The sequence below is a fragment of the Bufo gargarizans genome, chromosome 3 (genome assembly GCF_014858855.1).
Source record: "Bufo gargarizans isolate SCDJY-AF-19 chromosome 3, ASM1485885v1, whole genome shotgun sequence".
Lineage (NCBI taxonomy): Eukaryota > Metazoa > Chordata > Amphibia > Anura > Bufonidae > Bufo > Bufo gargarizans.
This window is the reverse complement of record NC_058082.1, coordinates 376,327,263-376,471,441: the sequence shown is the minus strand read 5'-3', so window position 1 is coordinate 376,471,441 and position 144,179 is coordinate 376,327,263.

The following is a 144,179-nucleotide window of genomic DNA, read 5'->3' as shown; positions in this document are numbered from 1 at the left end:
ATCACGGAACGTTCCTAGCCTAACGGAGATTATCCGTAGGCTAAATTCTACTTATATACATGAGCGCGTGCTGGCGGGAGTTGGAGACGCATCTAAGAGGTTTGAGAGGGAATGGGGCGTGTGGAGGACCTCTCCGCTCGCAGTATCATCCTTTGATTGATATGCTTAGTACGTAGTTTGATGTCCTGTAGTACAAAATGATATCTGTACAAATATTGTTTAACGATTGCACTGCATGTCTTTAGTCTACTTTGTTTGTTATGTATGTATTGCTGTATCGATTTCGGCTAGTTGGTGCTGCCAATGTGGCGATGTAAAGCGCTGACTGTGTAGCCGTTTTCTCTTTTTGCTTCTTATGCATAATCATGTATGTTTTTTCTCTTAAAATTAATAAAAAAGTATTGATCGGAAAAAAAAACTGTCAGGCATTACTGGAGTGGTGACGTCATCTACAAGACCCCACTTTACAGTACGGCCATGACACGTACCCGGTTTGAGGCCATCCGGAAATTCCTGCATTTTGCAGATAATGCAGCATGTCCCCTCAAGGTGATCCTGCCTATGACCGCCGGTCATCGATCATTTTGGGGCAAAATGTTTGGAGACCTATGTACCTGGAAGGGAGATTGCGGTTGATGAGTGTCTCATTGATTTGAAGGGGAGACTCATTTTCCGCCAGTATGTTCCCTGTAAGCGGGCGAGGTATGGTGTGTAGCTGTACAAACTTTGTGAGAGTACCTCAGGGTACACTTACAACTTATGTGTGTACGAGTGGGCGAGATTCCCGTTTTGAACCCCCAGAATGTCCCCCCACTCTGGGTGTTAGCAGGAAACTTGTGTGGGACCTTATAGACCCACTGCTAGTTAAGGGTTACGACCTGTACGTGGATAACGTTTATACTAGTATCCCCTTGTTCCAGTCCCTCACCGCCAGATCCACTTCCGCTTGTGGGACCGCACGGAAAAATCAACGCAGGTACCGCTGCAACGGTCCCGATCATCCGGGCCTCTGCATTATTGGTTGCTACAGGTAGTACCACAATTCCATGGAGTACTAAATTTATAATCCCCTTCCCCAATTCTAATTCCATTTAGCCACTGATAATCGGGGGGAAAAAAACTATGGTTCTCAGACTTAAACTTAGACACTAAAACAAAAAATTTACTTTTTTCAAAAATATTATTTTGTAAAACTAAAATAAATTTAAAAGTAGACATATTAGGTATTGTCGCGTCTGTAAGAATCTGCTCTGTAAAAATACCCCATGACCTAAGCCTTCAGACGAACACGGTCAAAAAAATAAAATAAAAATTGTGCAAAAAAAAGGTATTTTTTTGTCACCTTACATCACAAATAGTGTAATAGCAAGCGATCAAAAAGTCATATGCCAGACAAAATAGTGTCAATAAAACTGTCCTCTCATCCCGCAAAAAATGAGCCCCTACCTAAAATAATCGGCAATTTTTTTTTTTTTAAATGAGACTATGGAGATACTAAATTTATATATTTTTTGGTTTATAAAAGGATAATATAGTGTAAAACCTAAATACATAAAAAAAATTAGACATATTAGGTATTGCTGCATCCGTAAGAATCTGCTCTATAAAAATACCCCATGATCTAACCCCTCAGATGAACACAGTCAAAAAAATAAAATAAAAACTGTGCCAAAACAGCTATTTTTTGGCAAATTTTCAATTTTAATCCGTTTTTTCCAATAACAAAGCAAGGGTTAACAGCCAAACAAAACTTAATATTTATTACCCTGATTCTTCAGTTTACAAAAACATCCCATATGTGGTTGTAAACTGCTATATGACCAAACGGCAGGGCGCAGAAGGAAAGGAACGCCGTATGGTTTCTAGAGGGCAGATTTTGATGCCTTTGTTTGTTTGGCACCATGTCCCATTTGAAGCCCCCCTGTTGCACCCCTAGAGTAGAAACTCCATAAAAGTGACCCCATCTAAGAAACTTCACCCCTCAAGGTATTCAAAACTGATTTTACAAACTTTATTAACCCTTTAGGGGTTCCTCAAAAGTTTATGGCAAATGGAGATGACATTTCAGAATTTCTATTTTTGATAACCTTGCATCACAAAAATGTAATATAGAGCAACCAAAAATCATATGTACCCTAAAAATAGTCCCAACAGAACTTGCCACCTTATCCCATAGTTTCCAAAATGGGGTAACTTTTGTGGATTTTCTACTCTAGGGGTGCATCAGGGGAGCTTCAAATGGGAAATGGTGTAAATAAACCAGTCCAGCAAAATCTGCCTTCAAAAAACCACACGGCTCTTTTACCTCTACGCCCTACCGTGTGCCCGTACAGTAGTTTACGGCCACATATGGGGTGTTTCTGCAAACTATAGAATGGGTGCAATAAATATTGAGTTTTGTTTTACTGTTAACCCTTGCTTTGTTACTGTAAAAAATTGATTAAAATGGAAAAAATTTCAAGAAATTTAAATTCTTAAATGTCATCTCCATTTGCCAATAGCTCTTGTGGAACACCTAAAGGGTTAACAAAGTTTGTAAAATCAGTTTTGAATACATTGAGGGGTGTAGTTTATTAGATGGGGTCACGTTTATGGAGTTTCTACTCTAGGGGTGCATCAGGGGGGTTTCAAATGGGACATGGTTTAAATAAACCAGTCCAGCAGAATCTGCCTTCCAAAGATGACACGGCGCACCTTTCCCTCTATGCCCTACAGTGTGCCCGTACAGTAGTTTATGGTCACATATGGGGTGTTTCTGCAAACTACAGAATCAGAGAAATAAATATTGAGTTTTGATTGGCCGTTAACCCTTGCTTTGTTACTGGAAAAAAATGATAAAAATGGCAAATGTGCCCCAAAAAAAAAATCGAAATTCAGATATTTTATCTCCATTTGCCATTAACTCTTGTGGAACACCTAAAGGGTTAACAACATTTGTAAAATCAGTTTTGAATACATTGAGAGGTGTAGTTTCTAGAATGGGGTCATTTTTGGGTGGTTTCACAAAGTGACTTCAGACCTGAACTGGTCTTTAAAAAGTTGTTTTTTGAAAATTCCTGAAAAGTGTCTAGATTTGCTTCTAAACTTCTAAGCCTTGTAACGTCCCCAAAAAATAAAATGTCATTCCCAAAATGATTCTAACATGAAGTAGACATATGGGGAATGTAAAGTAATTACTATTACTTTTGGAGGTATTACTATGATAGAAGTAGTGAAATTTAAACTTGGAATTTTGCTAATTTTTCAAAATTTGGGGTAAATTTGGTATTTTTTTATAAATAAAAATGATTTTTTTTTTACTCCATTTTACCAGTGTCATAAAGTACAATATGTGACAAAAAAACATTCTCAGAATGACCTGGATAAGTAAAAGCGTTTTCAATTTATTCACACATAAAGTCACATTGGTCAGATTTGCAAATAATGGCCTGGTCCTAAAGGTGAAAATGAGCCCGTTCCCTAATGGGTTAAAGGGGCGGGCACTATAAAGGTCATTGTTGAAGGGGTGGTCAATGTTAAAGGGGCGGGCACTGTGAAAGTCACTGTTAAAGGGGGCGAGCACTGTGGAGGTCACTGTTAAAGGGGCAGATACTGTGGAGGTCACTAATAAAGGGGCCATCACTATTAAAGGGACAAGCACTGTGAAGGTCAATGTTAAAGGGGTGGCCACTGTGGAAGTCTCAGCTCTCTAGGGCTTAACAATCCTGAGATATTCCACAAAAATTGCCTGCATTAACCAATAGAAGCAAGCAAGCCTTTGACTTAAATCCAAACTGCCATTTACATGATCACATGTCCCTTATAAGCCTATAGAAGCTAGCCTTTCCTTTTCCAGGTTGCCATAACAACTGATCACAGCTTTTAGCAGTTCGCAGGTCCATAAATATTTAGTTATATGACGGCTCAACTACACTGCTACATGCATGGAAGGAAAGAGCCACTATTAAACGTATGGGCACTGTAGAGGTCACTGTTAAAGGGACAGGCACTGCGAAGGTCACTGTTAAAGGGGAGAACATTGTTTAAGTCACTGTTAAAATGGCGGAAACTGTGGAGGTCACTGTTAAAATGGTGGCCAATGTTAAAGGGTCGGGCACTATGGAGGTCACTGTCAAAGGGACGGGCACTGTGAAAGTCAATGTTAAAGGGGCAGGTACTGTGGAGGTCACTGTTAAAAGGGGCGGGAAATAATAAAGGGGCGGGTACTAATAAAGGGACGGGCACTGTGGAGGTCACTGTTAAAAAAGTGGTCAATGTTAAAGGGACGGGCACTGTGTAGGTCACTGTTAAAGAGGCAGGCACTATTTAAGGGACTGGCAATGTGAAGGTCACTGTTAAAGGGGCAGGCACTATGAAGGTCACTGTTAAAGAGGCAGGCACTATTAAAGGGACGGGCAATGTGAAGGTCCTTGTTAAAGAGGCGGGCACTGTGGAGGTCACTATTAAAGGGGCAAACACTGTGGAGGAGGTCACTATTAAAGGGGTTGTGGAGGTCACTGTTAAAATGGTGTTCAATGTTTAAGGAGCGGGCACTGTGGAGGTGACTGTTTAAGGGGCAGGCACTGTGAAGGTCACTGTTAAAGGAGCAGCCACTATGAGTGTCACTTTTAAAGGGGTGCTCAATTTTAAAGGGGCAGTCAATGTGAAGGTCACTGTTAAAGGGGCGAGCATTGCTAAAGGGGAGGCCACTATGGAGGTGACTGTTAAAGAGGCAGGCACTGTGGAGATCACTGTTAAAGGGGTGGGTACTGTAGAGGTCACTGTTATGGGGGAAACTGTTGATATCTTTTTACGACACACGGTAACATAAAATGAAATAGATTAAAATATACCCGTGCGAAGCCGGGTCCTTCTGCCAGTCTCTTATATATATAAAAATGAGTTTCTGTCTAGACGTCGGTTTGTCTTTCTGGACGTTCTTTATGCGCGACCAAACGACTGGACCGATCTTCACCAAATTTGGCACACAGGTACATTCAGGTGTCCGGGAAAGTTTTAGAATGGGTCTCAGCTCTCTAGGACTTAAAAATCCTGAGATATTCGAAAAAAATGGCCTGCATTAGCCAATAGAAGCCAGCAAGCGATTCACTTAAATCCGAACTGCTATTTACATGGTCACATGTCCCTTATTAGCCAATAGAAGCTTGCTGGTCCTTCTCCAGGTTACCATAACAACTGATCACAGGTTTTAGCAGTTAGCAGGTCCATAAATAATCAGTCATATGACGTATAATGGCTCAACTACACTGCTACATGCATGAAAGGCAAGGGCCACTATTAAATGGACGGGAGCTGTTAAAGAGGCGGGCACTGTGGAGGTCACTGTTAAAGGGGAAGGTACTGTGGAGGTCACTGTTAGAGATGCGGGCACTGTTAAATGGGGAGGCCAATGTTAAAGGGGCAGGCATGGTAGATAGAGGTCACTGTTAAAGGGGAAAACACTGTGGAGGTCTGTGATAAAGGGGCGGGCACTGTGTAAGTCACTGTTAAAGGGGTGTGCACTGTGAAGGTCACTGTAAAAGGGGTGGTCAATGTTAAAGTGGCGGGCACTGTGGAGGTCACTGCAAAAGGGACAGGCACTGTGGAGGTCACTGCAAAAGGGGCAGGCACTGTGGATGTCACTGTTAAAGGGGCGGGTATTGTGAAGGTCACTGTTAAAGGTGCGGAGACTGTGAAAGTCACTGTTAAAGGGGCAGCCACTATAAAGCTCACTGTTAAAGGGATGGCCAATGTTGAAGGGGCAGGCACTGTAGAGGTCAATTTTAAAGGGGCGGACACTGTTAAAGGGGCAGGCACTGTTAAAGGGCAGGGCACTGTGGAGGTCACTTTTAAAGCGGCAACACTATGAAGGTTACTGTTAAAGTTCGAGAACTGTGGACATCTCTGTTAAAGGGGCAGTCACTGTGCAGGTCATTGTTAAAGATGCATTCACTGTTCAAGGGGCGGGCACTGTGGAGGTCACTGTTAAAGAAGCAGGCACTGTGGAGGTCGCTGTTAAAGGGGCAGGCATTGTTCAGGTCATTGTTAAATAAGCTGGTACTGTAGAGGTCATTGTTATGGAGGAAACTGTTGATTTTTTTTTTTTTACTACACACGGAAACATAAAATTAAATAGATGAAATATACTGGTGCAAAGCTGGGTCCTTCTGCTAGTATATATATTCCTAGTAATTACACATTTATTTTGTTTTTGTGCCATATATATTTTACAATTACAAAAAAAATATAAAATATATAAATCTAATTTAACCTCTATTTCTGAAAACGTTTGTGACAGGATTTAAATCACAGCTTCTGCATCATAGTCCAGAACTTTAATCACTACACTCTCTAGCAGAGAGAACAGAAAAGGACAAAGGCAGGTTGATTACAGGTAGTAGCTCGTCCTTGCTGAAAAGTGGAGTGGAGCATATAATACTTCTCATGCTGAGGTAACAGAAAATGACAGAGGAAGGTTCAGGACAGGTGGGGGCACAGGGCCTGCTCCCAGGCTATGCCAATTAAGCATTGTGTCTGAAGAACCCACCTGACAATTGGCTGAGGGTGTCTGATGTCACTTGCGACGAAGTAGATGAACGAGTCAACCATTCAAGCACCGCTGGGTTGCTGGTCAAGACACAACCGCTAGATTACACCTGGAGCTCAGGCCTCTCGCTGCGACTCCTTCTGCCTGTGACAGAATCATTTTGGCCACTGCCCGTTCCCTTTGAAGGGCCTGCCACTTGTCTGTCTGCCATACTGTTAGATAAAATAATTAAATCAAAATGAAATTAATACACTCCAAAAATGCTGTAGAACAATATAACTTGACTGCAGAGCGGCAAATAAAACGTACCGTACTTGTTTTTTCCACTAATACACCCCAAACAAGGCTGTAGTACAATGTAACTGCACCACAGAACGGCAAATAAGATGTCCTTTTTTTTACACTTATACACCTCAATAAAGGCTGTAGAACAATGTAACTGCATTGCAGAACGGCAAATAAGATGTAATTTGTTTTACACTTATACACCCCAAAAAAGCTGTAGAACGATGTAACTGCACCACAGAATGGCAAATAGGATGTCCTTTTTTTAATACTTATACACCCCAAAAAAGCTGTAGTACAAAGTAACTGCACCGCAGAATGGCAAATAAGATGTACTCCATTTTTTTATCAACCATGTTTGCTTGATGGCTATGCACCTGTGACTATGTATATGAATGTGCTAGTTTAAATATTCTTGTAGTTTTTTTACACTTATACACCCCCAAAAAAGATGTAGTACAATGTAATTGTACCGCAGAACAGCAAATAATACATACTTTTTAGACTATTAAACCACCCTAAAAAAGTGTTTAGTACAATGTAACTGCAACGCAGAACGGGAAGTAAGACATCTTTTTTTTACACTAATACACCCCAAAAGAAACAGTAGAACAATTTGAATGCACTGCAGAACGGTTAATATGACGTATGTATATTTCCTATAAATACACAATGCAACACAGCACTTGTACCCCAATGACAAACAAGGTTTGCTGGAATTACAGAGGTAGTATCTAGTGCAAACCTAAAAGTGCAGCAAGGTGTAATAGAATCGCTCCTATTACCCAGGCTGTACACTCTCCTATTACAACCTGTTCTCCTTTTATATTGTAGATGATGCCTCCCTCTTCTTGCCCTACACCATGAATAATCTTTCCCCAAACTTGTAAATTGTTTTTTTCAGCACAATAAATTATTTTCTAATACTGTCCCTAGCGCCTGCTAACGTCTCTCCCTATACTAAGCACACTGGAAAATAGCAGAATCCAAAATGGCTGAGGGTATTTATAGGCTGTGACATCACAGGGGTTGGCTGGCTGCTAATTGGCTGCATGTATGTGCAGCCAGCCAGTAGCGCAGGGGCAACACGTGAGGTGCACTGTGGACCGATGAAGGGCCAAATTATAACACACAGTTAATCAGTTTACTCACGGTTAGAGAAAGCCTCCCTGGGCTGGCAGCACAGCATTGAGGTGGACAGCACCAAATCCTCCGGGGCACGCTCTGTGGTAGGGAAGCATCAGCCAAGATGGTGGTTGAGGTGCCCTTGATGTTAGGGGTGCTTAGGGTGCTGAGTCCCTTAACCTCTTAAGGACAAATGACATACCGGTACGTCATGATGTCCTGGTACTTAAGGACACAAGACGTACCGGTACGTCATGTATGGTTCCGATCACTGCCGCCAGGCGGGCGGTGATCGGAACCCGGTGCCTGCTCAAATCATTGAGCAGGCACCTAGGCTAGATGCGCCGGGGGGTCCTGTGACCCCCCCATGTTGGCGATCGCAGAAAACCGCAGGTCAATTCAGACCTGCGGTTTTCTGCGTTTCCGGGTTATTCGGGTCTCTGAATACCCGATAATCCGGAACAGGATGGTGATGGTGTTGTGATTTCACCCCACCAATCACCATCCAGCGATCCTGAGTGGTGATGGTGACATCACCACTCAGGATCGCCTCTGATTTGTCTGTGGGCGGGACTGCGGCAGATTCAAAAGATGCAGGCGCTCCTCTCCTCCTCCTTTTGTGTTCCGGAGCCGGAGGAGAGAGGAGCTGCCTGCACGTGTCATCCGTCGGTGCCAGCATCACCCCATCTTTGCCCCCCAGGACCTGATCTGTGCCCCAGCACCCCCCATCTGAACTTCAGGTACATAGGGAAAGCATAGGGAAAGCATAGGGAAAGTTTGGGTTAGGCAGGAAAAAAAAAGGTAAAGTTAGTTTGTTCAACTTTGATTTTTTTTGTGTACGCTGACTGTGGCCGGCACTTTTAGCGTCCGGCCACTGTTAGCGCATCGCACACCCCACCGCTGATCAACTTCGGACGGTTGATCAGCGGTTTTGAAAAAAAATTATTCTCATTTTTTGGCCTTTTTTTTGTTAGTTTTTTTTTCTGTTAGTTTTAGGGTGAGTTCGTGAACACCTGTGCCCCCACACACACGCACACAAAATAAAGATTTCCACACACGCAGACACGCACTCCCCATGGCCCGCCGGACGTTCTCGGCCGAGGAGGCATACGCCCAGCTTGCCTCTGACTCCGAGAGTCCCAGTGAGGACGAGGATGACCCCACCAAGTTGCGATCTACTTGGTACAGGTTGCCATGTGCAACTCTTTTGTGCTATCCCTGTCACGAGGGTGTCAAGAACCACGGCTGACTCCGTTATACCCGGGGTCAGGAAGTCGCAGCGGTTGGCTGCGCGCTCTATGTAGAAAGATAGGGCTGTTTCTTTATGGTAGCTTTCTGGGTTTGCTTTGCAATCCTTTTTGGCTCACTCAGGGATCCGTAGCTCCTTCTCCTCAGCTGTTCCTTGTCCAGCACTCCCAACCTCCTTATATTCCCCTCTCCCACTTCTCTTGTTGCCAGATATAGAGCTTCCTGCCTGGACTTCTACTATACTGACCCACTGGAGCTGTGTTGCTGCGTTCCCTGGTTGTTGTTCCAGAACATTACCCTCCGGATCCCTGTTGGGCCTTTGTGGTCTGCTGTTGTCGCCCACCTGAGATTATATGTTTGTCTGTATTGTCTGTCCTCTCCTTGGTGTTTTCCTCTTAGTGTCAGTGGTGCGGACTAGTGATCCCACCGCCCCGTTCACTACATAGGGCTCATCTTAGGGAAAGCCAGGGTTTAGGCACGTGATCAGCGTACGGGTGAGGAACCCGTCTAGGGACGTCAGGGCAGTCAGGTGCCAGCCGCAAGGTGAGTCAGGGGTCACCACCTTTCCCTGTCCCTTGGGCAGGGCCTTCCCTTTTCCCTCCCTTTGCGTGACGCCGGTCATTACAATCCCGAAGCGCTGGCAGCACAGGGACATTCCTCCAGTTCTATGAGGTAGTCCTCAAGGCCCTGATCTTTTTGGACCGGGAAAGAGCAGGCCAGAGTACCTCAGGAACTGTAGGCACCCGGATCGTCCCTGGCCAACACTTTCCAGGTGTGGGCCCCCATACTGGAAAGAAGGGACAAACTCAAAAAAGGTGCAGAGTGTGTCACAGGAGGGGGGTACGGAAGGACACCACAACTCAATGTGACACGTGCCCCAATCATCCAGGCCTCTGCATTTTTGGTTGCTTCAGGGAGTATCACACTTCCATGGAGTACTAAATTTAAATCCCAATTTAGCACTCGCATCGGATAAAAAAAAACTGGTTCTCAAACTAAAATAATTCATTAAAAGTAGACATATTAGGTATTGCCGCGTCGGTAATAATCTCCTCTATAAAAATACCCCATGACCTAACCCCCCAGATTAACACAATCCAGAAAAAAAAAAAAGGCGCAATTTTTTTTTTTGTCACCTTACATAATAAAAAGTTTAATAGCAAGCGATCAAAAAGTCATATAGCCCCCAAAATAGTGCCAATAAAACCGTCGTCTCATCCTGCAAAAAATGAGCCCCCACATAAGATAATCGGATAAAAAAAAAGAAAATGACTCAGACTTTAGAGATACCCAAAAATCTTTTTTGTATCAAAAAGGATAATATAGTCAAAAACCTAAATAATTGTAAAAAAAAAGACTTATTAGGTATCACCGCGTCCATAAGAATCTCCTCTATAAAAATATCCCATGACCTAACCCCCCAGATTAACACGGTAAAAAAAATTAAAAACTGTGCCAAAAACGCTATTTTTGGCACTTTTCCATTTCAATACGTTTTTTTTCCGGTAACAAAACAAGGGTTAACAATCAAACAAAAGTTAATATTTATTACCCTGATACTGCAGTTTACGACCACAGTATTTGTGGTCGTAAACTGCTGTATCAGTAAAAGGGAGGCCGCAAAAGAAAAGGACCAACATGGTTTCTGGAAGGCCGATTTTGATGGCCTTTTTTATTGACACCATGTCCCTTTTGAAGCCCCCCTGATGCCCCCCTAGAGTAAAAATTCCCTAAAAGTGATTGCCGGTATACAAACTTTATTAACCCCTTAGGTGTTCCTCAACAGTTAATGGCAAATGGAGATGAAATTTCAGAATTTCAATTTTTGGTAACCTTGCCTCACAAAAATGTAATATAGAGCAACCAAAAATCATATGTACCCTAAAAATAGTCCCCCAAAAAATGCCACCTTATCCCGTAGTTTCCAAAATGGGGTCACTTTTAGGGAGTTTCTACTCCAGGGGTGCATCAGGGGGGCTGAAACAGGACACGGTGTAAATAAACCGATCCATAAAAATCAGCCCTCCAAAAACCAAACGGCGCATCTTTCACTCTACACCCCGCTGTGTGGCCGTACAGTAGTTTACGCGCACATATTGGGTGTTTCTGTAAACGGCAGAGTCAGGGCAATAAAGATACAGTCTTGTTTGGCTGTTAACCCTTGCTTTGTTAGTGGAAAAAATGGGTTAAAATAGAAAATAAGGCATAAAATAGAAAATAAATTTTCAAATTTCATCCCCATTTGCCAATAACTCTTGTGCAACACCTAAAGGGTTAACGATGTGTGTAAAATCAGTTTTGAATACCTTGAGGGGTGTACTTTCTTAGATGGTGTCCAGGGGCGTAGCTAACGGCTCATGGGCCCTGGTGCAAGAGTTCAGCTTGGGCCCCCCTTCCCTCAGTGCGTTGTGTGTCTTCTTATGTGGCACAAGGGTCTTTGGGCCCCCTCAGGCTCCTGGGCCCGGTAGCGACTGCTACCTCTGCACCCCCTATAGCTACGCCCATGATGGTGTCACTTTCAGGGAGTTTCTACTCCAAGGGTGCATCACGGGGGTTGAAACAGGACACGGTGTAAATAAACCGATCCATAAAAATCAGCCCTCCAAAAACCAAACGGCGCACCTTTCACTCTATGCCCCGCTGTGTGGCCGTACAGTAGTTTACGGCCACATATTGGGTGTTTCTGTAAACGGCAGAGTCAGGGCAATAAAGATACAGTCTTGTTTGGCTGTTAACCCTTGCTTTGTTAGTGGAAAAAATGGGTTAAAATGGAAAATTAGACAAAAAAATGAAATTCTCAAATTTCATCCCCATTTGCCAATAACTCTTATGCAACAACTAAAGGGTTAACAACGTATGAAAAATCAGTTTTGAATACCTTGAGGGGTGTAGTTTCTGAGATGGGGTCATTTTTGGGTGGTTTCTATTATGTAAGCCTCGCAAAGTGACTTCAGACCTGAACTGGTCCCTAAAAATTGGGTTTTTGTAAATTTCTGAAAAATTTCAAGATTTGCTTCTAAACTTCTAAGCCTTGTAAAATCCCCAAAAAATAAAATATAATTCGCAAAATAATTCAAACATGAAGTAGACATATGGGGAATGTAAAGTCATCCAAATTTTTGGGGGTATTACTATGTATTACAGAAGTAGAGAAACTGAAACTTTGAAATTTGCAAATTTTTCAAAATTTTTGGTAAATTAGGTATTATTTAGTGCAAAAAAAAAATATTTTGGGTCATTTGGGACATGAAGTACAATATGTGACGAAAAAACTATCTCAGAACGGCCTTTTTAAAGTTATCAGCACTTAAAGTGGTCAGATTTGCAAAAAATGGACTGGTCCTTAAGGTGAAATAAGGCTGTGTTCCTATAGGGTTAATGGTTTTTGTCGTGATGCTGGTACTGTTAATGGTGGTACAACCATTAGTAGTAATAATTAGGTAGACAGTGGTAATATGCAACTCACAACTTTTACTGGTGTTGACTTTGATGGTAGCAGTACAAAATACAATCTCTTGTTGGTATTTAGAGTTAATCTGCAGATCCACTGTTCCTAGGCTTTTTAGGTTTGATTTAAGCTTAGCTGGATGTTTTCTGCATCAGTGCAATTTAGTGAGGTTGCCGGAGGCTATGGCATCCTTCACCTGAATATCCCAAAGGTCCTTGATGCCTGATTTGTGGCTTTTATCCTTTGGATGTTTAAGTCTTTTCTCTTGTCCCTTTCTGGACTAAACTTTCATCAGAGCAGAAGTGCTAGATCTGCACTCTCTCACTCTCAGCAGACTGACTAATCAATCAACAACCACTGACCTGTCCCCGTCCTGTCTCACTAGGCCTGAACTAGGTATATATATGGAACCTAAGTTTTATCCCCATCTAGTGGTAGGATGTATAAATTACACCTAATCTGCCTGGTAACAGGGATTTTGCAGATAGAATAGTACAAAGTCACATAATACAGCATAATACATTTTTTAGGGTAAAAAGTGCTTTTAAGCAGTGCCTACACACACGTAGTTGGACGCTGCACATGGCATTGTGGATGATCCCTCGTTCGCAGAGTTCTTTACTCCATGTCCTAACATGTGCAGCAGCCATTTTAGGAGAAAATGCAATTCGTTACCATGAAGTGTGAGGAAATTTGGATTCCGTGCAAATTTAAAAAAATCTGAAATTCGGAACGAACTCCACTTTGTCAACTTTGATTCGAACATCTCTAGGCCTGAAGAAAATGAGGGCGCACCAGCAAATGCGGCCACCCTTGATTCACTTCTATTGTAGGTCCAAAAAGAGCCGGGTGTCCGTGCTGTGGTATTAACGGAACTCCCAAAAAAGTGAATAGAGATCGTAACCTCTCCATTCACCTCTATGGGACTGATGGAAAAAAATAATAATTCAGAGCTCCAAGAGAAGTAAATGGATGGGTGGCCACAACCTCATTCACTTTGGGGCTACTGTTCTAAAAATAGGTAAGGGTTCCAAAGAAAGGACCTGTATCTATTTGACATTGGTGTCATATCCTAGAGATACAGTGATACAGTATGTCACCAAAGTGTGAGATTGGCCAAACCCTATAAATAAAAACTGTCCTCTGAATCATGCATCATGCACTGAACTTTTTTGCTTTGTATAAAAGAGTAGCATTCTCACCATTATTTGATGGTTAGAGTTATGATAGTTTTAAACAAATAAGAAATATCTTATTTTCATACTGTTACTTAGCTGTCTACCTAGCCACGTGTGTTCTGTATTGAACACACTGATCACTAATGTAGATAATAACAGTGCTTCGTTAAGTCAGAAGTGTCACTAGGGTGATTAATTTCAGTAATCACAAAGTTATGCCCTTTCACCCACCCATTTTTTCACAATATTTTCTCCTTTTTAGCACTTGTCTATCTATATTTATGGTCATAAACATATTGTCCTCCAGTTACTTCTGACACCATTTGTCTTTATTACTGTCATGTCATTTATTCTGTCACTTTCTGTCACTTCCCTTGTATATTATGCATCTTTCTATTTAGTTCAATTCTGTGCATTTGAGATCTTGACTGATAAATGAACCCATTTGTAAATCCTGTGGTGTTTTTTTTCTGGCAGAAATGCCCTCCCAGAATCCCACTCATGAAAATGATGTATAATTAAAATCCTACTCATTAATCCAAACCACACACTGAAAGCCACAATCTAACTCTTCCCTGTAACGACTGAAAGAGGGAAGAAAGGCACAGTGTGATATGTTGACCCTTGCTGCTCTTTTCTTTTTTCATTCTGCAGAATGTATTTATTACATACCTCTTCTAATCTATTTCTCATTATTATTTATTTTTTCTATATTATAGACAATCATTTAATGCTGTCCTCTCATAGGAATGCACTGCCTTACAGAATACTGCAGACCATCAATATTTACAAGGATTCAGAACATCAGCAGTCATTTGATGTCATTTGCAACACATCACTCATTCAGTTCCCCAGTGGTATCCTCATGTAAAGTCAGACATACCATCATTCTCTGCACATAATATTATCCAGTTACAGCAACAAAACACCACTCAAAATTCACATCCTTTCAGTCTATGAAATGCTTATTCCCTTTTGATCACTGGGACTCTGCAGAGTATTTTACCTTTGCTGGGTACAACATCTGGCTTAGGTTTTCTGCAGCTGCATACTGTTTCCATGGTAACACAAAGAGAAACTGGGGGTGGTGAGGTGAGGGGGAGTAACGGGGATGGACGGGGTGTAATTAAATGCAAAAGAGTTCTCTAAAGATGCTGAGTGTAATGATCCTATTGAAAAAAGAATGAGTCAGAGGGATGGATATAGAAATGGAGAGCAGAATATGAGAGAGCACAAGTCAAAGATGGATAGCTGACGGAGAAACCAAAATAAATAAGAGGGGAAAATCCACAAGCTCTTTAATGAAAATTTGTAGCATCTTTTCTTATCCTTGCCTTTTAAATTTTTAACCTTTCATTGTATTTTTTTGAGCTATTTCATTAGGTAGCTTTTTATATTTTATTTAAAGTGTTTCTGTCATCATTAAAATCGTTATGTAGCTGGCTGACATTAGCAATGTGCTAATGTCAGCAGAACATAACTGTATGACTTATATCTCCCTGCCTGCCGCCGGTTGCGCTAAATAATGACTTTTATAATATGCAAATTAGCTGCAGCACCTAGAGGCTCCCTTCTCTCACCGTTTGTTACACTCTCGTAAAGGTGATTGACATCATCGGTCTCCTTCGTGCCCCGCAAATTCCGCACCTGCACCATCCATTTTAGTATTAGGCGCAGGCGCAGTAAGTGAAGGACTGCTTCACTCACTGCGCCTTATACTAAAATGGACGGTGCAGGCACGAGATTTGTGGGGCACGGAGGAGCCCGAGGATATTAATCTCCTTTACAAGGGCATGCCAAACAGTGATAGGATGGAGCCTCTGGGTGCTGCAGAAACCCCCAACTAGCACCTAGAGGCTAATTTGCATATTATAAAAGTCATTATTTAGAATGAACGGCGGCAGGCAGGGAGATATACAGTACAGATCAAAAGTTTGGACACACCTTCTCTATCAAAGAGTTTTCTTTATTTTCATGACTATGAAAATTGTAGATTCACACTGAAGGCATCAAAACTATGAATTAACACATGTGGAATTATATACATAACAAAAAAGTGTGAAACAACTGAAAATATGTTATATTCTAGGTTCTTGAAAGTAGCCTCCTTTTGCTTTGATTACTGCTTTGCACACTCTTGGCATTCTCTTGATAAGCTTCAAGAGGTAGTCACCTGAAATGGTTTTCACTTCACAGGTGTGCCCTGTCAGGTTTAAGAAGTGGGATTTCTTGCCTTATAAATGGGGTTGGGACCATCAGTTGCGTTGTAGATAAGTTAGGTGGATACACAGCTGATAGTCCTACTGAATAGACTGTTAGAATTTGTATAATGGCAAGTAAAAAGCAGCTAAGTAAAGAAAAACGAGTGGCCATCATTACTTTAAGAAATAAAGGTCAGTGAGTCCGAAAAATTGGGAAAACTTTGAAAGTGTCCCCAAGTGCAATCACAAAAACCATCAAGCGCTACAAAGAAACTGGCTCACATGCGGACCGCCCCAGGAAAGGAAGACCAATAGTCACCTCTGCTGTGGAGGATAATTTCATCCGAGTCATCAGCCTCAGAAATCGCAGGTTAACAGCAGCTCAGATTAGAGACCAGGTCAATGCCACACAGAGTTCTAGCAGCAGACACATCTCTAGAACAACTGTTAAGAGGAGACTGTGTGAATCAGGCCTTCATGGTAGAATATCTGCTAGGAAACCACTGCTAATGACAGGCAACAAGCAGAAGAGACTTGTTTAGGCTAAAGAACACAAGGAATGGACATTAGACCAGTGGAAATCTGTGCTTTAGTCTGATTAGTCCAAATTTGAGATCTTTGGTTCCAACCACCGTGTGTTTGTGCGATGCAGAAAAGGTGAACGGATGGACTCTACATGCCTGGTTCCCACCGTGAAGCATGGAGGAGGAGGTGTGATGGTGTGGGGGTTCTTTGCTGGTGACACTGTTGGGTATTTATTCAAAATTGAAGGCATACTGAACCAGCATGGCTACCACAGCATCTTGCAGCGGCATGCTATTCCATCCGGTTTGCGTTTAGTTGGACCATCATTTATTTTTCAACAAGACAATGACCCCAAACACACCTCCAGGCTGTGTAAGGGCTATTTGACCATGAAGGAGAGTGATGGAGTGCTGCACCAGATGACCTGGCTTCCACAGTCACCAGACCTGAACCCAGTCGAGATGGTTTGGGGTGAGCTGGACCGCAGAGTGAAGGCAAAAGGGCCAACAAGTGCTAAGTATCTCTGGGAACTCCTTCAAGACTGTTGGAAGACCATTTCAGGTGACTACCTCTTGAAGCTCATCAAGAGAATGCCAAGAGTCTGCAAAGCAGTAATCAAAGCAAAAGGTGGCTACTTTGAAGAACCTAGAATATGACATATTTTCATTTGTTTCAGACTTTTTTGTTGTGCACATAATTCCACATGTGTTAATTCATAGTTTTGATGCCTTCAGTGTGAATCTACAATTTTCATAGTCATGAAAATAAAGAAAACTCTTTGAATGAGAAGGTGTGTCCAAACCTTTTGTCTGTACTGTAAGTCATACAGTTATGTTCTGCTGACATTAGCACATTGCTAATGTCAGCCAGATACATAACTATTTTTTTTATTACAGAAACCCTTTAAAAGAAAGCACCTTCATTCATGTAGAAATGAAACATTAAAGCATACATCATGCAAGACCACCTTCGTTCCATCACTGATTAATCTGCAAATTGTACTCTCACTGCAGCACCCCTAGCAGTCAACAACATGTGCATTTTGTCCTGAAAAGAATCAGTGGCAAAACGTTGTTGGTCTTTATGCATGAAACTTTGCTTATTAATAGTATACTCTCATGGAGTCCCTCCAGGGACCCTTTGCTGTAGCTGTGAGCCTTATGGAGAAACCCTTGGTACCGCTGATGGCACTGGAGACATGGCAGAAGGACCCAACTGCTGTTGGGAGGGTGCGCTGTCTGCAGGAGTCGGCAGATGGTGTGCTACGCTTCCGAGAACGACCTCAGCCAGAGTAGGAGCCACTCATTCCAGGATTGCCTGCGCCACCTGTTTGTCAAATGGGCTGTGTGTCGACCTCTACCTTTATCTTCAGCCTGAAAGTGGTATACCAGCTACCCTGGAAAATTAAGTCGGTGAGGGAGAGAGCGGCCCAGGATTCGCCACCATGTGAGGAGGACTGCCTACAAGGTCTCTTGCAGCCAGAGGTCCAGGATCCATTTTGCCTGGCAGGAGGTTCTGGACACATCAAACAGAAGGTTGTGGCTGCCATGAAGAGTGTGACCAACTGGTCCATTCTGAGTTCCACCACAGGAGTGCAGTGGTGCTCCACTACATCAGCCAGACTGGATTATAAAAAGGCAGGACCGTCCATTGATGACCTTTAGCAGTAGTAGTAGCAAGGACAATCTGAGGTCCTTCCTCTAAGGAGCTACTCTGTCAGCATCCTAAAGAATAAAGGACTTATGGGAGCCACTTCTTGGACTCGACCTGAAGGGTGAAGAAATGTTCGCGTGTTGTTTGTTCTTGTGTTCTGGTTGCCCTTTTAGTCCTCCCCCCAGCTACCAAAAATCCAAGTTGCATACAGTTACGCATAACATCCCTTTTCCCCCTCTTCTCAGGGCGATTGGGAGACACCTTTGCCAAAAGGGTTCTCATGACCTGTGCTGCTATTCTTATAACTCATGTGGACTACAAGTGACATTGTTGGATTACAGATAACTTTGCTACCTTATGTGGATTACAAATAATGACGTTATTTCCCATGAATTACAAAGGACTATTTTGCACTTTTGTTCTAGTTTGCAATGGATCCTCAAGCATTGAAGAAATGGACTCTAATGTGAAATGTCTAAAGTATTGCCTTGTCTATTTGCATTGTGATTTTCATTAGTCTTTAAAAAAAAAAGCATAAAGGGCAATGACCAGTACTGAGTGGCAACAAACCAAGACCCCCGGTACAAACACAAAATGGCGGACATGTTACCAGCATCACAGAGAGATAAATGCTGCATTCTGTTTTTGCAGGCGCTGGCAGAGGAATCTGCACTCAGAGAGAAACAGTTGCGGGTACCAATCCAACAGAGCATGCAAAAAGAGGACGGTTTGAAAATGTGTTAGTCACTTCGGATATGAAATCATTCTTGAAGCCAACCCATCTACAGCTTCCTTCCGGATCCTGCCTCAGCGAACGCCTATACCGTCAGGTGTCTGACTACATTGGGTTAACGGCCTATGTGGACGCTCTGGAAAGCTAGGGACCCCTGGACTACTGGGTGTGCAGGCTTGATCTGTGACCAGAGCTGGCACAATTTTCCATGGAACTGTTGGCTTGCCCCTCATCGAGTGTCCTGTCCAAAAGGACGTTCAGCACAGCAGGGGATATCGTGACCGATAAGCGCACTCGCCTAGCTCACGACAGTGTGGAATACCTCACATTTCTAAAAATAAATCCTTAATGTCAAAGATTAAGGATCTGGAGACCTGGGTTAGGTAATCCTATTGTATCATATTAGGCATCAATATATGCATGTATTCTGGACAGATTACATAGCTGACTATAGGTCTGGTGATGTTAGAAATTACCTTGTGGCAGGGTAGAGAGGCAGGCGCTGGATGTGGTGTGCAGGCAAATCAGTGCGCTCTTTTAAGGCTGTGAGTCATCTTGGAGGGCGCAGAGTAAAGAGGTAATCACGTCTGGCGCCTCTCAAGAGTGAACGCACGCGCTGGGACTGAAGGGCCGTAAGTCGGCGGCTCATGCAAGCGTACCATCGTGCGCGCGCATGGGCACTCTATACGCGGGTGTGGTATGGGCAAAAGTGTGGGCAAGAGGGCAGGAGAGGTGAGAGAAGAGGAAGAAAGGGGTGGAGGGCCAATCAGTATGAAAGTAGTGTGTTTATATACTTTGGGAACTAGTTAGAAAGAGAAAAAGACTAAGAATAATTACGATTCTGCCAGATGGGGGAGTAATTATCAATATGGGTATGGTGTTGATATATGTATGGAGGGTATAAAAGCGAGGATACTCAATATAGTAGGATAATGAACAGATAAGCATTTGTATATTGTCCTGTATATCATGGGTCAGTGTAATGAAGATTGGCACAATATTGCAGTATAAATACACAGATATATACAGGAAAAGAATAATATGATTAAAGAATAATGAGCAAAACAAAATATAATTGATAATTAACAATTAATAATTGATTAATATTAGTGGACAGAAATCTGGGGAAAACTGCTAGCATTGGATGAGAGGGAAGGAACGGGAAAAGGGGGGAGGGAAGGGGAAGGGAAGGGAGAGAGTCCCCATCAACGAGCCTAGAACAGAGAAAAAGAGTACGTTATAATCATAATAATATGCGGAAATCACATTCCCTATTTAGACCTCTTGGTTCCAATGTGTCCAGTTTATGAATCCAATATGATTCCCGTTGTTGTAATAGCAAGATCCTGTTACCCCCGCATCTTGGTTGGTGCACCTGTTCAATGACTTGAAAACTAAGTTGAGAGATTTGATGTTTATGTCTTTCAAAATGTGCCGATAGCGGTAAAAGGAGTTGCATAGTCCGTATTGTGGATTTGTGTTTACAAATGCTGTCACGGATGTGTTGAGTAGTTTCCCCGACATAAACTAGGCCACATGGACATTTGCTTAAATATACGACAAAAGATGACTCGCATGTGAAAGATTCCTTGATATGAAACCGTTTACCTGTGCGTGGATGTGTAATCAAGTCACCTTTCAAGATGTTGGAGCATTGAGCGCAATGCAAGCATGGAAAGGTTCCATATTTAGGGTTTGTCAAGAAGCATTGTTTGGGGATCTTTTGGATCCCTCCAAAGTCTGCATGGATGAGTTTGTCTCTTATGTTGGAGCCTCGTTTGTAGCACGTGCGTGGTTTTTTTTTCAAATTCATTGACTGATGGATTTGCATCTTGTAAAATGGACCAGTTCTGGCGCACTATACTGTGTATCTTGGGCATAAAAAGGATGGTATGTGGTTATGCAAGGGATGCAAGGTGCATCTATCTTGGGTATTGTAAGTAGTTGTTTATTTTTCTGTTTTGTTAGATGGGGTGGATATCCCCTGTTTGTGAATTTTTTGCTCATTTCAGAAATTCTCAGTGTACATGTTGCTGAGTCTGAGACGATTAATTCAACTCTGGTGATCTATGATAGTGGGATCGCCCTTTTGCTGGTATGGGGATGACAGCTAGAGTAGTGGAGTAAGCTGTTTCTGTCAGTGGGTTTTATGTACAGATCGAATTGAAGCTGATTTCTGGTGTCCTTTTGTACCAGTGTGTCTAGAAAACTAACTTCTTTATTGTCAATGTGTATAGTGAAACCCAATTCCGGATATATGTTGTTGAGATCATTGTAGAAAGATTCTAGGTGGGATTTGGGTCCATCCCATATAAGGAAAATGTTGTCTAAAAATCGTAACCACACCTTCGCGTGATGTTGGCATAACGGGTGGGTGTATACAAATTTGGTTTCCAAATCAGTCATGTAGGTATTTGCGTAAGGCGGCGCGATATTGGCCCCCATCGCACTCCCGCGCTTTTGTATGTAATATTGATCACCAAATAAGAAGTGATTCTCTTTGAGAACAAGTGACAGGAGTTGTATGCAAAATTCCTGTTCTGGTGCAGATAATTTTGAATGTGATGTTAGGAGTGATTTGGTTGCTTCAATGCCTTTTCGCATGTGAAATAGAGGTATAAAGACTATTTACGTCCATGGTTGCAAGTAAGATATCTGATGTTACTGTGACGTTCTGGAGTTTGGTGATAGTCATTGGTATCCAGAATGAATGACTGTGAGGTTCTAGTGAGTGGTGTTAGTATGTGTTCTAGAAAGATTGATAAGGGTGATAAGATTGAGTCAGTGGATGCTACAATCGGTCGTTCTGGAGGGTTCTGTAAATTTTTGTGGATTTTTGGGAGTATATAAAAGACAGGAGTAATAGGATGTTGCTTAGTGAGAAAGGTTACTGTGTTGTCATCGATTATATTGGTGGATTTGTAGTGGTCAAGTACTTTGCAGATTTGGAGTGCAATGGCTTATGTGGGATTTGATTGTAGAGGCTCGTATGTTTGTTTGTCCGATAATTATGACATTACTTCATTGAGGTACATGGATTTATCCATCACCACAATAGCGCCACCTTTGTCCGCTGGTTTATAAATGATCTCTTTGTGTGTCTGGAGGGAGTTCATTGCTACAATTTCTTCAGGGGACAGGTTGTTTGTGTGGAGTAATTTACCTTGATGATGCATGTTTAGGACTTTTTGAATGGATTTTTGTGTGAATGTGATGTAGGTCTCAGCAGGATGGTAAGTTCTAGGTGGCATGTATGTGCTCTTAAGTCTAAGTCCTAGTGTTTGTAATGTCAAGGGGTTTTGGGAGGGAGAGTTAATCTTGATCTGGCTTTCAATCTAATGGTTCTATAGAACCTCTGCATTTCTTGTTCTAGGAGAAAGGTGTTTAATGGATTGGAGGGACAGAATGAAAGGCCCTTTTGGAGTACTGTTGTCTGGGCTAGGGAGAGTGTCACAGAGGAGATATTAATCACTAGATTGTCTATTGTACCTGGGAGTGTGTCTGTATCCGTGTGTCCTCTTTTCTTTCCCTCCTCGACGTGTATGCCTCTACCTGGTCTGTAGACTGTACTGGCCTCGTCCATGGCATAAAAAACTAGATGGTCTGGTCGATCTGTCACTTTCTGAGCCTGATGTGCTTACTCCTTGGGAGTAGTAGTGTTGTTGGTAGCCCTCTTGCCCACACCTTTGCCCCTTTCTTCCTCTTCTCTCACCTCTCCTGCCCTCTTGCCCACACCTTTGCCCATACTACACCCCACCCACATATAGAGTACGCATGCGCGCGCACAATGGTACGTCACGACGCTTGCTTGAGCAGCCTACTTCAGTCCCAACGCTTGAGAGGCGCCAGACATGATTACGTCATGACTCTGTGCCCTCCAACATGACTAACAGCCTTAAAAGAGTGCACTGATTCACCCGCACGCCACATCCAGCGCCTGCCTCTCTACCCTGCCACAAGGTAATTTCTAACATCACCAGACCTATAGTCAGCTATGTAATCTGTCCAGGATACATGCATACAGTGGGATGCGAAAGTTTGGGAAACCTTGATAATCGTCATGATTTTCCTGTATAAATCGTTGGTTGTTACAACAAAAAATTTCAGTTAAATATGTCATATAGGAGACACACACAGTGATATTTGAGAAGTGAAATGAAGTTTATTGGATTTACAGAAAGTGTGCTATAATTGTTTAAACAAAATTAGGCAGGTGCATAAATTTGGGCACTTCTGTCATTTTATTGATTCCAAAACCTTTAGAACTAATTATTGGAACTCAAATTGGCTTGGTAAGCTCAGTGACAACTGAACTATACATAGGTGAATCCAATTATGAGAAAGAGTATTTAAGGGGGTCAATTGTAAGTTTCCCTCCTCTTTTAATTTTCTCTGAAGAGTAGCAACATGGGGGTCTCAAAACAACTCTCAAATGACCTGAAGACAAAGATTGTTCACCATCATGGTTTAGGGGAAGGATACAGAAAGCTGTCTCAGAGATTTCAGCTGTCTGTTTCCACAGTTAGGAACATATTGAGGAAATGGAAGACCACAGGCTCAGTTCAAGTTAAGGCTCGAAGTGTTCAGACGAAGAAAATTCTCGGATAGACAGAAGTGACGAATGGTGAGAACAGTCAAAGTCAACCCACAGACCAGCACCAAAGACCTACATCATCTTGCTGCAGATGGAGTCACTGTGCATCGTTCAACCGTTTGGCGCACTTTACACAAGGAGATGCTGTATGCAAGAGTGATGCAGAGGAAGCCTTTTCTCCGCCCACAGCACAAAAAGTGCAGCTTGAGGTGGGCTAAAGCACATTTGGACAAGCCAGGTTCATTTTGGAATAAGGTGCTGTGGACTGATGGAACTAAAATTGAGTTATTTGGCCATAACAAGGGGCGTTATGCATGGAGGAAAAATAACACAGCATTACAAGAAAAACACCTGCTACCTACATTAAAATATGGTGTTGGTTCCATCATGCCAAAGTTGAGGGACGCATGGTTCCATCTTGTCAAAGTTGAGGGACGCATGGATTCCACTCAGTATCAGCAGATTCTGAAGACCAATGTCCGGGAATCGGTGACAAAGACCTGAATATAATTGAAAATCTGTGGCACGAGTTAAAGAGAGCAGTCCATGCTCAGAAGCCATCAAACCTGAATGAGCTAAAGATGTTTTGTAAAGAGGAATGGTCAAAAATACCTTCAACCAGAATCCAGACTCTCATTGGAACCTACAGGAAGCATTTAGAGGCTGTAATTTCTGCAAAAGGAGGATCTACTAAATATTGATTTCATTTCTTTTTTGTGGTGCCCAAATTTATGCACCTGCCCAATTTTGTTTAACCTCTTCAGGGCACATGATGTACCGGTACGTCATGTTGTCCTGGTACTTAAGTACACATAACGTACCGGTACGTCATGTGTTGTTACGATCACTGCCACCCGGCCGGCGGTGATCGGAACAAGGTGCCTGCTCAAATCATTGAGCAGGCACCTCGGATAAATGCGCGGGGGGGGGGGGGGGGGGGTCCCGTGACCCCCCATGTCGGCGATTGCAACAAACAGCAGGTCAATTCAGACCTGCGGTTTGATGTGCTTTCTGCAGTTTCTAATCCCAGAAACTTTAATATGCCTAAAATATTGATTTTTCACCCCCCCCCTGCACCCCTGAATGATTTTATGTCAGCGGGAGGTGCAGGGGGGTGTTGCAGGCGGTGTGGGCGGTGCGGGAGCCGGGCGGTGCGGCAGACAAGATCGCGATCCCCCGCCCGCCTCCTCTTAAATATTCATTATTTGCCAGTGGTTATACCAGAGTGTCAGCACATTGCTGACATTCTGGCATAAACGGCTGACATCTGTGCTGCGATGTCAGCCGTTTAACCTTTTCCATACCGCGGTCCGTACGAGCAAAGGTTAACAGTCGGGAGCCCCCCTCCTTACCCTTCCCCATCTGCGTGTGGCCACAACTGAGCAGACAGGGAAGGTTCCCATGGCAACAGGACACCTTCTCAGGCATCCTGCTATCCATGGTGCTAAACAGATCTGTGCTAAAGGCATAGATATGTTCAGACAAAGTGTAAGTAAAATACAGTGCAGTACACTATATAGTATACTGTATTGTATTATGCAGACATCAGGCCCACTGGATCTTCAAGAACCAAGTGGGTCTGGGTAAAAAAAATTTTTTTAAAAGAAGTGAAAAAAAAAGTAAATTAAAAGTTAAAAAAAGTTAAAAAAAAAAAATCCCTACACAAGTTTGATATCACCGCGTCCGTATCGACCTGATCTATAAAACGGTCATGTTACTTTACCCGAACGGTGAACGCCATAAAAATAAAAAATAAAGAACTATGATGAAATCAAAATTTTGCCCACCTTAGTTCCCAAAAAAAGGTAATAAAAATGATCAAAAAAGTCAAATGGTACCAATCAAACCGTCATCTCATCCCGCGAAAATCATACCCTACCCAAGATAATCACCCAAAAACTGAAAAAACTATGGCTCTTAAACTATGGCAACACTAAAACATGATTTTTTTTTGTTTCAAAAATGAATTCATTGTGTAAAACTTACATAAATAAAAAAAAGTATACATATTAGGTATCGCCGTATTGACCGACTCTATAAAAATATCACATGACCTAACCCCTCAGATGACCAATGTAAAAAATAAAAATAAAAATGGTGTAAAAAATGTCATCTTACAACACAAAAAGTGTAATAGCAAGCAATCAAAAAGTAATATGCACCCCAAAATAGTGCCAATCAAACCGTCATCTCATCCCACAAAAAATGAGACCCTACTTAAGATAATTGCCACAAAACTGAAAAAGCTATGGCTCTTAGACTATGGAGACACTAAAACATATTTTTTTTGTTTCGAAAAGGAAATCATTGTGTAAAACTTACATAAAAAGAAAAAAATTGTATACATATTAGGTATCGCCGTGTCCATGACAACCTGCTCTATAAAATTACCACATGATCTAACCTGTCAGATGAATGTTGTAAATAACAAAAAAAACTTGCCAAAAAAGCTATTTCTTGTTACCATGCTGCACAAAAAGTGTAATATAGAGCAACCAAAAATCATATGTACCCTAAACTAGTACCAACAAAACTGCCACCCTATCCTGTAGTTTCTAAAATGGGGTCACTTTTTTGGAGTTTCTACTCTAGGGGTGCATCAGGGGGGCTTCAAATGGGACATGGTGTCAAAAAAACCAGTCCAGCAAAATCTGCCTTCAACAAAACGTATGTCATTCCTTTCCTTCTGCGCCCTGCCGTGTGCCCGTACAGCAGTTTACGACCACATATGGGGTGTTTCTGTAAAGTACAGAATCAGGGCTATAAATAATGAGTTTTGTTTGGCTGTATATTAAAATGGAAAATCTGCTAAAAAAAGTGAAATTTTGAAATGGTATCTCTATTTTAGCACCTAAACGGTTAACACAGTTTGTAAAATCAGTTTTGAATACCTTGAGGGGTGTAGTTTCTTAGATGTGGTCACTTTTATGGAGTTTCTACACTAGGGGTGCATCATGGGGGCTTCAAATGGGACATGGTGTCAAAAAAACCAGTCCAGCTAAATCTGGCTTCCAAAAACCATACGGCGCACCTTTCCCTCTACACCCTACTGTGTGCCCGTACAGTAGTTTATGGCCACATATGGGGTGTTTCTGCAAACTACAGAATCGGGGCAATAAATATAGCATTTTGTTTGGCTGTTAACCCTTGCTATGTTACTGGAAAAAATGGATTCAAATGGAAAATTTGCCAAAAAATCTAAATTCTGAAATTTTATCACCATTTGCCATTAACTCTTGTGGAACACCTAAAGGGTTAACAACGTTTGTAAAAACAGTTTTGAATACCTTGAGGGGTGTAGTTTCTAGAATGGGGTCATTTTTGGGTGGTTTCTATTATGTGAGCCTCACAAAGTGTTTTTTGAAAATTTCTGAAAAATTTCAAGAGTTGCTTCTTGCTTCTAAGCCTTGTAACATCCCCCAAAAATAAAATATCATTCCCAAATTGATCCAAATATGAAGTAGACATATGGGAAATGTAAAAGTAATAACTATCTTTGTAGGTATTACTATGTATTATAGAAGTAGAGAAATTAAAACTTGGAAATTTGCAATTCTTTTACAAATTTTTGGTAAATTTGGTATTTTTTTTATAAAATGATTTTTATTTACTTCATTTTACCAGTGTCATGAAGTACAATATGTGACGAAAAAAACAATCTCAGAATGTCCTGGATAAGTCAAAGCGTTTTAAAGTTATCACCACTAAAAATGACACTGGTCAGATTTGCAAAAAATGGCCTGGTCCTTAAGGTGAAATAAGGCTGTGTCCCTAAGGGGTTAAACAATTATAGCACACTTTCTGTATATCCAATAAACTTCATTTCACTTCTCAAATATCACTGCATGTGTCTCCTATATGATATATTTAACTGACATTTTTTATCATAACAACCAACGATTACAGGAAAATCATGACGATTAACAATGTTGCCCAAACTTTCGCATCCCACTGTATATTGATGCCTGATATGATGCAATAGGATTACCTAACCCAGATCCTTAATCTTTGACACCAATTATATTATTTCTCCTATATCATTGTAACGATGGCTATCGCTATATGATATGGTTCTTACCCTGTGATTTCCCTTCCCCTTTTTCATTTATCTATAAAAGGACCTATCTTCTTCTAACTCCTTCTCTCTTTACTCCCTTTTCTAATATTAGCAAAATATCTAATATACTCCAAATCTTCTGTGACCACATTGTATACACATTATATTTTTTTCTAGACCCCGCTGAAGAAGGTCATAATGACCGAAACGTCCGGGAATTTTTGTCTCATGTGGCTATATACTTATGATGTATAAATGAACTACTCTGGATGTATACAAATGATAATCTTCAAAAAAAATAATTAAATGTGAAAATTTATTTTGCACAAAAATCTTTTGGAGTGCCGTGGATTAACTTTATATTAGGTAAATACAGCGGCATAAAAGGTCTTTTCTGTCTGTAGAATGTCTAATGTTTTGGGCCTCGGAGGAATTCAACAACTGTGACGACCACGTCTTTTTACTATTATCATTAGGAGTTTTTTCAAGAGGGGGGATTTCGTTAGCCATGTTTTAAATCAAATTTAATATTTTTTGTTCTTTTAAACATATGTATTTGATCTATATTTATACTGGCCTTAAGTAAAATTGATAACCATTGAACGTCTAATAGATCTCCAGTTTCATATTTACTTGTTCTTTTATGTATGCTGAATGCATAATTTTTGGGGCCTGTAGTGCACTGACCTGCTTGCAAATTGATATCCAATGACCGTGTAATCTACCTTCAGCCAACTACATACTTGTTATTTTAAGTACGCGAAATGCATAATTTTTGGAGCCTGTAGTACACTGGCCTGCTGGAAGATTTATATTGATGATCATGTAATCTACCTCCAGCTACAGTACAGACCAAAAGTTTGGACACACCTTCTCATTCAAAGAGTTTTCTTTATTTTCATGACTATGAAAATTGTAGATTCACACTGAAGGCATCAAAACTATGAATTAACACATGTGGAATTATATACGAAACAAAAAAGTGTGAAACAACTGAAAATATGTCATATTCTAGATTCTTCAAAGTAGCCACCTTTTGCTTTGATTACTGCTTTGCAGACTCTTGGCATTCTCTTGATGAGCTTCAAGAGGTAGTCACCTGAAATGGTCTTCCAACAGTCTTGAAGGAGTTCCCAGAGATGCTTAGCACCTGTTGGCCCTTTTGCCTTCACTCTGCGGTCCAGCTCACCCCAAACCATCTCGATTGGGTTCAGGTCCGGTTACTGTGGAGGCCAGGTCATCTGGCACAGCACCCCATCACTCTCCTTCATGGTCAAATAGCCCTTACACAGCCTAGAGGTGCGTCATTGTCCTGGAGGTGCGTCATTGTCCTGTTGAAAAATAATTCATGGTCCAACTAAACACAAACCGGATGGAATAGCATGTCGCTGCAAGATGCTGTGGTAGCCATGCTGGTTCATTATGCCTTCAATTTTGAATAAATCCCCAACAGTGTCACCAGCAAAGCACCCCCACACCATCACACCTCCTCCATGCTTCACGGTGGGAACCAGGCACGTAGAGTCCATCTGTTCACCTTTTCTGCGTCGCACAAAGACACAGTGGTTGGAACCAAAGATCTCAAATTTGGACTTATCAGACCAAAGCACAGATTTCCACTGGTCTAATGTCCATTCCTTGTGTTCTTTAGCCCAAACAAGTCTCTTCTGCTTGTTGCCTGTCCTTAGCAGTGGTTTCCTAGCAGATATTCTACCATGAAGGCCTGATTCACACAGTCTTCTCTTAACAGTTGTTCTAGAGATGTGTCTGCTGCTAGAACTCTGTGTGGCATTGACCTGGTCTCTAATCTGAGCTGCTGTTAACCTGCGATTTCTGAGGATGGTGACTCGGATGAACGTATCCTCTGCAGCAGAGGTGACTCTTGGTCTTCCTTTCCTGGGGCGCTCCGCATGTGAGACGGTTTCTTTGTAGCACTTGATGGTTTTTGGGACTGCACTTGGGGACACTTTCAAAGTTTCCCAATTTTTGGGACTGACTGACCTTCATTTCTTAAAGTAATTATGGCCACTCGTTTTTCTTTACTTAGCTGCTTTTTCTTGCCATAATACAAATTCTAAAAGTCTATTCAGTAGGACTATCAGCTGTGTATCCACCTGACTTCTCCACAACGCAACTGATGGTCCCAACCCCATTTATAAGGCAAGAAATCCCACTTATTAAACCTGACAGGGCACACCTGTGAAGTGAAAACCATTTCAGGTGACTACCTCTTGAAGCTCATCAAGAGAATGCCAATAGTGTGCAAAGCAGTAATCAAAGCAAAAGGTGGTTACTTTGAAGAACCTAGAATATGACATGTTTTCAGTTGTTTCACCCTTTTTTGTTATGTATATAATTCCACATGTGTTAATTCATAGTTTTGATGCCTTCAGTGTGAATAGTCATGAAAATAAAGAAAACTCTGAATGAGTGTGTCCAAACTTTTGGTCTGTACTGTACATAGAAATTATAAAATAGTAGGACACACAGGGCTGCTGGTCACCAACCAGGGTGCTCTCAGTCAAGTAGTATCACCCTACTACTAATTGAGGACAAATAGATAGATAAAAAACTGGGCACACCTGAGGAGATTGGTCACTCTATTTATTGATTAAGATAAAAACATATGGCTAGTTAGAAGGAAATAATGTGCTCGGTTTGCACTTAGGTGGACAGGTATAAATTAGGCAGTAGATATATAAATAGAATACAATATATACCACCACTATAGGCTACACAATGAGCAAGGTATACAATATAATCGATCAGTTGACCTCCTTTAAATAAGATAAAATTAAACCATCAATAAAAACTGAAAATAAATATAGCAGTATGCAGCATATGAGGCAGCATTAATATGAAGATCCAAATAGCAGCGTAAGTGTCTAGAAGGCAGCTTGAAATAATGTCTCCAATGGGGAGTACCGTGTTCATTTTAGGACATGGTCAGATATCATAGTCAAATATCAAAATAATGCCAATGTGACACCTGACCCTGACACCTAACTCTGAATCCTGACTCTGACACCTGACCCTGACACCTGACTCTGACACCTGACCCTGATACCTGACACCTGACTCTGACCCTGACACCTGACACCTGACTCTGACACCTGACCCTGACGCCTGACTCTCATATCTGAGTTTTACTTATGCTCTTCATAGGTCAGGCTCAAAGTGAGAAGGAGTTATAGATAAACTATGCATTTGTATGCTAAATCACACAACCAACGTGTGTCTATTGCTGAGCTCATAACTCTGTGCCAGGCAAGCTGGTAGCTCAGTGGTAATGCTGTTGCCCCATGTCCAGGCTTTCTGAGTTCATAGCCCCTTTCAGCCTTCCAAAAATGTTTACATTTTATTATGCGCTAGATAAGAGGCAAATTGAAATGATGTGTGACGCTGATATCTGACGTCCTTCACTTGTCAGTATCACAAAACATTTTAGCTTTACTGTGGTTTTGTATTCTACATCACATAGATGAACAAAAATCACAAGCTCATACAAGGCAAGCTGGTAGCTCAGTGGTAATGCTGCTGCCCCATGTCTAGGCTGCTTCCCTGTGTCCAGTCTGTAAAAAATGTTAACATTTTATTATGCTCTAGATAAGAGGCAAATTTAAATGATGTGTGACGCTGATGTCTAACTTCCTTCAGTTGTCAGTATCACAAAACATTTTAGGTTTACTGTGTTTTTTGCTATACTAGATCTCATAGATTAAAAAAATCCCCATCTTTGCTGTCTAGAGCTATAGCTCAGTGGTAAGACACTTGCTTTGCATGTAGTGTTCATGGGTTCAAAACCTGTTTCAGGCTTTTAATACAATTTATATTTTATTGAGCTCTAGATCAGAGACAAATTCAAGTGCTGTGTGATGTAAGTAGTCCTTTTTTATTTTATTAAGAGTACATGGGCAGCACTATAGTAAAGGGGGCCCCGTATACAGAGCTGTCTCCTGGATTTTACATATCTACTGTATATATGTGTATTATACACCCAGTGTGCTACAGCTTCACCACACTGAGATCTGCTCAGAAAGCTGATATACATGTCACTGCTTTATCCACGGACACAATATACGGTCATACAGATGGCAGTACTATGTTATAGCTTCTAAGTATGGAAAAACCATGTGGTAATGTCATAGCTTGGAGGTTACATTAATGGCTTTGCTTGTTGAAGTCCCCAGAAAGACATATGTATTTTTTCTTTAATAGCATATACTATAATAAATAATATGTCATTAACCCATAGGATACCAGCGCTGTACATGTATGTCGCTGGAAACACGGTCACAAATCCCAGCGCCATACAGGTACAGTGCTCTGATCGGGCGGCCACAGGAGCTACTCCCTCCCGATCAGCTGCAGGGGTCCGGCAGGCACTAATAGTTGAACCCTGCTGTATGCACCGGCATCGGTGAAAACCCTGATGCCGGCTCATTAACCCTTGCACTGCCGCTGTCAGCGCTGACGGCTGCATGTGCGGTATCCCGTGGTGCTGTGATGTCAGCCTGCTGTCTAGCTCTGTCAGTCAATGGGGGAGGGGTGTGTGTGCAGAGCACAGGGTGTTATAGAGCAGTGTTTCCTAACCAGCGTGCCTCCAGCTGTTGCAAAACTACAGCTCCGAGCATGCCCGGACAGCCTTTGTGTTACGAACGGTGTGCCTGCTGAAATCATTCAGAAGGCACCCTGTGACAATGCCGAGGGTGGGTCCTAAGACCATCCTCCCCCATATCGGCGATCGCTGCTAACCGCAGGTCAATTCAGACCTGCGGTTTGCAGCATTTCCAGGTTATTCAGGTCTCCGGTGACCCGGAATAGGAGGGTGATCAGTGGTGTAATATACACCACCAATCACCCTCCGTAGATCCTGTGAGGTGGCGGTGACGGAGGATGATTGGTTGGAGGGACTGACCTAGAGATAACATTCTGGAGCTCCACTCTCCCCGCCCACAAAGAGTGGGTAAGCTGTGTGAGTAAGCAGAGAGGAGCCCTGTGTCGGTCCATCTGCATCCCACACGATACGCCGCCATCCGTGGCCCCTGAGACCCCATAAAGTGCCATCTGGCATATAAACATTTAGGGAGAGCTTTTGGTTAGGTAGGGGTAGTGAAAAAAAAAAAAAGTAAATTTTTGTGTGCAGCACCCGGATCTGAGGGTGTCTGGGGTCCACAGCAAGTTGTGCGACCCCCGTCCCCCCAGGGGTGCTGCAGCTTCCCCCCCCCCACCCACATATTTTGGGGCGCAAGTGCATTTTTTTTATTTTTGTAGGTGCGCTGACTGTGGCCAGCACTCTTAGCTGTAAAAGAGCGGCTGGCCACTGTCAGCGCATCGCCCCCCCGTGCCAGGAACCCTGTGGCCCACACTAGTATGAGCAGCCCTGGGGCTCGTACTAGTTTTCCGGACAACCAGGCAAGTTCACCTGAGCCCTCTACCGGTGAACTTGGCTGGAGTACCCCAGAGGATTTTGAGCCCTTGATTCCTGACTTTGTTCGCCAACCAGGAATCCAGATTCGCACAGTGGGCTTCACTAAATATGACATTTTTTGTTTTTTTCAATGAACAATTTGCGAATCTGGTGGTGGAGCAAACAAACTTGTTCGCCCAACAGTTTGTAGCCCAATTTCTACCGAGTCAGAAAATGCCTCATATGTGGATGTAATATGATCTGCGGGTGACTACACGGCTCAGAAGAGAAAGAGCGCTATTGGGATTTTGGACAACCAAAATCCCAATGGCACTCCTTCTCTTCTGAGCCATGTAGTTTGCCCGCAGAGCACTTTACGTCCACATATGGGGTATGTCCTTACTCCTAAGAAATTGGGCTACAAATTTTGGAGCGCTTTTTCTCCTATTACCCCTTGTAAAAATGAAATAAAAGGGACTACATGTTAGTGTAAAAAAAGGAGATTTAGAACTTTGCAGCTATTCCTGTGAAGACTGTGGAGAAATAAAATAAAATGGGGGAAGAGAATTATAAATTTAGTACTCCATGGAAGTGTGTTACTCCCTGAAGCAATACATAGGCCCGGATGATCGGGACACGTGTCCTTCCGTTACCCCCTCCTGTTACACACGCTGCACTTTTTTTTTTGGGACCAATCCTTCTTTCCAGTATAGGGGAACCACACCTGGAAAGTGTTGGCCGGGACGATCCGGGCGCCTCCAGTTCCTGAGGTACTCCGGCCTGCTCTTTACCGGTCAGAAAAGATCATGGCCTTGAGGACTGCCTCATAGAACTGCAGGAATTTCCCTTTGTTGCCAGCGCTCCGGGACAGCACAAAAGAGTTGTACAAGGCAACCTGCGCCAAGTAGACCGCAACTTCTTTGTACCATGCTAGGGGTTTTGCGCATGGCGTTTAGGGTTTCCACCTTTTCTCCAAGCCAAACCCGAACAGAAGGGAGGGCCCCCTTTCAGGCTCACCCATGTCCCGCCTCCAGCCACACCCATGTCCCGCCTCCACCCCTGGTCGCTGTCGCACCACGATCGTTACGCCCCTGATCCCGTCACTACAGAAATACAGCGCCCCATACCTCTTACATCCAGTGATGTCTCCTTTGATGTAGATATTCTCTTTCCTCATCTTCTCCTTTCAGACCTTCAGACCAGACTACCCTTTTTTCGCCATTTTTCATCTCTGCAGTTTGACAACAACAAAAAAAAGATCTTAGTTTACTACTTTTCCATCATCCTCCCATCTTCTGGACAAATCATCCTACTACCCCAATACTGTGCCGCTGTGCTCCCCAATACTATACTGCATAAACAGATTAACCCCCTGATAATACTAGTACCACACAGAGCCCCCCATATAAAATACCTCTTCTTTGTGGCCTCAGTAGAAGCCCCCAAATAATGTGCCAGTAAGAAGTGCTCCCCATAGATGCCACCCATGTGTCAGTAAGAAGTGCATCTTTTCTCCCCCAATATGTGCCTCTTCCCCCCCTTCCATTATATGTGCCAGTATCAAGTGCCTCATTTCTCCCCCCCAATATGTGCCAGTATAAGGTGCCTCTTTCCCCCCCCTTCCCCCCATATATTGCAATTTTAAGTGCCTCATTCCCCCCTCAATATGTGCCAGTATAAGGTGCCTCTTTCCACCCCTTCCCCTATATGTGCCAATTTCAAGTCCCTCTTTTCTCCTCCCCCCCAAATATGTGCCAGTATAAGGGTTCTCTCCCTCCCTTTCCCCATATGTGCCAGTTTCAAGTGCCTCATTTCTCCTCCTCCCCAGTATGTGCCAGTATAAGGTGCCTCTTTCCACCCCTTCCCCCATATGTGCCAATTTCAGGGGCCTCTCTTATAAAAAAATAAATAACAAAAAACCTTTTACTTACCTCCAACGATGCGATGCAGGCCTCTTCCCGGCCTGTGTACCGTGCTGTACGGCTCAGGCGGCGTGATGACGTCATTGCGCCGCCTGCACCAGCCTCTGATAGGCTGCAGGCACAAGGCCCGCAGCCTATTAGAGGAACAGGAGAGGGAGACGCCTCTCCCTCCCCTGCCGCAGCACAGCCATCTGTATCGTTGTCCTGAGGACGGCGATACAGATGACTATGGCGATGAGCGCTTCCACAATGGAAGCGCTCATCTCCCTGTGCCCAGCCGCTGCCGCCATCATTCACAGCTGATCCCGTGCCCGGGTCTGAGAAAGGCTTGTACCCAGGCACAGGATTGCAAACCCGGACTGTTCGTGTCATTCCTGTACGGGTGGCAACACTATTCTCTAATGCTCTATAACACCCCGTGCTCTGCACACACACCCCTCCCCCCATTGACTGACAGGGCTAGACAGCAGGCTGACATCACAGCACCACAGGGATACCGCACATGCAGCCGTCAGCGCTGACCACGGCAGTGCAAGGGTTAATGAGCCGGCATCAGGGTTTTCACCGATGCCGGTGCATACAGCAGGGGTCCAACTATTAGTGCCTGCCGGACCCCTGCAGCTGATCGGGAGGGAGTAGCTCCTGTGCCGCCCGATCAGAGCACTGTACCTGTATGGTGCTGGGATTTGTGACCGTGTTTCCAGCGACATACATGTACAGTGCTGGTATCCTATGGGTTAATGACATATTTATTATAGTATATGCTATTAAAGAAAAATACATATGTCTTTCTGGGGACTTCAACAAGCAAAGCCATTAATGTAACCTCCAAGCTATGACATTACCACATGGTTTTTCTATACTTAGAAGCTATCACATAGTACTGCCATCTGTATGACCATATATTGTGTCCGTGGATAAAGCAGTAATATGTATATCCACTTTCTGAGCAAATCTCAGTGTGGTAAAGCTATAGCACACTGGGTGTATAATACACATATATACAGTAGATATGTATAATCCAGGAAACAGCTCTGTATACAGGGCCTCCTTTACTATAGTGCTGCCCATGTACTCTTAATAAAATAAAATAAAGGACTACTTACATCACACAGCACTTGAATTTGTCTCTGATCTAGAGCTCAATAAAATATTAAATATTAATTTTATTAAAAGCATTAAACAAGTTTTGAACCCATGAACACAACATTCAAAGCAAGTGTCTTACCACTGAGCTATAGCTCTAGACAGCAAAGATGGGGATTTTTTTGATCTATGAGATCTAGTATCGCAAAAACACAGTAAACCTAAAATGTTTTGTGATACTGACGACTGAAGGAAGTGAGACATCAGCGCCACACATCATTAAAATTTGCCTCTTATCTAGGGCATAATAAAATGTGAATATTTTTTAGAGACTGAAAGGGGCTTTGAACTCAGAGAGCCTGGACATGGGGCAGCAGCATTACCACTGAGCTGCTATTTGGATCTTCATATTAATGCTGCCTCATATGCTGCATACTGCTATATATTTTTTTTAGTTTTTATTGATGGTTTAATTTTATCTTATTTATAGGAGGTCAACTGATCGATTATATTGTATACCTTGCTCATTGTGTAGCCTATAGTGGTGGTATATATTGTATTCTATTTATATATCTACTGCCTAATTTATACTTGTCCAGCCAAGTGCAAACTGAGCACATTATTTCCTTCTAACTAGCCATATGTTTTTATCTTAATCAATAAATAGAGTGACCAATCTCCTCAGGTGTGCCCAGTCTTTTTATCTATCTATCTGTACTGTACATACTTGTTCTTTTATGTATGCTGACTCTATAATTTTTAGGGGCATATAGTACATTGGCCTGCTGAAAAATTTATATCTAGGTTTGAACAAACCCGAACTGTAAAGTTAGGGTTCATACTGAACTTTAGAATTTTTGGAAACCGGACACGAACATTTCAGTAAAAGTTCGGATTCGGTGATTTCTTGGCGCTTTTTGAAAAGCTGCAGAGCAGCCAATCAACAAGCGTTTAACTCTGTGCACTTTGAAGCCATCACAGCCAGGCCTACTAATGGCATGGCTGTGATTGGCCAGTGCAGCATGTGACCCAGCCTCTATATAAGCTGGAGTCACGTAGCGCTGCACGTCACTCTGCTGTTACTAGTGTAGGGAGAGGATGCTGCTGCTGTGAGGGAGAGAATAGGAAAGAATGTTTAATCAGAACTCCAATAGAACTCAGCGATTATATATATATAAATTGTGGGGATGTGAACAGTGAAATGTGTGTGAAAGTCCCAGAAGGGCTGTATATCTCACCCAGGTTCCTCAACTGGGTGAGGTAAATAAGATCCAGGATGGTACTGACTTTAGCAAACATAGTTGCTGAGGCTATTTTTGTTTAGTAGTTCATGGGCTGGATTTTATTGGATTGGGGAAGGTAGGCTTGGTAGTGGGACCGCCCCAGTCCACCTCATTCCAGGGCCTGTTTTCCCCTAAGCCTGGGGGATCTCCAGGTGTCATCTGGGATTGTTAAGGGGAAATAAAATCCTTTCACAGGCTGTCAGTCTTGGGGAAGAGAGAGTGAGTTGGAGGCAGAGACCTGCTGTGGCTCTGTGTGGTCTGTCAGGAGGACTAAGTGGTCAGAAGGCTATGCGACGCCTGAGCACTTCCCTAGATGGACTATTTGGCTGAGTAAAGCCGCACCTGAGACACTGTGCTATCTAGGTGAATCAGGGTGACACGTTATATGTATTAGTTAGAGCCTAGCCGGGCAAGTGTTTGTTGTTTTGTGTGGATGTCACACGTGTTTAGGTGACGCTACAACTTAATTACCTGTAATGGCTGAAGGGTCCTGAATAAATCACAAGTTTGGACCTTAAATTTGGTGTCTGGTGACAATGTCTGTGAGCGTAAAGCGATATATATTAAGCCTGCAAGGGGGGGGGGGGGGCAGCGTACGGTTCTGGACATTCACGGAGGCACAGATTATATCAAATTCACGTCACTTTTATTTAAGGTCTGATTTCAGGAGGTTTACATCAACACATGCTTTTTAGTGGAACCCGGGATTTCCAGTATTGCAGTAACAAATCACAAAACAAAAGCCTTCCCGCCTGGGACTAACTAATAACGCAAAGTGTTTGTCTCACCTAGGCTACAGTTGTTAGCAGGGGAGGGCTGGCAGCATAAGTCATGGGGGAAAATCCAGTCAAGTGGCCCATTTTATCCCCGCTCATTATTAAAAGCCCCTCCTACATATAATAGGCCACTCCCAACAAACACTGTACAGCTGAAATTCTATTGTTGAGACCTGTCTCTACACATCATACGGAGAGGGGAGGACCTGTCCTGGCTGCACTGTATGCTTCACATTATACAATAAACAACAGCAGGCTACATCCAGGAAGCTCCACCGCTCTCCTTCCTCCCCAGATACTGCTCAGGGCTTGTGGTTTCCCCCACCATCTGCCACCTGCCCGTGGCCTGTTGCCCCCTTTGGCCGTCCTCACCCAGCTCTGAATCCTGCTTCTGCAAATGGCAGGGGGAGGAGCCAGAGCATCTCCTGTCCTAAATAGCGCCCCATACCTCTTACATCCAGTGATGTCACCTTTGTTGTAGACGTTCTCTTTCTTTATCTTCTCCATTCAGACCAGACCGCCATGATGATATTTGAGTTATCTCCCGTCTCTGCAGAGAATGACAAACAGACGTTTCCCACATTTCCATCATCTTCACATCTTCTGAACACCCTTTCCTGCCACCCAATACTATACTGCAGAAACAGTCCACCTGGAAATACTACTACCACACAGATAGGAGTTTACTATAAACCACCTAATATACCAGAGTCCACAGAAAATCTACTACTAAATGAGATAGACGAGGCGGCAAATCATAATGAGGTGGTTATTATAGGTGACTTCAACTACCCAGATATAGACTGGGAATCTGAAACTCGTATATCTCATTAAGGGGAAACAGGTTCTTAGCAATAACCAAAGACAATTACCTCTCCCAATTGGTTCAGGACCAAACTAGAGTGACGGCCATACTGGACTTAATATTAACCAATAGGCCTGACAGAACAACAGACGTGCAGGTTGGGGGACACCTGGGAAATAGTGACCATAAAGGAATAACCTTCCAATTATCATTCAAAAGAGCATTTCTACAGGGAGGAACAAAAATACCAAACTTCAAAAAATCTAAATTTAGCCAACTAAGAGAGGCCATAGGCCTAACTAACTGAGACAAAGTCCTTAAAATAAAAATACAGCCACAAAATGGGACATCTTTAAAAACATCCCTCATTGTGAGAGGCACATACCGTATGGGAATGAAAGGTTAAGGAACAAAAAGAAACCAATGTGGATAAATAGAACTGTAAAGAAAGCAATAAATGAAATAAAGAAAGCATATAAATCACTAAAACAGGAGTGTAGAACGGGAAGCACTGAAAAACTCTAAGGAAAAAAATAGAAAAAAATGTAAAAAAAACAAATAAAAGAGGCCAAACTAGAGACCGAGAGATTAATTGCCAAAGAGAGTAAAACTAACCCTAAAATGTTCTTCAATTATATAAATGTTAAAAAGTATAAGTCTCAAGGTGTCGGTCCTTTAAAGAGTAATGAGGGGGGAGTCGCAGAGAGCGACGAGGAGACAGTAAAGCTGTTAAATATTTTTTTCTCCAATTTATTCACTGAGGAAAATAAAATGTCAGATGACATGCAGAATGTAAAAATAAATTCCCCATTAAAAGTGTCCTGTCTGACCCAGGAAGAAGTACATCAGTGACTTAAAAAGATTAAAATAGACAAATCGCCAGGACCGGATGGGATACACCCCTGTATCCTAAGGGAATTAAGTAATGTCATAGCCAGACCCTTATTTCTGATATTTGTGGACTCTATACTGACAGGGAATGTCCCACAGGATTGGCGCATGGCAAATGTGGTGCCAATATTCAAAAAGGGTCCAAAAACAGAGCCTGGAAACTATAGGCCGGTAAGTTTAACATCTGTTGTGAGTAAACTATTTGAAGGTTTTCTGAGAGATGCTAGGTTAGAGCATCTCAACCGAAATAAGCAAATAACTCCATATCAGCATGGCTTCGTGAGGGATCGGTCATGCCAAACTAATTTAATCAGTTTCTATGAGGAGGTAAGTTTTAGACCTGACAGCAGCGAATCAATGGATGTCGTATATCTGGACTTCTCCAAAGCATTTGACACTGTACCACATAAAAGGTTAGTATATAAAATGAGAATGCTCGGACTGGGAGAAAACATCTGTATGTGGGTAAGTAACTGGCTCAATGATAGAAAACAGAGGGTGGTTATTACCGGTACACACTCAGATTGGGTCACTGTCACTAGTGGGGTACCTCAGGGGTCAGTATTGGGCCCTATTCTCTTCAATATATTTATTATTGATCTTGTAGAAGGCTTGCATAGTAAAATATAAATTTTTGCAGATGACACTAAACTGTGTAATGTAATTTACACTGAAGAGGACAGTATACTACTACAGAGGAATCTGGATAGATTGGAGGCTTGGGCAGATAAGTGGCAGATGAGGTTTAACACTGACAAATGTAAAGTTATGCACATGGGAAGGAATAATGCAAGTCACTCGTACATACTAAATGGTAAAACACTTGGTAACACTGACATGGAAAAGGATCTAGGAATTTTAATAAACAGCAAACTAAGCTGCAAAAACCAGTGTCATGCAGCTGCTGCCAAGGCCAATAAGATAATGGGTTGCATCAGAAGGGGCATAGATGCCCGTGATAAGAACATAGTCCTACCACTTTACAAATCTCTAGTCAGACCACACATGGAGGGCAACTAAAGTAATGACTGGAATGGGGCAACTACAGTACCCTGAAAGATTATCAAAATTAGGGTTATTCACTTTAGAAAAAAGACGACAGAAGGGAGATCTAATTACTATGTATAAATATATCAGGGGTCAGTACAGACAGCTATCCCATCATCTATTTATCCCCAGAACTGTGACTGTGACGAGGGGACATCCTCTGCGTCTGTAGGAAAGAAGGTTTGTACACAAACATAGAAGAGGATTCTTTACGGTAATTGCAGTGAGACTATGGAACTCTCTGCCTGAGGAGGTGGTGATGGTGAGTACAATAATGGAATTCGAGAGGGGCCTGGATGTATTTCTTGAGCATAATAATTTTACAGGCTATAGCTACTAGAGAGGGGTTGTTGATCCAGGAAGTGATTCTGATTGCCTGATTGGAGTTGGGAAGGAATTTTTTATTCTCCTAAAGTGGGGAAAATTGGCTTCTACCTCACATTTTTTTTTTCCTTCCTCTGGATCAACTTGTAGGATAACAGCCCGAACTGGATCGACAAATGTCTTTTTTTGGCCTTCTGTACTATGTTACTATGTTAGATAGTGCCCCCTTCAACAATTATTGGCACACAGTGCTCTAAAAAATAACTGCGCCCAGACAATAATAGTATAAATATAATGTCCCCAAAAATAATTGTGCTAAGCTGATACTGTGCCAGGGTGCACCTTAAAATCCGACCAATAGAAATAATTCTCTGCCAGAGCACACTTAGTAATTATAATGCCCCTCTAGTCTAGCCCCCCAGTAGTAGTAAAGCTCCCCATAATACCTCCTAGTAGTGAGAATTCTCCCTATAATATGAAAGTAAATGAAATATCCCTGCTTAGTGCCCGCAGTTGAGCTAATGTCCCCATAATGTATGCCAGTATAAAATACCCCTATATAGTGCCCCAGTAAATGCCCTCATAGTGCTCCTCTCCCCCTTCCCCATAGTGTCCCCAATAATATGCCAGTAAAAAAATGCCCCTTCTTAGTGCCCCCAGCAGATGCCCCTATAGTGCTTCTCTCCCCCAATAATGTGCTAGTAAAAAATTCCCCTTCTTAGTGCCACCAGATGCCCCAATAGTGCTCCACTCCCCCATAGTTCCCCCAAATAATGCCCTATAGTGCCGCTCTCCCCTATAATACCTCCCATAGTGTGCCAGTAAAAAATGCCCCCTTAGTGCCACCAGATGCCATAGTGCCCCCCACAATGTGCCAATAAAAAAGGCCCCTTTAGAGACCCCACTTCCCATAGTGCCCCGAAATAATGCCCCTATAGTGTCAACAGATACCCCATAGTTCCGCTCTCCCCTATAGTTCCCCCCATAATGTGCCAATAATAAAAAGCCCATTTAGAGCCCCCAGATGCCCCTCTAGTGCTCCTCTCCCCCATGGTGCCCCCCATAATGTGCCAGTAAGAAATGCCCCCATAGTGCCCACCCCCAAAATGGGCAAGAAAAATGCCCCCAGAATGCCACCCCAAAAAATTTTTGGATATTATTTGTTAGGGAGGAAGTTTAAGTTGCTCTCGGACCATGCCCCCTTAACCGCCTCCGGACTGCCTAACGCAGGATCGCGGTCCGGAGGCGGCTGTCCCAGGCAGAGTAACGCATCTATTACCTTCCGATCCTGTGAACGCACGTTTACAGGAAGTCTCGCGAGATGACGCATAGATGTGTTACTCTGCCTGGGACAGCCGCCTCCGGACCGCGATCCTGCGTTAGACAGGGGGGTGATCACCCCATATACACTCCCTGATCACCCCCCTGTCATTTATCACCCCATGTCATTGATCACCCACCTGTAAGGCTCCATTCAGACGTCCGTATCTGTTTTACGGATCCACGGATCCATGGATCGGATCCGCAAAGCACATATGGACGTCTGAATGGAGCCTTACAGGGGGGTGATCAATGACAGAGGGGTGATCACCCCATATAGACTCTCTAATCACCCCCCTGTCATTGATCACCCCCCTGTACGGCTCCATTTAGATTTTTTTTTGGGCACAAGTTAGCGGAAATAGATATTTTTTTTTTTCTTACAAAGTCTCATATTCCACTAACTTGTGTCAAAAAATAAAATCTGACATGAACTCACCATACCCCTCACGGAATCCAAATGCGTAAACATTTTTAGACATTTATATTCCAGACTTCTTCTCACGCTTTAGGGCCCCTAAAATGCCAGGGCAGTATAAATACCCCACATGTGACCCCATTTCGGAAAGAAGACACCCCAAGGTATTCGCTGAGGGGCATATTGAGTCCATGAAAGATTTAACTTTTTGTCCCAAGTTAGCGGAAAGGGAGACTTTGTGAGAAAAAAAAAAAATAAAAAATCAATTTCCGCTAACTTGTGCCAAAAAAAAAAAATCTTCCATGAACTCGCCATGCCCCTCATTGAATACCTTGGGGTGTCTTCTTTCCAAAATGGGGTCACATGTGGGGTATTATTACTGCCCTGGCATTTTAGAGGGGCCTTCCTCTGGATCAACTTGCAGGATGACAGGCCGAACTGGATGGACAAATGTCTTTTTTCGGCCTTATGTACTATGTTACTATGTTACTATGTTACTATGTTACTACTATGTTACTATGTAAAGCGTGAGAAGAAGTCTGGAATCCAAATGTCTAAAAATGCCCTCCTAAAAGGAATTTGGGCCCCTTTGCGCATGTAGGCTGCAAAAATGTGTTACACATGTGGTATCGCCGTACTCAGGAGAAGTAGGGCAATGTGTTTTGGGGTGTCTTTTTACATATACCCATGCTGGGTAAGATAAATATCTTGGTCAAATGCCAACTTTGTATAAAAAATGGGAAAGTTGTCTTTTCCCGAGATATTTCTCTCACCAGCATGGGTATATGTAAAATGACACCCCTAAACACATTGCCCAACTTCTCCTGAGTACGGCGATACCACATGTGTGACACTTTTTTGCAGCCTAGGTGGGCAAAGGGGCCCACATTCCAAAGAGCACCTTTCGGATTTCACAGGGTATTTTTTACACATTTTGATTTCAAACTACTTCTCACGCATTAGGGCCCCTAAAAAGCTAGGGCAGTATAACTATCCCACAAGTGGCCCCATTTTGGAAAGAAGACACCCCAAGGTATTCCGTGAGGGGCATAGCGAGGTCCTAGAATTTTTTATTTTTTGTCACAAGTTAGCGGAATATGAGACTTTGTAAGGAAAATTTTTTTTTTTTTAAATCATCATTTTCCGCTAACTTGTGACAAAAAATAAAAAGTTCTATGAACTCACTATGCCCATCAGCGAATACCTTAGGGTGTCTACTTTCCGAAATGGGATCATTTGTGGGGTTTTTCTACTGTCTGGGCATTTACCCAAACATTTTTTTTATCAAAGACATATAGAACAATACATTTTTAGAAAAATGTATATATAGATGTCGTTTAAAAAAATAATTACAACTGAAAGTGATAAATGTCATTTTTTGGCAAAAATTTCGTAAAATTTCGATTAATAACAAAAAAAGTTAAAATGTCAGCAGCAATGAAATACCACCAAATTAAAGCTCTATTAGTGAGAAAAGGAGGTAAAATTCATTTGGGTGGTAAGTTGCATGACCGAGCAATAAACGGTGAAAGTAGTGTAGTGCAGAATTGTAAAAAGTGGTCTGGTCATTAAGGGTGTTTAAGCTAGGGGGGCTGAGATGGTTAAAATGGATGTAACAAAACTGGGAGAGAAATGCCAGGGTCACAAGGTGGTTCCTGTCTCTCCAAAATTTTTATTTTGTGTTGGAACATAGGCCTGGGAAACTACAGACAGATGCAGATGTGTTGTCAAGGGTGCATTGCATGTGGGGAACAGGTACCCAGTCCTCCTGTCTGTAGAAGAGGGGGGGTATATGTGGTCATGCAGGTGGAATACTGGTGGAAGGAAGGTATATTTCACCCAGATTTCTCACCTGTAAGTGTAATCCAGGGAGTGCTGTGGCCTGAACAAACTTAGTTGTTTAGGCAGGATTCTTTCTGGAAATACGTGGGGCCTGAGTTATGCAGAATGGTTGTTAAGGTTGGCAGAGGGAGCAACCGTTCCCTTCTTTCCAGGCCAGTTTGTTGGTATGCTCTGAAACACCTTAAGGCAATTGTCCCCCAGGCCGCCCTAAAAAAAACGGCCACTGGCCCGTCTTCAACAAATAATATATATTTTTTTTTAATTCCTCAGGACTGCACCACACGGCCCTGGATGTAATTGTGGTGGCGACGGGCAGTAGGATATGAGCGCTTCCATTGTGGAAGCACTCATCTTCATATTCATCTGTATCACTGTCCTCAGGACAGCGATACAGATGTCTGTGCTGCGGCAGGGCAAGGGAGGGATCTCCCTTCCCTGTTCTTCTGATAGGCCGCAGGCACTAATGCCTGCAGCCCATCAGAGGCCGGCTCAGGTGGCACGATGACGTCATTATCATCGCGTGCCTGAGCCGGGCAGCACACAGCGAGTGACACAGGCTGGAAGAGGCCTGCATCGCATCGCTGCTGATGGAGGTAAGTATTACAGTTTTTTTTGGGGTTTTTTGTTTACGATCTTACAATTAAGACAATAGGACTAGCCCACACACTCCTAGGTTCTTCTATCACCCCTAACTCCAACATTCTCTTTACCTCCTCTAACACAGCCTTCCTACGGGCTTCCGGGATATGGTAAAGTTTTAAGTTTACGATCTTATCACTCATAGATAATCTGATGGCTAATCAGATGGGTTTGTCCTGGTAGATCAAAATATTTCTCCCGATTGTGTTGCAAAAACTATTTTGCCTCTTGTTGTTATTTCCCTGACAGGGTCTCATCTATTTTCACAGGAGGAATGGGGTGGGATTCCTTTTCATTTTTTTTTTTTACTTCTGCCAATAGGTACTCCCTATCCTTCCAGGGTTTAAGAAGGTTAATAGGATACACCTGGAAAGGCTTTCTTTTCCTCGGCTGATATATCTACCTTCCACTGTGGGAACTAATACCAAGACCCTATCCCCAGGGTTAAAACTCCTAATCCTTGCAGAGTGATTGCGCACCCTACTTTGGGAGGATTGGGCCTTCTGCAAATGCTCTTTCACTAAGGGCATTATCGCCTCAATACGCTCTTGCATATGGGTTATATGCTCAATAACACTTTTGAAAGGGGTAGTCTCGGTTTCCAACGTTTCTTTGGCTATGTCATGAAGTCCCCGGGGATGTCGGCCATAAACTAACTCAACTGCGGAAAACCCTGTGCAGGCTTGGGGTACCTCCCGGATTGCGAACATGAGGTAGGGTAGTAGGCAATCCCAATCTCGGCCATCCCTCTCTACCGCTTTCTTCTGTTTTAGCGTCTTGTTAAATCTTCGACTAAGCCATCAGTTTGTGGGTGATACACCGACGTACGTAATTGCGTAATTTTGAATAGCTTGCACATATCCTTCATAACCCCAGACATAAAGGGAGTTCCCTGATAGGTAAGGATCTCTAGTCCTAGAGAACATAAAAAATAACTCTCTGGCAATGGTTTTTGAGGGATTGTTTCTTAGGGGGACAGCTTCCGGATAACGAGTGGCATAGTCAAACACGACTAAAACATATTGATGTCCCCTCGTGGATTTTATTACCAGCCCTACGAGATCCATAGCGACTATCCCAAATAGAATTTTGATAATCGGTAGCGGTACCAGGGAACTCCTGAAATGAGACACGGGTGCACTCAATTGACACATGGGACAGGAGTCACAATAATCTTTTACTTCTCGATAGAGCTCAGGCCAAAAAAAAAACGGAGAATTCTCTCCTGGGTTTTTTCTGTCCCCAAATGCCCCGCCATAGAATGACTGTATGCTAGGTCTAAGACTATGCGTCGGTAGGATCGAGGCACCAAGAGCTGTTCAACAACCTCTCCGTTATTCTGGGTAACTCAGTAAAAAAGATTATCATTCACGGCAAAATGGGGAAATTGTCGATTAGCCTCTGGTTTCTGAGGTACGCCATTGATGACCTTAACACCTTCTGGGGCATGTACAAGGGTGGGATCCCTGGCTTCCTCATCTCCTGCCAGTACCTGTAAAGGAAAACTATTCTCCTCAGGCTCTTTTGGCAACAATTCCGACTCAACCCTGGACAATTCTTCTACAATCGACTGCTCTACAGCTCTAAGGGGTTGGCCACTCCCCCACAACTGCCAGAAGAAGGGAAAGTTATGCCTGAGGATGGCATTATGCATGAGGTTTTCCACCACACCTAAATTATGGTCAATACAGCCAGAGGTAATTTCAAAAGTCACCCTGGCCACGGGATATGCCTTAACATCCCCGTGGATGCATAGTACACTAAGGGATTCTCCCTGGACTTTATCTCTGGTTACATAAGAGGCATGCACTAAAGTTACAAGAGTCTAGTAGTGCAGTTGCAGGTTGACTATTCACCAGTAAGCTGCAGAACTGGGGTTTAAGTTTGACCTCTAGGGAAGCCACACAGACGGGTTCAGCAAAAAAGGACATCCGCCGGCCGGCCTCGCACTCCATTGGTTCGGAAGTGAGGGGACCACATGCCCCACTTCCCAGCAACTCCAACATCTGGGAGGTCCTAGTTTTGGAGAAGCAAATCCTGCCATTTTTCCTGCTTTCCTCATTGTTCATCCAGGTCTTTGGGGTCTTCCCGCCCCACCCAGTGCTGTAATGTCCTAGGTAATGCAGTCATAAATCGATCCATTACGACCCGTTCAGTAATTTGGGCTGCTGTGCTGGTCTCAGGTTCCAGCCACTTTTTCGTGATGTGAACCAGGTCGAACATTTGGGACCGAGTAGGTTTGGTTACATCAAAGCGCCAAGTATGCACTCGCCAGGCCCGGACAGCAGGGGTTACTCCTAACCATGCCAGGATTTCCGCTCGTAGCTTAGTATAGTCCCGGACCTCATGTTGGCCAAGGTCATAGTACGCCTTCTGGGGCTCCCCTGAAGGGAAAGGTGCCAAGGCATTGACCCAATCGGCCACCGGAAGGTGTTCCTGCTCTGCTGTGCGCTAAAAAATAGTTAGATATGTCTCAATATCGTCCTCCGGGGTTAACTTCTGTAGCGACAATTTTCCTGGGATTACGGGGAGATGTTGGGGCGGTCTTGGAAACAACCAGCAGGGCTTTAGTAAGGGCGGCCATTTGTTCTGACAAAAGGCAGTTTGTCTCCTGATGGCATAGGTTAACCTCAGCCTGCCCTTTAACAAACTGGGTTATGGCCGCTTCCATATTAGTGCGTGACTCCTGCAGGCCGATAGCGGGCTTTACCCACGACATCCACTGGCGCAAAAAGCTCTTGCAGAGAATAAATGAAGAGAGGGTCGCCGTCAGCAACCGTTAAGCACGCATCCTCCACCAATTGTAAGCCTGCAGGGGGGGGCAGCTTACGGTTCTGGACATTCACGGAGGCACAGATGATATAAAGTTCATGTCACTTTTATTTAGGGTCTAATTTGAGGAGGTTTACATCAACACATGGTAAATATCTTGGAAATAGCTCACTGGCCCCCCAGTCATAAGAGGTGCACAATCTGATGATTCACCCTTCAAATTGTGTAACTGTTAATGTAGGATTGGCACACTCAAAACATGTGGAGCCCCACGGAATTATAACAATTTATTGTAACTACGTTTGATAAAATATAATAAAATACATAAAATTGAATTAAACAATGGTTGTAGTTTTTGTAATATTCAGATCAACCTGTTGCAACATAGATTGCCCTAGGTATTTTCAATAGTAAATGGGTCTGCAATGGCACATTATGGAATCTATATATGTTCAATTGCTGATCAACAGGTGGTTATCGTGCGAATATATCACACTCTGTGTCACTGCAGTCCATACATATACAGGTTATGAGTATCCGAAAAAACCTCCTTAAATTTCGGGAGTTACCAGTCTCTTAAAAGACGGATCCTTCAAGGAAGATTTTTTGCATCAAGCGCCGATTATATTCATGTAGGAATAACGCTAGAAGACTCCACATGTGTAAACGCATACAATGGTTTTCTATACAGATGCTATATTCCTATCTCATAGTTACTGCAGTCCGTATATTCCAAAGTTGTTATAAACTCAATTTTTCATAAGAGTTTTCTGCATGCGTCTATATTTGTATTTTTTCAAGGATGTACTATTCAAAAAGATCCTCAGAGAAACTATTCCACACAAAGTCCCGATTCCATTCACATGCGATATTCTCATACAGTCGTGCTCTGTATAGACACTATGTTATTATTTTCATTGTAAGAGGTAAGTTTGTACTGATAACCCACACTTGTGGGCTTACCTGTCCTTATTATTCAGCTAGTTCTTCTGGGTGGTTATCACCTCCGACTTCAGGCCGGGGTCCCGGTCCTTGCTGTATCAGCGGCTTGGTGTTCCCCAGTGATGACTTTCAGCTGGTTGAAGGCAGGTTAATAGAGCGTCTTGTTTAAATCCTCAATATCCTCTGGTTCCTTAACAGTGCACTGTTCTTTTAGGGTTCAAATCCTTCAGGGGTGAAACTCTCGCCAGACGCGTTTCGGGGATACTTTCCCCTTCCTCAGTGGCATCACCCCCTATAAGTGAATGGTGAGTTTTTATATCCCTCCATGGTTTTGTGTAGAAAAGTATCATGGGAAAAAAGAAGGAATCATGGGAAAACAGTAATCTGGAAAAGAAGGAGTGCGGATTCTCCCAGTATGAGTCTTTCCCTACCATACTTCTTTTTCAAATCATAATAGTCTATGGTCATTCAGGAATTCATAGGTAATATGGTTTTGTAAATTTTCAGGTATTTTTATGCATGCGTTTTTTAATTGCGGTTTTTATGCGTTTTTTTAATTGATGCGTTTTTTTGATATTTGTTGCATTCTTTACTTCTAAATCCACTGTGTGCCATGTTTTTTCAAAATAACATTCATGGATAGTTCAAAGTCCATAAATCATATAATTTTGTTGATTTTTATACATGTAGTTCTTGATTGCAATTATTGTGCGTTTATTGTGTGTTTTTTCAAGATGCGTTTTTTCCATGATGCGTTTTTTTCTTTAATGCGTTTTTTTCACCATTGATGCGTTTTTTTCACCATTGATGCGTTTTTTTGATATTTGTTTCATTCTTTAATTCTGAGTATAATATACCCCATATTTTATTTAAATAACATTGGGTTTAAATATAAGACATTCAGCTTAAAATTATAAGGCAATTTTAGCAGCTTCAAAACAATGACCTCAAATTGGGCTGGATGGCAATGCATCCGACACATTCAGGGAAGAGTTAGGGGACGCACGCCCGTGGTCCAGAGGGAGTCACAGTGCTGATAAACAGCCTAACATGCGACTCACTGTGGACACACGGGTGGACGGCCCTCCATCCTATAAAAAGCCAAATATTTCAAGTTCTGAGTTCAATCCCTTTGGCATCATGATCCCAAAATCGTATATACGCCTCGATTCCGCTCTCGACATTTTCTCTATATGGTTGCCCCCCCCCTCCAGTGTGTGTCTATCTTCTCCAGCACCATAAATGTCAGGCCTGTGCAGCTCTTGTTGTGTGTCTCTTTAAAGTGTTTAGATAATGGATTGTTTTCACATCCTTTTTTAATATTATTAAGATGTTCCGATATTCTCACTTTCAGCTGTCTTTTAGTACGGCCAATATACTGTTTTGGACAAGGGCACTGGATTAGGTAGACCACACTGGAGGAATTGCATGTCAGAGGTTGTTTTACTGTCATCGAGAAAGCGTTTTGGGTTGAGGAAATTTCTGTCTTTTTTGGGGGAAATTTAGTTTTCCTACATCCTATGCATGTTCCGCATCTAAAAAAAACTTTGATGTTTAGCCAGCCAGATGTATTTGATATCTTCTTTTTGTCCTTTATTGAGGGGGCTATTTGAATGCCCAAGTTGGGAGCTTTAGTGTAAGTAATGAGTGGTTGAGCTGGTAAGATGGGGCCAATTATTTTATCATATAGCACATGGTGCAAATGTTGTTTAATCAGTTGTGAGATTTGTTTCGATCGGGCATTGTAGGGCAGAATTATTCTGAACTCAGAACTTTTATCAAAGTTCTGTGGGGATTTGGTCTCAAAAAAGGACTCTCTGTTCAGCTGTCTCACTTTTCCCAGTGCTTCTTCAAGTATTTTCACCGGGTAATTCTTTTCTCTAAACTGCAAATTAATTTTTATTGCTTCCTCCTCAAACGCTTTGTTTTACGTGCAGTTGCGTCTGATGCGGCGGAACTGCCCAAGGGGGACGTTTATAAGCCATCTCGGCAAATGGCAGCTAGAGAAAAGAATAAACCCATTTTTAGATGTTGGTTTGTGATATGTATTACACAGGTATTTGTTGTCTTTTTTTGTTATTTGTATGTCTAGAAAGTCTACCTTTTCCTTATTGGTGCCTGCCGTAAAATGTAAGTTGTATATATTCTTATTCAGATCTTGCATAAACTGTTGTAATCCAACTTCACCATTTCTCCAAATGAAAACAACATCGTCGATGTAGCGCCGCCATAGGACCAGGTCGCCCCCAAGCTTGGGGTCTATGAATTCATGTTCCCACTGGGCCAGAAATAAATTAGCATAGCTGGGGGCGAACCTGGTACCCATGGCCGTGCCCCTCAACTGCAGATAATATTCATCATTGAAGAAAAAATAATTGTGGTGAAGGATATGATCCACACCCTCTATTATAAAATCTATCTGTTCCTGCTGCATAGTCCCATTGGAATTCAGTTGTTCCCTTAGGGCCAAAGTTCCCTGTGTGTGATCTATTATTGTATAGAGGGACTGTATGTTCAGTGTGTTAATAATCCATTCCGGTTGGACATCCAGTCCCTCCAATACCCCAATAATTTGGGTTGTATACTTAATATAGGATTTGGTAATTTTTACCAATGGCTGCAGCAGGATATCAATATATTGCGATAGATTGGCTGTTAAGGACCCTATCCCCGATATAATTGGGCGTCCCGGGGGTTTTTCAATATCTTTGTGGATCTTCGGCAGGCAATAAAAGATTGGCAGTCTGCCTAATGTTCCCGTAATATAGTTATATTCCTGTGTGCTCAGAATGTTTTGCTGAAAACCTTTATCACAATAATTAACTAAAACCAACTTGAATTCATTTGTTGGATCCTTCTTTATTTTTTTATAAGTAGATTGATCAGACAACTGAGACAGGCATTCCTCATTATATTTGTCTTTACCCCAAATCACAATGGCGCCCCCCTTATCGGCCGGGCGAATTACGATATTCTGTTCTTCCTGCAATTCTCTTATGGCCTTAATCTCGGCGCTGGTTAAGTTGTTTCTATCAGATCTTTTCAGTTTAATCTTGTTCAGACCTATTTCAATATTCTTTTGAAAGGTAGATATCTCTGGACTGATCTCTGCTCTCGGAAACTTCTTTGACTTATTCTTTAAGTGAGTATGTGTGAAGGAATCTACCTTCTCTGTGTCTGTGCTAACTGGGTTCTTCAAATAATATTTCTTTAAACATAGCTTTCAAATACATTTTTGAATACCTATATAGGTATCAAATTTGTTTAGTTTTTTTGTGGGGGCAAATTTTAATCCGTTATTTCGTAGGGTGATTTGTGCCGGTGTGAGAGTTATTTGACTCAGATTAACTATATTGCTCTGATCCATATTTAATAGTGTCTCTTGTGTTCTGGTTTTCTTCTTACCTCGTGGTGTTTTCCTACTTTTATGGGATATTCCCTGTGGTGGTGTCTCTGACTGTCTATTAGATGATTGTCTTGGACATTGTGTAAGCGTGAATCCTGTTTCTCTAAATGTGTCTTCTGATATGTCGATTTCCTCGGTTCCAATGGTGAAGTTCTGTGCCTCAAATTGTATGGTGGTCTGTACGGTATTGGTGTTGGTTTCTCGCGGTCTGGTGATTGTGATCGTCTGTGTCTGATTCTGGGTGGATGGTGAGGCGGGGTTTGGTCTAAAAAAGAATTCTGCGTCAAGATCTTCTCAAATCTATTTTGGGTTGGTACGTCATATCTATTGTGGTCCACATATTCTCTTGACGTCTGTACATTGCTTTTTGATTTTGGCACTTCATTTGCTGATCTTATTTCATTTGGTTTCGCTTTTAATGTATGTTTGTATTTTTTCATTTTTTTAATAATTATTTCTTGCACTATTTTGTCTAAACTTTTACACAGTCGTTCCTGCCAAATCAAATTTCGAAGATCTGATCTCTTGGAAACTGGTCAATTTTATTTTTCAATTTTGTAATCTGTTCCGACAAGTTGCCCAAGATCTCAGATCTACGTTTGATAATCAATTCGACTAATGTACGCGACTGTGTAGATAAAAGTTCTTCCCACTCTTTATTAAATGCCTCTCCTAATAAATCCTGTGCTGGTAATTTGGTTAATTGTAGACCCTTTGGGATCTTATTACGTGCTAAATACTGTTTCAAGGAGCGTATCTCCCAGAACTGTCTCAGCTGTTTCTGCATCAAATTTTCCAAATCCCTGAATGTGTCAGGGACAGACGTTTCGCCAACTGATCCCATGATGTCATCATCAATGACATCAAATATGAAGGCCTCTGCTTTTTGCCTTTTGTTCTCCATGTGGCTCCATATGTCCATGGCTGTGGGGGAAAGGAGCAAAATTTCCACTTGGGTGAAAAAAGGGGAATAAAACTTGGTAAATATCTTGGAAATAGCTCACTGGCCCGCCAGTCATAAGAGGTGCACAATCTGATGATTCACCCTTCAAATTGTGTAACTGTTAATGTAGGATTGGCACACTCAAAACATGCGGAGCCCCACGGAATTATAACAATTTATTGTAACTACGTTTGACAAAATATAATAAAATACAATAAAATACATAAAATTGAATTAAACAATGGTTGTAGTTTTTGTAATATTCAGATCAACCTGTTGCAACATAGATTGCCCTAGGTATTTTCAATAGTAAATGGGTCTGCAATGGCACATTATGGAATCTATATATGTTCAATTGCAGATCCTGGCAACAGGTGGTTATCGTGCGAATATATCACACTCTGTGTCACTGCAGTCCATACATATACAGGTTATGAGTATCCGAAAAAACCTCCTTAAATTTCGGGAGTTACCAGTCTCTTAAAAGACGGATCCTTCAAGGAAGATTTTTCGCATCAAGCGCCGATTATATTCATGTAGGAATAACGCTAGAAGACTCCACATGTGTAAACGCATACAATGGTTTTCTATACAGACGCTATATTCCTATCTCATAGTTACTGCAGTCCGTATATTCCAAAGTTGTTATAAACTCAATTTTTCATAAGAGTTTTCTGCATGCGTCTATATTTGTATTTTTTCAAGGATGTACTATTCAAAAAGATCCTCAGAGAAACTATTCCACACAAAGTCCCGATTCCATTCACATGCGATATTCTCATACAGTCGTGCTCTGTATAGACACTGTTATTATTTCATTGTAAGAGGTAAGTTTGTACTGATAACCCACACTTGTGGGCTTACCTGTCCTTATTATTCAGCTAGTTCTTCTGGGTGGTTATCACCTCCGACTTCAGGCTGGGGTCCCGGTCCTTGCTGTATCAGCGGCTTGGTGTTCCCCAGTGATGACTTTCAGCTGGTTGAAGGCAGGTTAATAGAGCGTCTTGTTTAAATCCTCAATATCCTCTGGTTCCTTAACAGTGCACTGTTCTTTTAGGGTTCAAATCCTTCAGGGGTGAAACTCTCGCCAGACGCGTTTCGGGGATACTTTCCCCTTCCTCAGTGGCATCACCCCCTATAAATGAATGGTGAGTTTTTATATCCCTCCATGGTTTTGTGTACAAAAGTATCATGGGAAAAAAAGAAGGAATCATGGGAAAACAGTCATCTGGAAAAGAAGGAGTGCGGATTCTCGCAGTATAAGTCTTTTCCTACCATACTTCTTTTTCAAATCATAATAGTCTATGGTCATTCAGGAATTCATAGGTAATATAGTTTTGTACATTTTCAGGTATTTTTATGCATGCGTTTTTTGATTGCGGTTTTTATGCGTTTTTTTCATTGATGCGTTTTTTTGATATTTGTTACATTCTTTACTTCTAAATCCACTGTGTGCCATATTTTTTCAAAATAACATTCATGGATAGTTCAAAGTCCATAAATCATATAATTTTGTTGATTTTTATACATGCAGTTCTTGATTGCAATTATTGTGCGTTTATTGTGCGTTTTTTCAAGATGCGTTTTTTCATGATGCGTTTTTTTCTTTGATGCGTTTTTTTCACCATTGATGCGTTTTTTTCACCATTGATGCATTTTTTTGATATTTGTTTCATTCTTTACTTCTGAATATAATATACCCCATATTTTATTAAAATAAGACATTCAGCTTAAAATTATAAGGCAATTTTAAAACAATGACCTCAAATTGGGCTGGATGGCGATGCATTCGACACATTCAGGGAACGGGAACATTAGGCAGACTGCCAATCTTTTATTGCCTGCCGAAGATCCACAAAGATATTGAAAACCCCCCGGGACGCCCAATTATATCGGGGATAGGGTCCTTAACAGCCAATCTATCGCAATATATTGATATCCTGCTGCAGCCATTGGTAAAAATTACCAAATCCTATATTAAGGATACAACCCAAATTATTGGGGCATTGGACGGACTGGGTGTCCAACCGGAATGGATTATTAACACACTGGACATACAGTCCCTCTATACAATAATAGATCACGCACAGGGAACTTTGGCCCTAAGGGAACAACTGAATTCCAATGGGACTATGCAGCAGGAACAGATAGATTTTATAATAGAGGGTGTGGATCATATCCTTCACCACAATTATTTTTTCTTCAATGATGAATATTATCTGCAGTTGAGGGGCACGGCCATGGGTACCAGGTTCGCCCCCAGCTATGCTAATTTATTTCTGGCCCAGTGGGAACATGAATTCATAGACCCCAAGCTTGGGGGCGACCTGGTTCTATGGCGGCGCTACATCGACGATGTTGTTTTCATTTGGAGAAATGGTGAAGTTGGATTACAACAGTTTATGCAAGATCTGAATAAGAATATATACAACTTACATTTTACGGCAGGCACCAATAAGGAAAAGGTAGACTTTCTAGAAATACAAATAACAAAAAAAGACAACAAATACCTGTGTAATACATATCACAAACCAACATCTAAAAATGGGTTTATTCTTTTCTCTAGCTGCCATTTGCCGAGATGGCTTATAAACGTCCCCCTTGGGCAGTTCCGCCGCATCAGACGCAACTGCACGTAAAACAAAGCGTTTGAGGAGGAAGCAATAAAAATTAATTTGCAGTTTAGAGAAAAGAATTACCCGATGAAAATACTTAAAGAAGCACTGGGAAAAGTGAGACAGCTGAACAGAGAGTCCTTTTTTGAGACCAAATCCCCACAGAACTTTGATAAAAGTTCTGAGTTCAGAATAATTCTTCCCTAGAAATGCCCAATCGAAACAAATCTCACAACTGATTAAACAACATTTGCACCATGTGCTATATGATAAAATAATTGGCCCCATCTTACCAGCTCAACCACTCATTACTTACACTAAAGCTCCCAACTTGGGCATTCAAATAGCCCCCTCAATAAAGGACAAAAAGAAAATGTCAAATACATCTGGCTGGCTAAACATCAAAGTTTTTTTTAGATGCGGAACATGCATAGGATGTAGGAAAACTAAATTTCCCCAAAAAACAACAGAAATTTCCTTAACCCAAAACGCTTTCTCGATGACAGTAAAACAACCTCTGACATGCAATTCCTCCAGTGTGGTCTACCTAATCCAGTGCCCTTGTCCAAAACAGAATATTGGCCGTACTAAAAGACAGCTGAAAGTGAGAATATCGGAACATCTTAATAATATTAAAAAAGGATGTGGAAACAATCCATTATCTAAACACTTTAAAGAGACACACAACAAGAGCTGCACAGGCCTGACATTTATGGCGCTGGAGAAGATAGACACACACTGGAGAAAATGACGAGAGCGGAATCGAGGCGTATATATGATTTTGGGAGCATAATGCCAAAGGGATTGAACTCAGAACTTGAAATATTTGGCTTTTTATAGGATGGAGGGCCGTCCACCCGTGTGTCCACAGTGAGTCGCATGTTAGGCTGTTTATCAGCACTGTGACTCGCTCTGGACCACGGGCGTGTGTCCCCTAACTCTTCCCTGAATGTGTCGGATGCATCGCCATCCAGCCCAATTTGAGGTCATTGTTTTAAAATTGCCTTATAATTTTAAGCTGAATGTCTTATTTTAATAAAATATGGGGTATATTATATTCAGAAGTAAAGAATGAAACAAATATCAAAAAAACGCATCAATGGTGAAAAAAACGCATCAATGGTGAAAAAAACGCATCAAAGAAAAAAACGCATCTTGAAAAAACGCACAATAAACGCACAATAATTGCAATCAAGAATTGCATGTATAAAAATCAACAAAATTATATGATTTATGGACTTTGAACGACCCATGAATGTTATTTTGAAAAAATATGGCACACAGTGGATATAGAAGTAAAGAATGCAACAAATATCAAAAAAACGCATCAATGAAAAAAAACGCATCAATAAAAAAAAACGCATCAATGAAAAAAACGCATAAAAACCGCAATCAAAAAACGCATGCATAAAAATACCTGAAAATGTACAAAACTATATTACCTATGAATTCCAGAATGACCATAGACTATTATGATTTGAAAAAGAAGTATGGTAGGGAAAGACTTATACTGGGAGAATCCGCACTCCTTCTTTTCCAGATGACTGTTTTCCCATGATTCCTTCTTTTTTTCCCATGATACTTTTGTACACAAAACCATGGAGGGATATAAAAACTCACCATTCACTTACAGTCATGTGAAAAAATTAGGACACCCTTTGAAAGCATGTGGTTTTTTGTAACATTTTTAATAAAAGGTTATTTCATCTCCGTTTCAACAATACAGAGAGATTAAAGTAATCCAACTAAACAAAGAAAACTGAAGAAAAGTCTTTTCAAGATCTTCTGTAAATGTCATTCTACAAAAATGCCTATTCTAACTGAGGAAAAAGATAGGACACCCTCACATGTATTCCCTCTTAAATTGGCTCAGATCTCACACAGGTATATCACACCAGGTGCACATAATTAGTAGATCGTTACTCTGCATGTTGAATGAGGCTTGCCCTATTTAAACCTCAGACATTTAGTTTGGTGTGATCCTGACTGTTGAAGTGAGAGTGAGCACCATGGTGAGAGCAAAAGAGCTGTCAGAGGACTTCAGAAAAAAGATTGTAGCAGCCTATGAGTCTGGGAAGGGATTTCAAAAGATCTCAAAAGATTTTGAAATCAGCCATTCCACTGTCCGGAAGATAGTCTACAAGTGGAGGGCTTTCAAAACAACTGCCAACATGCCCAGGACTGGTCGCCCCAGCAAGTTCACCCCAAGAGCAGACTGCAAGATGCTAAAAGAGGTCTCCAAAAACCCTAAAGTGTCATCTCGAGAACTACAGCAGGCTCTGGCTACTGTTGATGTAGAAGTACATGCCTCTACAATCAGAAAGAGACTGTACAAGTTTAACTTGCATGGGAGGTGTGCAAGGAGGAAACCTTTGCTTTCCAAGAGAAACATCGAGGCCAGACTGACATTTGCCAGAGATAAAGTTGACAAAGACCAGGACTTCTGGAATAATGTTCTTTGGACAGATGAGTCCAAAATTGAATTATTTGGACACAACAGCAGAGGACATGTTTGGCGTAAACCAAACACAGCATTCCAAGAAAAGAACCTCATACCAACTGTGAAGCATGGAGGTGGAAGTGTCATGGTTTGGGGCTGCTTTGCTGCAGCAGGACCTGGTCAGCTCACCATCATAGAATCCACGATGAATTCTACTGTGTATCAGAAGGTGCTTGAAGAACATGTGAGACCATCAGTTAGAAAATTAAAGCTGAAGCGGAACTGGACCATGCAACATGACAATGACCCAAAACATACTAGTAAATCAACCAAAGATTGGCTGAAAAAGAAGAAATGGAGAGTCCTGGAATGGCCAAGTCAAAGTCCAGATTTGAATCCCATTGAGATGCTGTGGGGTGACTTGAAAAGGGCTGTACGTGCAAGAAACCCCTCAAACATCTCACAGCTGAAAAAGTTCAGCATTGAGGAGTGGGGTAAAATTTCCTCAGACCGATGTCGAAGACTGGTAGATGGCTACAAGAACCGTCTCACTGCAGTTATTTCAGCCAAAGGAGGTAACACTCGCTATTAGGGGCAAGGGTGTCCTATCTTTTTCCTCAGTTAGAATAGGCATTTTTGTAGAATGACATTTACAGAAGATCTTGAAAAGACTTTTCTTCAGTTTTCTTTGTTTAGTCGGATTACTTTAATCTCTCTGTATTGTTGAAACGGAGATGAAATAACCTTTTATTAAAAATGTTACAAAAAACCACATGCTTTCAAAGGGTGTCCTAATTTTTTCACATGACTGTATAGGGGGTGATGCCACTGAGGAAGGGGAAAGTATCCCCGAAACGCGTCTGGCGAGAGTTTCACCCCTGAAGGATTTGAACCCTAAAAGAACAGTGCACTGTTAAGGAACCAGAGGATATTGAGGATTTAAACAAGACGCTCTATTAACCTGCCTTCAACCAGCTGAAAGTCATCACTGGGGAACACCAAGCCGCTGATACAGCAAGGACCGGGACCCCAGCCTGAAGTCGGAGGTGATAACCACCCAGAAGAACTAGCTGAATAATAAGGACAGGTAAGCCCACAAGTGTGGGTTATCAGTACAAACTTACCTCTTACAATGAAATAATAACATAGTGTCTATACAGAGCATGACTGTATGAGAATATCGCATGTGAATGGAATCGGGACTTTGTGTGGAATAGTTTCTCTGAGGATCTTTTTGAATAGTACATCCTTGAAAAAATACAAATATAGACGCATGCAGAAAACTCTTATGAAAAATTGAGTTTATAACAACTTTGGAATATACGGACTGCAGTAACTATGAGATAGGAATATAGCGTCTGTATAGAAAACCATTGTATGCGTTTACACATGTGGAGTCTTCTAGCGTTATTCCTACATGAATATAATCGGCGCTTGATGCGAAAAATCTTCCTTGAAGGATCCGTCTTTTAAGAGACTGGTAACTCCCGAAATTTAAGGAGGTTTTTTCGGATACTCATAACCTGTATATGTATGGACTGCAGTGACACAGAGTGTGATATATTCGCACGATAACCACCTGTTGCCAGGATCTGCAATTGAACATATATAGATTCCATAATGTGCCATTGCAGACCCATTTACTATTGAAAATACCTAGGGCAATCTATGTTGCAACAGGTTGATCTGAATATTACAAAAACTACAACCATTGTTTAATTCAATTTTATGTATTTTATTGTATTTTATTATATTTTGTCAAACGTAGTTACAATAAATTGTTATAATTCCGTGGGGCTCCGCATGTTTTGAGTGTGCCAATCCTACATTAACAGTTACACAATTTGAAGGGTGAATCATCAGATTGTGCACCTCTTATGACTGGCGGGCCAGTGAGCTATTTCCAAGATATTTACCAAGTTTTACATCAACACATGTTTTAGTGGAACCCAGAATTTCCAGTATTGCAGTAACAAATCACAAAACAAAAGCCTTCCCGTCTGGGACTAACTAATTAACACAAAGAGTATGTCTCACCTAGGCTACAGTTGTTTGGCTGATGTTCACACTTCATGTATTTTGCTCACTGGACCTCAGTATTCACAGCACTGTGTGCTGTCCTTGCAGGCTTCTCCCTAAGTGAGCCACAGCACTCTATATATAGTAACCTAACAAGGTTAACTACCTTAAGGTGTTTCAGAGCATACCAACAAAATGGCCTGGAAGGAAGGGAATGGTTTCTCGCTCTGCCAACCTTAACAACCGTTCCGCATAATCCAGGCCCCACGTATTTCCAAAAAGAATCCTGCCTAAACAACTAAGTTTGTTCAGGCCACAGCACTCCCTGGAATACACTTACTTCACTCAGGTGAGAAATCTGGGTGAAATATACCTTCCTTCCACCAGTATTCCACCTGCATGACCACTAATTATATATATATATATATATATATATATATATATATACACATATATATATATATATATATACACACAGACCAAAAGTTTGGACACACCTTCTAATTCAAACAATTTTCTTTATTTTCAGGACTATGAAAATTGTAGATTTACACTGAAGGCATCAAAACTATGAATTAACACATTTGGAATTATATACATAGCAAAAAAGTGTGAAACAACTGAAAATATGTCATATTCTAGGTTCTTCGAAGTAGCCACCTTTTGCTTTGATTACTGCTTTGCACACTCTTGGTATTCTCTTGATGAGCTTCAAGAGGTAGTCACCTGAAATGGTTTTCACTTCACAGGTGTGCCATGTCAGGTTTAATAAGTGGGATTTCTTGCCTTATAAATGGGGTTGGGACCATCAGTTGCGTTGTAGAGAAGTCAGGTGGATACACAGCTGATAGTCCTACTGAATAGACTGTTAAAATTTGTATTATGGCAAGAAAAAAGCAGCTAAGTAAAGAAAAACGAGTGGCCATCATTACTTTAAGAAATGAAGGTCAGTCAGTCCTAAAAATTGGGAAAACTTTGAAAGTGCCCCCAAGTGCAGTCACAAAAACCATCAAGTGCTACAAGGAAACTGGCTCACATGCGGACCGCCCCAGGAAAGGAAGACCAAGAGTCACCTCTGCTGCGGAGGATAAGTCCATCCGAGTCACCAGCTTCAGAAATCGCAGGTTAACAGCAGCTCAGATTAGAGACCAGGTCACTGCCACACAGAGTTCTATCAGCAGACACATCTCTAGAACAACTGTTAGGCCTCCTTCACACGACCGTTGTGTGCACCCATGGCCGTTGTCCCGTTTAACGTGTTTTTCTGCGGTCCCATTGACTTTCAATGGGTCAGTTAAAAATTCGGCTACTGCACCATTTTTTCACCCGCGCCCGTGACCCGTGTTTCCTGCCCGTGAAAAAATATAACCTGTCCTATTTTTTTCACGGCTAACTGGTTCGCGGCCCTATTCAAGTCAATGAACACCCTATAATAGTGAGGAAACACGACCACCGGCTCCCTACACTTGATACGGAGGGAGTCAGGGTCACCTGGGATCCAGCAAACTGGAAAACAAACTTATCTGTAGAAGACTCAGTAGTAGCATCCAGCATGCACACACTCCAGGAAGTTGTATAAACCGCAAAGTAATGCAGTATGGGAAGGGATTTAACGGGATGCAATCAGTGCAACTACATGACAGCTGAGAGAGGCTAACGAGATGAGAAAACGAAAGCAAAACAAAAGGAACCTCAAGGAGGAGGTTCTAATGAACGTCTGTCAGAGCTTCTCAGATGTCTGGTTGTGACAGTACCCCTCCTTCTACGAGTGGACTCCGGACACTCCGAGCCCACCTTCTCAGAATGGGACCTATGGAAAGCCCTGATGAGACAAGTGGCCTTAATGTCCTTCACTGGGACCCACATCCTCTCCTCAAGACCATAACCCTCCCAATGAACGAGGTACTGGAGAGAACCGCGGACAACACGAGAATCCACAATCCTAGAGACCTGAAATTCAAGATTACCATCAACCACAATCGGAGGAGGAGGCAAAGACGAGGGTACAATGGGTTGGACATAAGGTTTTAATAAGGACTTATGAAAAACATTATGGATCTTCCAAGTCTGAGGAAGATCAAGACGGTAGGCAACAGGATTGATGACGGACAAGATTTTGTAAGGCCCAATAAACTTAGGACCCAACTTCCAGGAGGGAACCTTCAATTTGATATTCTTAGTAGACAACCACACCAGATCACCAACATTCAGGTCCGGACCAAGCACACGTCTCTTATCCGCCACACGCTTATATCTCTCACTCAGGCTCTTTAGATTATCCTGAATCTTTTGCCAAATAGATGAGGAGAAATTGTCCTCATCAGGCAAACCAGAAGACCCCTCTCCAGAGAATGTCCCAAACTGCAGATGAAACCTATATGCACCAAAAAATGGTGACTTATCAGAGGACTCCTGACGACGGTTATTTAAAGCAAACTCAGCAAGGGACAAAAAAGAACACCAATCCTACTGAATTGATTCTTCGCCACAAAACAGCGCAGATAGAATCTGGAAACAAACTGTGTGCCCCTATCAGAGACTATGTCTGAAGGAATACCATGCAATTTGACAATGTGATCAATAAATGCCTGCGCCAGTGTCTTAGCATTGGGCAAGCCAGGAAAAGGAATGAAATGCACCATTTTGCTAAAACGGTCCACCACCACCAGAATCAGTCTTCCCCGAGGAACGAGGCAGGTCCATAATGAAGTCCATGGACAGATGTGTTCAAGGACGGGAAGGAATGGGTAACGGAAGGAGAGGACCTGATGGCCGTGAATGAGGGACTTTGGCATGAGCGCAGGTCTCGCAGGCTGCCACAAAACCCTCAACCGACTTACGAAGCGCCGGCTACCAGAATCTCAGAGCGATGAGATCCACTGTGGCTCTTGCCCCCGGGTGCCCAGCAAGGACAGTATCGTGGTGCTCCTTAAAAATCTTGTGTCTTAAGGAGAGAGGCACAAACAACCTCCGAGGAGGACAAAGTTCAGGAGCCTCTGACTGGGCTACCTGAACCTCTGCCTCCAATTCAGGATAAAGAGCAGAGACCACCACCCCTTCAGCCAAAACGGGACCCGGGTCTTCAAAATTCCCACCTCCCGGAAAACAACGTGACAGGGCATCCGCCTTCACATTCCTAACCCCAGGGCGGAATGTGACAACAAAAATTAAACCTTGAAAAGAACAAAGACCATCTGGCCTGTTTCGGGTTCAGACGCTTGGCTGACTCCAAGTAGGCCAGATTCTTATGGTCAGTAAACACAGTAATAGGGTGTCTGGCTCCCTCTAGCCAATGGCGCCATTCCTCAAAAGCTAACTTGATGGCCAACAACTCCCCATCTTCCACATCGTAATTTCTTTCTGCGGAGGAGAGTTTCTTCGAGAAAAAGGCACACGGTCGCCATTTGGCAGGAGAGGGACCCTGAGACAAGACTGCACCCACACCCACCTCAGAAGCATCAACCTCAATTATGAAGGGTAGAGAAATATCAGGTTGTACCAAGATGGGAGCGGAAGCACTCTCCTTGATATTAGAAAAGGCCTTACGCGCCTCTACCAACCAGGAGGAAAAATCTACCCCCTTTCTAGTCATATCAGTGAGTGGTTCAACAACAGAGGAATAATTCAAAATAAACTTCCTGTAATAATTGGCAAAACCCAAAAAACGCATCAGCGCCTTCTGATTCTCAGGAAGCTCCCACTCAAGCACAGCGCGGACCTTCTCGGGGTCCATGCGAAAACCAGAAGCGGAGAGAAGAAACCCCAGAAATTGAATTTCTGGAACTGCAAACACACATTTTTCCAGTTTAGCGTACAATTTATTCTCCCGCAGGATGAGCAAGACCTGACGTAAGTGTTCCTTATGAGTTTCGAAATCAGGAGAAAAATTCTAAATGTCATCTACATACACTAATGCAAATTTCCCCATTAAATGATAAAAAATGCTGTTCACAAAATGCTGAAAGACGGCTGGAGCATTCATCAAACCAAAAGGCATAACCAAATTCTCAGGGGTATTGAAGGCCGTCTTCCATTCGTCTTCTTCTCTGACCCTGACCAGGTTGTATGCCCCTCTTAGATCCAACTTGGAAATAACTTTAGCCCCAACAATCTGGTTAAACAGGTCCGGGATCAGAGGAAGCGGAAAAGGGTCACGAATTGTGATACTGTTCAGCTCCCTGAAATCCAGACATGGTCTTAAAGAACCATCTTTTTTCTAAACAAAGAAAAATACAGCGGCAACAGGTGACTTCGAGGGTCGTATGTGTCCTTTTCTCAGACTATCAGAGATATAAGCACGCAGAGTGACCCTTTCAGGTTGGGAGAGATTGTATAAACGAGATTTAGGCAGCTTGGCGTCTGGGGTGAGATTAATAGGGCAATCGTACTCCCTGTGAGGGGGCAAGTCCTGAACACCAATCTCAGAAAACACATCCGAAAATTCAGAGAGAAAAGATGGTACAGTCTTAGTAGAAACCTCAGAAACAGATGTCGTGAGGCAATTCTCTCTGCAAAAGTCACTCCAACCATTTATTTACCTCGCTTGCCAATCAATGGTGGGGTTATGTTTAGTGAGCCAGCGTAGCCCCAACACTAGAGGATTAGGCAACCCGCTTAGGACGAAACATGACACATCCTCAACATGAGTATCACTCACAATCAAACGGATATTGTGAACTATGCCCTTTAACGATTTCTGAGAAAGTGGAACGGAATCAATAGCAAAAACAGGTATATCCTTCCCCAAAGTGCATACCTGGAAACCATGAGTTATAGCAAATTGATTATCAATTGACAGCTGCTCCACTATCTACAAAAATCTCACAAAATATGTTCTTGCTCTCTAGCGCCACCCTGGCTGGTAGGACAAAACTGGAACTACAAGCAAACGGAAAACCTTCAATTTCCACATCAACCTTGCCAATAGTAACAGATGGAATGTTTTTAGAGGAGTTTTTTCTTTTTGTTTCTTTATTACTCTCAAAAAACTGCCTGAATCTCCTAGAGGGACAAACATTTGCCAAATGATTTATACCTCCACAACAGAAACAAACCTTCCTATGAGAGCTGAATCCTCTATTGTCAGAGGCAAGCAAACCCAGCTGCATGGGCCCCTGCTCAGAAGGGATTGAGAGCGACTGAGACCCCTGTGCACTGAATAAGACCGCCACACTGTCCTTGGACTGAGTATGACAGGAAGGAGTGTCAATACGAACGGCCCGAGACATGGCAGAGTCCAAGGAGGTAGGTCTCTCATGAAAGGCAAATGCATCTTTCAATCCCTCTGAAAGACCATGGCAAAATTGACTTCGGAGTGCAGCATCATTTCAACCAGTATCAGCTGCCCATCTCTGAAATTCTGAACAATATATCTCTGCGGACTGTTTACCCTGGCATAAAAGACGTAGTCTAGACTCAGCCAGAGCAATACGATCCGGATCATCATATATCTGACCCAGGGCTAAAAAAAATGCATCCACTGAACAGAGGGGTCGTGCCCCCACCGGCAGCTAAAAGGCCCAGGACTGAGCGTTATCCCTGAGCAGCGAGATGATGATTCCCACCCTCTGCTCCTCATCACCAGATGAATGGGGAAGTAGGCGAAAATGGAGTTTGCAAGCCTCACTAAAACAAACAAAATTCTCAATACACCCCAGAGATCGTATCCGGGAGCGAGATCTTAGGCTCAGAACAAAATCCATGAACACAAGCTGAACCAGTCACCTGAAACTGAGAAACAGTTTTACGGAGATCTGCTATCTCCAATGAAAGACCCTGCATGTGTTCAGTCAAAAGTGAAACCGGATCCATGCTTGAGACGGTTTGGGCGGTTTATAATGTCACAGAAGGTGTACAGAAAACTAGAAGACACAAAATGAAGATCCGACTGGATCCAAAACTAAGGAACAAAAGGGAGAGCCCTGCAACAGACCTGGCTCTCTCCCTAACTGCTCAGCCTATGCAAAAATCTCAATGGTAGATGATCGCATATCCTCGTTCCTCGACTGTATAACACCTGAACACCCTATAATAGTGAGGGGACACGACCACCAGCTACCTACACTTGATATGGAGGGAGTCAGGGTCACCTGGGATCCAGCAAACTGGAAAACACAAATGAATGAACAAAACTTATCTGTAGAAGACTCGGTAGTAGCATCCAACATGCACACACTCCAGGAAGTTGTATAAACTGCAAAGTGATGCAGTATGGGAAGGGATTTAAATGGATGCAAACAGTGCAACTACATGGCAGCTGAGAGAGGCTAACGAGATGAGAAAACAAAAGCAAAACAAAAGGAACCTCAAGGAGGAGGTTCTGAAGAACGTCTGTCAGAGCTTCTCAGATGTCTGGTGGTGACAGTAGTACAGTTTTAATGGTAACAAATCTGCATCTGTGCTGTTCAGTGGTTGTTTTATGGGAGTCAAAAACACTAATCATATGGATACTAGCAGACATGCATTTGGGCTGCAGTGAATTACAGTTTCTGCTGCACAGATACGGTTTGGAATAGATATGAAAAGTTTTATGTATAGTCAGTATTCAGGACATCCAAATGGTAGTCTATAAGATCACTGAGTGATCGGAATCCACAGCAGGAGAGATGAGCTTCACAGACACTGCCTGGTGCCAGTCAGACTGATGACTGATAATATACACATGAACGAGCACTCAGGAATGAGCTCTCAGTGTGATGTCATAAGGAGGCGTAGCCAGCCTTCACTAGCTGCCTAAGGGCTCCTTCACACTTGCGGCAGGACAGATCCGGCAGGCTATAATAGGGACGGGGGCTGAGCTCCAGCGCAGCCCGGCGGTGCATGGCGAAAGCCACCTGTCTAAAAAGTCGGACATTCAGGACTTTTTATTCCGACGGATTTCGCCGTGCACCGCCGTGCTGCGCAGGAGCTCAGCCCCGTCCCCATTATAGTCAATAGGGACGGAGCGGCGATCCGGCGGCTCGGCGAAACAGCGGAAGGACGGATCCATCCTGCCACAAGTGTGAAGGAGCCCTAAGCCAGCCCAGCCTTAGAAGTCTCATACCAGAAAGTGATTTCTGCTGTAACTGCAACTCTGGCTGATTTAGCAAGATGGGAATACCCCTTTAAAATTGAAGGATTGAAGGAAAGGAGGGGACGCGCGTCAATTACACACTACGGACTCAGGGAGGTAGTGACGATAAATAACAATACAGGACTCTAAAGATGCCCTGTTACTTGAATGATTAATAAAAAAAATTATAGGGAATGTCACTTGTCACTGGGGTACTTTGGATTTGGAAACGTTAGACAGGAGAGGCCCTGCTGCCGCTTTGTTGACTCTAAAAAAATGTCTGCCTGATCGCACGTCCCCGTGACGTCCACGATCCATTTAGATATCTTCTCTATCAACTTTCGATCTTCTTTTATGAGCATACCATGTTGATCACAATTATCGGCGAATCAGGGTTCCACGCCGGAGAAGGAGCGTGAGAAAGTGAGACCTTATCCAAGGGAGATCAATGGCTGCAATGAAATGAAGCGGAAATGTGGGACAAATTATTAAAGCAGAAGGATCGAATGAAAGGGCCAATTAAAGACAAATTTTAGAAATTTAAGTCCCTGTCACCTATGCAGAGCAAGGGTTTTTCATCAGCAGAAATGGCTTAATGTCACCCACCAATGGAACAGATTATTTTTTTTAATTTTGGTCCCTGTCACCTATGCAGAGCAGGGGTTTATTAACGGCAAAGATTGTAAATTGTCAACCCAAGAATGTAACAGAAAAATTAGTGAAATTTATTAACCTGTCTACTAGGTAGAGGAGGGGTCTATCCCAGCCAAAAATTGTAGAATGTCACCCGAAAATGTAAAAGAAAAATTTGTGAATTGTATTAAGCTGTCAACTGATAGAGCAGGGGTATATCACAGCCAAAAATGTGTGAATTTCACCTGAAAATGTAACAGACAAATTAGTTTTTTTTTTTTTTTACCTGTCTACTAGGTATAGCAGTGGTATATAACACTCAAAAATTGGTGAATTTCACCCGAAAATTGTAACAGGCAAGAAGAAAAACTGCTACAAGAGGACATAGTTTTAAATTAGAGGGGCAAAGGTTTAAAAGTAATATCAGGAAGTATTACTTTACTGAGAGAGTAGTGGATGCATGGAATAGCCTTCCTGCAGAAGTGGTAGCTGCAAATACAGTGAAGGAGTTTAAGCATGCATGGGATAGGCATAAGGCCATCCTTCATATAAGATAGGGTCAAGAGCTATTCATAGTATTTAGTATATTGGGCAGACTAGATGGGCCAAATGGTTCTTATCTGCCGACACATTCTATGTTTCTATATTTCTATAATATGAAATATTGTTTAGATATTAAAAGTATTTAGTAAACCATGCATTAATAAATGTAGAGTAGGTAATACAACAATAGTCATTGAAACACAAATTATTAAAGAAAGTAAGTGATTTGATCATTAAATCCCTTAACTGTTTTAGTGAAAAGTTTAATATTTTTGATAATATAATAATAATATGAAATAATATTGTAAGAAATAGGTACTTAAGCTGATATTTTTTAAAAACAAAAGGGATATTTTTAGTGAATGTAATTAATAAATAATAATATGCATTCATTTTTACAAAACACATTGCTGATTTGTGGCATCTCGAGTTACAAAGTACGTTACTTTTTTTACAGGTACATCTTTTTGTTTTACATTGTATTTTGGATTGTTCACAAGAACACTTCCTAAATCTTTGACCTCCAAATAAGGATAATTTTCCTGCAATCTCATGCAGACTTAGGTTAGTTCGGGGAACTGTTTTGGTAAATGTTGTAGTAGCTATTTGAAGAGCGTCTCTAGGTAGCCAATCTTTTAGAATTCCAACTTAGGTACCAATTTGGTATAAATTATTTTTCATATCTAATACGATCCCCACAATGTTATTTTCATCTAATGGGCCAAAACTGTTGAATCCACTAACATGTCTTTAAATTTCTTCAAAGAAACCTCTTTAATTTTTTCCACGCTATTTATGCCAAAAAGAAGAGAGCATTACATTTTTGATCCATATCATTCTTCTCCTACTGTATCCCCACGTTTTTGATCAAATCTCCATTTTCATCATTTCCCTTAGGGATTTGATCAAATATCCATTTTCATCATTATAGCTGTATTTCTAGCTTAAATTGCAACTGACTAATGCTGCAAAAGCACCAGATGTAGGATACCAGATTTTTATTGCAGTATTTCAAGCTTGGATTTGAATGTCACAAAAGCACAGATGCAGTGCTGGTGCACTGAGCTTGCCTAAAATTGCAGCCACCGCCGCCCGCCTAACTAACAGATGGATAAAAGTAATTTTTCTCTGTCACTGGGTTCAGGGCAGGGTAAAAAGATTGTGCACTGCACCCACACAACTAAATCTATGTAGATCACTGAGTTCAATTGGAGTTCTGATTAAAGAGTCTCTCCTATTCTCTCCCTCACTGCAGGAGCATCCTCTCCCTACACTAAGCACAGCAGAGTGATGTGCAGTGCTATGTGACTCAAGCTTATATAGAGGCTGGGTCACATGCTACACTGGCCAATCACAGCCATGCCATTAGTAGGCATGGCTGTGATGGCTTCTAAGGGCACACAGTTAACAGCTTGTTGATTGGCTGCTCTGCGGCCTTCTAAAAAGCGCCAAGAAATCGCTGAACACCGAACCCAAATTTTTACTGAAATGTTCAGGTTCGGGTCCAGGATCCAAAAATCCTAAAGTTCAGTACGAACCCGAACTTTACAGTTCAGTTTCACTCAACCCTAGTTACGAGACATATTCAGCCTAATGTACGAGCAGCTGCGACAATAGTAAACAGTTGTCAAAACATGCCCTGGACATGTCCTAATATCTTATTATTATTATCATAATATAAAAATAAAATGATATTAGGGCTCTATCAATCTCTTTATCAGGCTATTCTATTAATCACATCTATGAATCCTATAAAACTATCTATCTTTCTATCTATCTAACTGGCTATCTATTTCTCGCTTATCTATCTATCTATCTATCTATCTATCTATCTATGTATCTATATATCTGTCTCTTATCTCTCTATCTCATATCAAGCATCTATTTCTTTCTGCTATGTTTCTATCTATCACATATCTATTTATCTTTCTGTCTATCTTGCCACTATCTTTCTATCTATCTAACAATCTAGCTAACATCTACTGTAGCTATCACATATCTATTTATCTATTATATATCAACTATATATCTATCACATATCTATTTACCTAGCCATATATCTATTTATTAGTGATGATCAAGCATGCTCGGCCAAACAACAGTTCGGCTCGAGCATCGCGATGCTCGGCACATGACGGTGTTTGCTCTGCAAACAAATGTGGATAAGGAAATGAAGAAAAAAAACATAATAGACCTTAAAAAAAAAAAAATCGGAATGATGTAGGAGGAAGAGGTTGATGAGGCGGTGAAAGAGGGGGTGTGGCGGTCTAGGTGGAAGCAGCGGCGAAGGAGGAATATCTAGCCAACACAGATGTGTGTTATTTAGCATTTTTACATAGGGGTATCCCCCAAAATATTAGGACATATAAAAAAAAAGGAATAAGTGCACTTGATTACAAGGATGGATGGTTGAGGCTGTTAGAACTGTCTATTCTGCACAAGGTACAGACAAGTCTTGTGGGATCCAGGCCTGGTTAATTTTAATGAACGTGAGCTTATCCGCGTTGGCTGTGGACAGGCGGCTGCGTCTGTTGTCTGTAATGATACCTCCTGCCGTGCTAAATACGTGTCATCGCCACTGGCCATGTTGGTGGAGCACTCGAAACAGCTTGACAGGGCACACAGGTCTCTATGGAGGCCCAGTCATTGGTGGTGAAGTGGTGCTGTTCCGCAGTGCGACTCACCCGTGCGTGCTGCAGCTGATACTCCACTATGGCCTGCTGCTGCTCGTACAGTCTCTCCAGCATATGCAAGGTGGAGTTCCACCTAGTGGGCACATCGCATGAGGCGGTCAGTGAGAAAGCCGAAGTTACGCTGTAGAGCAGACAGCCGAGCAGCGGCAGGATGAGAATGCCGGAAGCGCGCACAGACGGCCCACACTTTATGCAGCAGCTCTGACATGCTGGGGTAGTTGTGAATTAATTTCTGCACCACCAAATTCAGCACATGTGCCAGGCAAGGGATGTGCATCAAACCGGCTAGTCCCAGAGGTGCTGCAAGATTTTGCCCATTATCGCACACCACCAGGCCGGGCTTTAGGCCCACTGGCAGCAACCACTCTTCGGTCTGTTGTTCTATACCCCGCCACAACTCCTGCGCGGTGTGGGGCCTGTCCCCCAAACACATCAGTTTCAGAACGGCCTGCTGACGTTTACCCCTGGCTGTGCTGAAGTTGTTGGTCAAGGTCTGTTGCTGACCGGATGAGGAGGTGGTAGAAGAGGAGGAGGAAGCCGAGTAGGAAGAGGAGGCAACAGGAGGCAAAGAATGATGCCCTGTGATCCTTGGCGGTGGAAGGACGCGTGCCAAACAGCTCTCCGCCTGGGGCCCAGCCGCCACTACATTTACCCAGTGTGCAGTTAGGGAGATATAGCGTCCCTGGCCATGCTTACTGGTCCAATCTGTGGTTAGGTGACCTTGCCACAGATGGCGTTGCGCAGTGCACACTTGATTTTATCCGATACTTGGTTGTGCAGGGAGGGCACGGCTCTCCTGGAGAAGTAGTGGCAGATGGCAACGACGTACTGTGGGACAGAAAGCAACATGAGCTGTTTGAAGCTGTCTGTCTCCACCAGCCTGAATGACAGCATTTCAATGGCCAGTAGTTTAGAAATGGTGGCATTCAGGGCCAGAGATCGAGGGTGGCTAGGTGGGAATTTATGCTTTCTCTCGAAAGGTTTGTGAGATGGAGAGCTGAACGCTTCTGTGTGACATGGTGGAGATGCTTGGTGACGGAGGTGGTGGTGTTGGTGGCACATCCTCTGTTTGCTGGGCGGCAGGTGTCAATGTTCCTCCAGAGGCGGAGGAAGAGGCTGAGGCAGCATCAGAAGAGGGAGCAGGAGGGGCCTGAGCCCCTTCTTGGTTTTAAAGGTGCTTACTCCACTGCAGCCTGTGTCTCGCATGTAGATGCCTGGTCATGCAGGTTGTGCTAAGGTTCAGAATGTTAATGCCTCGCTTCAGGCTCTGATGGCATAGCGTGCAAACCACTCGGGTCTTGTCGTCAACACATTATGTGAAGAAGTGCCAGGCCAGGGAACTCCTTGAAGCTACCTTTGGTGTGCTCGGTCCCTGGTGGCGGTGGCCAGTAGCGAACTGTTTTGGCGATGGCTGCTCTGCTTTTGCACCCTGCTCCCTCTTTTGCTACTCTGTTGGCTCGGTCTCACCACTGCCTCTTCCTCCAAACTCTGAAAGTCAGTGGAACGACATTCATTCCATGTGGGGTCTAGGACCTCATCGTCCCCTGCATCGTCTTCCACCCAGTCTTCCTCCCTGACCTCCTTTTCGGTCTGCACACTGCAGAAAGACGCAGCAGTTGGCACCTGTGTTTCGTCAGAGACGTGCTGAGGTGGTAGTCCCATGTCCTCATCAGGAAACATAAGTGGTTGTGCGTCAGTGCATTCTTTTTCTTTCACCCCTGGGGAAGGGCTAGGTGGATGCACTTGGGAAACCCTGCCAGCAGAGTCTTCAAACAGCATAAGAGACTGCTGCATGACTTGAGGCTCAGACAGGTTCCCCGATATGCACGGGGGTGATGTGACAGACTGATGGGGATGGGTTTCAGGCGCCACCTGTGCGCTTTCTGCAGAAGATTGCGTGGATCAACTGTCGGCCACCCAATCGACTATCGCCTGTACTTGCGCAGGCTTTACCATCCTTAGAACGGCATTAGGCCCGACCAAATATCACTGCCGATTCTGGCGGCTACTGGGATCTGAGGTAGTAGGTTCAGTAGGACGTGTAGCTGTGGCACCAGAGGCTCCACCAACACCACCACGACCTTGACCGTGTCCCTTATAAGGCTACTTTCACACTTGCGTTCAGAGCGGATCCGTCTGGGGTCTGCCCAGATGGATCCGCTAATATAATGCAGGCGATGGGATCCGTTCAGAACAGATCCGTCTGCATTATATTTTAGAAAAAATTCTAAGTGTGAAAGTAGCTCAGACGGATCCGTCCAAACTTTACATTGAAAGTCAATAGGGGACGGATCCGTTTGAAAATTGAGCCATATTGTGTCAACTTCAAACAGATCCGTCCCCATTGACTTACATTGTAAGTCTGGACGGATCCGTTTGCCTCTGCGCGGCCAGGCGGACACCCAGCGTTTGGGTGTCCGCCTGCTGAGCGGAGTGGAGGACAAACGCTGCCAGACTGATGCATTCTGAGCGGATCCGCATCCACTCAGAATGCATTAGGGCAGTACGGATGCGTTCGAGGCCGCTTGCAAGAGCCTTCAAACGGAACTCACAAGCTGAGCCCCGAATGCAAGTGTGAAAGTAGCCTTAGATGTTTGCCTCATAGTTAGCATTCACTAAGCAAAGTAAAAAGTGGTTGAGTCTGTTAAAAATAATTATCCGCCAATAAAAACCCTGATGTAGGGTATTGCACTAAATTTTTCTATTTTTTACTGTATATGACAGCGGTATTTGTGGCCTAAATTTCACAGTAACTTATGCACCTCTAATCCCAGATGTGCAGTATATAAAACAGTGTTTTTTCCACCCCGGTATGCGAAAGCCGTATTTGTGGTCTAAAATGAACATTCCCTTATGCACATATAATCCTAGATGTGCACTATATGAAACAGAGGTTTTATTTCCACCCAGTATGCCAAAGCCGCATTTCTGGCCTAAATGTAACACTCACTTATGCACCTATAATCACAGATATGCAGTATATAAAACAGTGTTTTTTCCACCCCGGTATGCGAAAGCCGTATTTCTGGTCTAAAATGAACAGTCCCTTATGCACCTATAATCTTAGATGTGCACTATATGAAACAGTAAGCAAAAGCCATATTTCTGGCCTAAATTTCACAGTAACTTAAGCACCTATAATCACAGATGTGCAGTATATAAAACAGTGTATGCAAAAGCCGTATTTCTGCTTTCGTCCCTTGTGGACCTATAATCCTAGATGTGCACTATATGAAAACAGAGGTTTTTTTAAAGCAGTATTTCTGGACTTGCAGACATGCAGATATCCTGTGCTGGTGCACTATCGTTGCATAAAATGGCTGCCGATTATACATTGACTAACTGAAGGAAAAAAAGTTTGTTTTCAGTAGTAGTTGGCTCAGGGCAGGCTTAAAACAATTGTGCACTGTACCCACAAAACACATTTGCTGTAGATCGCTGAGTAAAGAAGCAGTTCTTCATAAGATTCCTCCCTGTTCTCTCCCTCACAGCAGATGCAGCCTATCCCTACACTAATCCGAGCAGAGTGACGGGCGGCGCTATGTGACTCTAGCTTAAATAGAGGCTGGGTCACATGCTGCACTGGCCAATCTCAGCCATGGCAATAGTAGGCATAGCTGTGATGGCCTCTTGGGGCAAGTAGTATGACGCTTGTTGATTGGCTGCTTTGCAACCTTTCAAAAAGCGCCATAAAAATCGCCGAACACCGAACCCAAACTTTTACGTAAATGTTCGGGTCCGGGTGCCGAAAAAAACTTAAAGTTCGGTACGGTTCGCTCAACTCTACTTGTGTGCCCTGCCGTTTGGCCATACAGCATTTTGCGACCACATATGGGGTGTTTCTGTAAAATAAATATAGAGGTGTTTTGTTTGACTATTAATGGATATTAATGTTAATGGCAAAAATGGATTAAAATGGAAAATTTGGCAAAAAAAAATTGCAGTTTTGGCACCATTATTTTTATTTTTTTACTGTGTTCATTTAAAGGGTTAGGTCATGTGTTATTTTTATAGAGCAGATTCGTACGGACGCGGCAATACCTAATATGTCTACTTTTTTAAATGTATTTAGGTTTTACACTATAATATCCTTTTTTAAACAAAAAAAAACGTTAAAAAAATTAGTATCTCCATAGTTTCCGAGTCATTTTTAATTTTGTTTTTAGCCGATTGTCTTAGATAGGGGCTCATTTTTTTTCTGGATGAGAGGATGGTTTTATGGGCACTATTTTGGGGTGCATATGACTTTTTGATTGCTTGCTATTAAACTTTTTGTGATGTAAGGTGATAAAAAAAATTGCTTTTTTTACACCGTTTTTATTTCAGAGCTCATCTGAGGGGTTAAACATCTCTTATAGTTGGACACTAAAGGGGCTTTCTGTGATCTGAAAAAGTGAGGGTACACCTAGGACCCCAGAGCGGCTGCAGTGCTATCAGGTGATTTAGGCGTTCCTTTTATTTATTTCTTTTTTTTTTACTTTAGATTTTTTTTCCCAGAACGCTCCTTTTTAAGACATCTCTAAATCATGAGTCAGGACGCCTGTCCACAGCGCTGCTGATCCACTAATTACAGACGTATTGCCACTAACTGCCAGGGTTTTGCAGGCGCAGCACGTATAAACCACTCAATTCACTTTCAATTGGTCGCGAATAGGGGTAAATCGCCTGCAGCAGCTCCACCAATAGGATGCGCCCCTGAGAGGTGATGTCACCGCCACCTCTCAGGATGGTGATTGGTGGTGTATTATCACACTACCGATCACCATCCTATTCCGGGTTATCGGGTCACCGGAGACCCTAATGACCCGGAAACGGGTCATTAGGGTGATCGGAAATACCCAGGGAGTACATGTACGCCCTGTGTCCTTAAGGACTCTGATATAAGGGCGTACCTGTATGCCCTGTGTCCGTAAGAGGTTAAGCACCACCCTGTCTTCCACAAAGTCCAGTCTCAGTAGCCAAGAGTCTAGTCAACAGAATCCTCACCCTGATCCTCCTTCTTTCCACCATGGAGAGTCTTGGCAAACAAGTGATCCCACACTCGGATAGTCCAAGGCGCTCTTTTCATCACCATCCCTTGATCTTGGGACAAACGATCTGGCTTGCAATGAGGTTTCAAAGGTGAAAGAAGCTTTTCACACACTTGGAAAGGATATACGGGAGGTTGCATCAACTGTTTCATTCTCTGCAGTTTTGCCTGTGCATAACCTTCAGCATGACAGGAAGATGCGCATTAAGGAATTCAATGTATGGCTTGGTGAATGGTGTCTGAACCAAGGGTTTGGCTTTGTGTCTCATGTTAGCTCTTGTTGGAATGGAAAAGAACTGTACAAGAAAGATGGTTTGCATCTTTCTCTCAAGGGAACAAATGTCCTCAGTGAACAGTTCTAAGTATTTGCTAAGAAGCATTTAAACTAGGAAAGGGGGGCAAAAGAGTGATAATCCAGCAGTCCGACTGCCCCCCGGAACAATGCCAGAGGCCAGGAGCACAAAGGTTAAGAAATGACAAGATCAGAGTCTTGTCTACAAATGCTCGCAGTTTAGGGAATAAGATCAATGAACTTGAGGCTATAATGGCATCTGAGAATATAGATGAAGTGGCTGTTACTGAGACGTGGTTCAAGGGGAATAATGACTGGAATATATCAATACCAGGGTTTTCTCTATACAGGAAAGACAGAGAAGGCAAGAAGGGGGAGGGTGGCCCTGTATGTGAAAGATAGCATAAAAACAAATTTGATACAAGTTAGCGAGAACAATTTAAAGTCAGTTTGGGTTACCTTGCAGCTTGATAATCATAAGGTAACTCGTGTAGGTGTGATATATAGACCACCTAGCTAAGTCAAAGAATTAGATGATCTACTAGTTGAGGAAATAGCTAACATGACATTGAAGGGGTAAGTTATCATTATGGGAGACTTCAATCTTCCAGATGTAAACTGGAAAACCAAAATAGCTAGTTCTGCCAGGAGTACAGATATTCTAAATTCCCCACTGGGATTATCTCTACAGCAAGTAGTGGAGGAGCCAACCCGGAAGGAGGCCATTTTAGATTTAGTATTCACAAATGGGAATTTGGTATCTGATATTACTGTAGGGGAAAGCTTGGGATCTAGTGATCACCAGTCAGTGTGGTTTACTATAAGTACAGTGACTGAGTCACACCACACAAAAACAAAAGATTTAGATTTTAGAAAAACAGACTTTTCTAAAATTAGATTAGTGGTATACGAGTCCCTATCAGACTGGAACAGTTTCATTGGAGTCCAGGAGAAATGGGACTACTTAAAAGTGGCACTGAAGGCAACAGAAGGCAACAGAAAATTGCATTAGGCTTGTCAGTAAAAGAAAAAAAAGGAAGAGACCAATGTGGTACTCAGCAGAAGTGGCCAAAATCATTAAAAACTAAAAGATAGCATTTAGGAATTATAAAAAAAACGAGAAAAAAAACGCGAGGATGACAGGCAAATTTAGAGCTTCTAAAGCACAGGCAGAAGAGAAATTAGCTCAGTCAGGGAAAAAAGGTGATAAGGCATTCTTCAGATACATAAATGAAAAAAGGAAACTAAAACAAGGAGGAATTACCAAATTAAAAACAAAAGAATGAAGGTATATGGATAAGATAAAGAACTAGCTGACGGCCTCAATGAATAACTTATGTTCAGTTTTTACAAAGGAAAATGAAGGAGAAGGACCTCAGTTAGGAAAGAAGACTAATGAATCTTTTGATGCATGTGTCTTTACAGAGGAAGAGGTTCTAAGTCAACTGTCTAAAATTAATACAAATAAGTCACAGGGGCCAGATGGGATACACCCAAAGCTATTAAAAGAGCTCAGCTGTGAACTAGCAAAACCATTAACAGAGTTATTTAACCAATCACTGGCAACAGGAGTCGTCCCAGAAGATTGGAAATTAGCAAATGTTGTGCCCAATCACAAGAAAGGTAGTAGGGAGGAATCGGGCAACTATAGGCCAGTAAGCCTGACATCAATAGTGGGGAAATTAATGGAAACCATACTTAAGGAGAGGATTGTGGAACATCTAAAATCCCATGGATTGAAAGATGAAAAACAGCATGGGTTTACATCAGGGAGATCATGTCAAACTAATCGTATTGATTTTTTTGATTAGGTGACTAAAATAATAGATGGAGCAGGTGCAGAAGACATCGCTTATCTAGACTTTAGTAAGGCTTTTGATACTGTCCCACATAAAAGGCTTATCAATAAAGTGCAGTCTTTGGGCTTGGACACAAATATTGTTGAATGGATTAGGCAGTGGCTGAGGGACAGGCAACAGAGGGTTGTAGTCAATGGAGTATATTCAGACCAAGGTCTTGTTACAAGTGGGGTACCTCAGGGATCTGTTCTGGGACCCATATTGTTTAATATCTTTATCTGGCAACTACAATTTAATGTTGATAAGTGCAAGATAATGCACCTGGGACGTAAAAACCCAAGAGCAGAATATAAAATCAGTGATACAGTCCTAACCTCAGTATCTGAGGAAAGGGATTTAGGGATCATTATTTCAGAAGACTTAAAGGTAGGCAGACAATGTCATAGAGCAGCAGGAAATGCTAGCAGAATGCTTGGGTGTATAGGGAGAGGAATTACCAGTAGAAAGAGAGAGGTGCTCATGCCGCTCTACAGAGCACTAGTGAGACCTCATTTGGAGTACTGTGCTCAGTACTGGAGACCATATCTCCATAAGGATATTGATACTTTGGAGAGAGTTCAGAGAAGAGCTACTAAACTGGTACATGGATTGCAGGATAAAACGTACCAGGAAAGATTAAAGGACCTTAACATGTATAGCTTGGAAGAAAGAAGAGACAGAGGGGATATGATAGAAACTTAAGGGAATCAACAAGGTAAAAGAGGAGAGAATATTTAAAAAAAGAAAAACTACTACAAGAGGACATAGTTTTAAACTAGAGGGGCAAAGGTTTAAAAGCAATATCAGGAAGTATTACTTTACGGAGAGAGTAGAGGATGCATGGAATAGCCTTTCTGCAGAAGTGGTAGCTGCAAATACAGTGAAGGAGTTTAAGCATGCATGGGATAGGCATAAGGCCATCCTTCATATAAGATAGGGCCAGGGGCTATCCATAGTATTTAGTATATTGGGCAGACTAGATGGGCCAAATGGTTCTCATCTGCCGACACATTCTATGTTTCTATGTTTCTATTTTGGCCTCTCGCCAAGCCCGCTTGAAGAGGGACATGAGCAGATCTTGTAGCCTGATTCCCAAACTCTTGAACATTCACAGTCAGAAGCAGATGGCGGTGGGTAACGGCAAATAGTGTTTTACGAGGTCAATGATGATGATGAGACAGTTACCAATAAGTAAACCGCAATTAGTATCTCAAGAGGTTGATGATTAGGATGAGACACATTTTTCAATAAGTCAGGTTGTTGTTAGGTTAACAAGTCAGGAGGATGACCAGAGTGAGGAAGTGGAAGAGGCGGTGCTGGACAATGAAATCACTGGCCCAACCTAGGAAGGTGGCAAGCCGAGTGAGGACAGCAGTACAGAGGGGGAGGGATACGCAGCACCGCAACAGGCTGGAAGAGGCAGTGGGGCGGCAAAAGGGAGAAGGCGGGCCACACCAAACAGACCCGCAACTATTCCCCGAAGCACCCCCTTGCGGCAATCTCCCTTGCCACAAGGCCCGCAACTATTCCCAGGAGCACCCCCTTGCGGCAGTCTCCCTTATCAAGGGTAGGTGTTCCGCAGTCTGGCATTTGTTTGAGGAAAGTGTGGGCGCTAAAAGTATTGTCATCTGCAACCTGTGCCGTGCCAAAATGAGCAGGGGTGTCAAAACTAGCAGCCTCACCACCACCAGCATGATCCACCACATGGCACCAAAACACCCTAATAGGTGGGCCGAATGCCTGGGTCCACAATCAGTGTCTGCGGGTCACACCCTGCCTCCTCTTCCCCTGTGTTGTGTGTTGGCCAATCCCCTGTCCAAGACGCAGGCCCGGATGCCTTCTACCCTGCACCTTCTCAAGAACCATCAGCTAGCACATCCACTTCTGTGCACCATGCAGCATAATGATGTCCATACCCCAGGCCTTTGAAGAAAAGGGCAAATACCCAGCCACCCACCCACAGGCCATAGCACTAAATGCACACCTTTCCAAATTGCTGGCCCTGAAAATATTGCCATTTAGGCTTGTGGACATCCCTCGTTACTCAGTCCCCAGCCACCACTATTTTTCCCAGTGTGCCATCTCCACCTTACACCAGCATGTGTCCTGTAACATCACCCATGCCCTGACCAACGCAGTTATTAGGAAGGTCGACTTAACGACTGACACATGAACAACTGCTTGTGGCCAGGGATGCTACATTTACCTTTCAGCCCTACTTCGATCAGGATTTCCGCCACCACCTACATTAGTGGCTGCAACCCCCCCCCCCTCAACTTTCACCTCTGAATTCTCCTCTTGCAGCATCAGTCAGCCATCAGTCAGTAGCTGGAAGCAGTGTAGCACTGCAGTGGGGAAGACAGTGTTGAAACTAATTTGCTTAGGTGACAAACAGAACACTGCTGCAGAGCTGTGGCAGAGTATAAGGGACCAGACTGAGCTGTGGCTCCCGCCACTCAACCTACAACCAGGCATGGTTATGTCTAATAATGGTCGTAACTTGGTGGCAGCTTTGGAGCTTGGCAAGCTCTCACACATACCATGCCTAGCCCATGTGTTCAACTTATTTGTTCAGTGGTGTCTCAAAACCTATCCCAATTTGCCTGAGCTACTGGTGAAGGTACGCCACATATGTGCCCATTTCCGAAAGTCATCTACAGCTGCCAGCGGTCTGGCAGCGCTGCAGCAGCACATGCAATTGCCAGCTCACTGACTGTTGTGCGACGTGAGCACGAGCTGGAACTCCATGTTCCACATTTTGGCAAGGCTTTGTGAGCAGCAGAGGGCAGTAGTGTAATACCAGCTGCAATATGGTCGTCACCTTTCCAGTCAGCTTCCGCTATTTACAAGTGAGGAGTGGGCATGGATGTCTGACCTCTATGAGGTTTTACGCAACTTTGAGAAATCAACACAGATGGTGAGCGGCAATGACGCTATTATCAGTGTAATGATAATGAGAATGCTCGGACTGGGAGAAAACATCTGTATGTGGGTAAGTAACTGGCTCAATGATAGAAAACAGAGGGTGGTTATTTACGGTACACATGCAGATTGGTTCACTGTCACTAGTGGGGTACCTCAGGGGTCAGTATTTGGCCCTATTCTCTTCAATATATTTATTAATGATCTTGTAGATCTTGTAGAAGGCTTGCATAGTAAAGTATACATTTTCACAGATGATACTAAACTGTGTAAAGCAATTAACACTGAATACTACAATATACTACTGCAGAGGGATTTGGATAGATTAGAGGCTTGTGCAGATAAGGGGTAGATGAGGTTTAAAACTGACAAATGTAAAGTTATGCACATGGGAAGGAATAATGCAAGTCACCCATACATACTAAATAGTAAAAGACTCGGTAACACTGACATGGAAAAGGATCTAGGAATTTTAATAAACAGCAAACTAAGCTGCAAGGCAGCTGCTGCCAAGGCCAATAAGATAATGGGTTGCATCAAAAGGGGCATAGATGCCCGTGATAACAACATAGTCCTACCACTTTACGAAATCGCTAGTCAGACCACACATGGAGCACTATGTACAGTTCTGGGCTCCTGTAAAAAAGGCAGACATACAGAGCTGGAGAGGGTCCAGAGGAGGGCAACTAAAGTAATAACTGGAATGGGGCAACTACAGTACCTTGAAAGATTTTCAAAATTAGGTTTATTCACTTTAGAAAAAAGATGACTGAGGGGAGCTCTAATTAATATGTAAAAAAATATCAGGGGTCAGTACAAAGATCTATCCCATCATCTATATATCCCCAGTTTTGTGACTGTGATGAGGGGACATCCTCTGAGTCTGGAGGAAAGAAGATTTGTACACAAACATAGAAGAGGATTCTTTACGGTAAGAGCAGTGAGACTATGGCGCTCTCTGCCAGAGGAGGTGGTGATGGTGAGTACAATAAAGGAATTCAAGAAGGGCCTGTATGTATTTCTGGAGCTTAATAATATTACAGGATATAGCTACTAGAGAGGGGTCGTTGATCCAGGGAGTTATTCTGATTGCCTGATTGGAGTCGGGAAGGAATTTTTTATTCCCCTAAAGTGGGGAAAACTGGCTTCTACTACACCGTTTTTTTTTTTTTGCCTTCCTCTGGATCAACTTGCAGGATGACAGGCCGAACTGAATGGACAAATGTCTTTTTTCGGCCTTATATACTATGTTACTATGAAACCATCCCTCTTCTGTGTATACTGAAGCTCGCTGCTCACAATGAAAGAGTATGTTTTACATGTGGAAGAGGTGGAAATGGGGGAAAACAGTACACAGGGTAATAGCCAGACCATGAAGAAAAACTATGGGGGGCAGTATACTAGATAAAATATCACTTTTAATAATTATAAGGAGATAAAAAACGGCCCCTACAGACAAACAACAAAACAGACATGTACAGAGGTGTACACACACAAAAAAACGGTTAAGATGAGAGACCAGTTGAGTATAGGTGTACTGTAAGTAGTGGGCTGGACCACTATTGGTAGGCCGGGCGCAACTGTGTCAGTGAAGATCAGCTAGCCCTATTGCCTCCCTACTTGGCCTGGTCCACCCTATACAATGTGTCCACGGGACGGGGTCCAAAAAGCCCCGCAAGGTGTGGCCCCGACTGGAACTCTCTTCCTGTGTATGTGACCCTATCAAGGCCCTAACACAGGGAAAAACACAGACTGTCCGAATGGACAGACAACATACAATATATGAAAGTAACCCCACCAACAGATGGATCCCCTGGTAGGGGGATAGGGTGATGGTAATACTTATGTGCCCCGACGCGTTTCTTCACAGGATGCCCCAGGATTCATCAGAGGACACGGGGCAAATACTGCAGGCAGAGTATGGCTGAGTCTAAGGATCACATTAAAGATGCAAAATATACAGTAAGTAACATGAGTAACATAATAGCCAGACCACCCTCCGTTCGTCTTCTCAGCGCAAATTGGATGATGAGAAGGAGGAGGAGCAGGAGATGGTTGCCTCCGCTACAGAGGCTAGTACCCACAAAAGGTTTATTCCATCTGTTTAGCGTGGATAGGCCGAAGAGGAGGAAGAGGATGAGGAGATTGAGATTCATCCTCCTCATGAGAACAGGGAAGTCTTGTCTGTTGGGACTCTGGCACACATGGATGACTTTAGGTTAGGCTGCCTTTTCCGTGACCCTTGCGTTATATGCATTTTGGCCAACACCTATTACTGGTTGTTCACCCTTCTCGACCCACGCTACAAAGAGAACTTCTCATCTCTCATTTCTGTGGTGGAGAGGACTAGCAAAACGGTTCAATACCAGAAGGTCCTTGTGGAAAAATTGCTCCAAAAATTTCCAGCTGACAATGCTGGCAGCAGAGTACGCAGTTCCTTGGGCAACTGAGGAGAGGAGACGAGGGGAACACACAGCAGTTCCTACAGAGGCAGGGCAACACTCTCTAATGCCAGGGACTGTTTCATGACACCTCGCCAGCACCTTCACCCTGATGCGTGGCCTAGTGTCATAAGGAGGGAAAAGTTTTGGAAGATGGTGAAGGTGAAGGAGTACGTAGCAGACCGTGTTTGCGTCCTCAATGATCCCTGTGCCCTATTGACTGTCAAAGCTGGACAAGTAGCACGAACTGGCACTTGAAGGTGCTGGCCTGCTGCCAGTGTTTTGTCAGAGTGGGTATTTAGTGCTGCTGGCGGCATAATAACTGATAAGCGCATCTGCCTGTCAACTGAAAATGCTGACAGGTTGACTCTTATCAACTCCACCAGAGGAAAGCGGCTTAACATAAAGGCACTTATGTGGCTTTTATGGTGTATTGAATACACTGTATTCCCATGCATCCCTTCCAGCACAAAAAGGCTATATGGTTCAATCTTCCTTTTCTCTTCCTCCTCCTCTTCCTCTTCCTCCATCCTATCAACATGCTTATTAGGCTGCCCTCGCTCCTAATGTTTTAGGGCCCTTTCACACTTGCGTTGGCCGGTTCCGGCATAGAGTTCCGTCGTCGGGGCTCTATGCCGGAACAATCCTGATCAGGATTATCCTAATGCATTCTGAATGGAGATAAATCCGTTCAGGATGCATCAGGATGTCTTCCGTTCCGTTACGGAACGTTTTTTGGCCAGAGAAAATACCGCAGCATGCAGTACTTTTTGCTCCGGCCAAAAATCCTGAACACTTGCCGCAAGGCCGGATCCGGAATGAATGCCCATTGAAAGGCATTGATCCGGATCCGGCCTTAAGCTAAACGTCGTTTCGGCGCATTGCCGGATACGACGTTTAGCTTTTTCTGAATGGTTGCCATGGCTGCCGGGACGCTAAAGTCCTGGCAGCCATGGTAAAGTGTAGCGGGGAGCGGGGGAGCAGCATACTTACAGTCCGTGCGGCTCCCGGGGCGCTCCAGAGTGACGTCAGGGCTCCCCAGGCGCATGGATGACGTGATCGCATGTACACGTCATCCATGCGCCTGGAGCGCTCTGACGTCATTCTGGAGCGCCCCGGGAGACGCACGGACGGTAAGTATACCGCTCCCCCGCTCCCCGCTCCTACTATGGACAACCAGGACTTTAATAGCGTCCTGGCTGCCATAGTAACACTGAAAGCATTTTGAAGACGGATACGTCTTCAAATGCTTTCCGTACACTTGCGTTTTTCCGGATCCGGCGTGTACCTCCGGGAAGTGGAGTACACGCCGGATCCGGACAACGCAAGTGTGAAAGGGCCCTTAGAGAGTCAGCTCATCAGCAGGCCCTCAACCATAATTCTCAGGCCATAAATACAGCTTTTTGGTTACTGGGGTGAAAAAAGCCTCTAAATATATTGCACATCTGGGATTACACGTGCATAATTGATTGTCACATTTAGGACAGAAATACAGCTTTTTGGTTAGGGTGAAAAAAAAACTATAATATACTGCACTTCTGGGACTACACGTGCATAAGTCACTGTCACATTTAGGCCAGAAATACAGCTTTTTTGTTACTGGGGTGAAAAAACCCTCTAATATACTGCACATCTGGGATTAGACGTGCATAAGTGACTGTCACATTTTTTGCTACAAATAAGGCTTATAGGATACTGTGGTAAAAAAAAAAACTCTGATATAGTGCACATCTGTGATTACACATGCATAGGTGACTGTCACATTTAGGCCACAAATTCCGCGGTCATATAGAGTTAAAAAAAATAATAATAGAGTGCAATACCCTAGATCAGGGTTTATATTGGCAGTTAATTATTTAACAGCCATGCTAAATCTTTAGGTGTCAATTAGTATTAGCTGCTGCTGACACATAAAATACCATCTCTTACTTCACCAAAGCCAGGAACCTTGGTGACACATCCACGATGATACTAGGTACCTTCTTACACATGGCTAACTATCAAACATCTATCTATTTATCTTTCTATCTATAACATATCATTGGCGGATCCAGGGGGCGGGCAACGGGGCTATTGCCCCTCCTCCCTCGAGAATGTAGTGAAACATTCCAGGGCCGGCGGCGGTGGCAGCGGCAGGGAGAGATGAGCTCTCATCTCCATATTCATCTCGGTCCTCCAGACGGCTATACAGGTGAGCGGTGGAGGGCAGAGGAGAGGCGCCTCCTTTGCCCGTTCCTCTGATAGGCTGCAGGCCTAGTGCCTGTAGCCTATCAGAGGTCGGTGCCGCCGGCGAGATGACATCATTGCACCGCCTGAGCCGTACAGAGCGGGACACAGGACGGCAAAGGCCTGCATCGCAGTATCATGGAGGTAAGTATAAGGGCTTATTGTTTTAATTATTTTTAGTACAGTATGGCAAGAAGGGGGGTGGGGCCCTATATACTGGCACATTATGGGGGGGAGTACTATGGAGAGTGGGGGGAAAGAAGCACTATGGGGGCATCTAATGGGCGACCAATATACTGGCACATTATGGGGAGCACTATGGAGAATGGGGGAAAGAGCACTATGGGGGGTATTATATAGGGGCATTTAATACTGTAACCCATTTTGGTGCCACTATGGGGAAGGGGGAGAGAAGCATTATGGGGGTATCTATGTGGGGCAGTCTATATGGGCATTTTATACTGCCACATTATGAAGGGCACTATGGGGATAGGGGAGAGCACTATGGGGGCATCTTCTGGGGGCACTATATATGAGTATTTTATACTGGCACAAATTATATGGGCACCTTAGCTCAACTGGGGGCACTAAGTGTTTTTTGTAGTGTATTGGAACACATAAGGGCATTCTGAGGACATTGACTGGGGGGGGCTTTATTGCAACTGGGGGACTATGGGAGCGTTATTACTTCTGGGACACAATTACTGTTGGGGGCACTGTAGGAGCACTATTACTACTAAGTGCACTCTGGCACAGAATTATTACTATTGTTGGTATTTTGGGGAGGACTATTACTGTGGGGGCACCATGGCACAGTATCAGCTTACCACGGTTAATTTTAGGAGACATTATGGTTACACTATTAGTGTCAGATGCACTATTTGCTGGGTGCAGTTATTTTTTAGGGCAGTGTGTGCCAATAATTATTGAAGGGGGAGCTATCTGTGTGTAACTAGTATTTTCAGGGGGTTTCTGTTTCTACAGTATAGTTTTGGGGGGCAGTCTCAGTATTGGGGGTGCATAATGGGATGTTGAGAAGGTGGGAGTAAAAATCGGAAACTAAGATGTCTATCTGTCTGTCAAACTCTGCAGAGATGAGATGGCTGAAATAAATCATCATGGCGGTCTGGTCTGAATTGAGAAGATGAAGAAACACAACTTGTACATCAAAGGAGACGTCACTGGATGTAAGAAGTATGGGCGCGATATATAGGTGGGGTTGTGTGTGGGTGTGGCTTCAGGGTGGGCGGGGACATAGGGGCAGGGGCCCCATAATCTCCTTTTTCCCGGGGAAGTGCCCCTCCAGAGACCGGGCTCAGGTTCCGCCACTGTAACATATCTATTTATCTTTCTATCTAAATGCCTATCTTTTCATGATCTTTCTATCTATCTATACAGCTAACAAATGATCTATTTATCTATCTATCTTTCTTTCTATAAATCTATCTATATATGTTTCTATCTATATATGTATCTAACTGTCTATCTATATATGTATCTAACTGTCTATCTTACCACTTTATTTCTATCTATCTATCCAGCTATATAACAATGTATCTAGTTTATCTATCTATCTATCTATCTATCTATCTATCTATCTATCTAGTAGGCTTCTTTGAAGTACCCATCTTTCCTGAAATATCTATTTATCAAGCTTCTAATATCTATCTAACGACTTTTCTTTCCATCTAGCTATTGTGAGGGAGCTTTCTTTCAGGGGATCATCCTCACAGATACGGCTTCCGGACACCAAGTTTAAGGTCCAAACAGTGCATTTATTGTGGCACACCAGCAAAAGCAAAACAAACAAATCAATAAACACTCACCCGTCCAGGCTTTACCTAAACACAGTATTCCTTACTCACCTAAGTCACCATTCACACACACGTGAACACATACATCTTTCCCAGCCAATGTCCCACAGCGTCCTGGCTGTACAGAGCACAGTACACCCACTGTCTCCAGTCCAGTGTCTCTTGTGGGGGATTGGGGCTAAATAGTCAGCCCGACTATGGCCCTGCGACCCTCCCAGGCGTCGCTTCGTCCCCCAACTCCAGGCTCCCAGCCTCATGGTCCCTCAGGACCACACTCACAGAGCCTCCAGGCCTCTGTCCACAGGTAACACACTCCCCCCCCCCCTTACTGACACCCTGGGAGGTGCTTTATGCCAGCCTGAGTACCTCCAGCTAGTCTCACCTGTGGTGGAATAGGGGTGTGGACCGCACTATCCACCCCCCCTCTTCTTGCCTCTAACCTGTGTGACATCTGTTATTGTCTCACACTAGCTATCTATCTTCTAGCTACCTATCTTTCTATCTAGCTATCTATCGCATGGCTAACTATCAAACATCTATCTATTTATCTTTCTATCTAGAACATATCTATTTATGTTTCTATCTAAATGCCTATCTTTCCACTTTCTATCTATCTATCTATCCATCTTTCTAACAATTTATTTATCTATTATCTAGGTTTTTTTTAAGTACCCAGCTTTCCTAAAGCTATTAAATCCCATCATGCTAATAAAAGCCTATGAAGCCATTAATAAAAGCGTTTGAATTGCACAAACCTCTTAGAATCTTTAAAAGATTTATCTATCTTCTAATAATCCAGCTGGCGATCATTTTGTACAAACACCTGCCAAATTTAGAAGTCCACAATGTATAGTCAGCACCAATTTTTACAGCATCTTTTCTTGTTCCAAATTTTCGTACTTGAATAAGGTATAATGCCTCCAAAAGAAATGATAGCTTTTCTAGTGTAGTACTGTTTTTCTCAATATTTCGGATATGTAAAACAAATAAAAACATTATTAGACATTACATATTGCATACAAATACATTTTTATATACGTTGAAAGTAAAAAATACAACATTAACCAAACCTTCTGTAACAAAGTTATATAAAACATTATCAGACGTTGCATACAAATGCATTTTTATATACAGGAAAAGTAAAATTTACAACGTTAACCAAGACGTCTGTAACAAAGATATGTGAAACAAATTAAAATGTAGGCCGTTATTCTTTTGATAATAAATACACCGCTAATTTGTGTTAAAGAGGTCTTGTTATCTCTCAGGAAGTGATAGATAGATAAATAGATGTTTGATAGATAGAGAGATGCTCAGAGACTCAGCTAGACAAAGGCTACATTGAAAGAGCTGAAATGTTGCTGCTAGATGGGTTAATGAAACCATCCACCTATTTCACTTAAATTCTGGAGTCCTGCTGTCTTTTTTCAAAGATAGATAGAAAGATTGGTCATTAGAAAGATATTAGAAACTTGATAAATAAATAAATATATGGATAAATAGATACATGATTAGATATATAGATATGTGATGTATAGATAAATAGAAAGCTTAGGTTTTATAAGTTTCATGGATGTGATTAATATAATTATAATAGCCTGATAAAAAGATTGATAGAGCCTTAATATTATTTTATTTTTAAAGATATTAGGATGTGTCCAGGGCATGTTTTGACAACTGTTGTCGCAGCTGCTCGTACATTAGGCTGACTATATCTCGTAACACATGTATAAAAATTGATGGCTTCTAAATTTGGTAGGTGGTGACATCAGCTTTGGGTGGGGCTGTGTGGGAGGCTTGGGGCGGTTTATGGGCGGGGAAAGGGACTCAAAGGTTCTTTATCTAATAGATGGATGTTTGATAGATTAGATAGATAACATCATATTCTGTTGATATATTGTTGCTTAAATCGCGTAACCTGATCGTATATAATTAAAAGCAAATTTCAAAGATCGCAGGTCCACTAACAAAGGGACTGCTGCTTTGCGGGACCTTCGATGACATCACGATGGGCAGGGTTGGGGTTATGGGTTTAAAATTGGGTGTGTCAGTGACATCAAAGGTCTTTTAGCTTTTAGGATGATAGATGGATCAATTAGCCGCTGCCAATTTTTATAATTAGCCACTGTCAATATTTATAATAGCTTAGTAACAGGTTAATATAAGCTTAAAACAAGCTTTATATAATTTTATTTTTAAATATATTAAACTTAATTAAATTACTGACGTGTTTGACTGCATCGTATACCTTGCAGGACCTTCGGTGACATCAAAGGTTTATAGAATAGATAGTTAGATAGACGAATCAAATAGCTATTGCAAATATCTATAATAACTTAAGAGTTTAATATAAGCATAATACAAGATTAATATAATTGTATTTTAAACATATTAAACTTAATTGTATTACTGATACTTTGTCAGATCTAAAAGAATAAAAGGGGATTTGGGCTGTATTTTAGGAGTGGTTTGGGTGGGATTGTGGGTTGGGTTATGGATGGAGTGGGTGGGGTTATGAGTTATCCTGAGGCTATACTACTCCTGTTCTCTTCCTATAGTGTGGATAATGCCTCCCTATCATATCCCTACACTATCAATAAGCTGTCCTTGAACTACTCTATAGAAATTTTTTGTTAATAAAGTATTTCCTAATCACTGTCCCTAGTGTCTATAACGTCTCTCCCTGCACTAAAATTCGACTTTGGGCCGAATCGAATTTTTCCTGAAACTCGGATCAAATTCCACTTTGTCAACTTCGATTCGCTCATCTCTATTCTCCATGCATGCCTTGCTTTTCTGCATTTAAACTCATTTTATCTTTTATGTATTATGCCGTGACTAAGGACTCCTTTGCCCGAAACCAGTCGTTAAGATGTTTTTAACTTATTTATGTCCTGAGATGAAATAATTACATTTTCTGCTTATCCTGTTAGTGCTGAGCAGACTACACTTTCCTACACCCCAAAATGGTATCAATAAAAAGTACAGATCACTTCACAACTAAATGAGCCATCACACAGCTTTGTACAGATAATTACAAAAAAGTTAAAGGGGATAGAACATGACAATGAAAAGAAAAACACATTTCAAGGCTTTTATTTTTTTTTTCAGTTAAAACATAAGAAAAACTATACAAATGTGGTATTGCCATAATCACACTGACCTGGAGAATGATCGTAACAGGTCAGTTTTACCACGTAGGGAACACCATAACATTAAAACCATAGAACTGTGGTGGAATTACATTCCATTTGAAATTTTTTCCAGTTCCCTACAACATTGTATGCAATATTAAATGGATTGAAAAAATAAAATAGCTATTGCCCCAGAAAGGCATAGAGTGAAAAACGAAAATGCCAAAACAAAAAAATCCTCTGGGGCTCAAGTGGTTAATCTTTTGGTACCATTCAACCAGAAGCCTACCTGTGGACTTGGAACTCTGTTCCGGCTGCTCCAGATTTGAACGGTAAGGGTAGCGACTGCAACTGGGACAAGAGCTTGAGCTCCTTGCTTAATGGTACAGCTGTGGGATGCAATCAGAAGAATGGGTGACAAGTCACTGTTCTTTGCAGATTAGGGATTACATACCCATCCGAGGATACTTATGGCAAGCTCCTTGACGTCTAACGCTTATATTACACCTGCAGATAGTACTAAAGATCCTCACTAACAAGCGTCCTCAGGAACACTAGTTAGTTATGATTTGGCAGTGTAATACTGCTGCCAATTACCCGATCTGCTGTGAAATCACGATCTGCTGCTGGCAAACAGTGGTTCAGTATGGGGACGAGCGATGATGTAAGCAATCGCTCTGCCCAATACTGAGGAGGAGATCGCTGCATGTAATAGCAGCGGTCTTCTCTGCTAACAAGCAGACGATTGAAAGGAAGGAACCCTTCCTTCCCGACAACTACCTGCAAAATCTGCAGGTGTAATATAAGCTTAAGAAAACAGTATCAGGGTGCTCAGATTACAAAATATTTAGTTGGCTCTTTAGAGTCTCAGTAGCGACACCTTCAATTAACTGCACTCTCAGGATTTGGTGGGGGTCTGGATGAATGATGGCCCTCAGGGTCACTTGCAAGGACAAGGCAAAATCTCTTAGCGATTCTCTGGGCTGTTGTTGTTTGCCACATTTATAGTTCTGATGCAGTCTTGGTTTCAAAGTTGGTGCTTAGTCTGTCCAAGATCTGTTCTGATGTCCTACTCTCTGGCTGTGGCCTGGAATTGACTTCCTGTCCCCTCTTACTAGCCAATTAAGATCTCCACTTTGTGGCCTTGGGCTATCGGGTACAGTTTGTAGGTAGCCAACATTTTGTTATGGAAGTTTCTTAGTGTGTGGGCATCTCCCATGTAGCGTGGGATCCAGGGGCCCCCGAATTAGTATGGTATGGTTAGAGGCATGATACAGAGTGCTAGGTTGCTGTCGCTTGGTTAAGCGCTGTCATCACTGCTAGACAGATATATTGCTACTGGCAATGACAGCAGAATGAGTGAATGGCCCCTTTAAGAGTTGCAGCAACAGCCTGGTATAAGGGGGTATGGTGCTAAAGAAGGATGACTATTGCCCTTTGGGGCCAATTGCTCCTGCTCCTAGGGCCTTAGGGACCAAAGAACCAACTCATCTGTAAGGTCTCTTTCACAAGAGCGAGTTCCACACATTGGCCTCGCAGCGTTCAACCCAGTCAGTGCTGGGAGGTCAGGATGGGTACTCTAGCTGACACAAGTTCAATGTGTGCAATAAACAGGGACAAAAAAATACGTTTGTGTGCATGAGCCCTTAGGCTGATATTTCTCTCCACAGGCATTGCAAGCTCTTCCAGAGTTAACTATAGTGTCAGACTAGGGTGCCTCGGGTCCACCAGTAAAATTAATTCTGAGCTCCAACTGTGCAGCTACATGTAAATATTACTTGACATAATTCATAAATCTCATTCGCCAACACACACTTATTGCTAACAGCGGGTCTGCAATATACAGGCCCTGGTCATTTTTGCACAGCATCACGGATGCAGACCTATTCACTTGAATGAGTCCACAATCTGCAAAGTGCACTGGAGAATGGAGGCACAGAACCGCACAGAAGCACTAGATAGAACATGTTAAAAAATTTTTGCAGTACAGACTGATTATGGACCCATTCAAGTTTAATGGGTTGGAATCCATCTGCGGCAGCTGCAGTGATGTTGCCTGTGCATTGGGGATACCCAATACAACAGAACCTGAAACAAAAATTCCTGTTTTAACCTGCATTCTTTTATTATCAGTATGAAATTATTTAAATATGGTTGTGTCATTAGATTAAGCGAAAATCTGTGAATCTCTAATCCTAGGCTTGCTCATCTTCACTTACAAAGCTACGGTATAAAACCAATTAACAAATTTTTTGCCTTCCTCTGGATCAACTTGCAGGATGACAGGCCGAACTGGATGGACAAATGTCTTTTTTCGGCCTTATGTTACTATGTTACTAATAAGTAAAGTTGAGTTTAATGACTGGCAGCAGGTGTCTGTTTCCAGGGTGTTAAAGGAATCTTTATAGCTGAATGGCCTGATGTACTTGCTCTTTAACCAAATGAAAAATGCAAATGTAACTGGGAAAGTCTACTGGTTACAGTTATCATTCCATCCATTAAGCCATAGTTAGGGTCATATGGCTATTCTAAATTGCTCATTTTCATTGTCATTACTCTTATATCTAGATCATTAATACTGACATGTAAATTATATTTGAAAGGCCAGCACATAACTTTTCTTCTGTGGAAATCTGTGTACTAGCTTCTCAAATGTGCTGCAATATTACAACAACGCTCTTTGAAACAGATTTCCTGAGATTTTTCAAAATTTGTACCTGAAATAGAAATATCACTTCATACTGTATAATACAATATATCAGGGGTACTGAACTAGCAGACTAGGGCAGTTTTATAGACCACCAATTAGCGCTGGTGATGTCACTGGGATCACTGCTAGACAGAAGCCTCCACCTACTAGTGTAACAATGTAAACAAAATAGCATGAAATGCTCCAATGCTCCACTCATTCATGCTGAATGAGTGAAGAAGGTGTTATGTCTGGGTTCAACCCCTTTAAGGACAGCATAAATGTGTAGGGGCCACTTAGAAGCACATAATATTATGTGGGGGCACTTAAAAAGGGCATCATACTATGTCAGGAGGCATCATAGCTAGAGATGAGCGTATTTAGAAAAAATTCGATTCGGCCAGTCCGACAAAAAAATAAAATAAAATGGCTATTTTCTGGCTGCAGAGAGCCTTTATAGTGGTTTAGAACACTGTGCATTGCAGTGACATGCATAGGGGGTCTGCTGTGGTAGTGAAATAATACTGTGAGTCCGTATGACATGTAGATGAATCGCTCCACACTTCACGTATGTAGACAGTCACATTGCTAAAACTGACCAACTAACTGAAGTATGAACTCTGCAGGTCGAAGCTAGCAACAAGAACAAGCACACTCCTTTTACACCCTTGTCAGATGATTTCACATAGATGTATACAGAACCTGTTCTATTTAACGCTTATACAAGTAGAGTCCCTGGACAAAGTGGAGAGGGCATCAGCAGTAAGTTTGTGTTGATGTCACTGATTATTTTAGCCTTACTCTGATCCGTCAGAAAAAAAACCCTCAAAAAACGGATCCTGTCTGTAGAGCATCCGCCTTCACTCGGTCAGCATTTGGTCAGTAATCCATCAGAATTCAATTGTCCCTGCAGTGGAGGATGAGGACACGGTGGAGGATGAGGAGGTAGAGGCGGACATTGTAGCAGGACCAATGGCGTTAGAACGTGGAGGCGGAAGCAGCGTCACCTAGCCAAGTTGCTGGTGTTGCTGGGCAGGAACCACATTTACCCAGTGAGCCGTAAAGGACATATATATTGTCCTAGACCATAGTTACATCTACCGACCAATTTTCCCTAAAAAGGCTGTTTCACAAACAAATTTCACCATTGAATAGATAATAGACAAATTTGGTTCATACAGAAAGTCCACAATCACCCATCATTTTCCCCAAAATAGGCTGTTTCACAAAAAAAAAAAACTGTGGCTGTATAACAATGTCGGTTCACTGCATACCGGCTAATAAGACGTATTCTGTTTCCTATTAATACATCCCCAAAAAATAAATATAACAATCACAATTCACAACTGGAAGTAAAATATATTTTTTTGTTCCACTAAAAAGGGCTTTACAACATATAACTGCACCGCTGAATGGCAAATATAAATTTTTGGGTGCCACTAATACACAGCAAAAAGGGCTTTATAACATAACTGCACCGCTGAACGGCAAATATATTTTTGTTTTTCCTCTTATACATGCCACAAAAGGCTTTAGAACATATAACTACAGCGCTGAACAGCAAATATATTTTTCTTTTGCCACTAATACACGACAAAAAGAGCTGTAATTTTCTCACTTCACCACACAACAGCTAATAAGCTATTTTTTCCCCACTAATACAAGCCAAAAAATGCTTTAGAACATATAACTGCACCGCACAAGGGCAAATAAAACATAGAAAGATTTCCTTGTAATAAACCCTGTTAATGCCTGTATAAATCAGCACTTGCACCCTAATAAGAACGGTTTGATGGAATTACAGAGCTGTATAATGGCAATTTGGGTGCCCAGTCAGTGCTGCAAGGTCTAATAGGAATGTACCTATTACCCAAGCTGTCACCTCCCCGAATTAATCATTTTCAACAGAAATACTGTGGATTGATTCCTCCCTATCCTTTCCCTATGCCTTAAATAATCTTTCCCTGCACTTGTAAATTATTTTTTTTTAACACAATGACGTTTTTTCTATCACTATCGCTAGTGCCTGCAGACACGTCTCTGTAATGACCGACGTCACGCACAGGGAGGAAAACAGGGAAAGCCCTGCCCAAGGGAGAGGGAAAGGTGGTGACCCATAACTCACCTTGCAGCTGGCACCTGACTGCCCTGACGTCCTTAGACGGGTTCCTCACCCATGCGGCGATCACGAGCCTAAACCCTGGCTTTCCCTGAAATGAGCCCTAGATAGTGAACGGGCCGGTGGGATCGCTAGTCCGCACCACTGCACTAAGAGGGAAACACCAGGGAGAGGACAGACAAATACAGACAAACACATACACCCAGGTGGGCGACCACAGCAGTCCACAAAGGTCCAACAGGGATCCGGAGGGTAGCGTTCTGAATCAACAATCAGAGAACGCAGCAACACAGCTCCAGTGGGTCAGAATAGATGTCCAGGCAGGAAGCTATCTCTGGCAACCAGAGAAGTGTGAGAGAGGAATATAAGGAGGTTTGGGAGTGCTGGACAAGCAACAGCTGAGGAGAAGGAGCTACGGATCCCTGAGTGAGCCAAAAGGGTTTGCAAAGCAAACCCAGAAAGCTACCATAAGGAAAACAGCCCTATCTTAAATAGAGCGTGCAGCCAACCGCTGCGACTTCCTGACCCCGGGTATAACGGAGTCAGGCGTGGTTCTCAATACCCTCGTGACAGTACCCCCCTCTCTACGAGGGGCCTCCGGACACTCAGGACCAGATCTCTCAGGATGAGAGGCATGAAAAACCCGAACTAACCTGTCTGCGTTTACCTCAGACGCAGGAACCCACATTCTTTCCTCGGGACCGTAACCTCTCCAATGCACCAGATATTGAAGAGAGCGGCGGACCCGACGAGAATTAACAATTTTGGATATCTGAAATTCTAGATTACCATCCACGACAACAGGAGGGGGTGGCAGCGGTGATGGTTCTAGAGGTGGAACATATTTTTTGAGTAACGACTTATGAAAAACATTATGAATTTTAAAAGTCTGTGGTAACTCCAGGCGAAAAGCCACGGGGTTGATGATGGCTACAATTTTGTAAGGGCCAATAAACCTAGGACCCAGTTTCCAAGAGGGAACCTTCAATTTAATATTCCTAGTAGACAACCACACATAGTCATTCACTCCTAGGTTTTGTATTTACCTCCCATATTTTTCAAGTTAGCTTGCACCTTCTGCCATACCAATGAAAGATGACGAAAAACATTCCTCTTCGGGAACCCCAGAAGACCCCCCCTCTTTGAAAGTACAGAATTGGGGATGAAAACCATATGCACCAAGAAATGGTGACTTGCCAGTGGATTCCTGACGACGATTATTTATGGCAAACTCAGCTAACGGTAAATATGATGACCACAACTCTTGGTTTTCAGACACAAAACATCTTAGATATGTCTCAAGGTTTTGGTTGGTACGCTCAGTCTGTCCATTCGACTGAGGATGGAAAGCTGAGGAAAAGGACAAGTGTACCCCCAAACGGGAACAAAAAGCTTTCCAAAATTTAGAAATAAACTGGGTACCCCGATCCGAAACAACATCGGAGGGGACCCCGTGATGCTTCACGATTTCACTGATGAATACCTGAGCAAGAGTCTTAGCATTAGGTAGTGCGGGTAATGCAATGAAGTGTACCATTTTGCTAAACCTGTCCACTACTACCAAAATAACTGTTTTACCCGCAGACAAAAGGTAAGTCAGTGATAAAATCCATTGACAGATGTGTCCACGGTCTATTTGGAATGACGAGTGGTAATAGAGACCCTGCCGGACGTGTATGTGAAACTTTTGCGCGCGCACAGGTAGAACAAGAAGACACAAAATCCAATACAATACATCCTGACGCAACCTTGGCCACCAAAAACGACGAGACAATAGCTCCAAAGTTGCTTTACTACCCGGGTGCCCAGCAAGTGCCGAATTATGATGTTCCTTTAATAATTCGAAACGTAGGTTCAACGGTACAAACAATTTCTCTGAGGGGCAAGAGACCGGGGCGTCCCCCTGGGCCTCTAACACCTTCCCCTCCAAAACAGAGTGTACCGCAGAGACAACCACTCCTCTTTGTAGAATGGGCACCGGATCACTCACATTACCCCCTCCAGGGAAACAACGAGATAGTGCATCAGCCTTGGTGTTCTTTGCCCCAGGACGATAGGTAATCACAAAGTTAAACCTGGTAAAAAATAGCGACCATCTAGCCTGTCTAGGTGTGAGACGCTTAGCTGATTCGAGGTACAGGAGATTTTTGTGGGCCGTAATCACAGTGACGGGGTGGACTGCCCCCTCTAAGAAGTGACGCCACTCCTCAAACACAAGTTTAATAGCTAATAGTTCCCTATTGCCAATATCGTAGTTCTTTTCTGCTGCAGATAGTTTTTTAGAAAAGAAAGCACAAGGACGCCATTTGCCAGGAGACGGACCCTGAGACAGCACCGCCCCCACTCCCACCTCTGACGCATTGACTTCAACAATAAAAGGCTGAGAGACATCAGGTTGGACTAGTACAGGTGCTGAGGTAAACCTCTCTTTTAGAGAGGAAAAAGCAATTTTAGCGGCGTCAGACCATTTAGAAAAATCAGTCCCCTTCCTAGTCATGTCACTAAGTGGTTTTACAATAAGTGAATAATTTTTTATGAATTTCCTATAGAAATTCGCGAAGCCCAAGAACCGTTGTAGTGCTTTGAGGTTCTCAGGAAGATCCCAATCTAAAATTGCCTGGACCTTCCTAGGATCCATACGGAAACCTGAAGCAGATAAAAAATAACCCAGGAATTGTATCTCCTGAACGGCGAAGACACATTTTTCAATCTTAGCATATAATTAATTTGTCCGTAGGACCTGCAGTACTTGTCTGACATGCACCTCATGTGTTTTCAGATCAGACGAATAAATTAAAATATCATCTAGGTATATTACCACAAACCTGCCGATTAGATGACTAAAAATGTAATTAACGAAATGTTGAAAGACGGCAGGAGCATTGGTCAGACCGAAAGGCATAACTAGATTTTCATAATGCCCCTCAGGGGTATTAAACGCTGTCTTCCACTCATCCCCCTCCTTAATGCTAATCAGATTGTAGGCCCCCCTAAGATCAAGTTTGGAGAACCACCTAGCACCCGCAATCTGATTTAACAGGTCAGGAATGAGAGGAAGAGGGTATGGGTCTCGGATGGTTATCCGATTTAATTCGCGAAAATCTAAGCAAGGACGCAGGCCCCCCATCTTTCTTTTTAACAAAGAAAAACCCTGCAGCCACGGGTGAAGAAGAGGGTCTGATGTGTCCCTTAGCCAAGCTCTCGGAGATATAATTTTTCATGGCTTGTCTCTCTGGACCCGAAAGATTATATAACCTGGTCTTGGGTAATTTTGCGCCGGGAATAAGGTTAACCGGGCAATCATAAGGACAATGAGGTGGTAACTTCTGACAACCCTTTTCAGAAAAAACATCCTCAAAATCCGAAAAATGTAGGTAGGGTAGTTATGGAGGCGACTAAGCAATTGCTATTTAAGCAATTTTCTCTGCACTGCTCACTCCACTCCAATATCTCCCTGGCCTGCCAATCCACTACTGGATTGTGCGCTACCAACCAGGGAAGACCCAGCACTACCGGAGTGGGAAGCCCCTCCAGAACATAACCTGAAAGCATCTCGTTATGGTGGTCCCCTACCCGAAGGTGTAAATTATGAACAATCTGGGTGAGGTTTCTCTGAGACAGGGGAGCAGAATCAATAGCGAATATGGGAATGGGTCTCTGTAACGTACAGAGAGACAAACCCAAAGTGTGGGCAAAATTGGCATCTATCAAATTTTCCCCTGCTCCACTGTCTAGAAAGAAAGAAATAGTCTCCGTCTTATCACCAAAAATAATAACAGCTGGCAACACAAATTGCAATGTACGTATGGAGGAGACGTATACCCCCTGGCTGACATCCTCCACACAGCCTGAGGTTAGTAGTTTTTCCGACGGTCTTTTGTTTCTGAGGAAAGAAGGACAGACATTAATGAAATGACCCCTCTCCCCACAAAAAAAACTAACCCCCACACCTACGGCGAGCCTCAGGAGGACGGACGTGATGAGTAGTTCCTCCTAGCTGCATAGGCTCGTCTAAGTCCGTACAGACTAACTGCTGCTTGGGAGGGGCTACCAATTTCTCCGGTTCTTTCAACCTGTCCCTAAGGCGTCTCTCTATACGGATAGAAAGGGACATAACCGCATCAAGGGAAAAGGGGGTCTCATATAATGCAAGCGCATCCTTAACCCTTTCGGATACTCCTCTACCGGCCGCTCTCCTTGTAAGAGTCTCCGTAATCTTGATTCAGCCAGTGCTACTCGGTCAGGGTCGTCATATATGAGACCCAAGGCCCCAAAAAACTCATCCACTGACCGAAGAGCCTGGGAATCAGTAGGTAAAGAGAACGCCCAGGACTGCGGGTCCCCCTGCAGCAGGGAAATAACAACCCCCTCCCGCTGATCTTCATTACCAGAGGAGTAAGGGCGCAGTTTAAAATATAACTTACAGGCCTCACGGAATGTCAAAAACTTGTCCCTTCCCCCAGAAAATCTGTCAGGGAGAGGGACCTTGGGTTCCGCAACAACCTGGTTACCAGTAGCAACCGCTGGGCTTGCGGTCAGTTGTAATTGCTGCTGTTGCTGGAGGACCGACGCCTTCAATCCTACCACCTCCAAAGACAGGTCATGAAATTGTTTGGACAGAGCAGCAATTTTATCCATACTGGATTCTAAGTAGGTAAAAAAACAATAATTATTTAATTTTTTTTATATTTTTTTTTTAACCTACACAAAATAAGGGCCAGAGATAATGTAATGACCAACGTCACGCACAGGGAGGAAAACAGGGAAAGCCCTGCCCAAGGGAGAGGGAAAGGTGGTGACCCCTAACTCACCTTACGGCTGGCACCTGACTGCCCTGACGTCCCTAGACGGGTTCCTCACCCGTGCGGCGATCACGTGCCTAAACCCTGGCTTTCCCTGAAATGAGCCCTAGATAGTGAACGGGCCGGTGGGATCGCTAGTCCGCACCACTGCACTAACCCTAAGTTCAGACCTGAGCGTTTTACAGCGCGTTCCTACGCGCTGTAAAACGCTCAACGCGGAGAAACCAATGATTCCCTATGGGAATGGTTCTCACCTGGGCGTTTTACAGCGCGTACGATCGCGCTGTAAAACGCCCGACGCTCAAACAAGTACAGGAGCTTTTTTTGGCGCGTTTGACGCGCGTTTGGGCCATAGACTCTTTGGACAACACTGCTGTCAATCACCCAAACGCGCGTTCACTATTTAAAAAAACGTGCATAAAAACGCGCGACAAAAACGCGCATAGAAACGCGCGTTTGAGAAACGCCTATGTGTGAAACCAGGGTAAGAGGGAAACACCAGGGAGAGGACAGACAAATACAGACAAACACAAACACCCAGGTGGGCGACCACAGCAGTCCACAAAGGTCCAACAGGGATCCGGAGGGTAGCGTTCTGAATCAACAATCAGAGAACGCAGCAACACAGCTCCAGTGGGTCAGAATAGATGTCCAGGCAGGAAGCTCTATATCTGGCAAACAGAGAAGTGTGAGAGAGGAATATAAGGAGGTTTGGGAGTGCTGGACAAGGAACAGCTGAGGAGAAGGAGCTACGGATCCCTGAGTGAGCCAAAAGGGTTTGCAAAGCAAACCCAGAAAACTACCATAAGGAAAACAGCCCTATCTTAAATAGAGCGTGCAGCCAACCGCTGCGACTTCCTGACCCTGGGTATAACGGAGTCAGGCATGGTTCTCGATACCCTCGTGACAGTCTCTCCCTGTACCAAGTACGCTGGTGAATGGCAGAATCTAAGATGGCTGCCGTAGTTATAGGGCTGTGACATCACAGGGCTGGCTGCTGATTGGCTGTATGCATGTCAGTATGGGTGATCCCGCCTTCCCAGAGTTCCTTTCTCCCATATCCTCACATGTGCAGGAAAAATGCAAAAATGCAAAAAAAATGCAAAAATGCAAAAATGCAAAATGCAATTCGTTACCACGAAACGCGAGGAAATTAGCATTCGGTGCGAATCAATTTTTTCCTGAAATTCGGATTTAATTCCACCTCTTCAGCTTCGATTCGCTCATTTCTAATAATAATCTACAAAGAAAAGTTGTGGATCTGGAAGACAGGTCAAGACCATCCAATGTGAGAATCCTGGGGCTTCCTGAGGGTGTAGAGGAAAAAAATCCTGTGGGAACGATACAGTCTGTGATCCTTAAATTTTGGAAAGGAACACTTCTCGTCTTTATTCTTAGTAGAGAGGGCCCATCGGATCCCCGGGGGTAAGCCAATTGCTGGAATGCAGCCTGGGGTACTCCTGACAAAGATTCTTGTTTCCCGGGATAGAGACTAGTGTTGAGCGCGAATATTCAAATCGTGAATTTTAATATCAACACTGAGAATTTGTGAATATTTAGGATATTGTGCTACATAGTGATGGTAGTGGTTGCTCTCCTATATAATGCTACAAGTCCAGGGAGAGGACACCCTACCTCTCTGAATAAAGTGGAAATAAAAAGATGTATGTGGACGAGCACTCTACCAATTGGCACACATTTATTATAATAGAGAATATAAAATAGCTGATAATAAAACATATAAAACAACACAATAAAAATACATCAGTATAGCCACAATGGTGTAGATGAATATAATCAATGTCTATAAATCCTTTGTCGTGGATTGTATCTGAGGTTCTATGTAGGGCCTTCTGATGTGGCCTATATCTCCATAGAAATCCAATGTGTCCCCAGTAATATGTGATAGATGTGCAAAATACCTATGCAACACTTGAAGGATTCGGGCAATCGACCAGTGCTTTATAAGTCAGGTGACAGTCCCATGGTATTTGGTAATATTTCGGACAGAAGAAAATAAGCTTTCCGGCTGTTTAGCCGCTTACCTCCCCTTTGGTATGGGTAGTCCACTTAGGTGGTTTGTTCAAACAGAGCGGGTGATGTATGAGACCGGCGTCTCACGTTGTTCTGTTTGATGGCCGCGTCCGATACTTGCGGAGTAGCGCTTGCATCACTTCCTATATGGTCCGGTAGTCACGTCTTTCTTGTATTCGATCCAATAGTTTGGAACTTCGATTTTTCGGATATTCCGTTTTTCGAGTATAGAAGTCCTGTCTGCATAGCCATGCAATTAGAGAAATATAGACAGGTGTATGGCGTTAAACCCAGGCGCGTTTCGGGAATAATAACTCTCCCTTCCTCAGTGAGGATGCCGGTCTCATACATCACCCGCTCTGTTTGAACAAAGCACCCAAGTGGATTACCCATACTAAGGGGATGTAAGCGGCTAAACAGCCGGAAAGCTTATTTTCTTCTGTCCGAAATATTACCAAATACCATGGGACTGTCATCTGACTTATAAAGCACTGGTCGATTGCCCGAATCCTTCAAGTGTTGCATAGGTATTTTGCACATCTACTACTCACCTATTACTGGGGACACATTGGATTTCTATGGAGATATAGGCCACATCAGAAGGCTCTACATAGAACCTCAGATACAATCCACGACAAAGGATTTATGGACATTGATTATATTCATCTACCCCATTGTGACTATACTGATGTATTTTTATTGTGTTGTTTTATATGTTTTATTATCAGCATTTTTATATTCTCTATTATAATCAATGTGTGCCAAATGGTAGAGTGCTCGTCCACATACATCTCTTTATATTGTGCTACATATTCGTATTTGCGAATAGTGTTGGACGCAAATATTCTAATCGGGAATATCAGCACTTAGCAACATCCCTAGCAACCAATAGGAAAGTTGCCTACCCCTTAGTGTTGATTCTTGATTGAGAAAATTCGCTATAAATTTGCATATAAATTGTCGCATAAAAATTTGCATGGACTAAAAATGTTATATTCGCAATTACGAATATATTTTGCGATATTCGAAATATTCGCAAATTCTCGAAGTGCCGATATTCGCAATTAAAATTCGCAATTCGAATATTCATGATCAACACTATATGGATCATGGGGTTTGGAGGGAAGGATAGAGGTTTTGTGGGTGGGTAGCAATGAGTCTCTTAGGATAGATAATGGGAGGGATTGGGTTTTAATGTTTTTTGTTTGTTTTTTTTACTTTTGAATTTGCCTAATTGACTAATAATACAAGCCAAAAAATGCTTTAGAACATATAACTGCACTGCACAATGGCAAATATATAGGGCAAATAAATATTTTCTTGTAATAAACCCTGTTAATGGCTGTATCAAACAGCACTTGCATCCCAATAACAAGAACGGTTTGCTTGTATTACAGATCTGTATAATGGCAATTTGGGTCCCCACTCAGTGCAGCAAGGTGTAGTAGGATTGTTGCTATTACCCAGGCTGCAGCCTCCCCTACTGAATCCTGTTCAACATAAATGCTGTGGATTGATTGCTCCCTATCCTTTCCCTACACCTTGAATAATATTTCCCTGCACTTGTAAATATTTTTTTTTTAGCACAATAAAGTTTTTTCTAACACTGTCCCTAGTGCCTGCTGACATCTCTCCCTGCACCAAGTACACCGGTAAATGGCAGAATCCAAGATGGCTAAGGCTATTTATAGGGCTGTGACATCACAGGGCTGGCTGGCTGCTGATTGGCTGCATGCATGGCATTATGGTTGTTCCCGCCTTCCCAGAGTTCCTTGCTCCATGTCCTCACACAGGCAGAAGTTATTTTGGGAAAAGATTTGGTACCACGAAGCGTGAGGAAATTCGGCTTCAGTGCAAATAAATTTTTTAATGAAATTCTGGTCGAATTCCACTTCGTCAGCTTTGATTTACTCATCTCTAATCATAGCAAGGAGACAATTAAGAGGCCATAATACTATATGAGAGCTAAGTAAAGTATCACTCTTTTCGGGGGATACTTAAGTGGCATCCCTGAGTGGGGGAAAACTTAAGAGTGCATCACTCTAAGGAGGCACTTAAAGGGGGAATTACTGTGTTTGGGGGACATGTAATGGGACATGCTGTGTGGCGGGCACTTAGAGAGCATAACTGTGTGGTGGCTATTTAAAGGGGCCCCTTTTTTTGTGTGGGCACTTAATGGATCATCCTGTGTGGGGCAATTAACGGACTCTGAGGGGGCACTAAAAGGGTTTCATACTGTCTGAGGGGCACCATTATTGTCAACAGGAGCACCAAGTGCCATTACTATTGTGAGGTGGCACTAAGGGGACATTCTTATTGTATTGAGGCCATAAGGGGATTAAGTGGAATTAGAGGCATGGCTTATTGTTAGAAAAAACAAAAACAAAAACACTTACTGCAGTGCACTAACCACCTCAGATTTTTTTCCCTCCCTACATTTGTTTGCTGCTCAGTCCTTCACCCACTGCAGACCTGTCATGGTGCGGTTCACCGTGACGTGTGTTGCCGTGTAGGCTGGCTGCACACCTTTTGCGTACTGGCTGCGGGTGATTCCGTGCAGGCTGGTTGCTTTTGGCTGCGTGCTGGCTGCGGTATCTTGTGTGAACCTGCCTGTGTATTTGTGTACCCTTTGACTGTATCTGTAGTTCTGTATCAGTGTATCCTGGTTGCCTAGGGCAATGCCCAGTTCTGTATTGGCGTATGCTGGTTGCCAGGGGCAACGTCCGGTCCTGTTACTATGTGTCTTGGCTGTATGAGCTCCGGTGCTAATTGGGTTAACTCCCCATGTCTGCTTTGCTTGGGTGTGGCTTCCCAGGTGCCTGGGGGTTTTCGGTTACCCTTCGGCGTAGTGTCGTCTGGTTTTGCAATTGTTAGTCTCTGTTCGTCTGTACCTGCTCTGCTTTGGTGTATTTTATATGTCCTGTTCTGATCTGTTCCTGCTCTGTATGATGCTATTTGTTCCTGGTATGTTGCCTGTTTTCGCCTAGCAGAGCGTATCTGCATCTGAGCGCCTAGAAGTGCGTAACTGCATCAGTTGTCTGTTCCTGCCCTGTATGTTTGTTTCATGTCTCCTCCAAAAGGGGGGTTCCTGGCTTCCCCAGAGTGGGAATTGCTACCCTGTGTGTAACTCCTGGTTCTGCTTGTCTATTCCACTGGAGGTTCCACCAGCCTGCACCTGGAGGTGTGACCAGTGAGCTCTCTGCCCAGTCATCCCCACCATATGGGGCTCTGTGAAGTATGGGGCTCACTGTCTCCGCCCTCCGGGTTTTTCTGTGGTTGGCCGCTGCACTTGGTTCTGTGTATCTTTACCACTTCTGTTTACCTGCTTTTTGTTATGTCTGTTCTGCTTGCCTGTGTCTCGCTCATACCTTGGACCCCCGACACGTGACAAGACCCAAGTACTGTATGTGGATCTTAACAAAAAATACTTGAGTACCCTTGAACTATATGGACAAAAGCATTGGGACACACCTCTTAATCGTTATATGTAGGTGTTTCATTCAGTCCTATTGCCACAGACAGGGGCAGGCATTTAGGGTTGCCGGTTATTTAGTGCCTCTGCTGGTAATTTTTTTTCTACATGGACTAGTACTAAGGGTGCTGGCACACAGTGCAGTTCTGACATGCATTCAGGATGTATTTTTTTTATTTTTTTTATTGAAGCTAGCTGAAATTAATAAAATTATTTCCACAGGCTAAATTGAAAACTGCATCCTGAATACGTCAGAACTGCACTGTGTGCCAGAACCCTAATGAGAACTTCCAGTTCTTCCAAGGAACTAAACGTATCCATTTGAACATTCGCTGCTGACTGGATGTGCAGGACAGGACCTGCGAAACGTCATTAAGCTGGAGCAGGTCCTGTCATGTGCATCCAGAGTGTTCACAGCAGCGTTATCAAATGAGGCGAGGACCTTTTTTTTTTTTCAAAAGCAGAGAAGCGGGTCACTAATGGGGGCATTACTATTACTGGGTGCACTAATGAGGACAGTATTAATTCTGGGGTCAATAATGGAGGCATTACTACAGTCCTGATCAAAAGTTTAAGACCACTTGAAAAATTGCAAAAAATCATATTTAGCATGGCTGGATCTTAACAAGGTTCCAAGTAGAGCTTCAACATGCAACAAGAAGAAATGGGGGTGAGACAAAACATTTGTGCATTCAATTTAATGAAAACAACGAATAAACTGAAACAGGCGGTTTTCCAGCTGATCAAAATTTAAGGACCACATGCCTTTAAAAGGCCAAATCTGTGCAAAGATGTGGATTCATTGTCATTTTCTGTCAGGTAGTCACACATTGTGATGGCAAAGACAAAGAAACCTCCCCCTTTTTGAATGTGGTCGGGTTGTTGAACTGCATAAGCAGAGTCTCTCCCAGCGCGCCATCACTGCTGAGGTGGGACACAGTAAGACAGTCATTTGGAATTTCTTAAATGATCCTGAGGGTTAAGGAACAAAAAGGTCAAGTGGAAGACCCCAAAAAATTTCATCAGGAGCCGGAGGATCCAATTGGCTGTCCATCAAGACACTGGACGATCCTCGACCCAAATTAAGGCCCTTACTGGTGCTGACTGCAGCCCCATAACCATCAGACGGCATCTGAGACTTGTCTCCTTGAATGCCACAGAACTGCTCGTTTGGAAGGTGGAAGAAAGTTATATTCTCTGATGAGAATTTTTTTTACCTTGATGGTCCTGATGGTTTCCAACGTTACTGGCATGACAAGCAGATCCCACCTGAGATGTTTTCTACGCGCCACAGTGGAGGGGGCGCCATAATGGTCTGGGGTGCTTTTTCCTTCAGTGGACCAATGGAGTTTCAGGAAGTGCAGGGGCGTCAAACGGCCGCTGGCTATGTCTATATGTTGCAGAGAGCATTCCTCATGACTGAAGGCCCTCGTCTGTGTGGTAACGACTGGGTTTTTCAACAGGACAACGCTGCAGTACACAATGCCCGCAGGACAAGGGACTTCTTCCAGGAGAATAACATGATTCTTTTGGCCCACCCTGCGTGTTCCCCTGATCTAAATCCAATTGAGAACCTTTGGGGATGGATGGCAAGGGAAGTTTACAAAAATGGACAACAGTTCCAGACAGTAGATGGCCTTTGTGCGGCCGTCTTCACCACTTGCATCAAGCATGCCGAAACAAATTTTTGAAGTGATAAAAAATAACAGCGGAGGTACTCAATACTGAGTTCATGTTTGGAGGTTGGATTTCTGTTTTGGGGGGGGGGGTTTAGGGATTTTTTGGAGGTGTGGTCCTAAACTTTTGATCAGCTGAAAAACAGCCTGTTTCGGTTTATTCATTAAATTGAATGCTCAAAAAATGTTTTGTCTCACTCCCATTTCTTCTTGTTGCATGTTGAAGCTCTACTTGGAACCTTGTTAAGATCCAGCCATGCAAAATAAGATTTTTTGCAATTTTTCAAGTGGTCTTAAACTTTTGATCAGGACTGTATTACTGAGGGGCATAAGGGGGCACTCATAGAGGCATTATTAATTCTGAGGGGCACTAATGCAGGCATTATTAATTCTTGGGGCACAAATGAAGGCATTACTATTACTGGGGGCACTAATGGGGGCATTATTAATTATTGGGGGCACTAATTGGGGCATCAATATTACTGAGGGGCAATAATGGGGCATTATTAATTCTGGGGGTTGCTAATGGGGGCATTAATATTACTGGGGACACTAATGAGTGGCATTATCAATTCAGGGGGCACTAATGGGGCATTATTAATACTTTGATCCACAATATCACATAGCAACTGTGATGTAGATGGGCTAAACTGTGGTAAATAGAGATGAGCAAATCGAAGTTGACAAAGTGGAATTCGATCCGAATTTCAGAAAAAATTTGATTCACACTGAAGTCGAATTTCCTCCATGGCTCGTGGTAATGAATTGCATTTTTTCCTAAAATAGCTGCTGCACATGTTACAACATGGAGCTAAGAGCTCTTGGAATGAGGGATCACCCACAGTGCCATGCATGCAGCCAATCAGCAGCCAGCCAGCCCCTGTGATGTCACAGCCCTACAAATAGCCCCAGCCATCTTAGATTCTGCCATTTTCCAGTGTACTTAGTGCAGGAGAGACTTGACATGCGCTAGGGACAGTGGTAGGAAAGACTTTATTCAGCAAAAAAAAAAAAAAAAAGACTTAAAAGTTCAGGGAAAGATCATTAGAAGTGTATGGAAAGATAAGGAGGCATTATTAACACTATAAAAGGAGAACAGGGTCCAATAGGGGAGTGTACAGCCTGGGTAATAAGAGATTCTATTGCACCTTGCTGCACTAATTGGGAATCCAAATTGCTGTTATACTGCTGCTTTTAGGTTTGCACTATATGATAGCTTAGTAATTCCAGCAAACCGTGCTTGTTATTAGGGTGCAGGTGCTGTGTGATACAACTATTTACGGGGTGTATTAATAGGAACTATACGTCCGTCTTATTAGCCATTCAGCAGTGAACGTACATTGTTTCATAGACATTTTTGGGGTGTATTAATAAGGAAAAAAAATTGTTATTAGCCGTTTTTCTGTGAACTTACATTGTTCTACTGCCATTTTTGGGGTGTATTAATTTACTTTTAATTTAATTATTTTATTTTACAGTATGTCACACAGACAAGTGACAGGCCCTTCAAAGAGAAAGGGACAGTGGCCAAAATGTTTCTGGTTCAGGCACAAGTAGCAGCAGAAGAAGTGGGGGGGGGCACAGGAGTCGCAGCGAGAGGCCTGAGCTCCAAGTGTTATCTAGCGGTCATGTCTTGACCAGCAACCCACTGGAGCTTGAATGGTTGACTCGGTCTTCGACTTTGTTGCAAGTGACATCAGACACCCCCAGCCAAGAGTAAGTGGGTTCTTCTGACACGACACTTTGTTGGCGTGGCCCGGGAGCAGGCCTGGTGCCCTAACCTGTCCTCAACTTGCCTTGTCATTTTTTGTTCCCTCAGCATGAGAAGTATTATATGCTGTAGGCTTGGCTCCACTTTTCAGCAAGGACGAGCTACTAGAGGACAGTCAGCAGCTACTGTCCAGCCAAGATCTGGAGGAGACATTGACAAATTCCTCCGGTAAGCGGGCAAGTAGTGATGATGAGAGTCAAGTGGGAACTGGTGTTGTGAGCAGTCAGGCTCTGAGACCGCTGAGGGGGACATAAGTGAAATGCAGACAGTAGCGGATGATAATGATGTAGCCAATCGCACTTGGGAGCTGGGTGAAGGGGCTTCATCAGGAGAAGAGGGAGGCAGTTTTAGTGTAAAGGCAACGGCTAAGCCAGCAAGGTGGTAGCGGGTCCGTGAGTCAGCAGGATGGCAGCACTGGGAGGTCAGGAGCCAAACCTGCCCGGGGTAGACCACCTGCTTCCTGGTAGTGTTGCAGGGGTTCATGTAGGCAGCGGTAGCAGGCAGTCAGCGCGGAGTGTTAGAGGGAAAATGCTATACTCAGCGGCATGGCAGTTTCTTGTCAAGCCACCGGAGGTAAACATGGCCATTTGCCGAATCTGTAGGCAGAAGGTGAAGCATGGCCAGGGTGCCAATGTTGGCACCACGGCCCTGCATCAACACATGCAGTGTCACCATAAAGTGGCCTGGGAGAACCATGGTGCTAATGTAGTGGTCCAGACTGCCGCAACAACTGCTGCATCACCCAGTGGCCTACACCCCTTTTGCCGCAGTCAAGGATCCATGACTTCAGCTAAAGGGAGCTGTCTATCCTTCCCATCATCTACTGGTCCTGATGCTCCTGGTCCTCATACTCCTACTTCTAATTAGTCATTTCGTCAGCAATCGATCACTGAAGCGATTGCCAAGAGACAACAGTACGCGTGCACTCATCCAACAGCGGAGAAGCTCAACAGCTCCTGAACAAGTTGCTGGTGCTGTAGTTCCTCCCTTTCCAAGTGGTGGACTCGGCACCTTTCAGGCAACTGATGGAGTGTGCCGAGGTGGAGAGTCCCAAAAAGGCAGTACCAGCCCTGCACACCTATGTTGAACGAAAGTGGGCCAGTCCTTGAAGCTGTCGGTGTCCGCCAAAGTGCATAGCAATGCTGACGTGTGGAGCTGTAACTATGGTCAAGGACAATATGTGTCCTTTATGGCAAACTGGGAAAATATGGTTTCTGCCCAGCCATACCAGCAACTTGGCCAGGTGATGCCGATGCAGCCTCCACATTCTCATGCCATTGGTCCTACGACAATGTCCGCCTCTACCTCCTCATCCTTCACAGTGTACTCAGCCTCCACAGCAGGGACAATTCACAGTGCTCCTCCAGCATACCACATGTGCAAAGCACGGTGGTGTCATGCTGTTCTGCATCTAGTTTGCCTGGGAGAACGTAATCAAACAGGGGAGGAACTGCTCTGCGTCCTTAATCAAGAAATTGAGTCCTGGCTTTCTCCTTGACAATTTAAAATGGTCACCGACAACAGGAAGAACATGGTGTTGGCGCTGAATCAAGGAGGGTCTGAGCCATGCGCCCTGAATGCCGCACAGATTCAATCTGATTGTAAAGCGGTTCCTGAAGTCTTCCGCCCATCTGCAAGACATCCTGAAGATGGCAGGGAAACTGTGCATGTACTTCAGCCACTCTTACACTGTAAAGAACACCCTACTTGAGCTGCAAAGGCAGAATGGCGTTACACAATATCAGCTGATATGCAACGTTGCCACCCGTTGGCACTCCACCCTCTATATGAACAGCGAAAGGCCATAAACCTTTTATTGATGATACAGGCGGACAGATGTAAACCCCTGTTTAACCTCGATGTTAGCCAGTGGCAGATCATGCATAAAACCTGCCTTTTGCCCAGGCCCTTTGAGGAGGCCACTTTATTTGTCAGTCGTGAGGACCAGTGGCGCAAAGGATAACGTGTCTGACTACAGAGCAGAAGATTGTAGGTTCGACTCCTACCTGGCCCATGAATGTCGCCGTGATCGTATAGTGGTTAGTACTCTGTGTTGTGGCCGCAGCAACCCCGGGTCACGGCATTCAAATTTTGCATTGCATCTCTCTTTAAGAGGAGAGAATATTTAAAAGAAGAAAAACTGCTACAAGAGGACATTGTTTTAAATTAGAGGGGCAAAGGTTTAAAAGTAATATCAGGAAGTATTACTTTACTGAGAGAGTAGTGGATGCATGGAATAGCCTTCCTGCAGATGTGGTAGCTGCAAATACAGTGGAGTTTAAGCATGCATGGGATAGGCATCCTTCATATAAGATAAGGCCAGGGCTATCCATAGTATTTAGTATATTGGGCAGACTAGATGGGCCAAATGGTTCTTATCTGCCGACACATTCTATGTTTCTCTGTTTCTATGACTACAGGATGAACAACGTCATTCCACTGCTTCATGTCCTGGAACAGATGCTGCTAAATATGGCTGGCCAGGAGACAGGAGATGTGGCGACTATATCTCACAGCCACATGAGCCCTGTGTGGCCTGAACTAGAGGAGGAGGACACTCGAGCACAAAATGCGTAGATAGATGGGTGTTTTTTCTACACAGTTGACAGGAGAGGAGGAGCAGGAGCAGCCGGAGGAGCTACAGGGTGGGGAGGAAGATGAGGCAGATGACCCAGACACACTGTGGCAGTATGCAGTGGAGATGGAGGCAGGAGGTCCCTCGGAGTCACTTGCTCAAATGGCACAATGCATGCTCAGTTGCTTGCGTAGTGACAGCTGAATTGTCACCATTCAGCAGAAGGATGACTACTGGCTCTCCACTATGTTAGACTCTTTCTACCGGTCCAAAATGGGGGCCATTTTTCCACCCCGTGATAGGGAGGACCAATTAAACTACTATTTATTAACAACTCACTATGCCCATCACGAAATACCTTGGAGTGTTTTCTTTACAAAATGGGGTCACTTGTGGGGTAGTTATATTGCCCTGGCATTTTAGCGTCCCAAATGCATGCAAAGTAGTTTGAAATCAAAATCTGTAAAAAATGGCCTGTGAAATCAGAAAGGTGTTCTTTGAAATGTGGACCCCTTTGCCCACCTAGGCTGCAAAAAAGTGTCACACATGTGGTATCGCCGTACTCAGGAGAAGTTGGGGAATGTGTTTTGGGGTGTCATTTTACATATACCCATGCTGGGTGAGAGAAATATCTCTGCAAAAGACAACTTTTCCCATTTTTTTATACAAGCCAGATTCCCAAAAAGTTGGGACACTAAACAAATTGTGAATAAAAACTGAATGCAATGATGTGGAGATGGCAAATGTCAATATTTTATTTGTAATAGAACGTAGATGACAGATCAAACGTTTAATCCGAGTAAATGTATCATTTTAAAGGAAAAATACATTGATTCAAATTTTCACAGTGTCAACAAATCCCCAAAAAGTTGGGACAAGTAGCAATAAGAGGTTGGAAAAAGTAATTTGAGCATAACGAAGAGCTAGAAGACCAATTAACACTAATTAGGTCAATTGGCAATATGATTGGGTATAAAAAGAGCTTCTCAGAGTGGCAGTGTCTCTCAGAAGCCAAGATGGGTAGAGGATCACCAATTCCCACAATGTTGCACAGAAAGATAGTGGAGCAATATCAGAAAGGTGTTACCCAGCGAAAAATTGCAAAGACTTTGCATCTATCATCATCAACTGTGCATAACATCATCTGAAGATTCAGAGAATCTGGAACAATTTCTGTGCATAAGGGTCAAGGCCGTAAAGCCATACTGGATGCCCGTGATCTCCGTGCCCTTAAATGACACTGCACCACAAACAGGAATGCTACTGTAAAGGAAATCACAGAATGGGCTCAGGAATACTTCCAGAAACCATTGTCAGTGAACACAATTCACCGTGCCATCCGCCGTTGCCAGCTAAAACTCTACAGTGCAAAGAAGTCATTTCTAAGCAAGATCCACAAGCTCAGGTGTTTTCACTGCGCCAGGGATCATTTAAAATGGAGTGTGGCAAAATGGAAGACTGTTCTGTGGTCAGACGAGTCACGATTCAAAGTTCTTTTTGGAAATCTGGGACGCCATGTCATCCGGACCAAAGAGGACAAGGACAACCCAAGTTGTTATCAACGCTCAGTTCAGAAGCCTGCATCTCTGATGGTATGGGGTTGCATGAGTGCGTGTGGCATGGGCAGCTTGCATGTCTGGAAAGTCACCATTAATGCAGAAAAATATATTCAGTTTCTAGAACAACATATGCTCTCATTCAGACGTCATCTCTTTCAGGGAAGACCCTGCATTTTTCAACAAGATAATGCCAGAACACATTCTGCATCAATCACAACATCATGGCTGCGTAGGAGAAGGATCCGGGTACTAAAATGGCCAGTCTGCAGTCCAGATTTTTCACCTATAGAGAACATTTGGCGCATCATAAAGAGGAAGGTGCAACAAAGAAGGCCCAAGACGATTGAACAGTTAGAGGCCTGTATTAGACAAGAATGGGAGAGCATTCCTATTTCTAAACTTGAGAAACTGGTCTCCTCGGTCCCCAGACGTCTGTTGAGTGTTGTAAGAAGAAGGGGAGATGCCACAAGGTGGTGAAAATGGCCATGTCCCAACTTTTTGGGGATTTGTTGACACCATGAAATTCTGATTCAACATATTTTTCCCTTAAAATGGTACATCTTCTCAGTTTAAACTTTTATTCCGTGATTTATGTTCTATTCTGAATAAAATATTAGAAGTTGGCACCTCCACATCATTGCATTCAGTTTTTATTCACGATTTGTATAGTGTCCCAACTTTTGGGGAATCCGGTTTGTACAAAGTTGGCATTTGACCAAGATATTTATCTCACCCAGCATGGGTATATGTAAAATGACACCCCAGAACACATTCCCCAACTTCTCCTAAGTACGGCGATACCACATGTGTGACACTTTTTTGCAGCCTAGGTGCGCAAAGGGGCCCACATTCCAAAGAGCTCCTTTCTGATTTCACAGGCCATTTTTTGAAGATTTTGATTTCAAACTACTTCTCACGCATCTGGGCCCCTAAAATGCCAGGGCAGTATAACTACCCCACAAGTGACCCCATTTTGGAAAGAAGACACCCAAAGGTATTCCATGAGGGGCATGGCGAGTTCCTAGAATTTTTTATTTTTTGTCACAAGTTAGCGGAAAATGATGATTTTTTTTTTCCTTACAAGCGCTCATATTCCGCTAACTTGTGACAAAAAATAAAAACTTCCATGCCCATCACGAAATATCTTGGGGTGTCTTTTTTCCAATATGGGGTCACTTGTGGGGTAGTTATACTGCCCTGGCATTTTAGGGGCCCAAATGCGTGCGAAGTAGTTTGCAATCAAAATGTGTAAAAAATGGCCTGTGAAATCCGAAAGGTACTCTTTGGAATGTGGGCCCCTTTGCCCACCTAGGCTGCAAAAAAGTGTCACACATGTGGTATCGCCGTACTCAGGAGAAGTTGGGGAATATGTTTTGCGGTGTCATTTTACATATACCCATGCTGGGTGAGAGAAATATCTCGGCAAAATTCAACTTTTCCCATTTTTTATGCAAAGTTGGCATTTGACCAAAGTTCATGGAAGTTTTATTTTTTGTCACAAGTTAGTGGAATATGAGACTTTGTAAGGAAAAAAAAATAAAATCATCATTTTTCGCTAACTTGTGAAAAAAAAAAAAAGTTCTATGAACTCACTATGCCCATCAGCGAATACCTTAGGGTGTCTACTTTCCGAAATGGTGTAATTTGTGGGGGTTTTTCTACTGTCTGGGCATTGTAGAACCTCAGGAAGCATGACAGGTGCTCAGAAAGTCAGAGCTGCTTCAAAAAGCAGAAATTCACATTTTTGTAACAAAGTTTGTAAACGCCATAACTTTTACCCAAACCATATTTTTTTTTTACCCAAACATTTTTTTTATCAAAGACATGTAGAACAATAAATTTAGCGAAAAATTTATATATGGATGTCGTTTTTTTTTAAAGAATTTTACAAATTTTTTTGCAAAAAATTTGTTAAATTTCGATTAATAACAAAAAATGTAAAAATGGCAGCAGGAATGAAATACCACCAAATTAAAGCTCTATTAGTGAGAAGAAAAGTAGGTAAAATTCATTTGGGTGGTAAGTTGCATGACTGAGAAATAAACAGTGAAAGTAGTGTAGTGCAGGAGTGTAAAAAGTGGTCCGGTAATTAAGGGTGTTTCAGCTAGGGGGGCTGAGGTGGTTAATTGTGTCCTCCACAGCAGTCTGCTCCTAGGGTGGCCATAGGTCCAGTTTTAGGCTGGACAGTCCGACTTTCAGATACCCTGTCCTCCATCTGGCATAGGGCCTGGATGGATACAAGGATGTCCTTTTGAAAAGCTCACTCTCATAAAGCAGCAATGTGCTGTCTGAATGTGAGCTGCAGCGAGAAAATCACAGTCCCTCCCACTCCTGCAGTTGACAGAAGTTTATTTTTAAACTCATTTTCTCAATCCCTGTCAGCTAAGGAGTGGGAGATGCGTAGCCTAACCAGATAGGGGCGTGGCTTAGCGGGACCTAGAAGTTGATTTTTAACTTCATTATTTCAATCCCTGCCGACTAAGCAGTGTGTGGGGGCATGGTCTAACCGGATCTGGGGCAGGGCTTATCTGTACCTGAGGGCGGGGTTTTAAGTTTGTCTTTTGAGGGGGGCGTGTCTGGGCACCTTCTTACTGGCTTATTTGCATACCAGATAAACTGGATTTTCAGAGGATGCAAACATCTATTGCTGGAACAAAGGCACATCTGGAAATAAGGTACTAAGTGCTATTAGGCCATGGCTTTACTCTAATAGTGATTTTATTGCAACAGGAGGCTCTCATTGTGCATTAACTTTCTTTACTACTCCCATAGCAGCAAGAAGAAATTATTACAGGTGAAAGAAAGTTTTTTCAAAACAGGTAATAATATGTAAATGAAAAAGTCCAGGTAGCCAATCTGTGATCTTCCAAGTGTATAAGAGGTGAGGAGAAAGTTTTTCTCTGTAATATAATTGCAGTTGCTTGCCAGCGTGTGTCAGGCCCATAGAGTCTACTGTGCCCACTGCCAGTGCCCACCACTCATATCTGGTGGCACAGTAGCTTGCAGATAAAACAGTAAAACTATTTTTTCTCTGTAATATAATTGCAGTTGCCTGCCAGCGTGTGTCAGGCCCACAGAGTGTACTGTGCCCACTGCCAGTGTCCACCACTCATATCTGGTGGCACAGTAGCTTGCAGATAAAACAGTAAAATAATATTGTCTCTGTAATATAATTGCAGCTGCCTGCCAGTGTGTGTCAGGCCCACAGAGTGTACTGTGCCTACTGCCAGTGCCCACCACTCATATCTGGTGGCACAGTAGCTTGCAGATAAAACAGTAAAACAATATTTTCTCTGTAATATAATTGCAGTTGCCTGCCAGTGTGTGTCAGGCCCACAGAGTGTACTATGCCCACTGACAGTGCCCACCACTCATATCTGGTGGCACAGTAGCTTGCAGATAAAACAGTAAAACAATATTTTCTCTGTAATATAATTGCGGTTGCCTGCCAGCGTGTGTCAGGCCCACTGAGTGTACTGTGCCCATTGCCAGTGCCCACCACTTATATCTGGTGGCACAATAGCTGGCATATAAAACAGTAAAACAATTTTTTCTCTGTAATATAATTGTAGTTGCCTGCCAGTGTGTGTCAGGCCCACAGAGTGTACTGTGCCCACAAATTTTTGGAAGCTGTTCCAAACAGTTTTATAGTTTTTTGCTGTGTTAGCTGATAGTGATTTTTGTATAAGGGATTTGGTGGATGAAATGATTTGCGCTAGTCCATGCCTAGTGTGTTGAACTCCGGAGGGGACAATCCTGCTGGATCCGCCTCTGGCATGACCTGGAAGAATCAGTTGAAATGAAAGCGTGACAATGGTTCAGCCGCGGAGTTCTGGATACCCTGGATGTGTGTGCATGAAATTTGAAAGTTGTGCTGTAGGGAGAACCAAACTCATTTGAGGACAAAAGGCATGATGTGACAGGATTTGGACCTACTTTTGGTAATGATATCCACTACCGACTGATTGTCCATAATGAATGTCACAGGGAAGTTTGCCCACTCCCTGCCCCAAACTTGTGCGGCCGCTACAATTGGGTAGATCTCTAGGAGGGGGGAGGATCTGAGGTACTCGCTGAGCGAAGAGATTTCGGGGGGCCAGTGGCCCGCGAACCACTGGGTGTTGTAGAAAGCCGCAAAACCCCTGGAGGCAGCCGGGTCAGAAAAAATTGTGGGAGACGAGGGACACCATTGAGGGACGATTAGGGAGATCCCATTCCAGTGGGTCAGGAAGGAATTCCACATGGCTAGATCCGCCATCGCGTGTGCGTCCAGGACTATTGGGGAGTCCTGCTGGTAGCAGATCCAGGAGTCTGGACAAGAAGGCCTTGCCCTGGGGCATGATCCTAGTGGCGAAGTTTAGCATGCCTAGCAGGGATTGTAATTCCTGCTTTGAGATGACCCTGCAACCCACAAATCTGGAAATGACCTCCTTGATCTTTGACAGCTTGTCCTCAGGCAACCTAGCTTCTATCTTGCGGGTATCTAAGACAATGCCGAGGAAAGTGATTGTGGTTGAGGGTCCTTCGATCTTGGCAGGGGCGACAGGGATGTTGAGGCTGGCGAAAACCTGGAGTAGGCTATCCAGTTTGCAGGGTGAAATGTCTGGTTGCTCTATTAAGAGAAAGTCATCCAGGTAGTGGATGACCATAGGGCACCCGCAGTAGTTGACCAGGACCCAGTTGAGGGCCTGGGCGAACTGGTCGAAAAGCCACGGACTACTTTTGGAGCCGAAGGTGAGGCGGTTGGCGAAGTAGTACAACCTGTCCCATTTTATACCGTAGAATTTCCAGAGTTGTGGGTTGATGGGCAGCAGTTTGAAAGCATCCACCAGGTCAGCCTTGAACAGCCAAGCCCCTTGGCCTGCCAGGAGGATGGGAGTGATGGCTTCACCGAGAGAGGAGTATTTCATTGAGAACTCCTCCGACTGAACCAGGGAGTTAAAACTGGCGATGTGAGAACCATGAGGAGCTGAGAGGTCGTAAATTAATAGTTTTTTATTGGAAAAAAATTTGGTAACGATGTCGATAGGGTTTATCCTCCAGTAATCAAACAGAATGCTGGAGAAAGGGCCGATGAGAAAACCCTTCTCCAGTTCCGCCTGGACCAGAGGACCCACCGAAGCGGCATCGGAAATGCCAGACCTGAGGTTGGGGCCTTCCCAAGATGATTGAGGAAGGGCCACAAGACCAGTGTGGAATCCTTCCTTGAAACCGTCGATGCAGTGAACCTGGTGGGGATTGTAATGGTCACGGAGAAGTGCGGCTAGTAGGTCCACATTGACAACGCCTAGTCACTTGTTCCTGGCTGATCTATTTGGGCAAATTGAAAGGGGGCGGGCCCTGAAACAAGTGGAGCAGACGTGGAGTGCTCTGCACTGGTTGTAGTTGCAGGTTGCGAAATTGTAGTTGTTGCATACCTGCAGTGCCCGAGTTGTGTCTAGGCTGGGACCCCGAAGTGCCTGCCACAGACCTGGGTAGGGACGATGGAAGGCTGGGGTTTGGACACCAGTCTGAGGCATGCAGAATGGATTGGCATGACGCGCAAGCGGGGGCTTTGAGACCGGCGAAATGTCGGCAAAATAGCTCCATTTCCAGGGATGCCCAATTGGTGACCCGTTGGAACTGAGCGAGGGCCGCAGTGGCTCTGGCTGAGAAGGAGCGATGGTAGTCATAAAAAGGCGTACCATCCATACTTGTGCCCCAGATCCGTGACCCTGTACAGGTAAAAAATCCAGCTCCTATCGCCTTTCGGGGTAGGCCGAGCAGATTATGTCCCTGAACAGGCTGTAGGCCAGGACGAATTCTGGAATGGACAGTTTCCTGTTCAATCGGGAATCACTGGACCTGTGTCACCACCAGATCTTTGAGAAGTTCTGATAGACGTTCTTCAGTACCTCCTGCATGATCTTCTTTTGTTTTGCTTTCGTTTTGACATCTCTCCTCCCTCTCCCAGCTGTCATCTATTAGCGGTGATTGCCTCCCTATATATCTCCTCCCCATACTGCCTTACCTTGCGGTTTATACAACTTCCTGGATTGTGTTCTCTGCTTGAAGTTACTACAGCTGGGTTTTCAGTTAAGTCTATTTTCTGTATTTGTTGTTTTCCTGTTGGCTTGGTTCTAGGTGACCCTGACTCCCTGCGTATTAAGTGCAGGGAGCTGGTGGTCGGATCCCCTCACTATTATAGGGTTTGCAGGTGTCATTAAGTCTAGGTACGTGGATATGCAACTTTCTATCACTGAGATCTTTGCATGGGCTGAGAAGACAGGGAGAGTTTCAGGGCTTTAATAGGGGTCACCCTTTTGTTCCTTAGTTTTGGATCAAGCCAGTCAGATCCTAATTTGTAACTTCTTGCTTTCTGTTACACCATCCGTGACATTATAAACCGCCAAAACCGTCCTAAGAATGGTTCCGGTTTCAGCCTTGATTGGCCGCATGCAGGGTTTTTCACTGGAGGTCGCAGAGCTCCGTAAAACTATATCTCAGTTTCAGGCGACCGGTTCTGCTTGCGTTCATGGAGTTTGTTCTGAGCCTAAGATCTCGCTTCCGGATACCTTCTCTGGGGGTAGTGAGAATTTTGTTAGTTTTAGAGAGGCTTGCAAACTCAATTTTTACCTACTTCCCCATTACTCCGGTGATGAGGAGCAGAGGGTGGGGATCATCATCTCACTGCTCAGGGGTAACGCTCAGTCTTGGAATGATGGAATGATGATGGGCAATGTGAGTTCATAGAACATTTTATTTTTTGTCACAAGTTAGAGGAAAATTATAATTTTTTTTTTCTTACAAAGTCTCATATTCCACTAACTTGTGACAAAAAAAAAAAAAAAAAAACTTCCATGAACTCACTATGCCCATCACAAAATACCTTGGGGTGTCTTCTTTCCAAAATGGGGTCAATAGTGGGGTAGTTATACTGCCCTGGCATTTTAGGGGCCCAAATGCATGCACAGTAGTTTGAAATCTAAATCTGTAAAAAATGGCCTGTGAAATCAGAAAGGTGCTCTTTGGAATGTGGGCCCCTTTGCCCACCTAGGCTGCAAAAAAGTGTCACACATGTGGTATCGCCGTACTCAGGAGAAGTTGGGGAATATGTTTTGGGGTGTCATTTTACATATACCCATGCTGGGTGAGATAAATATCTTGGTCAAATGCCAACTTTGTATAACAAAAATGAGAAAAGTTGTAATTTGCTGACGGTTGGGTTGAGGTACCAGGAACGACACTGGGGAAATGTCGCTCGTGTAGACGGCTAACTACACTGGTGGATGGGGCCAAGGAACCTCCTGGATACAGGAGGTTCTCGATGATCTCTTCCTGAAATTTGAGGAAGGATCCAGTTCTCCCAGCCTTACTGTAGAGAACAAAACTTTTATATGCAGCCAATTGAATTAAATATACAGACACCTTCTTATACCAGCGTCTGGTGCGTCGGGAAACTAAAAACGGAGACAACATCAGGTCATTGAAGTTCACCCCTCCCATGAGCAAATCATAGTAGTGGACACAGAGAGGCTTTTCAATGACTCTGTTTGCTTGCTCAATTTGAATTGTCGTGTCTGCGTAAATGGAGGTGAGCATGTAAACGTCACGCTTATCTCTCCATTTCACCGCGAGCAGTTCTTCGTTACACAAGGCAGCCCTCTCCCCCCTTGCAAGACGGGTGGTAACGAGCAATTGGGGGAAGCTAGTTCGCGCGGTTCCACAGCAGCCAATCTGTTCTAGGAACAAATGCCTGAAGAGGGCCACACTTGTGTAGAAATTGTCCACATAAAGATGGTACCCCTTGAAAAATAAGGGTGACACCAAGTCCCAGACTGTCTTCCCACTGCTCCCCAGGTAGTCAGGGACACTGCCCGGCTCCTGGGTCTGATCTTTTCCCTCATAGATCCGAAATTTGTCAGTATAGCCTGTGGCCATTTTACAGAGCTTATACAATTTGACCCCATACCGGGCGCACTTACTTGGGATGTATTGTTTGAAGCCAAGGCACCCGGTAAAATGTATTAGGGACTCGTCTACGCAGATTTTTGCTCAGGGGTATACAAATCTGCAAATTTCTGGTTGAAGTGGTCTATGAGGGGCCGAATTTTGTGGAGCCGGTCAAAAGCTGGGTGGCCTCTGGACGGGAGGTGGTGTTATCGCTAAAGTGCAGGAAACGCAGGATGGCCTCAAATAGTGCCCTGGACATGGCAGCAGAGAACATGGGCATGTGATGAATTGGGTTTGTGGACCAATATGACCGCAATTCATGCTTTTTGGTTAGACCCATGTTGAGAAGGCCCAGAAAAAAATGTTATTCGGAAACTTGGACTGTTTTCCACCGGAAAGGCTGGGCATAAAAGCTTCCCGGGTTGGCGGATATAAATTGAGTGGCATACCGGTTTGTTTCTGCCACAACTAAGTCCAAGAGCTCCGCAGTCAAGAACAGCTCAAAAAATCCCAGGGCCGAACCGATCTGAGCTGTCTCAACCCGAACTCCAGACTGGGCGGTGAAAGGGGGAACTACTGGTGTGGCTGAAGTTGGGGACTGCCAATCAGGATTTGCCAGCACCTCAGGGATTCTAGGTGCTCTACGGGCCTGTCTGTGCGGTGGCTGCGACGGGGTAAATACTGCACATGCCACCGTACCAGCTTCAACTGCCCTTCTGGTGCTCGCCACGTCACCATTTTGTACGGCAGTGCTGGTACTAGGTCCAGGGAGGGCTGCGCTGCTGGTGTATGGCTCACCGCGTAATCCGACAGCGTCAGCCCCACTCTGCTGCCCTTGAAGTGGATCCTGCGCAACCTGTGGTCTAGCGATATAGGGCCGGGTACGCCTGGTGGTATCAGGGACCTCCTCGTCCGAACTTTGGTTCAGACTGCCACTGCTTTCTACAGGTTCATATTCTGACCCACTAGATTCATCAGATGAGGGTTCCCATTCCTCATCTGACTGTGTCAGAAGCCTGTAGGCCTCTTCAGAAGAATACCCTCTGTTTGACATTTGGGCTACTAAATTTAGGGGTATTCCCTGAGACTACCCAAGAAAAAAAGCAAGCCTGTCTTACAATTGGGAGGCTAGCAAAGTACCGGAGGCTGCTGCGGTTGATAAAAATTATCGAAACTGATTTTTTTTATCGCCACAGCGCTTGTAAAGTGATTGTGCAGTGATCAAAAAATAAAAAAGATTTGTCACTGCGGCGGGTCGGGCGTGGGTGAACGCACGTGTGGGCGACCGATCAGGCCTGATCGGGCAAACACTGCGTTTTGGGTGGAGGGCGAACTAAGGTGACACTAATACTATTATAGATCTGACTGTGATCAGTTTTGATCACTTACAGATACTATAAAAGTACAAATGCTGATTAGCGATACGCTAATAAGCGAATAAGTGACTGCGGGGCGGTGGGCTGGGCGCTAAACGTTCGCTAAACTACCTAACCAAGGGGCCTAAACTATCCCTAAAACCTAAAAGTCAATACCAGTGAAAAAAAAAGTGACAGTTTACACTGATCACTTTTTTCCTTTCACTAGGTGATTGACAGGGGCGATCAAGGGGTGATCAAGGGGTTAATTGGGGTGCTGGGTGGTGATCTGGGGCTAAGGGAAGAGTTTGGTGCTACTTACTGTGATGCCTGCTCCTCTGCTGAGACCAACCGACGAAAAGGACCAGCAGAGGAGCAGGGAACCATTTAACACATCATATTTACAAATTGTCACGGATGGTGTTAAAGAAAAATAGAAGACACAAATGAAGATCCGACTGACTTGATCCAAAACTAAGGAACAGGAGGGTAAGCCCTGTAAGAGCCCTAGCTCTCTCCCTTACTGCTCAGCCTATGCAAAAATCTCAATGGTAGAAATTTGCATATCCTCGTTCCTCGACTGTATGCACCTGAACACCCTATAATAGTGAGGGGACATGACCACCGGCTCCCTACACTTTATACGGAGGGAGTCAGGGTCACCTAGGATCAAGCCCACAGGCAAACAGAAATATAGAAAACAGACTTATCTTGTGGATGCAGTAGTAACAGCTTCTAGCATCAGCACACTCCAGGAAGTTGTATAACCGCAAAGTGATGCAGTATGGGAAAGGATTTAAAGGGATGCAATCAGTGCAACTACATGACAGCTGAGAGAGGCTACCGAGATGAGAAAACGAAAGCAAAACAAAAGGAACCTCAAGCAGGAGGTTCTATAGAACGTCTGTCAGATCTTCTCAGATGTCTGGTGGTGACAGTACCCCTCCTTCTACGAGTGGACTCCAGACACTCAGAGCCCACCTTCTCAGGATGGGACCTATAGAAGGCCCTGATGAGACGAGTGGCCTTAATGTCCGTCACTGGGACCCACATCCTCTCCTCAGGACCATAACTCTCCCAATGAACGAGGTACTGGAGAGAACCACGGACAACACGAGAATCCACAATCCTAGAGACCTGAAATTCAAGATTACCATCAACCACAATCGGAGGAGGAGGCAAAGACGAGGGTACAATGGGTTGGACATAAGGTTTTAATAGGGACTTGTGAAAAACATTATGGATCTTCCAAGTCTGAGGAAGATCAAGACGGTAGGCAACAGGATTGATGACGGACAAGATTTTGTAAGTCCCAATAAACTTAGGACCCAACTTCCAGGAAGGAACCTTCAATTTGATATTCTTAGTAGACAACCATAGCAGATCACCAACATTCAGGTCCGGACCAGGCACACGTCTCTTATCAGCCACACGCTTATATCTCTCACTCATGCTCTTTAGATTATCTTGAATCTTTTGCCAAATAGATGACAAAGACGAGGAGAATCTCTCCTCATCAGGTAAACCAGAAGCACCCTCTCCAGAGAATGTCCCAAACTGCGGATGAAACCCATATGCACCAAAAAATGGTGACTTATCAGAGGACTCCTGACGACGGTTATTTAAAGCAAACTCAGCAAGGGAGAGAAAAGAACACGAATCCTCCTGATTCTCTGCCACAAAACAAGGCAGATATGTCTCCAGATTCTGATTGACGCGCTCTGTCTGGCCATTCGACTGCGGGTGGAAAGCAGAAGAGAATGACAACCGAAACCCCAAGCGAGAACAGAAAGCCTTCCAGAATCTGGAAACAAACTGCGTGCCCCTATCAGAGTCTATGTCTGAAGGGATACCATGCAGTTTGACAATGTGATCAATAAATGCCTGCTCCAGCGTTTTAACATTGGGCAAACAAGGAAAAGGAACAAAATGCGCCATTTTGCTAAAACGGTCCACCACCACCAGAATCACAGTCTTCCCTGAGGAACGAGGCAGGTCTGTAATGAAATCCATGGACAGATGTGTCCAAGGACGGGAAGGAATGGGTGACGGAAGGAGAGGACCCGATGGCCGTGAATGAGGGACTTTGGCACGAGCGCAGGTCTCGCAGGTTGCCACAAAGCCCTTAACCAACTTACGAAGAGCCGGCCACCAGAATCTCCGAGCAATGAGATCCACTGTGGCTCTACCCCCCGGGTGCCCAGCAAGGACAGTATCGTGGTGCTCCTTAAAAACCTTGTGTCGTAAAGTGAGAGGCACAAACAACCTCCCAGGAGGACAAAGATCAGGAGCCTCTGCCTGGGCTGCCTGAACCTCTGCCTCCAATTCAGGATAAAGAGCAGACACAACAACCCCTTCAGCCAAAAAAGGGGCACCGGGGTCTTCAAAGTTCCCACCTCCCGGAAAACAACGTGACAGAGCACCCGCCTTCACATTCTTAACCCCAGGGCGGAACGTGAAAACAAAATGAAACCTTGAAAAGAACAAAGATCATCTGGCCTGTCTCGGGTTCAGACGCATGGCTGACTCCAATTAGGCCAGATTTTTATGGTCGGTAAACACGGTAATAGGGTGTCTGGCTACCTCTAGCCAATGGCGCCATTTCTCAAAAGCTAACTTGATGGCCAACAACTCCCTATCACCCACATCATAATTTCTCTCTGCGGAAGAGAGTTTCTTCAAGAAAAAGGCATACGGTCGCCATTTGGCAGGAGAGGGACCCTGAGACAAGACCGCACCCACACCCACCTCAGAAGCGTCCACCTCAACTATGAAGGGCAGAGAGATATCAGGTTGTACCAAGATGGGAGCAGAAGCAAAACTCTCCTTGATACTAGAAAAGGCCTTACGTGCCTCTATCGACCAGGATGAAAAATCTACCCCCTTTCTAGTCATATCAGTGAGTGGTTTAATAACAGAGGAATAATTCAAAATAAACTTCCTGTAATAGTTGGCAAAACCCAAAAAACGCATCAGCGCCTTCTGATTCTCAGGAAGCTTCCACTCAAGCACAGCGCGGACCTTCTCAGGGTCCATGCAAAAACCAGAAGCGGAGAGAAAAAAACCCGGAAATTTAATTTCTGGAACCGCAAACACACATTTTTCCAGTTTAGCGTACAATTTATTCTCCCGCAGGATGAGCAAGACCTGACGTAGGTGGTCCTTATGAGTATTGAAACCAGGAGAAAAAATCAAAATGTCGTCTAGATACACGAGTGCAAATTTCCCCATTAAATGATAAAAAATGCTGTTCACAAAATGCTGAAAGACGGCTGGAGCATTCATCAAACCAAAAGGCATAACCAAATTCTCAAAATGGCCCTCAGGGGTATTGAAGGCCGTCTTCCATTCGTCTCCTTCTCTGACCCTGACCAGGTTGTATGCCCCTCTTAGATCCAACTTGAAAAAAACTTTTGCCCCAACAACCTGGTTAAACAGGTCCGGGATTAGAGGAAGTGGATAAGGGTCACTAATTGTGATACTGTTCAGCTCCATGAAATCCAGACATGGTCTTAAAGAACCATCTTTTTTCTTAACAAAGAAAAAAACAGCGGCAACAGGTGACTTCGAGGGTCGTATGTGTCCCTTTCTCATGCTCTTAGAGATATAAGCACGCATAGCGAGCCTTTCAGGTTGGGAGAGATTGCATAAACGAGATTTAGGCAGCTTGGCGCCTGGGATGAGAATAATAGGGCAATCGTACTCCCTGTGAGGGGGCAACTCCTGAACACCACTCTCAGAAAAAACATCCGAAAATTCTGAGAGAAAAGATGGTACAGTCTTAGTAGAAACCTCTGAAACAGATGTCGTGAGGCAATTCTCTCTGCAAAAATCACTCCAACCATTTATTTGCCTCGCTTGCCAATCAATGGTGGGGTTATGTTTAGTGAGCCAGGGTAGCCCCAACACTAGAGGAGTAGGCAACCCGCTTAGGATGAAACATGACACATCCTCAACATGAGTATCACTCACAATCAAACGGATATTGTGAACTATGCCCTTTAACGATTTCTGAGAAAGTGGAGCGGAATCAATAGCAAAAACAGGTATATCCTTTCCCAAAGTGCCTACCCGGAAACCATGTGTTATAGCAAATTGATTATCAATGAGATTGACAGCTGCTCCACTATCTACAAAAATCTCACAAAAAATGTTCTTGCCCTCTAGCGCCACTCTGGCAGGTAGGACAAAACGTGAACTACAAGCAAACGGAAAACCTTCAATTTCCGCATCAACCTTGCCAATAGTAACAGTTGGAACGTTTTTAGAGGATTTTTTTCTTTTTGTTTCTTTATTACTCTAAAAAAACTGCCTGAATCTCCTAGAGGGACAAACATTTGCCAAATGATTTATACCTCCACAACAGAAACAACCCCTCCTCTGAGAGCTGAGTCTTCTATTGTCAGAGGCAAGCAAACCCAGCTGCATGGGCTCCTGCTCAGAGGGGATTGAAAGAGACTGAGACCCCTGCGCACTGAATGAGACTGCCGCACTGTCCTTGGACTGAGTATGACAGGAAGGAGTGATCTCTCCTCTCTCTATAAGACGCCTGTCAATACGAACGGCCCGAGACATGGCAAGGTCCAAGGAGGTAGGTCTCTCATGAAAGGCAAATGCATCTTTCAATCCCTCTGAAAGACCACTGCAAAATTGACTTCAGAGTGCAGCATCATTCCAACCAGTATCGGCTGCCCATCTCCGAAATTCTGAACAGTATATCTCTGCGGACTGTTTACCCTGGCATAAAAGACATAGTTTAGACTCAATTAGAAAATATAAGGTACAATTCCTGTTCAGATATTTTACCCTCTAGCGCTGCAAAATCCAGGACACAAGTGAGTAGAAATAGTCCACACAATGAAAAACGAAAAAAGGATTGCGCTGCAGGAGAGTATGCTTAATAATTAAAGTTCAAAAATTATTTGTGTTCTATTGTCTATGGAAATCTTCAGTCAAATAGGCTGATCCATACACATCAAACACAGCTGCGGTGTGGAAATCTGAAATAAAATAGAAACCGCACTATGGTGTAGTAACTTCTCAAAAGGAGTGTCACCTGATAACAGGTTATACTCACAAGACTCAGATGGTATTAGGCGTAAAAAGCAGGCTCAGCGCTGTCATCCACCCAGGAACTGCACCCTGTAGATGTCGTTCACTAGACCACACGGACGAACAGGGTGCTTTACCGCTTATGTGAAATCTTGCACAAGCACAAGCATGATCCCAAAATGAGCACCACTTTGGCAGAATATCACCGAACTCCACACTATTCAAGGTCTCGGAGAAAAGATGTCAACCAATAGTGAAGTACGTACCACAGTGTTGAATAAAAAGGATTTATTATACTCACAAAGAGCGCAAGTTTTGGAGCAATTTAAAACAAGTACACAATGCCCGACCTGGGTTTCGCCATGATGCTTCATCTGAAACCGGATTCATGCTTAAGACGGTTTTTTCGGTTTATAATGTCACGGATGGTGTTACAGAAAACTAGAAGACACAAATGAAGATCCGACTGACTTGATCCAAAACTAAGGAACAGGAGGGTAAGCCCTGTAAGAGCCCTAGCTCTCTCCCTTACTGCTTAGCACCCTATAATAGTGAGGGGACACGACCACCGAGTCAGGGTCACCTAGGATCAAGCCCACAGGCAAACAGAAATAAAGAAGACAGACTTATCTTGTGGATGCAGTAGTAACAGCTTCTAGCATCAGCACACTCCAGGAAGTTGTATAAACAGCAAAAGTGATGCAGTATGGGAAGGGATTTAAAGGGATGCAATCAGTGCAACTACATGACAGCTGAGAGAGGCTAACAAGATGAGAAAACAAAAGCAAAACAAAAGGAACCTCAAGCAGGAGGTTCTGTAGAACGTCTGTCAGAGCTTCTCAGATGTCTGGTGGTGACATAAATATAATGTGTTAGATGGCTTCTGATTAGAGATTTTAAAAATCGCCAGCCTGCCAGCAACGATCATTGGCTGGCAGGCTGGTGACGTGACCCCCCTCTAACTTTTGCCGGCCCGCGATGCGCATGCGCGGGCCAGCTAAGAGCGTCATCTCGCATCTCGCGAGATGACGCGTATATGTGTGACTGTGCCTGGAGCTGCCGCCTCCGGACCGCGATCCTGTGTTAGACGGTCCGGAGGCGGTTAAGACCATGTCTGGATTTCAGGGAGCTGAACAGTATCGCAATTCGTGACCCTTATCCGCTTCCTCTGATCCCGGACCTGTTGAACCAGATTGTTGGGGCTAAAGTTTTTTCCAAGTTGGATTTTAGAGGGGCATACAACCTGGTCAGGGTCAGAGAAGGAGACGAATGGAAGACGGCCTTCAATACCCCTGAGGGCCATTTTGAGAATTTGGTTATGCCTTTTGGTTTGATGAATGCTCCAGCCGTCTTTCAGCATTTTGTGAACAGCATTTTTTATCATTTAATGGGAAAATTTGTACTAGTGTATCTAGATGACATTTAGATTTTTTCTCCTGATTTCAAAACTCATAGGGTCCACCTATGTCAGGTCTTGCTCATTCTGCGGGAGAATAAATTGTACGCTAAACTGGAAAAATGTGTGTTTGCGGTTCCAGAAATTCAATTTCTGGGGTTTCTTCTCTCCGCTTCTGGTTTTTGCATGGAGCCCAAGAAGGTCCACGCTGTGCTTGAGTGGGAGCTTCCTGAGAATCAGAAGGCGCTGATGCGCTTTTTGGGTTTTGCCAATTATTACAGGAAGTTCATTTTGAATTATTCCTCTGTTGTTAAACCACTCACAGATATGACTAGAAAGGGGGTAGATTTTTCCTCCTGGTCGATAGAGGCGGGTAGGGCCTTTTCTAGTATCAAGGAGAGTTTTGCTTCCGCTCCCATCTTGATACAACCTGATATTTCTCTGCCTTTCATAGTTGAGGTAGACGCTTCTGAGGTGGGTGTGGGTGCAAACTAAGCTGCAAAAACCAGTGTCAGGCAGCTGCTGCCAAGGCCAACAAGATAATGGGTTGCATCAGAAGGGGCATAGATTCCCGTGATAAGAACATAGTCCTACCACTTTACAAATCGCTAGTCAGACCACACATGGAGTACTGTGTACAGTTCTGGGCTCCTGTAAACAAGGCAGACATAGCAGAGCTGGAGAAGGTCCAGAGGAGGGCAACTAAAGTAATAACTGGAATGGGGCAACTACAGTACCCTGAAAGATTATCAAAATTAGAGTTATTCACTTTAGAAAAAAGACGACTGAGGGGAGATCTAATTAATATGTATAAATATATCAAGGGTCAGTACAGAGATCTATCCCATCAGCTATTTATCCCCAGGACTGTGACTGTGATGAGGGGACATCCTCTGCGCCTGGAGGAAAGAAGGTTTGTACACAAACATAGAAAAGGATTCTTTACGGTAAGAGCCGTGAGATTATGGAACTCTCTGCCTGAGGAGGTGGTGATGGTGAGTACAATAAAGGAATTCAAGAGGGCCATGGACGTATTTCTGGAGCTTAATAATATTACAGGCTATAGCTACTAGAGAGGGGTCTTCCTCTGGATAAACTTGCGGGATAACAGGCCGAACTGGATGGACAAATGTCTTTTTTCGGCCTTATGTACTATGTTACTATGTTACTATGTCTTGTTTCAGGGCCCCTTTCCTGCCAAATGGCGACCGTGTGCCTTTTTCTCGAAGAAACTCTCCTCCGCAGAGAGAAATTACGATGTGGGAGATAGGGAGTTGTTGGCCATCAAGTTAGCTTTTGAGGAATGGCGCCATTGGCTAGAGGGAGCCAGACACCCTATTACCGTGTTTACTGACCATAAGAATCTGGCCTACTTGGAGTCAGTCAAGCATCTGAACCCGAGACAGGCCAGATGGTCTTTGTTCTTTTCAAGGTTTAATTTTGTTGTCACGTTCCGCCCTGGGGTTAAGAATGTGAAGGTGGATGCCCTGTCACGTTGTTTTCCGGGAGGGGGGAACTTTGAAGACCCGGGTCTCATTTTGGCTTAAGGGGTTGTTGTGTCTGCTCTTTATCCTGAATTGGAGGCAGAGGTTCAGGCAGCCCAGGCAGAGGCTCCTGATCTTTGTCCTCCTGGGAGGTTGTTTGTGCCTCTCGCTTTACGACACAAGGTTTTTAAGGAGCACCACGATACTGTCCTTGCTGGGCACCCGGGGGGTAAAGCCACAGTGTATCTCATTGCTCAGAGATTCTGGTGGCCGGCTCTTTGCTAAGTCGGATGAGGGTTTTGTGGCAGCCTGCGAGACCTGCGCTCGTGCCAAAGTCCCTCATTCACGGCCATCGGGTCCTTTCCTTCTGTCACCCATTCCTTCCCATCCTTGGACACATCTGTCGATGGATTTCATTACGGACCTGCCTCGTTCCTCGGGGAAGACTGTGATTCTGGTGGTGGTGGACCGTTTTAGCAAAATGGCGCATTTTGTTCCTTTTCCTGGCTTGCCCAATCCTAAAACACTGGCGCAGGCATTTATTGATCACATTGTCAAACTGCATGGTATCCCTTCAGGCATAGTCTCTGATAGAGGCACGCAGTTTGTTTCCAGATTCTGGAAGGCCTTCTGTTCTCGCTTGGGGTTTCGGTTGTCATTCTCTTCTGCTTTCCACCCGCAGTCGAATGGCTAGACAGAGCGCGTCAATCAGAATCTGGAGACATATCTGCCTTGTTTTGTGGCGGAGAATCAGGAGGATTCGTGTTCTTTTCTCTCCCTTGCTGAGTTTGCTTTAAATAACCGTTGTCAGGAGTCCTCTGATAAGTCACCATTTTTTGGTGCATATGGGTTTCATCCGCAGTTTGGGACATTCTCTGGAGAGGGTGCTTCTGGTTTACCTGATAAGGAGAGATTCTCCTCGTCTTTGTCATCAATTTGGTAAAAGATACAGGATAATCTAAAGAGCATGAGTGAGAGATATAAGCGTGTGGCGGATAAGAGACGTGTGCCTGGTCCGGACCCGAATGTTGGTGATCTGGTATGGTTGTCTACTAAGAATATAAAATTGAAGGTTCCCTCCTGGAAGTTGGGTCCTAAGTGTATTGGGCCTTACAAAATCTTGTCCGTCATCAATCCCGTTGCTTACCGTCTTGATCTTCCTCAGACTTGGAAGATCCATAATGTTTTTCACAAGTCCCTATTAAAACTTTATGTCCAACCCACTGTACCCTCTTCTTTGCCTCCTTCTCCAATTGTGGTTTATAGGTAATCTTGAATTTCAGGTCTCTAGGATTGTGGATAGGGATGAGCGAACTCGAACTGTATAGTTCAGGGTTCGTACCGAATTTTGGGGTGTCCGTGACACGGACCCGAACCCAAACATTTTCGTTAAAGTCCGGGTTCGGGTTCGGTGTTCGTCGCTTTCTTGGCGCTTTTGTGACGCTTTCTTGGCGCTTTTTGAAAGGCTGCAAAGCAGCCAATCAACAAGCGTCGTACTACTTGCCCCAAGAGGCCATCACAGCCATGCCTACTATTGGCATGGCTGTGATTGGCCAGAGCACCATGTGACCCAGCCTCTATTTAAGCTGGAGTCACATAGCGCCGCCCGTCACTCTGCTCTGATTAGCGTAGGGAGAGGTTGCGGCTGCGACAGTAGGGCGAGATTAGGCAGATTAACTCCTCCAAAGGACTTGATTATTGATCGATCTGCAGCTGTGGGTCATTGAGCTGCTGATACTCAATTGCTCACTGTTTTTAGGCTGCCCAGACCGTTTGTCAGTCACATTTTTCTGGGGTGATCGGCGGCCATTTTGTGTCTTGTGGTGCGCCAGCACAAGCTGCGACCAAGTGCATTTAACCCTCAATGGTGTGGTTGTTTTTTGTCTAAAGCCTACATCAGGGTGAAGCTGTCACACCAAGTGCATTTAACCAGCAATAGTCTGTTTATTTTTTGGCCATATACTACATCAGGGGCAAGCTGCGCCTGTCACCAAGTGCATTTAACCCTCAATGGTGTGGTTGTTTTTTGGCTAAAGCCTACATCAGGGTGAAGCTGTCACACCAAGTGCATTTAACCAGCAATAGTCTGTTTAATTTTTGGCCATATACTACATCAGGGGCAAGCTGCGCCCGTCACCAAGTGCATTTAACCCTCAGTAGTGTGGTTGGTCAAGCTATCACACCAAGTGCATTTAACCAGCAATAGTCTGTTCATTTTTTGGCCATATACTAAATCAGGGGCAAGCTGCGCCCGTCACCAAGTGCATTTAACCAGCAATAGTCTGTTTATTTTTTGGCCATATACTACATCAGGGGCAAGCTGCGCCTGTCACCAAGTGCATTTAACCCTCAATGGTGTGGTTGTTTTTTGGCTAAAGCCTACATCAGGGTGAAGCTGTCACACCAAGTGCATTTAACCAGCAATAATCTGTTTATTTTTTGGCCATATACTACATCAGGGGCAAGCTGCGCCCGTCACCAAGTGCATTTAACCCTCAGTAGTGTGGTTGGTCAAGCTATCACACCAAGTGCATTTAACCAGCAATAGTCTGTTCATTTTTTTGGCCATATACTAAATCAGGGGCAAGCTGCGCCCGTCACCAAGTGCATTTAACCAGCAATAGTCTGTTTATTTTTTGGCCATATACTACATCAGGGGCAAGCTGCGCCTGTCACCAAGTGCATTTAACCCTCAATGGTGTGGTTGTTTTTTGGCTAAAGCCTACATCAGGGTGAAGCTGTCACACCAAGTGCATTTAACCAGCAATAGTCTGTTTATTTTTTGGCCATATACTACATCAGGGGCAAGCTGCGCCCGTCACCAAGTGCATTTAACCCTCAGTAGTGTGGTTGGTCAAGCTATCACACCAAGTGCATTTAACCAGCAATAGTCTGTTCATTTTTTGGCCATATACTAAATCAGGGGCAAGCTGCGCCCGTCACCAAGTGCATTTAACCAGCAATAGTCTGTTTATTTTTTGGCCATATACTACATCAGGGGCAAGCTGCGCCTGTCACCAAGTGCATTTAACCCTCAATGGTGTGGTTGTTTTTTGGCTAAAGCCTACATCAGGGTGAAGCTGTCACACCAAGTGCATTTAACCAGCAATAGTCTGTTTATTTTTTGGCCATATACTACATCAGGGGCAAGCTGCGCCCGTCACCAAGTGCATTTAACCCTCAGTAGTGTGGTTGGTCAAGCTATCACACCAAGTGCATTTAACCAGCAATAGTCTGTTCATTTTTTGGCCATATACTAAATCAGGGGCAAGCTGCGCCCGTCACCAAGTGCATTTAACCAGCAATAGTCTGTTCATTTTTTGGCCATATACTACATCAGGGGCAAGCTGCGCCCGTCACCAAGTGCATTTAACCCTCAGTAGTGTGGTTGGTCAAGCTATCACACCAAGTGCATTTAACCAGCAATAGTCTGTTCATTTTTTGGCCATATACTACATCAGGGGCAAGCTGCGCCCGTCACCAAGTGCATTTAACCAGCAATAGTGTGGTTATTTTTTGGCCATATCCCAGTCTAATTCTGTCACTAAATCCATACCGGTCACCCAGCGCCTAAATACTAGGCCTCAAATTTATATCCCGCTAAATCTGTCATTACCGCTGTACTGTTGTGGCTGGGCAAGTTATTTTGTGTCCGTCAAAGCACATTTTTTGTTCAGGGTTGAAATACAATTCCCAATTTAGCAATTTCATAATTTAGTGGTTTCTGCTATATCAGAGCTATTTGAAATCTATCCCTAAAAGGGTATATAATATTCAAGGTGCACATAGGGTCATTCAGAATAACTTCACACACACGCTACTGTGCATTTCCAAGTCTAATTCTGTTAGTAAATCCATACCGGTCACCCAGCGCCTAAATACTAGGCCTCAAATTTATTTCCCGCTAAATCTCTCGTTACCGCTGTCCTGTTGTGGCTGGGAAAGTTATTTAGTGTCCGTCAAAGCACATTTTTTGTTCTGGGTTGAAATACAATTCCCAATTTAGCAATTTCATAATTTAGTGGTTTATGCTATATCAGAGCTATTTGAAATCTATCCCTAAAAGGGTATATAATATTCAAGGTGCACATAGGGTCATTCAGAATAACTTCACACACACGCTACTGTGCATTTCCAAGTCCAATTCTGTTAGTAAATCCATACCGGTCACCCAGCGCCTAAATACTAGGCATCAAATTTATATCCCGCTGAATTTGAATACAATACATTGGGCCAAATAATATTTTTGTTGTTGTGGTGAACCATAACAATGAGGAAAACATCTAGTAAGGGACGCGGACGTGGACATGGTCGAGGTGGTGTTAGTGGACCCTCTGGTGCTGGGAGAGGACGTGGCCGTTCTGCCACATCCACACATCCTAGTGTACCAACTACCTCCGGTCCCAGTAGCCGCCAGAATTTACAGCGATATATGGTGGGGCCCAATGCCGTTCTAAGGATGGTAAGGCCTGAGCAGGTACAGGCATTAGTCAATTGGGTGGCCGACAGTGGATCCAGCACGTTCACATTATCTCCCACCCAGTCTTCTGCAGAAAGCGCACAGATGGCGCCTGAAAACCAACCCCATCAGTCTGTCACATCACCCCCATGCATACCAGGGAAACTGTCTCAGCCTCAAGTTATGCAGCAGTCTCTTATGCTGTTTGAAGACTCCGCTGGCAGGGTTTCCCAAGGGCATCCACCTAGCCCTTCCCCAGCGGTGAAAGATATAGAATGCACTGACGCACAACCACTTATGTTTCCTGATGATGAGGACATGGGAATACCACCTCAGCATGTCTCTGATGATGACGAAACACAGGTGCCAACTGCTGCGTCTTTCTGCAGTGTGCAGACTGAACAGGAGGTCAGGGATCAAGACTGGGTGGAAGACGATGCAGGGGACGATGAGGTCCTAGACCCCACATGGAATGAAGGTCGTGCCACTGACTTTCACAGTTCGGAGGAAGAGGCAGTGGCGAGACCGAGCCAACAGCGCAGCAAAAGAGGGAGCAGTGGGCAAAAGCAGAACACCCGCCGCCAAGAGACTCCGCCTGCTACTGACCGCCGCCATCTGGGACCGAGCACCCCAAAGGCAGCTTCAAGGAGTTCCCTGGCATGGCACTTCTTCAAACAATGTGCTGACGACAAGACCCGAGTGGTTTGCACGCTGTGCCATCAGAGCCTGAAGCGAGGCATTAACGTTCTGAACCTGAGCACAACCTGCATGACCAGGCACCTGCATGCAAAGCATGAACTGCAGTGGAGTAAACACCTTAAAACCAAGGAAGTCACTCAGGCTCCCCCTGCTACCTCTTCTGCTGCTGCCGCCTCGGCCTCTTCTGCTGCTGCCACCTCGGCCTCTTCCTCCGCCTCTGGAGGAACGTTGGCACCTGCCGCCCAGCAAACAGGGGATGTACCACCACCACCACCTCCGTCACTAAGCGTCTCAACCATGTCACACGGCAGCGTTCAGCTCTCCATCTCACAAACATTTGAGAGAAAGCGTAAATTCCCACCTAGCCACCCTCGATCCCTGGCCCTGAATGCCAGCATTTCTAAACTACTGGCCTATGAAATGCTGTCATTTAGGCTGGTGGACACAGACAGCTTCAAACAGCTCATGTCGCTTGCTGTCCCACAGTATGTTGTTCCCAGCCGCCACTACTTCTCCAAGAGAGCCGTGCCTTCCCTGCACAACCAAGTATCCGATAAAATCAAGTGTGCACTGCGCAACGCCATCTGTAGCAAGGTCCACCTAACCACAGATACGTGGACCAGTAAGCACGGCCAGGGACGCTATATCTCCCTAACTGCACACTGGGTAAATGTAGTGGCAGCTGGGCCCCAGGCGGAGAGCTGTTTGGCGCACGTCCTTCCGCCGCCAAGGATCGCAGGGCAACATTCTTTGCCTCCTGTTGCCACCTCCTCCTTCTCGGCTTCCTCCTCCTCTTCTTCCACCTGCTCATCCAGTCAGCCACACACCTTCACCACCAACTTCAGCACAGCCCAGGGTAAACTTCAGCAGGCCATTCTGAAACTCATATGTTTGGGGGACAGGCCCCACACCGCACAGGAGTTGTGGCGGGGTATAGAACAACAGACCGACGAGTGGTTGCTGCCGGTGAGCCTCAAGCCCGGCCTGGTGGTGTGTGATAATGGGCGAAATCTCGTTGCAGCTCTGGGACTAGCCAATTTGACGCACATCCCTTGCTTGGCGCATGTGCTGAATTTGGTGGTGCAGAAGTTCATACACAACTACCCCGACATGTCAGAGCTGCTGCATAAAGTGCGGGCCGTCTGTTCGCGCTTCCGGCGTTCACATCCTGCTGCTGCTCGCCTGTCTGCGCTACAGCGTAACTTCGGCCTTCCCGCTCACCGCCTCATATGCGACGTGCCCACCAGGTGGAACTCCACCTTGCACATGCTGGACAGACTGTGCGAGCAGCAGCAGGCCATAGTGGAGTTTCAGCTGCAGCACGCACGGGTCAGTCGCACTACAGAACAGCACCACTTCACCACCAATGACTGGGCCTCCATGCGAGACCTGTGTGCCCTGTTGCGCTGTTTCGAGTACTCCACCAACATGGCCAGTGGCGATGACGCCGTTATCAGCGTTACAATACCACTTCAATGTCTCCTTGAGAAAACACTTAGGGCGATGATGGAAGAGGAGGTGGCCCAGGAGGAGGAGGAGGAGGAGGAAGAGGGGTCATTTTTAGCACTTTCAGGCCAGTCTCTTCGAAGTGACTCAGAGGGAGGTTTTTGGCAACAGCAGAGGCCAGGTACAAATGTGGCCAGCCAGGGCCCACTACTGGAGGACGAGGAGGACGAGGACGAGGATAAGGAGGAGGTGGAGGAGGATGAGGATGAAGCATGGTCACAGCGGGGTGGCACCCAACGCAGCTCGGGTCCATCACTGGTGCGTGGCTGGGGGGAAAGGCAGGACGATGACGATGCGCCTCCCACAGAGGACAGCTTGTCCTTACCCCTGGGCAGCCTGGCACACATGAGCGACTACATGCTGCAGTGCCTGCGCAACGACAGCAGAGTTGCCCACATTTTAACCTGTGCGGACTACTGGGTTGCCACCCTGCTGGATCCACGCTACAAAGACAATGTGCCCACCTTACTTCCTGCACTGGAGCGTGATAGGAAGATGCGCGAGTACAAGCGCACGTTGGTAGACGCGCTACTGAGAGCATTCCCAAATGTCACAGGGGAACAAGTGGAAGCCCAAGGCCAAGGCAGAGGAGGAGCAAGAGGTCGCCAAGGCAGCTGTGTCACGGCCAGCTCCTCTGAGGGCAGGGTTAGCATGGCAGAGATGTGGAAAAGTTTTGTCAACACGCCACAGCTAACTGCACCACCACCTGATACGCAACGTGTTAGCAGGAGGCAACATTTCACTAACATGGTGGAACAGTACATGTGCACACCCCGCCACGTACTGACTGATGGTTCGGCCCCATTCAACTTCTGGGTCTCTAAATTGTCCACGTGGCCAGAGCTAGCCTTTTATGCCTTGGAGGTGCTGGCCTGCCCGGCGGCCAGCGTTTTGTCTGAACGTGTATTCAGCACGGCAGGGGGCGTCATTACAGACAAACGCAGCCGCCTGTCTACAGCCAATGTGGACAAGCTGACGTTCATAAAAATGAACCAGGCATGGATCCCACAGGATCTGTCCGTCCCTTGTCCAGATTAGACATTAACTACCTCCCCTTAACCATATATTATTGGACTCCAGGGCACTTCCTCATTCAATCCTATTTTTATTTTCATTTTACCATTATATTGCGAGGCTACCCAAAGTTGAATGAACCTCTACTCTGTCTGGGTGCCGGGGCCTAAATATATGCCAATGGACTGTTCCAATGTTGGGTGACGTGAAGCCTGATTCTCTGCTATGACATGCAGACTGATTCTCTGCTGACATGAAGCCAGATCCTCTGTTACGGGACCTCTCTCCTCTGCCTGGGTGCTGGACCTAAATTTATGAAAATGGACTCTTACAGTGGTGGGTGACGTGAAGCCTGATTCTCTGCTATGATATGAAGACTGATTCTCTGCTGACATGAAGCCAGATTGTCTGTTACGGGACCTCTCTCCTCTGCCTGGGTGCTGGGCCTAAATTTATGACAATGGACTGTTGCAGTGGTGGGTGACGTGAAGCCTGATTCTCTGCTATGACATGCAGACTGATTCTCTGCTGACATGAAGCCAGATCCTCTGTTACGGGACCTCTCTCCTCTGCCTGGGTGCTGGGCCTAAATATATGCCAATGGACTGTTGCAGTGGTGGCTGACGTGAAGCCTCATTCTCTGCTATGACATGCAGACTAATTCTCTACTGACATGAAGCCAGATTGTCTGTTACGGGACCTCTCTCCTCTGCCTGGGTGCTGGGCCTAAATATATGCCAATGGACTGTTGCAGTGGTGGCTGACGTGAAGCCTCATTCTCTGCTATGACATGAAGACTAATTCTCTGCTGACATGAAGCCAGATTGTCTGTTACGGGACCTCTCTCCTCTGCCTGGGTGCTGGGCCTAAATATATGCCAATGGACTGTTGCAGTGGTGGCTGACGTGAAGCCTCATTCTCTGCTATGACATGCAGACTAATTCTCTGCTGACATGAAGCCAGATTGTCTGTTACGGGACCTCTCTCCTCTGCCTGGGTGCTGGGCCTTAATTTATGAAAATGGACTCTTACAGTGGTGGGTGACGTGAAGCCTGATTCTCTGCTATGACATGAAGACTGATTCTCTGCTGACATGAAGCCAGATTGTCTGTTACGGGACCTCTCTCCTCTGCCTGGGTGCTGGGCCTAAATATATGCCAATGGACTGTTGCAGTGGTGGCTGACGTGAAGCCTCATTCTCTGCTATGACATGCAGACTAATTCTCTGCTGACATGAAGCCAGATTGTCTGTTACGGGACCTCTCTCCTCTGCCTGGGTGCTGGGCCTTAATTTATGAAAATGGACTCTTACAGTGGTGGGTGACGTGAAGCCTCATTCTCTGCTATGACATGAAGACTGATTCTCTGCTGACATGAAGCCAGATTGTCTGTTACGGGACCTCTCTCCTCTGCCTGGGTGCTGGGCCTAAATATATGCCAATGGACTGTTGCAGTGGTGGCTGACGTGAAGCCTCATTCTCTGCTATGACATGCAGACTAATTCTCTGCTGACATGAAGCCAGATTCTCTGTTACGGGACCTCTATCCTCTGCCTGGGTGCCGGGGCCTAAATATCTGAGAATGGACTGTTCCAGTGGTGGGTGACGGGAAGCCAGATTCTCTGCTATGGGACCTCTCTCCAATTGATTTTGGTTAATTTTTATTTATTGAATTTTTATTTTAATTCATTTCCCTATCCACATTTGTTTGCAGGGGATTTACCTACATGTTGCTGCCTTTTGCAGCCCTCTAGCCCTTTCCTGGGCTGTTTTACAGCCTTTTTAGTGCCGAAAAGTTCGGGTCCCCATTGACTTCAATGGGGTTCGGGTTCGGATAAGTCTATTTTCTGTATTTGTTGTTTTCCTGGTTGCTCGGTTCTAGGTGACCCTGACACACAGGCTATGGTTCTATTCTCAACCGTGTCGTGGGTGGCAATAAGGATGGCGGCTGAATTGACGTCCCTCCCTTCCAAGACTCGTTTAATGGTGTCAGTCACGAAATGGGACGGGGCTACCTCAGACAAGGCGGGAACTTTACCTGAGGATGTGGATTGGGACGTGGAAGCGACCGGGAGAGAATGGACGGGAATACTGGGACGGGGATGCAGCTGAGTCAATGACAACTGGATAGTTGATATTGACACCTGTTCTTCGGAGTGGGATGAATTGGACACCAGGAGTCGATAAAGCTCCGCCTTCCTGGCCGAAGCCGGGTAATGAATCCCTCGTTTTGTTAATTCGGCTATAATTTTGGGGATCGTCCAGCTCCGGAGTGACTCCACGCTGGCGTGGCTGGAAGCCAGGGAATCCGGAAGGGAAGCGGAGTCCTCGAATTCGAAACGATGTGATATGTTGGGAAGCTGAAAGAGGGGGGTAATATAAGGAGGTGAGCAACAACCACAAATTGCTCACCCAAATCGCCACTATTTGAGGTGAGACACAGCACTTGCTTGGGACACCTCTCATGTCAAGACTCGGATACTATACACCATAGATCCGGATTGAAAGTAGGAGGCTACAAACGATCTTCTTTCATTACCCCTGAATACATCTATGAAACCCCTGAGGAGGTCTGGAGTCTAGGACCGAAACATGGCATGTAGGGTTTTGTATTAGGGAAAAATAGCACAAGGCCCATACTGAGGGACAGGATCGGTATGGGGTCGCCCCTGTCGGGGCGGGTGCTCCATGTGTGTTAGGCAGCTGCTCAAGTAGCCCCCCACCTATATGTAGGTAGGAAAGACATACCAGGGCTATATAGGAGTGCCATATCGCCTACAGACATCAGCACCTTGATCACACAGGTTTCGGTGGTCCACCCACCACCTGAACCGTCCTCCACAGGCTGTGGAATTCATCAAACGGGGTAAGATCCACCCTTTATTTGTCTATACTACAGCGGAGGTGTTTGTCCTTAATGTTTCTCACTAAGTGGCATTTATTTTAAATGATCTAGTAAATGTTATGTTTTAAAAATTCCTATTCACAATACAATTCAGAAGCTGAAAGAGAGAGCAAAGTTTATTTTTTATTTATTTTTTATTTTTTGGGGGGTTAACCGAGACATAGTCTCTGAAACGTTAGGGTCCTGACACCCAAGGAGTTGCGTTGCGTTTGCTGCCCCCAGATGGGTGCTTGGAGCGACATGAAGAAGACGTGACGATGCTTGCACCCAGATAAATATAGATAAAGAGGGGATCAGTACCTCCCAACTCACATCAAACACTATTACACAATCCTCTCTTTCTTTATGGCATCAATATATGGACGCTTTAAGCCCCGCCCTATCCCCCCTAATGACATTAACAGACATCTCAGATTTATATCATGAGAGATACAAAGATACAGGCCTCAAGCTTAAAGACATCAACTCCATCACCCTGTACTCTTTTCTAGACCAAGAACGAGTGGAAGACCCACTGAGCCTCATCCCGATTCACTCAATACATAAAGCCCACATACACTTGCTTGTAAAACCATACCTTTCCCAGACCACTAACCCTAGAGAGCTAACTCAATTCAAAAAATTAGCATCCTCTGCCACTCCTCCTAAACATTTACTCTCCCAGATTTATAATATTTTACAGCAAGTAAAACATCCGAACATTAGTGAATTTTTAAAATTACTAAAATTTTGGGAGGAAGATCTTGACACCACTTGGTCTACCGCAGATACCAAACAAATTTACCTTAAATCTCATGGTATCTCTAGGTGTATTCGACTTCAAGAGAATTCGTATAAAATTGTAACCAGATGGTATCGTACACCAGTGAGACTAAAACAGATGACCTGTTTGAACTCAGACACCTGCTGGAAATGCAAATGTTCAAGGGGCACATATATCCACATGTGGCGGGAATGCCCAGTGATCGTTCCATATTGGACCCAGGTACTCAGTTCAATCAAAGAAATCTGCACCCTTACACAAGATCCAACTCTAGCTTCTATTTTTCTCAATATCCGTTTAGATATTATCCCACCTGAGAAAAGAATTCTCTTTCAACACCTTACCGCTGCAGCTAAATCATTAATTCCTCAACACTGGAATCAGCCAAGTTCCCCCACCCTCACGCAATGGCTCCACAAAGTTAATCACATTTATCACATGGAAGAGTTATCAGCTTGGGAACTGAGAACTCATGATAGGTTTCTTAAAATTTGGGACGGTTGGGTCAAATACCGATCCTCTACCTCAACTATACGACTTCTATCCGAATCAAACTAATCTCATCCTGGGTAATCTCAATCTCATTCATCTTCACACGCTAGAGGTCCTCCCCCCCCCCTCTCCCTCTCCACCTTCCCCTACCCCTCTCCACCCTTTCCTCCGACGGGAAAACAAGCACATATCACCAGAGTTACAAGCCCAATTCTCCTCCGTCAACAACATTGTTCTACGGTTTACCCCCCCTCATCCTGATCAGCTTGTAATGACCTGAATATTTGTCTCAATGCTGTACATTGTTGTAATGATAATGGCTGTCTATTCTCTCTATATTGTATTTACAATGTACGTACAGTGATTCCTACTTTACCATTAAAAAAAAATAAAAAATTCAATAAAAAGATAATTGAAAAGAAAATAAAAGAAGGGATCAGTACCTGAAAATTCCACCTGGTCTACCGAGGCCTCAGGTTCTGATGGTTCGTGGTGGCGTAGACGAAATCGGGTCTTTGACTGAGATAAAAGTAAAAGTTTTAGCGGCGGGCCTATGGCCAGTGAGCAAGATTGTGAATGAAATAACCTGATGGCTGGGTAGGCCGCCAGACGAAAATGGATGAGGGACCAAAATGACCTGCCTGACGTGGCAGGTGTGAACCAATAGCGACCGGGGTGTGAACAGAATATTGAAAACCAGGGCGTGCGTGAAATGGAGTGGCCTGATGGAAGATGAGGATGAAATACATGGATTGAACGAGCCGTGATGTGGCTAGAGGCGAAAAACAGAGGGGGACGTGAGAAGACAAGACATGGCCTGAATAACGAAAACAGGTGTGAGACGTAAATGACAGACGTGGCCTGAATAATGAAAACAGGCGTGAGACGTAAATGACAGACGTGGCATGAATAACGAAAACAGGCTGAGACGTAAATGACAGATGTGGCCTGAATAATTAAAACAGGCGTGAGACGTAAAATACAGATGTGGCCTGAAAATGAAAACAGGCTGGGACGTAAGAGACACAGGAGACGCAAAAACAAACGTGAATCGTGGAATGTAAAATTGGCATGGCAACGTGGACAACCGTGGCTGGATAACACAAATTGAGAGACGTGACTGACAAACGAATATTGTGGTATTAAAAACAGGCGTGGACGTGGACGAGCAGACATGTCCAAACTACCTTACCCAGAGCGCGCAGGAGACTGGTGAGAGTAATGCAAAAAATATGCCAACCTGCTGATGAAGATTTTTGTCAGACAAAAAGGGTCAGGTAAATTTTGTAATTAAACGATTGGTGTACAACGGCTCTGTCAGAAAGAACCGGAAAGGT